At 35.3% G+C, this 144,179-nt stretch overlaps 1 protein-coding gene across 4 annotated transcripts; it reads right to left on the bottom strand.

The window, feature by feature from the left end:
- Nucleotides 1–45,724: 45,724 nt before the first annotated feature.
- sfmbt2 (Scm like with four mbt domains 2) lies at nt 45,725–133,630 on the bottom strand. Of its 4 annotated transcripts, none has more exons than XM_015352439.2 (22): nt 133,453–133,629; nt 124,680–124,855; nt 114,919–115,013; nt 113,446–113,686; nt 111,888–111,908; nt 90,056–90,144; nt 89,707–89,950; nt 87,549–87,646; nt 78,494–78,595; nt 74,324–74,471; nt 73,866–73,948; nt 71,141–71,267; nt 65,052–65,165; nt 61,273–61,315; nt 60,694–60,761; nt 59,526–59,665; nt 57,740–57,849; nt 56,852–57,027; nt 52,215–52,384; nt 50,373–50,636; nt 48,421–48,549; nt 45,725–48,110 (listed from the first exon to the last, which is right to left on the bottom strand). In XM_015352439.2, the coding sequence occupies exons 2-22, from the start codon at nt 124,771–124,773 to the stop codon at nt 47,970–47,972; spliced, it is 2,697 nt and encodes an 898-aa protein (XP_015207925.2). In that variant the 5' UTR covers nt 124,774–124,855; nt 133,453–133,629; the 3' UTR covers nt 45,725–47,969. The 4 variants fall into 4 exon arrangements, with proteins under 4 accessions (XP_015207925.2, XP_015207927.2, XP_015207926.2 ...); XM_015352441.2 differs by lacking the exon at nt 133,453–133,629 and adding an exon at nt 129,645–130,288; XM_015352440.2 differs by lacking the exon at nt 133,453–133,629 and adding an exon at nt 129,237–129,612.
- Between the last annotated feature and the right edge of the window lie 10,549 nt (nt 133,631–144,179).

The following is a 144,179-nucleotide window of genomic DNA, read 5'->3' as shown; positions in this document are numbered from 1 at the left end:
TGCATACAAAGTTTATATATTCCATTTTCGTGATTTAGCACACAATTATATTAAACTGACTCATTAAAGTATTGTATGCAATATCTATTTTCCTAATTTCATGGGGTTTTGTTGTTGGACACAATCAATAAGTACAATAAGTGCACAAGAATATTGTTGTAAGTAATTCATGTACTTACAGAGCTGCTGTTGATTTTTAAAGCAAGCTTACAATGAATAATTGATTGGCATCTTCTCATTATAATCCATTTTTATGTCTAGAGATATTTTCTCAAAAGTCTGTTGTATGCCGGCATTCCTGCTTTTGACAAATATTTATCGCAAAGCTGATAAGGAGGTCATTGAGAACATCATTTAGCTTTGTTTTGAAGGGGATGGAGGGAGGAGGGCTCCATACTCATGCATTCTTCATGTTCTTCTAAACCTTTCATGTTTTTTTTTCAGTGACTGGATTTATTTCCTTACTCTCGCCAGTTTCTACCTTAAATGGATAAAACATCTCCCTACAGTAGCAAAGATCAATGATCTTTTTTCAGTAATTAAATTGATAATCTCCAGCAATGAAAGAGATTCTCTTTTTTTTACAAAGCATGCTGTACATTATTTATAATATACTGATGGAAACATTTTCAGAGAAACTGCTGTAACTATTTGAACACTTTTAATGCACCTCATTATGCACCTTGTCAAATATTTGCATGTGAACATTCAAAACAAATACCAATGAATGTGTTAGCAAAGCACACATTTTTCTTGTGCTCTGCTTTTTTTAAAAGAAAGGTCTTGAAAAGTCTATCTGTTCAGGTGATTTGTGAGTTCTTCATTAATTAACACTTTAAATTTAATTTAGTATGTGGCTTAGGCTCCATAATAATCAGCAGGAAGAACTTCAGTGAATTATTGATATGGATTTTTCATTTTTGAGTGTTCTTTTTTGAATTATTGATAAACTTAACTCAGTGACGATGGCCATCCCGATTGTATTTTTTCTGTCATTCCTTTTTTGCTGATGGTTGTACAAAACAGAATTGACACACAGGAATACAGAGAAACAAGCGGGGAAAGTAAAGGTGAAAATTGATTTGTGACATGTTTTGACAATGAAAAACCCGAGTGTAACTGCTCACTAAGGCAGTCACACACGTGTAATATATCAATTTGGGCAGTTATTTCCTCTTATTTGTTATTTATTTGTTTGTAGAATTTTATTGTCCATCCAAAAGGGAGGAAATGTGTCTTTGGCATCACAATAAAAACAATGGAAAATAAAAAAACACTCGACATAAAACAAATACATGCTAAAAACTATTATTATAATTTTTATTATTAGCTTCTACGTAACCAACATTCACCTAAAACATTCATCTCACTCAGCTCATATTACACTATCATTACAGTAATCTGATAACTTCATACAGAGAACAATTACATAGCTGTGTTTAATATACTGATCCATTGAGACCAAAAGATTTCATGAATACGTTTTTTGACCATAGGCAGTCCCTTCCCATTTGCAGACTGTTGATTAGAACTTCTTTATCTGTTGGCTTTATCTGTTTTTAATGTGTAATGATTCTGAATACTTTATACAAAGCACTCTTTGAAAGAAGTAAAAAGTATATTACAGTATATGACATTTTCTAATGTATTCAAAGGATGTCTGTAATAGGCTTCATGAGAAACTTGTTGCTACAATTGCAGTGCAACTGTGAGTTATACTGTATTTGCATTGCGTAAGAGCCATGACCTTTGCATCTATCATTGGAAAATGCAAGATAGACCATTCTATTTTTTGTATTGTTTGCCTATGGCAATTATATTCACATTCTGTTTTACCAGCTGAATAAAAGTCCCTTTTAAATTGCTTAGAAACCACAAAATATGTATCTAGTCTATTTTTATACTAGTATAGTTGAATAAGAATATAAAAACATTAAAAAAGCAAAAAAAAAAGAACAAAAACATTTCTATGTTTTACAATAATGAGTGGGTGTTTTAAACATATGTGAAGGAATACATTAAAAATTAATAAAGGATGGTTAAAATAAGAATTGTGAGCCACTATAGACTGTGTGGGTTTTAGACACATTTAGAAATGTCAAAATAGAGGAATGAGCCTGTCTAAAAATGATACAATTACTAACTGTAATATTTAAGTCATTCAGGAGAATCTTTTATCCATAATGAACCATTTCACTGTGTAATACATGTTAAGTAGTTTGTACACAGTTGTCGTGTAGTGTTATTTAAAAGTTGATTACTACACATGCAGGATAGAACCCTATTGTGACTTACAGTAGTTTAGTTTTTCCTAGGAGGGAAATTGGAGAACAAAAGAAAAGCAGAATTATTTTAATTCACATCACTAAAACAAGATGGGTGCTTCTTTGTACGTTAGACAACTAGAGATGTCTGTGAAATGCTTGAATAGCTTTAAATGTAATGAAGACTATAGTATAGACATTATTTTTGGGACTAACTTTAAATGGTAATTTATTTAATAACTGTTGTTAAAAATCACAGGTCAATTATTTTTCTATGTAATAAAAAAGCATAATAGTGATGCAAATGATATTGGAAACACTGTAATACTGTCACAATTTTCAAAATTCATCGCAAACCGTATGTACTGTAAGTGAAGCAAAAATGTATTTCACAGTCATGAAAAAAATTGTAAACAGTGTCATTTCTGCAAGACATCAATCAGATTTTGAAATGTGTATGCTACTGAAGATCTGTGTCTAAAACAGGTTTAAATAACTGTGGCAAGGAAGTAAATTTAAAATTAATTAGAACCAACTGATTTATAGGTATCATGAAAAAAACATATTTAACTTGTCATTATTCTTTCTGTACAGTATGTTATTTGTAACAATCTAAAAATGTAAAACACCAAGCAGATAAACAGAGAACATACTCTTAAAACATTTTTTTTTTGCTAGTCACCGATAATAATAATTCTTACTTTTCTTGTTAGAAACCCTATTTTTACTCAATAACAAGCCAAATATCTTACTGGGTAATAGTGTGTACAATATTATCTGTACATTCTGTAGCTTACCCTCATTATCTTGACATGATGGTTATTGTCCTGAAAGATACAAATGTGTGTGGAATATTTATGGAAATAAAATACTGGAAATTATTCTGACCATAAGGAGTGTGTTTCAGCTACTCAGGAATTAAGTGTTTAATGTAAACATTTCACAATCATTATTGCAGATAGTGGGGTGCTGGCGTGTAGAGTAAAAAAAAAAGTATTGCTTTACAGCTAATTAGCTTTTCCTAAAATGTTATCTTTTTGTGGGGAGACAGAGGATTCAAGCTTATAGGAAAACAGATCTCCTGGGCAAGAGGCTGGCTTGCTCTACAAATCTTGGCACCCAGCCTAGCATTAACCTCAAAAACAGGATTTCAGCTGGAAGTGCAATATCTGCAAAGCCTGAGCTTCAATACTGGGTATTCAGTGTGTGCAAGGCCATTACGTTTTAACCACAGAGGAAATGTTAGCTTTGTAGGTAGGTAGTAACATCTTAACACCCCCACACCCACACAGCTACTGGATAATAAAATCATTCTGAAATACCCAAGAAACTCTGCAACATTTAGTTTGGACTTTTATTTAGTTTTGATCATGGCTGATATGAAGGATGTATTTCTTTTTTCATGACAAACCTCATAATGAAATTAAAGATTTGACATTTTTTTTGCTCATGACATTTCTGGATTTACTGGAGGATCTGCTACTTTTTTATGTCTGTGAAAGTCCTGAACTGAATGAAGCGGTTCATCCAAGATGGATGGATGAATGGCTGTGAAAGTGTACTTTTGTTATGCTGAATTTCGAAAATAGAACCCCACCCATCTTACCACACATCCATCAAAATAGTTTCAGAAAGTGTACGCATAGGCTCATATAAGACTCACAAAAGGGGATTTTCTTAAATCGCACTTTTTCTGTAAGATGACAGGAAATGATATCAATCTCTTCATGATGAAAGATGTAACTCACTTTGAAAGGCTACACATTTTAAGTTTCAGCACAGTAAAGTGGATGTACAATTTATGTTTTTTTAATATAAGTTTTTATTATACAGCTTTAGGTAAAAAAGAGGTGTTTCTGGAAGTGTAATATGAATGAAAGTTAGTACACTTCACTAAAAGTCCCCTGATAATTATGCATTTCCTGGTTAACATGATATGCTTTTATTTACATGCAATTTTGATTTAATTTTTACTGATTTTCAAATCTGCAGCATTTCAGTCTTTTTTCTGTATTTCTTTTAATATTAACAACTGGTACACCGTGGTAAAACTAGTTTCTGAGCAAATTTAAGAGGTTATTGTAAGATGATAATTTTCAAACCATGCTTTGATGGATTTCATGCCTAATTTTAATAATTTAATTTTATTTTGAGATGAATTTAATCAAAGTGACTCTTTTTATATACTGCTTTTGTGACAATAAAACTCTGGTTATATTCTTATTCACCTAAGAACTTAACATTCATATTATCTGCACCCATTTTTTTTTCTCTACAAATTTGACATGTTTATTTTTATTGTCATATTATCTGAGGCTGTCATTATCTAACAATCCAAAAAAAAGATTAAATTATTTTTTCCCAGCATTACAGTCAAATTGGGTAAGGGAGAAGCAATTTAGCTTTTTTAAATGGCCTCTATCCTAATTTTAAAACATTCTGATGTAACATGTATATATTTCCCCATTCTAATTTCATTTGCCTCAGCCTGGAGGAGTTCTTTCAGAAGCTATTTTTGTTGGAATGGTTAGCTAAACCAATTGAAGCAAAAACAGCTATAGCACAAAACTACAGTAAACATATATTAATATTAAAAATAAGAAATAAATGAAGGAGAAATGCAGATTATATAAACAAAACTCAACATATGTATATTTATAATAATAAATAAAACTCTTCTAGTGAATAGAAATACAGTACATTGAGGTTTTGGTACAGATTCAATGTGCTGTTTGACTTCATACTGGTACTCTTGTTTGGGACTATTTTCCTGAGGTTAATCCAACTATTGTTGCTTTAATGCTTCACTTTCTTGACAGCTTCTGAGTGTTAAGGAGGGGGGAATTCTTAAAATAACTAAACCTGTAGAGAATTGCTTCCTAATGAGAATTAGTGTTCCAAATCTCAGAAAGGTCATCTTCATTAGGCGATAGTATGTTCCCGTAATTCCCACGCTGCTTTGCAACACTGACAGATCCAAAGTAATTGGTTCTATTAAAATCATTAACTGTACAGGACCAAGATAAATGTGCTCATATTATTGTTTAGAGTTACACATCTCACCCTAAATGGTTATTTCCAGTTTTTAGGTTCGTATGACATGGATTGAACTGTACAATGACGTGCAAATGTTACATTTTATTCAGAACATTGTTGCAAAAACATTTCCACCAAAAACATTGGTCACAAATGGTGACTGTCAATAGTTTCTGTCACCTAATTATGAGACAGATTAAGTGGGGTTTCAGTTTGAATGCACTTGCTTTAGATTTGCTTCTGGTCTGCTGATTGCAGTAATGCTGAAGAGGTTTTGAAGCACGAACAAATGCTGCAAGAAGCAAAGTGACAAATTTAGGTTATCTGATCATTTATATGATACTTTTCTTTGATACTTTTAAAATATTACTTGTATATATTAATTGATTAAATAGTTAGCGTAGTAAAATACTTGCATGTTGCAATGGATACAAATACAGAGAACCACCTTTGTACAGATATGTTTAAAAAAAGTTGCATTAATAAATAAATATGGAGCTTATTAAATATTAATAAACAATCAAAAGCAAATATGGACAGAGCTTGTTTAGATTTTTGATTTGATAAAAACAGGATAACTGATAGAGCCATCAACAGAACTACAACAATGAATGAAAGAACTATAGCGTATAAATGCTTTTTCGAAGTTCAGGAGTAAAAAGTAACAGTATAATTTTATATCACAAAGACTTCATTCACACAGACTTTTCTAAAGTACAATTTTGCAAAATGAAATATAGTATTTTCTGCAATTAGATGCAAATATAAGCAAACAAAAACTTTGTTATAAAAACATTCAAAAATATTGTGTATTTTACTTTGCATTTTTGAATCAGGGGAAGATATACTGTATTCTTCATGAATAACTGGCTAAAGAGTGCTACTTAGCAAATGTCAGAACATTTGTCATCGTTTTTATCTTGCATTAAAATTAATAAAATTCATTCTGGTCTTAAAACTGACTTTTGAACTCTTAGCAAATGCAATGCTGATATCATGGGGTCAGAAACAACCGATTCAAAATAGTTCAGAAATGTATAATTTGTGTCTTTTGTTTGCAACATACATCATTTTATGGCCCAACCTATTTTTTGTGCCAAGCTGTATGAAACTCAAGAGAAAGTTAACTGTCCCATCCAACATTTGACAAGCTGCACAAAAAGCCAATCTGAGCTGTGTTCAGGGTTGCTAGCTGCTTCAGTGATGATTTTCATTCTGTGGTTACACTACAGGAGCCTACAATCTCTGCATATCATAAGCTCCACAATACATGAGCAAAACAATGAGAATGATTACGAGTTATTGTTAAATTATACAATTTATTGAAAAACATAGGTCGTGTGGCAAGCATGTTTTGAAGAATACCATTAAACAATATTTTTTATAAGGATTATATTATTTGGTTCATCTGTAACCAGTGAACATGATTACACTACTCTGTTAGCTTAATATAAAGTGTGCATGACAGTCAAGAGCTTATAAGGATGTTTTCAAAAATTACTTCTCTAAATATAACAGTGCCAAAAATGTGTGTTAAAATTGATATTAGCTCTTCAAGAACAAAACTATAACATGAGGAAAAATATTATAAAACAGTGTTTCTCAATTCTTATCCTAGAGTATTCCTGTGTTTGCAGATTTTGTTCCAACTGGGCGCTTAATCACCAATGTAGATGGTGCTTTTAAATTGATCTGCTTGTTGGTTTACACTTTTTTTCAGCACTCAGTCCTTGGTTTAAAAAATGCTCTAGATATGGCGCATTATTTCTAACAGTTTCAGCATGCAAAATTTTTGAAGTCTCTTCTTAACTTGCTAATTAAGAAATAATTTCTGATTATTTCTTATTTCTGACTAAACTGTTCATAACAGGTGATTGATTTATGATGAACAGACACAGTTGGTAAACAATCAGACAATTCAACATTAAGTCAATACTTTTTCTTCTGCTGATGTACAATTGCAAACATTTCAACTGAATGAGGGCATTCATTAATTTACCAAATTCACTACTGGACATTAGCATATAATAATAATAACAACAGTAATAATTGCTTACACTTATATAGTGCTTTTCTGGACACTCAACTCAAAAGCGCTTTACAGGTAATGGGGACTCTCCTCCACCACCACCAATGTGCAGCATCCACCTATTGTTCATCCCTCTTATTTAGATTATTCTTTTTTAAAAAGGATTTAAATCAGAAATAAGAAAACTGAAATAGTTTAACTTGTAATTACAAATACGACTGGAATAAACACCAGAGAATTCCAGGCTCTCATGAAGCGTAGTTTAGGACCCCATGCAGACGGTATAATCTGGAAGTAACTGGAAAAGGAGAACAGGGAGGAGACGACAAGGATCAGGGCAGGTTGACAGACAGGGGGGCCTGACAACAGTGAACTGATGCTTGGGGGGCGTGGCCATGGCAGACAAGTCCAAGGAGTCCAGGGGGGAAATCCGGGGCGAAATCCAAGGACCAAAACCGGGTGATCCATCCGAGACGAAAACAAGACAAGGTTAAAAACCGGAACGGGATCCTGTACAGGGACAGGGAATAAAAACAGGATGACAAGGCCAAGTGCTCCGAGCCCCGGACTCAGATGGTCAGGACGCCGTGTTGAAGCCTATGCCGTCGGGTCTTTCCTGGACCCTCTGGTAGGTGGGCTTCCAGGCGTCCATCTCCCAATGCTGAGCCCAGAATAGTGAGAGCACCAGGCTTAAATAAGGAGGGGCAGGATTGGGGGCAGGTGCACAAAATTAGCAAAATAAGACAGAGCCGGAGCGCCCTTAGAGGAGGGATTACGATCGTGACACTCCTTCAAAGGCATTTGGAGGAGTATTAAAGTAGTAAATTATTAATAGGAAAGTGGAGGAAACAAAAGACAGATAATGAAGGGAAAGCTAAGGATCACTTCTACAACTATAACCAACATCTCAAAGTTACAGCTTTAAGAGAAAGGAGGAAAACCCAAAAGAGTCACAGTTTCATGTGAGTATAGAATGAAAAGATATTCTATTCTGCCAATAAGTCTCTGAGCCCTGGAAACAAAGTAAGGCTTTTTTTAAAAAAAAGTACAAGGGACAATACCCAAAGGAATAGAGAGAATAAGTTCTCTTTTTGGACATATCAAAGTTCAGCAATATCAAGAAAGTCTAAAAACGGACACATTTTGAAATGTTCTTTAGGACATTTAGAAAAATATTATAATTTGAACTCAACAATGTATGTGTTTCTATTGTGTACAAAAATGTAGTAATTAACAACGTCTTCTTCATTGGATTGTTTCCCAATAATGTTGCAGTCTACAGTATGTTGCAACACAGCTACTTCAGATGGGGAGAATTGCTCCTAATAGAATGGTCAGTATTGTGTCTTTTAGAGGTGGAAGTAAACTGGTTTACCAGAGAAAACCCATGTGTTCACAATGAGAACATGCTAAAACCTATAACTCAACAATGTAATGTACTGTAAAACCCACAGGCAAAGAAATGAATATGTGGCAAGGTCAGCTCTGGCCTTGCTAGGATGTAATTCAGTCTCTGAGCCTCAAAAGGCCTCTCAGCAGATGATGAGGAATCCTGCTACATGAAAAGGCCATGACCCCTGCCACATGAGAATTCACGACACTGTCCAGGTTTCAAGGGGTTGACATCTCCTACTATAATATAAACGGTTGGTACTGATTGATCCCTATTACAAATTAAAAAATTAAATGGAGAATTAATAATTGAAAACACTTCCACAAAATCGTGTGTCTTCAGTTGCTGAGAAGGAGAGAACAGTCACTCACTCTTCTTTTCTTTTTCTTCACTTTTTCTTCCTAACAGTGACCTATCACTCTATGTCTAAAATAAAAGGTTGAAAAGCATCGTTTTTTTTATGGACCTGGCAATTATTGTTGCCAAGGTCAGTGATAAAGACACACTTGTCTTCTGCTTGTTGTATGTTTACCAGAATAGGAGTTTTGACAGAAAAAAATAATCCTGATCTGTGGTCAGTATTGTAGAGGACGTTACATGAACAAACAGCATTTGATGCATGAGAAGCTATACAATTCAATCACAGCAAGTTTAACATCTGATGATATATACTGTATATCATACATAACCAAATATACAACTTAACAAACGCATACAGTATGCTGAATATCAAAAGATACATACATGTTTTAGAAAACAATATGGATTTTGGAAGCTGATTAAATGTTTTTTTGGCTCATTTTGATAAATGACTTTTATTGTTGAATAGTTACTAAATCACCTCAACAGTGAGATAATAGATAGGGCACAGATGATTAAGCTGTTAAATGTGAAGTCTGGTGAATATCAAGACGACAAAACTGAAATGAAATTATATGCTCCACACATCAAGAAAACTAAATGCATGCCATTGGTATGCTGGAAGTTAGACTAAGTCACTTCAGGTTGTCTCACCAGTATTGGTGCCAAGTCCTTTTAAGTTTGTGTACAACAGACCAAACAATAGAAAGAAAACAAATGTATATTATTATTCATTATTTATGATTTAACATTAGTACCCGTTACATAACATAAACGTGAAAAACAAGTTCTAAAGTCATGTTTAAGAAGGTAACCTCACTGCCTAGAAAAAATATCACAATCTCCCCATCGTTTTGGATATAACTGTTATGTTATGTAGGCCTGACTTGCCTCTTTGCTTAGGCAGAGTGGTGCCGATACATCTGAAGGTGGAATTAATGTCTCCTTTGCACGCTCCATTATGTTTAGATCATAAAACATTAGGAAAAAAACATTTTTTAAAAAACAGACATGTTTTTGATGTTATGTTTAATGCAATCATTTCTCCCAGAAGTCAGGGAGATCACTCAAACATATTGGAATATGCGATACCAATGGATAGCGCCACTGCTGAGGTTATTAAAAGAACAATTGGAAAACTAATCTCAACAGGGACATTACACATTCACTCTCAATGCTGAAAAGACTTATTAGTATGCACATATATTTTGTGAATCATTTCCTAGACTGCTTGGTGAACAATTGTGAGGATTATGCAAATAAAGATGAAGTATTTGTATAGTCTGTGACCCCTTGCAAAAGAAACACTCATAACAGAAACGGTTGCCAATATGTGTCTAGAGTTAAATGACAGGAAGCAAAACGCTGTATGTTTGCTGAGATGAAATATTCCAAGATTAAAAAGTCATCGTTTTTTAAAAAGAGAAATTACATTTTTTAAAGCTTTTTTTCTGAGCACCTTTAACTGCCACTACAATTAAAATGTACAGATGTGTCTCTATTAATGCTCACTGCTTAAGGCATATAGTGAGTCCCAACTGAATGTTTGTTTTACAATGACATTTCAATCTCACTGAAAGTTACCAGAAATAAAAAAGATAATTGGCAAAGTTGTTAAAAAATCTAAAATTGTGCAAAAGGGATAAAAGGAACAAAGTATATTTTCTCTATGTTGATAAAACCAGCGCATATGTAATTCTACCAAGTGTTTTGTTATTTCCATTCTTCCCAGTGAGACATACATTAACAAACACTACTTATAGTATACTGCTCTCTTTGTGGGTGAGGTTAGTACATTGTAATTTGTGGTCTGCTGTTTTTGTTTTGTAAAGGGAAAACACAAACCTGAAACATTAATTTCTCTTTTTTTTCTAGACATTCTTTCACAATGAGACCCCCATTTTTTTCTCTTTAATGTATTCTTACATAAGAGAAAATTTAATCTTGTTTAGAGCTAGCTTCTTGTATATTTACACTGTGGTCATTAAATAAATACCACAGAATGCAAATGAATAGCTTGTGTGTTATGCTACTTTTTTGCATACCAGACTGGAAATTAAAATCACTTAGTATATGATACTCTAACTTGTTCTTTTAAACTTCGCAGCTCGAATTTTTACGGACATCTCTGGAAATTCATTTACAATGTTCCAAGAATGAACAAACCCCCCCAAAGACGTGTGGAGGTCATTAAGTATTCTTACACTTTACATTTCCATCCAAGTTGTGCTATACGAGAGCCTTTTTTACATCAATTCAGTACTGAGAGGCACTCTTTAACTAAGGTTTTGGTCTATAAAGTACTGTACATACATTTAAATTTCTAAAGTTTTTTAAGGTTCTCAAAGCTTTCTAATTGGTTTATTTCCCCAAATTACACCAGCATTCACCTTAAAGTTACATTATATACTGCATGTAATGTAACATTTTTCTTAATATATTTTTATAATATATTTTTACAATTATATTACAGACTTGTTAATTTCCTATTGCTTGTGAGAAAATAATGTAAGAGTGTGTACAAATGCAACATCAGGTCATTTTTACTATTTGGATCACTGCAGTGATTGCAATTGGACTGTATTGTAGCTAAACGCATTGTGTTTTCATTTAAAATAACAGAAATCTGAAAGTGTGGTTTTCACAGGTTTTCAAACCAACTGGACATGAAAATCTCTTTGTTAATTCTCAAATTCATGTAAACAGAACTACTTCATTCTATAGTCAAAATAGTTCCTAAAGTGTCACAATTATAAAGCCATAGCTTTATAAGTATTAAGCTAAACTAGATAGTTACTGCCATAATAATATATTAACAATATCTTAAAGTGATGTAATCATTTTATATTCTACTCCACAGTTTCCACTACTGCCCTTGACCAGTTTACAAACATCAGGGTATTCCTTTATAGGAAGAGGGAACACAACATTTTATTATACTGTGTGTTGCTTTTTAAACAGTCACAAGAAACTAGATGTTAAACAGACAGCAATTCAATCAAAGGAAAGGCAAAACCTGTTTTTCAATGCGACCTTCAAACAATGCATTATTTACGGAAACTAATTGCTGTGGAAATGTGCTGTGCCTCGGGTGAGACCACAGACTAAGGATCTACATGTAGTGTGGCCAAGCTGCTAAAAGCCGACTGCTTCAAAAGAATAGTCCATACTTGGATGTTTCAAAGAAAAAAACGAAGTTTCTTTAACATCTTTAACTTGCTCTAGACACCACTACATTCCAACATGAAGTCAGTGAACAATCTACAGTATATTGGGGCCGTGATTCAAGAGAATGAGCAGCACCTTTACAGTTTATATAAAATGAGTGAACCAATCAGCTGTGGATTTAATTTGTCACTGTTTCTTGATCATAAAAGGAAATTTTCCTTTAAGGGTCTAAATGCTTTTGTGGGTTTAATACTTGATAGCTGCGGCCATAAAAAAAATATAGTATCAAGAGTATGTTCATCAAAAAAATTTGTTTGTTTATTTTATGGCATCAATGCTCTTTCATTAACGTTGAATATATTTAAATGTTTAAATATCCTGTAAAAGTCTATTCAAATCAGGTACATTTCCCTTGCATTTTCCTGGTGCATTTACAGCACAGGATAAGAGGGATGTAATTAAAGATAAATTTATGCATTTTTATTTATGTAATAGTTCGATACTTCTGTTTGTACGGCTGGCATGTATAGTGGCACTCCTCTTTCGGACACTGCCTCTAATATCGTTTCATTCAACCATCTCCAGTTTAAGTCAAGGACTCTCAATTATCATATCAGTATGGCACTGCCTGCATGGGCCTATGCAACCTTTGCTACAGCAATTTATTTTGTTTCAGAAATATTTTGTTATACTCCAGCAGAAAACTTCATAGAACTGCACAGAATTGTACCATGTCACATTTTGTTGGAAATAAAAATGACTTTCATGATTGCCCCCATATTTCTATGAATATACAAAATAAGGATATATGCATTTCAACTGCACATATATCTTCAGATCAGGCCACTGGAGACCAAGAAACTGTTTATCATACAATTGAATTTTCTTTAGATGAGGCTTAGGTTGAATTGTTTAATATTTGAGATAGCACACTTTGGAAACTTTAATCTTGTTTATCAAACTTTCTCACTACTGTCTGTGTACGTGCACAAGCACAGTGCTATGTATGTGAACATACTGTATATGCACAGTACATACAGTACCTAAACATAAACATATTCATTGTTGGGTTGGTATGAGCTTTGGAGTTACAATTTATTTTCTTCTGCAAAATAATGTGTACACTGCATTTGGCTGATAGATGTATGATATTGTAAAATACAAAATACAACTTTGAACATAATTTCAATTAATAAACTTTGTGAAAAATGTATTATAATTATACAGACCTGCAAATCTCATAATATTAAATATAGAGAACATATCATTTGGCTACAGGCTTTTTAAAGCTGAAGAAATAAAAAGAGGAGAGGAGAAATAGATATATCGGACTGTAAGATTAACATAATGCGAAATGTAAGTTTGCCTTTGAAGCTACCTTTGCATTATTCAGAGTATGACCCTGGTATTAATTTTAAAAGTCCTTGCACATGGATTAGCTTCTTGATTCACGAACTTCATAGCAACATGAAAATTACAGCAATTTAAAATTTAATTTTGTACTTTCCGCAAAATCATTTGTTAACCCAGAGCAAAAAACCTTCTAGGACCTGACTGTTTAGTGGAGGTTGTTTTTATATGCTGTTAAGAGGCATAGAAAACTAGAGAGAGACAAGGTAAAGATTGTTTGAGTGTGAAAGGGAGGCTGGTTTTCCTATTCAGTTCATCAAAGCTACCTTTTGTGTGTGTTTATTCGTTCTCATGGATTTTTGAGCATGTTTCGGACATACTGGGTCAAGGCCTCCACCTCCTCACTATGAATGTAAAGTCATAAGGGGGTGTTTTGTTGTATAAATCTATTTTACAATTATCATATGCAATGCAGCTATAGTTCAGAATGCAGTCGTGTCAAAACACAAGGAACTTTCTGAGCCCAACACAGATGTGAACTTGAGTTCCCAAATCGCTGTCTCTTTGCAGGTAATAAATGGTTTTACAGGCTGAAAAGGTGCTAGAAAAGCTGTATACTTAGTAAATGTGTCAGATGAATGCCTACTGTTAGACCGCAGGGACCACACTGTGGCGTCATGCCCTGTAGCACTGCAGTCCCATTATGACTAATAAGAATGACAGATATGAATGGAAGTGTGGTTCCTGGAAGCTTCATAGTTTTACACAAACACCCATACTAATATAAGTACACAAACAAACTGTATACAGTACCGTAGATTTAACAGCAGTTTTAACTGCTGTACGTTAGATGAATCCCCTATCAAAGCAAATATTTCAAAGCTGTAAACTTGAACAATTTTACTACTTCGGTAAATGGAATACATTCCCCAATACAGTGAAAAAACAGATTAGCGTTTAGAAAAACTGCGCTGCCCCTCTTGATTACTGTACATTGATGGACTCTGCGATCAAGGCAACACTGATGGATACTTCCTACAGTATTTAAGTCTAAATACTGAGTCATTTAATCGTGTGCTGCTCCACGCGGAAAAAAGATGACTGGGCAGCATTTCATGTTTCATATTACAGGCATATAATTATCTCAGATGCACTTGTAACAAACGCCAGACAGTGTTTATAGTTCTGAATTAATTTCATAAATGATTTCCCACGTGCTCCAGTATTGCATACCTTCTTGACGCTGTAAACAGTAGCCTGTTCAGTGCTGTACATATACTGTATGTTGTAATGAAACAGAAAGCAGCAGGGTGATTGCAATGCCTTCTTTGAATTTCTGTTTACCTATAGCAGGTTTTTCAGCTCTTATATTACAGACTTGTTAATGAAACCTCTCCACCACTGCAGAGGAGTGATTCTCCTGAGCTTCACTAATACAGTGGGTGTGACTGAAACAGATCATGTGTTTCAAATAGAATTCACAATGTATTTTCAAAGAAAGGGCTTTAATATTTGCATTCTCATGCCAATTTAGTCATTTTGCCATATTGGCTCACAATGTGAGGAACAATTTTTGTTTGTTCATTGTTCTAAGATTTACAATCTGTTTTTATAACTGGACTCCTCCGATAAGAAGGATAAGAGTATAGAGACAGCGGGACCAGTGTCAGAAGCAGTCTACAAACAAATCTCTGTGTCAGCCATTACCACAACAAGTCTGAACAAGTGATAACGTATAAAAAATTAATAATCATGAATAAAATGTAGATGATTGTTGAGCTGCTCCAGATATAAAGAACCCATCAGATTGAAAACCTAAAAACAAAAAACTTAAAACCATCTGGTGTCCATGTGACAAGATCTGAATCCCTAAAGTGCCATAGGGAATTCGTGCTATTTGTCACTGTGCTTAAGTATAGTACATTCGATGTATTCTGTATTTTAAAATGTGAAATAGATCTACTTGAATTTTAAACCCTTAAGGCAATCTGTATACACAGCAGCATCTTTTATATTACTGCACACATTTATCAAGCTGTTTTACACATTTCTGATAAGCTCCTGTTGCTTTTCATTTGCTCATGTCAGCTTTCTACAGTATGAAAAAGACTTGCAGTATGTTATTGCTAGTAAACCAATATAAAACTTCATATCTTTTTAACAGATCCCTCAAATGAAATACATTTGTTTTAGTGCTTGTTCTTCAAACAAAAAACTGATAAATTCTTCCTTAAGGAAAAAGATGGCACTGTGCTGTCACATTAAAATGGAAACTGTTAGACATTTTACTACACAGTGTGTGATCTTTTTAATTGAAAACCTCATTTGGATTGTTGTGGTGCAATGAGTGTATAGCACCGCACATATATAACTTTAATTATCTTCCAACATTTGATATTTTCTGCTTTATTTATTCCATTGCCTTAATTGAGATCATTGCCTTTGCAGTGAGAATCCCCAAGTCTCAGGCCTGCCTGTTCAGCAGTGTTAAGCTGTGCATTTGAAGGATTTTTGAGAACAAAATCTGAATGACGGCTTTGCACATTTATTGTTCTCATCACCATTTTTAAACCTATTCACATATTGATTACACATACTGTTACATTAATTTGTTTACTGCTGATTTAAATGTTTTACATTTGAGAATACAAACCATTAGTTGTCTGATACTCAGATAGAGGCTGAAGTATCCAAGAGAAATACGTAGTTATGAAAAAATCTTCATGGAAACACAAGTCATAGATTTCTGGGAAGAAAGGATGAAAGTGGGTCATAGGGCTGGAAGTGATCCCAGTTTCTATAGCCTTTAAAGAGAGTAATACACCCTCTGGATGAGAATCATGTCCATTGCAGGTTAAACCCCTGCTAGCGAGTACCTTGCTTAAAAATACCACGGCGGTAGTATCCACATTATGAGATTAAAACCACAATGGTATGGGAAGCAGAGAAGTATTACTGCCGCTTGCTGCCTCAAAAGACAACCTCCTAGCACATTGTAGGTTTAAATAGATTAGAATCTTCTACATACTGGAGAATAAAATGATATTTAATAATAGGAAAATGGAACTGCCCGTGACTTCCTTCGTTTCAGTCCAGTCTAAAGATTCCATAGCCTCTTTTTAGATTGTTTATTAACCTTTTTCATGTACATACCATATAAAAATAGACAAGATCAGAGCTTGCTTCTCTATACAGTACAGTCTATATAAACCTCCTCTATTTTAAGGTCCTGCAGTATTTGTTGACAAAGTGTTTGAAATGATTCTGACACTTAATGTAAAATCACAGGAGGCTGTAGACATGTTTTAATGAATATCTCACTGCTTCCACAACAATGAAACGACAGATCCTTATATTTTTCGGGGGTGGGGGATATCTGACTACAAAATAGGGCTAAGCAAATACAGTATTTCCAAAGCAGATGCAGCAATACTAAACCTCTTGTGTTCATCCAAGCAGTTTGTAGTTTTTTTAAGTAGGTTTTTTAAGCTTAAAAGCAGGTTCAGCTGCATATTTTTGGTATTATTAGATTTCTAAGTCATTTTTTCTCTTTTTCACATTTTGTCTCTACATCATGAATATAGTTCTGAACCCTCATGCTGTTCAGCAGGGATATTGAAAATGTTTTTTCAAGGAAATGTTTATTTTAACCTGATTTATCACATATATCTTTCTTCACTGTACAGCAGAGTTCAATAAACTATTTTATGTGAAGTTACAGTTTGAATGTTTAAGAGTATGCGTTTAAAGTGGCTGCATCTGTATTTAAAGTGTGACTGTTGTCAGTCATAGAATTTCTCAGGTGATTGTTAGCACATCAGAGATTGAAGTAACTCTTTTCCTTGCCAAGGTAAGATTTACTATCACATTTTTATTTTTATGCAAATCAAGCACTCTAAAGGATTGTACATACTATATAAACTAAGCAAATAAAATAAAAATAAAGTCTACAACTATTACTAAACATATCAATGCAAAGAAAACTTAACCTCTGATTACTTGAACCTATACATTTTTTAAATTTTTTTTCTTCAATCAGATCTCACTATGTTGAAACGTGTGTACTGTAGGTGTCTGTGTGGTACTGAGGAGAACTTGTTATAAGTTCATTTTGTCATACTTATAAATCTATTCAACTTTGTGATGTGACAATCCACATTTCATAAATTGCACTAACAAAACAACTCAAAACAATGAGCTAAATAATCCTGACATTCAAAGAATTTGCTGAAACACATCGATAGAAAGTATTCCTGTCTTTCTGACCTGTCTTTGGTTTTCTGTCAACACCTACAGATGCTTTTAAGTTGCTGACTAGATTTGTTCATCTGGAAAACCAAATTACAGTCTGTGCCATCAGAGGGCACTAGTGTGGCTGTAAAGCAATTTCTTTAATTAGCATAATGTGTATAATAAAATAAAGAACCGTAAAGATTATTTCAGAAAGTGTAAATTGATGAACAAACTGGATATGTATTTTCAATTTTAGCTTCCACACTTCAGCCTAACATAAATCATTGCATTATACTGTTGTATTGCATATCATTCCACCAACGACACTTGAAAAACAATTCCAGTCCCTTCTACAGCAAAAAGAAATTAATACCTAACCAGCCAGGCTTTTAAAAAACAAAGCTGAACAGTATTCCACTAGTACAGTCTCACTCACCTGACAGCCCACTAACTTGGGAGACTGGAATATCCTACTCTGCCATGTGTTCAAAGCCAACACCCTGGCTTTTTTAAAGAAATGGTAGGGTGAGATCCTTTGAACAATAAACTACTAACTACCAAATGGGCCAGATGAGCCTTCTCTCATTTGTTTTCTTTCATATGTTCTTAACAGCCAAGGATCTTAACACAAGACCTGCCTGTGTACACTTCCTCTTGACATGGAGAGAAGATTGTCCTGAAAATCAGCAGAAGAAATCTGTGAATGGTTTCGTTGTTATCCCACCACTTTCTTGTCCCTTCATTTACATGTTATTGGGTGCAGAGCAAGTAAAATAAATTAAGGCAATTGAAACCCAAGCAGATTTAATTTTTGTTTGACTCCAGAAAAATGTCCTGAGTAAAGTCTGAACGCACAGGCAAAGTCCTCAGGCGATTATACTGTAGCCCTTCATTGTTGTTTTAAAATTGTTCAGTAACTGCTCTGTGCAAAACACAAGCAATATGAAAGAAACAATGTAAGAACAACATCCACTCTGCTACCTTAAAGTGCTATCTGTACTTCAGACATTTCGTTTAAGCAGGAGGTTTTTCATGGGCAGTGTTTCAAAATTCAATTTTCAAAACGTTTACTGCCGCATTTTGTAATTCTGTCACAACAAATACCTCAGTATGCCATTTATGTCAGCCAACCTACAGTAAAAACTATATCACTATAGTCTTTTTACTTCTTTTTATTCACAATTTTATTCTTTAACTAGGTTGAAGAGATCAGTTGTTGTGAAAAAAGTGGTGTCAGCTATCCCTAAACACCTAGACTGAACCTTTCTTTGGAGAGTCAGGGGCAGTTAGGCAGAGACCTCCATGGGAGATGTCCAAACAATTTAATGAAACAGTAAGCTAAGCGGTGAATGACCAGTCCAAGAAGACCAGCTCACTATTTGAGAAATAGGGTAATAGGGTTGGTTGCCACTCTCAGTCAGTTCATTCTTTCTTATCTTCTGGTTTCTGTTAGCTCCAAGTGTGGGTAGCTGTGGACTGTAGAAGGCCTGGGCTCAGGGACTCACAGGCTTTGTAATTAATTTTTAAATAGTAATTTGTGTATGAGTTAATAATTAATTATTGTGCCCCCCCCATAGGTATTCCTTCTCAGTGTGCCAAGGAATCTAAGAAACCACATGATTAATTATTATCGTGTTATTGTGTATTTCACATGGGTGTGAGCCTTAATTTTCTTTTTTTACTTTAACACACCCACCCTCTCCCATCTCCATTTTGTAACAGTATTTTTGTTCCGAGACATTTTTAGTACAGGAGAAATACCTCTGTCATATAATTAAAAACTATGTCCCAGGCATTTTATTTTCTCTGCCCTCCTTTATGTTTTGTCATACGAAATCGATGTCGCTAATGGCTGTTCTAACAATTATCCTATGTCAGTTACTTTGGAGTGGCTTCAATCAAAAGTTGTTTTAGAGTGAAAACTAGGTTAGTCTGTTGTATTAATTTACCATTCATGTTCTCAAGGACCTGAATATACTGTAAGAGATGTGGAGAACAGTCTGAAACCTTAACCAAACAAAATAAAAGGGTCTGTGTTAAAGTATTTCTATCTGTAAGTAATGTTCTATCGTTGTGAGTAGTAGATACTTGTGGTATTATGGTATCATTCATATTCAACAACATTATTTTGAGCTCACTTAACGTATACTGTACATGCAGATAACCCTGGCAAGAGTAGCATTTTAACATTTTTTCTTAAAGTTGGTCTAAAAGTTAAGATTTAGATTTTCATCTTCAGGTTCAGTAAATCAATCTTTCAGGAGTTATTCAAATATACAGTGCACAGTACATGTAACGGTAGAAACTGTTGCCAAATGGATAAAATTTCAATTGTGGAACCATTTATAGTGCACCCAACATAGTATTCTACTATGTATCTACATACTGTAGTATCATCTTTTATGTGTCATGACATAGGTAATATCCCAGTTTCACTTTCATCCACCATTTTTTCTGTTAGTAAGGGGAAATACTAAATGTAAATTCCCTAGGAAAAAACCTCTTTAAAAACTGAGAACAGTGGAATTTAAAAAATGAATAGTTGATTTTGAGGCTATACAGTCCATGATCTGTGAAATAAATATTTCCTTACACGAACTTGGACAAATATAAGCCTGAATTATTATTTTTTTGGACGTTTGAGTTCCTCCATTCTCCTGTTACTTTACTCCTGTTAAAACTAAACAAGCCTTCTGTTTTTTCACTATTCACTACCTTTCTTCCCCATTTGTTTTAATAAACTGTTTTGCATTAACTGAATTTCAGACTGAATGAGCCTTTAGTCTTTGGCAATTGCAGTTGTAATATACTGTATAGTATTTACACCCTGTCTAAGATGCACAGTAACTTAATAGAACTCAGCAAAGAAATATTGTCATTTATTCACACATTTTTTATAACTGTTTTGTCCAAAGCTATTGTTCTTGTCTTTTCATTTGTCTTCATTTTGAAGCAGACAAAAATTAATTCTGAGTATTTCAAATCATGAAGTGTGATTCTACTATAATTCCAAACAGAAAGAAATAGTACAGTTTAAACGTTTTGAAATTTGTTCTAGAAAAAAGGTTCATAACCTTTAACTTATGTAGGTTTTATAATGTTTCTGACTTTCCTTGTGCAAAATCTTGTAAAAGTCCTGCAGTGAACGGCACTTCAAAATGTTATTAATGGATTAAGTTTTTCAAATTTTTTTAGTTAGCTTTACATGCCTATAATGTGACAATTGTGGTGGGAGAGGTGGGATTGACAATCTAGATAGTGCAATCTTAACTTGAGGCTGTGGAAGACCAGAACATAGGCTGCAGGCTTCATATCCACTATAGGCAGCAAAAGAGAATGAACTGAGTCACTGTTTGTATTAGCCAAGGGCAACACCCCATCTTCACAGGCAAGAAACAGGACTTTCTCTGAGAGGCACTTTCTGGCTCCAAGAAGAGTTAAATTACCAAAGTTCAGATCCAGTATCAGGAGATGGAGTGAAGGTGGTAGAATTTTAGATCTACTGGTTCTGCTTTGAACACATGGCAAGCACCTGGAGCTTGCCTTCAGTTGAGTGGGCGTCCTGTCTTTTTGCATTACAACATCTTTGTAGTTAAAGGATGTGCTCTTAATGTGTATATGGTCATGAGTGAAGAACCTGGTGATTTTATGACATCTTCCACAAAACCTACTAGCAATGGTTTAGGGTCCTAGTACACCTGCAGGAATAACATCTCAGTATCCATATCTAGCTATTGTATTAGCTCTGGATGTGTCCAGAGCAGCAGACAAACTATCGGATGGGTGAGCTGATTGTTTTGGAACAGTTTCTCCAAAATTACCATTGAGTAACCCCATCCAGATAATGGAGCATTCTGGAATGGCTTTGGAGCAACAGTTCTGGTTGATCAGTCTCAGGCTGCCCATGGAGACCTGTCTAGACCACAACAAGTACCCACGTGCAGGAGAATAAAATATGGGAAGGTGTGGGATGATAAGACTTGGGGATTGTTAATGTAAAAGACTGTATGTTTTTATCTGTAGTTAGCTTGTACATAAAGCTTTCATGCTGAAACTCCACTTGACCTTTGTTCACTCCAGAAGGTGTCTGCCTTATTTAATGATCAACTATATCATGTAAACACAGAGACCAAGCTCAAATCACATCACAAATGAAAGGTCTGTTTAGCTCATTTGGACTGAAGTAGTTAATTGTTTTGAGGATCTCTTCCAGCAATTTAATGCAGGAAGCCTTAACCTTAAAGTGGTAGAAGCTTTAACATGGCTAGGTGGCTTGTTCCAGACTCAGACAAGTACAGTACTTTCCCACTTCAATACCTGGGAATTCTATTTATTGAATTGACTCTGTTAATTCCTTTGAAAATCTTGAATACTTAAATTAGTAAGAGTCATAGCATTCTCTGCTCAAGACTAAAATGATTCTGATCTTTTAGCTTGCCAGATTAGGACATTATTTTGAATCACACTCTTTGGAGCCTGGAAATATACAGTATCCAGTTACTCTTCTTTAAATTGATATCAGAACAGCAATAATGTTCTGTATTGTGGTGATCAAATCTGAACATTGCATTGTAAATGCACTCCTGCTACTGTTTTGCACAGTTTTAATATAACCCTCTTTATTTTAAATATTTTACTTGTAGTGATATATTTCAATGTGTCATTTACCTTTTTATTTCTTTCTAAACGAAGATGTAAATGATGTATGTATATAAATCTATCTATAAAAACACCTCTTTTTTATAGGTTGTCTCTCCAAGTACAGTATACACATTACCTTGAATGCCTACTTCCTGCAATTTTAGATTTGTTTTATTTGAAACCATGATATATGTACTGTATATAAATCTATCTATAAAAACACTTGTCTTTTTTAAAGGTTGCCTCTCCAGGTACAGTATACACATTACCTTGAATGCCTACTTCCTGCAATTTTAGATTTTTTTATTTTAAACTTTCTGAAATTCTATAAACAGCATATCACCTACTCTGTAAACATTACTACAATTACTTTTTCAAAGAACTCCAGCAATTTGGATAAGACCTACCTGTCTACATCTTAATGTGACTGTTCCTTTAAATCGTATTCCCATACAGATCACCCTCTTGTTTATTTCTCATTATTTGTTACATAGCCATTATGTAATTTAAGTAAGAATTAGTGTACAATTACTTGGATGGCTTTTTGTCACTGTTTTTATGGCTGGGCAATCATTCACAACAATTTTCCAGTCAGTGGTTATTGCCCTGTCTGAAGAAACTGCTGGGAGAGTTTTGTTAAAGGCCTGTGAACAACATCTTTTCCCCCTTAAGTATAATTGATAGAATACTATCATGCTATGTAAATTTGCTTTTAAGTGCTTTTTGTGCCTGTACTTCTGCTTCTTCTATGCTAATATTATTTAATGTGGAATTTTGTGTTTGCTCAGCCTGAGGCTTGTTGTCTGTTTCTCCTCAGTAAACACCTGAATATAATATTAATTTAATACATCAACAATGTAAAAATAATCTAAACCTTTCTTTGTGTTTATCTCTGAGGCACATTTCCTTGTCATGTACTGCTCCTTTGCTGTTAGCATACTTTAATTTTTAACATTTTAGCATCTGTTACAATGTATCTTCCTTTTTGACCCTTCTAATATCCCTCTTTGCTTGTGTTTGGCGTTCATCATCTACTGTACCGGGTCCTGTTTCCTTTTGACCGTTTTACTCTGATCAGACTAGAACGTTTTCAAATCCAGAATATACAGAGTGAACCAAGAGCTCACATTAAATGCATTTTTGAGAATGAAAAACTCCTTCCCTCAACTGAAATGTATTTTCCAGAAAATTAACTTGACTTCCAGCTGAGAACAAGATGTGTTTAACTTTTGTTGGACCTGGTGCACTCCACCAAAGTCTTGTGTCCCCCTCTAAAGCATACAATGAGCTTGGTGAAGGCTGAGGAACAGGAAGGAAAATAAAATGCTTATAACTGAATTAAAAACGACACTGTATTTGTCACAGTTTTTAGCATATTTTCTATATGTTTATATTTTGTTCAATTTGTTATTAATTTTCTGCACACTGTGAAACTATTCTAAAAAACACAGTATTAGGAAGAGTTTGATTGATTTTAACTTAAATACAGTATAACAATCAAGAACTTGTAAACCTTATCATAATTCAGATTTCTGAAGTTGTGTTTCATTATTGTCTAAGTTATTCGACTAGATCTGTTCAAACCAGATTACAATTAAGGGCTGCAAAAAGTAATATCCCACATTAGATTCGAAGAGCAGCAAGCAGAAATGCCCATATTTACATTAGGCCAAGTAAAACTGTTTTCTTAGGGATGAGATACATTTTCTATTACAGATAAGGTTATTTGTTATAACATTTCAGAAGGTTATTGTACTGTGTACTTAATTCCTTCAGACACTAACAAAATTATAATTTTAGTAAACCTGCATCTTAGTTTCTCTCTACAGCCCCAAGAGCTTTCTAAGTAATTGGATTGCGCAAGTTTAATAAATAATGGAAATATGCCACTTTCATTATATTTTACAAGCATTTATATTATGAAGAGAAACTGAAAAAAAACAATTGGATGCCAATGATTTAGAATTAATAAATTCACTGTATCTAAGGATTCTTGTTTCAAGAAAATGACTCAAAGGAAAATGGTTCAGGGATGTAAAGCCCAGAAGGAACATTTCGTTTCCAAAGTATAACTAGAAACAATTACATTTTTAAAAAATAATTTTAAGAGCAACTATGCATTGGAACTGAAAGAGATAGATTATTCATTGACCCCTGTATAAAAATCTCCTAATTATACAGTTTGATGGCAAATCAGTGGTATTTTCCTGGTTTATAAATTTTTATAAGTCTTTTTTCTTTAACCCAGTGAGACCCAGTATTAGATATATACACCAGTATTTGGAAATCTGAAGTGTGTTCAATTTGTACATTTTCAGTTGTATCAATTTGCTTTGATAATCATTGGATTGATTGGGCTGGGGGAGTGAGATAACTAAATATCTCTGTCATACTTGCGCAGACCAATATGAATTGGTAAACAAGCAAAAATCCTAAGGTGTGACTAAAAGTTTAATAGATATCAGCCTATAGCATCTTTAATGGTCTGTGCTTTATTTTTTATATTCTCTGTTATAATTTGTAAAAGATTGTGATGAGAAAATCTGGCTGGCAAGCAGTGGTCTTCAGGATTTGCAGAAGTTATATGTATTTCTGCTTCACATTACATCAGTCTAATCCATACACAATGAAACATGTTTCTCCACAAATGGCTTTGCTTAGATCCCATCTTTCTCTTTCCTCCAGTTTACCATTAATATTCCCTTTCCTTTTAATGTGGGAAGTTGTGCAATAAACATTCCTTTCTTCTACTACTAATAAGAAAATAAGATCACTCCAAAGTTGTTTCTGGGCATATTTTTGTTTAAGTGTGTGTTTAGCAGAAGGATCATCATCTGCCTGATTGATATGGCTGGCTTCCCCAGATGACAGGACAAGTGCCACTGTCGGCCCAGGCATTTGCTTGCTTTCAAAATCACTAAAATGTGAGTTCCACAAAGTGACAACCGACAAAGCACCTCAGGTGCAAACATCATCATGGGGCTGTATATGTAAGACCTTTAACTACAGTACAAACAGAAAACATCAAAGATGTGCCAACAGCAATACAGCAAGGAACATCAAAACGAAAAGAAAAATAAATAGGAAATACCTGTTATGACAAAAGTCAGTGTCTGCTTATTCAAACCAGCAACTTTGTTGCTGATTTTAATTTATTCCAAAAGCTTGACTGTACTAAGTCATTTAAAGATTCTGTACCATTTATATCTAATATGCTGGACTTGGGGATGAATGAGGATATCTATAGATTGTAATTAAAATTGCCATCTGCACATAGCTCCCAGCTTAGCTCTGAGACTATAAAGTAACATCTTACTCCTAACATGCAAGTGGAGCATGATAATCATGAGCGGCTCATTTTCAACATCTGGGCTAATTTCTCAGATGTTTCCTCAATTATTTGTTTGTAGTCAACTTCTTCCTCAGGGTTTTTCTTGTTATTGAAATCTGCTGATTGATGGGATTCAGTGCATATTCGGTACTGTTCCACATTTTGGAACGAGAGGACAATGTAAATTATTCTTTTTAACTCAGATATTGAGATCTATGACTATATTTTCATCCGGACACAGATAGCTGCCTCTTCTCTAATATACTGTTAACATTAATGTCTCAGTGATGGCATTCCAATATGTCATACTTGTGCTAGGGAAAGTGTGTTGCTTACTTATGTTTACTGTACTTCCATAAAAATATATATTGGCTTCTCTGACCAAAGTTACTGACTTTTTAAAAATGATTGTAAAGTTTTCAAACAACTTCCAAAAAACATGGAAAACAGTGAGCAATATTTGTGGTTTGCTTCTTTCATTCCTGGGGTATTAATATCTTTGAGCTTTGCTCATTAAAAAGTAAATGTTGTTGGTGATGGTCTATAATGAGTGTAATGGCAGACAGATTTGTTTTCCTCATACTCTTTATCCTTATTTGTTCTCCTTAAACTAGCATGAGTAAGTGTTGTGGGAGTCTGGAACAAGCTCCCCAGCCATGTAGATGAAGCTGACTGCCTGGCTTCTTTCAAGGAACAGGTGGTTGAGATCATCGGATCAATTAGCTACGAGCAGCCAAACTAGCAACAGTAGATGTGTGAAATAGTCTCCTCTTGTGACAACATTTCTCATGTTGTTATGTTCTAATGTTGCGAATCCATCCACCCTACTCCAATCTAGTTATAAAGCCCTTCCTGTCGAAGTACATTATAGACTTCACTCACATTTAAGACACCAGTGTTGTCTGTATATTATAAAAGAAAAGACTGTTTATATGAAGAATTATCTGCTGTGGGCAATGCAGAAGTATTATTGAATCTTCACTTTAATAGAGGGATTGCAAAGAATAAGAATGAACAATATTATCCTCTCCCTCCACCTCCCTCCTCTGTGCGTGGTGTTTCCAAACACCCAACCCTGTCCTGTGTAATGCAGATTAAGAAATTTGTTGTCTACCCAGAGCCATGTGTTATATTTGGAAATTTCCACAAGGAGAGAGTTGTGCAGAGAACAGAAGCATGGTGTTTTTTTTTCAGCTACTGCTGACTCCTCTTCAGCTCAGTGATGAGCAAGAGGAACTGTATCCTGGAAACTTGTGCCTACCAGAATCCCTATCATTACCTTATTGTAAAGGAACTGTGCTAATGCAAAGCACTCGTGAAAAAATACATATTTGCATCTTGTATGTTTTACACACACATTCATTTGCTCTTTTTTTCAATTAACAGATAAACTGTCCAGACAGTGTAATTCCTGTTTCATGTATCCGCTGTAGATGCATATAACCCTATCGGTTATATAAGGGGGTTTGCTCTAGAGTGTTTTCTCACTAAAATAACACTTGTCATTTTAAGCAAAGCTTAACATCTATATTTCCAGTAGGATGTTCATGCTTTTACGTTAACAAAAAGCAAGAAAAAGCAACAAAAATGCAAAACAAAATCTAAAATATGTCTGTAATTTTATAATTCAGAGCAGGAATATCTTTTTAGGAAGCATGTGAAAATCATGGGTTACAAAGTACTTGTGAATTGTGGAATCAGTGATACAGTGCTTTGTCTCATTCTACACAAAATATGCATCTTAAAATTGATGGGAAAATCCTCCAAAAGGTGTACTGCCATGTTTCTGCTTACAGGTGCTAAAAATTAAAATCAGTGCAGCAGGGAAGGTTTAATTGGCTGAACATGTCACCGCAGAGGGTTCTGATACACAACTGTAATCACCTAACAGATTAAAATCATTTAGCTTTATCTTCCAGTGCTAGTTTGAATCAGGGCTGTGTCATCAGCCAGCTGTGACAGAGATTCCCTGAGTAGCAATCCACAGTTGGTCAAGAACCACTAGGTTTGTGTGGACTTGAGCTATGAAATAGTGACACCCATGGCTAGCGTGTCACACGGGGAGACAGCAATGGCTGTGCACATTTTTGAAGGAAAACAGTTTGGTAGCTAGATTGTTCTAATACACACATGCTATATAGGAGGTCATATGCTCTTTTACTGCACAGACAAAATCTTCCGGCGTTTTCCTTCATGCGGATTAATTACTTTCTAAATATACTGCAACTGTCTCTGCAGTATCTTTGTTTTTTATTCCACGAGCAAGTATCAATTCAGCTTACGAATATGTTCACGTGCTTAAGTACTTTTCTATATTTATGGAAAGTTGAAACACATCCCCTACATATGTATATTTGCATGAAATTAAAGGACACACTATAAAGAAAATAAAGGAGAAAAGGTGAAGCAATGGATAATTTTCTTTTTATTCATCTTCACAGAAGATTTTGTGGGCCACCTGTTGAAAACATTCACACAAACAATCACATTAAAACTATAAATCCTTCATTTGAACATCAGTTGGGAAGCTTTGCAGTCTTGGGGCATAAAGGAACATCAAGCTTATAATCATCAATGTCTCATTCTGCATGCGTGATTTATTATAACTCAAGCCAATTTAGTCTAGCCTTTTTATATTTTCATGCAGAATGTTTTATTTCTCCAGGAACACCCACTTCTCTCACAATGTGATGCAGAAGAAATGAAAGGCAGGGCCATTTGATTAAATTAACCTCTAATGTAGTGGGACAGTTCAGAACTGTACACCTTTTTTCTGGAAAGGTCTCCTTCCAGTGCAGTTTCTGTGCATATACAGTAAAGCAAAGTTGATTGAGAATCTCAGAAAATAAACAATTAACTGTCAAGTCATATTGGGAAAAAGTGGTTGTAGGAGATAAGTTGTGTAAGTGACTCATGTTGGGCTGTGCAATACTGTTCTTTGTTTTAGTGCTACCGCCCAAATTGTTTTTCAAATGTCATAATTTATGAATAATGTTTCCACTGATTAATTCTTTCACTTGCTAAAACATAGCAATTTACAGTATATCAACTCAAATACATAGAGTTCACAGGGATGAGGAGCTATCTGATCTCCTAATTGAATTTTCAAAATGAAATGAAGAGGACTGCGATGTTCATGTGGGATGAAAACTGTAAATCACTGGAGTGGTAATTGTGTCATCATGTTTACTTTATCTGTTGACTAACAAAGTGTCCCACAACTGAAGTCTGGTTAGAACATCACATACAGTTTTACAAAGGGCTTTTTGGTGTGACAAGACATGCAATGCCTGTAAAGTCAGATGTGGGTATAAAAATGCTTACAGGATATATATTAATACATGTTAAATAAGTGGCCTTATTTAAATACTTTATTGTCTTACCTGACAATATGAATGCAAATTGATAACCAAAAGATGTCTGAAGATGCTTCTCCTTTAAACAGTACTTCTATTTGAGAGGATGCTGCATATATTGTCATATAAATTTGGTGTCATTATGGAATCCATATTTTACCCTTAAGCCATCACGTAAATAGCATTTATTATGCACTTTTCTGGGGCTATTGAGCTGCAAGAGAAGACTCTTGTGCACTATAAACATGTACATACAGGACACTATACTATGAAAATTACACTATTTCATTTAAACTGATTACATGATTAAAAATGATACATGTTTTTTTTTCTTGGTCTTTGGCAAGGAGGAAAAGACAAAGTTTTTCTTTACATGTGTTCACGTGTACATTATTTAGCTTCCTCCTCATCTTGTTTTATTCACCCGTCTCAGTGACTACGGCCAGCTTAGCTTTCCCTGTCTTGAAATGGCACTGCTGTGGTGAGTATCGCTGGCAGTGATGTGTCACAGCCGTTGGTGAGTAATTGTAAGGTCACATAACAATTATTTTGAATATACGTCTTCACTGTCTGCTGGCGTGTGTGCTGTATATTGTCTGATTTCCCCCCCAAAACAAATAGCTTTTGCATTATCTTTCCGAAAACTTTCAAATACCTTAATTTTTTTAGTGCAGTTTCCTCTTCCTTACTTCTCTTCACTTCCAGTTTCAAAGAACTCAAGGCCCTCTTAAAACTTAGAGTCCACCTTCTCTAAAACAGAGGCGTCAATTTTGATCGCAAACTTTTTACCAGCAGGTTGAAATTTTTGAAGGGAAGCCCCCCACCTTGTTGCCACTTTGCATGAAATTGAACTTCCATGGAAACTCAAGACCAGAAAGCACTGTAGGTGTTGTGATATTAACATTACAACCACTGGTTTTTGATCATTGTGTTAAATGCTATGCTCACAATGCTAATTACTTTCATATGGCATTCAATTAATTATTTAAACAGCATGGTAATTCCATTCTTTATTTTGTAAGTATAAGGTATTATTTTGCAAACAATTGACAGAAAATTGATTCTTTTTTGATGCACTAGGGGAAAGCTTGTTAATAATCTGTAATGTGCTCATCGATAATATACAGTGTAAGAGTCTATAAGGCAGTATTGCATTGTTGTACTGCTTAGTTGCTGTCCAGAGGTTTTAAGATAAGATAATTTATTGGCCATATACTGTACAATTTCTTGTATTAGGAATTTTTCTTTTCACATACAGTACCACAACTTGCTCTCCATGAGACACACAGACAGGGAGAGAAGCTTGGGGCGAGAACACAGGGTCCTGCATTTAAATGGTGCCCCTGGAGTAGTTGGGGTTAAGGACCTTGCTCAAGGGCCAACAGAGTAGGATTCCTCTGCCAGCCGCGGGATACCAACCAGCAACCTTCCAGCCACAGGTGCAGGACCTTAGCCACAGACCCACTGTGCCACCCCTGGTTTTTGCAGTGAAAACTGCTCATTCTCCCCTTTCTCGGCTCCCCTGTTATAAAATATTGATATACCTGATTACTATACTTTATTACGACTAACATTGGCTAATGAGTAGTATTATATCAAATATAATTGAAATGTTATCAAGCTCACATATTAACATCTATGAAATAATTACAGGTATTAGTAAATTATAAATGGTTTTGAGCACACTTACTCAAATCTAAACTATTTTACCATTATTACTTTAAACATTGAGCTGACCACCTAAAACAAATAGCAATGAGAAAATGAGAAAAAGTTATAAATGGTTTTGTGTACACTAATTTAAGGTATAGTACTGCTGTCACACTGTTAGTGTAAACAAACTATACCTATCTATTACTCAGAGAGAACATGGGGACAAAGTTCAGTCATTAGACTGACAAAATGCTTTACAGGCTATTTGACAATAGGAAAACAAAATGCAGGAATGCAGGAATGTCAAGAAAAATAAAATGTTTACACTTTTTTATCAATTATCTTATCAGTTTTGTAACTCTATACCATGCATAAACATTTGTGCATTATTGCTTGAAATCTTAAAATGGTTAAAACAGTCGTTACTTATGATAAACAATTGTATGTTACTACTTGGGTTACAATGATTTAATAACTAAAAAATTATTAAAGGGATTTACAATTAATATAACAGAACCTGATGTACTTAAGGATTTTCAAAAACTTTGGGCTAATTTTGTAAATGCTACAGCAAATATGTTCTGTTTCACATAAACAGAACATTTCTGTGTATTATTATATGATTATAAATTGTGGTATTCTGCTAATTATATTAAATGAACTAGGAATTAAAAAAGAGATATCTGACTTTCCTTCCCAGCATTCTCTGCTCAGGTATGCTCCACTAAATCCAGTTTCTCCTCCCTTGTGGCAGCATCTTGGGTCAACTCACTCTGGGGTTGTGGTGGTGGGCATTTCACCAATATGCCACCCCCCACCCTTCTTAAGCATGATCAGTCCATGGAACTTGTCTGTAACCTGGAAAATGTATATGTACAATGAGACAGGAGTGTACAGTGGTACAGTATGTTTGAAGATTGAAACACTTTCATGCTGAGTTTTCTGCTTTTAAAGTTGTGATCTTGTACATTGGTTTTTAGAGAAGGAGTTTCCTGAGAAGAGCTTTCTGCTAACACAACTTTTCTCACCCCCTGTCAGTAAAGTTAAACTGCAGTTTAAGCTTTCACTTTTCATTTTCAGTCCCTTTTATCATTTCAGGGAATCAGTGTTGTCAATTTTAAGTACAGGTATTGGTTGTGAAAATAAAAGATGTGTTATAGTATAATGTGGGTTTATTACTTTTAATGTTTAGTCACAGGTACAAATAATTCATTACATAGTGACAAGTTTGTTTGTAAGACATCTATACATTTGTTTTCTTCATTTTGCCTTGTACCCTCTTATTCATAATCCATTGCCACATTTCTTAAATACTGCTCAGATTACCATATCAGAAACAGTTATTGAACCTTCTCGGAAATCTAACTTGAGTGTATACTTCCTTGCACAAAAACATTAATGACAAAGCAAGAAATAGACAACAGAAAACTATTCTTCATCTTAGGCCTGTGGGTTTGGTACACAATAAAAGTGACTGAAAACGAAAATGTAATGTGAGTTGGTTGATTCAAATTTTATTTAATATATGAAATGCTTAAATTATTCCTTTGGGTATTAATGTCCGGCAGCACAGTGGCGCAGTAGTTAGCATTACTACCTTGCAGCTCTGGGGCCCTGTGTTCAATTCAGGTTTCTTCCCACAGTCAAAAGACATGATGATAGGTGGATTGGCTTCTTTCAGGGAAACTAGGCCCTGGTGTCTGAATGTGTCTGTATGTACCCTGTGAGGGACTGGTGTCCTGCCCATTGTTTGCTTGATCCTGTATTGAATAAAGCAGTTAGAAAATGAATGGATGGTATTAATATCCTAATACATTTACATTTTCCAAACATTTGTTCAATTGCAAAGTTTCTGAAATTACATTTTCTACTTATGATATGAAATAGTTTCCTGCTAAATATTCCTCTTCAACTCAATATAAACTGTGTAACATGAAGCAATAACAAAGAATTAGGGAAATTAACGCATGTGGAAATTGTGTCAAATTTTAGCTTCCTGTGAAAACACATTGAGCACTGCACACACCCTGTTCACAGTTCTGTTGGCATTTTGATATATTTTACAATCAAGGTTATAGAATAACTGCCATAAAGTCACATAACGCAATCTAAGTAGACAATAGATCTTATCTGTCTACTGAACATATATTTTATCAAATAAAAACCTAGACCTAGAAAAAGCACAGTAGAAGCATGGACTTCATTTATATGAAAGTGAGGGGTGGATAGACTAACTAGACAGATACACGAGTTGCCAGTGATTACTATTCTGTTGTATCAGGTAAGACCATTTAATATCAAGCATTTAGAAAGAGTGAAGAAGTTTCTACACAATTCCTACAAAACAATTTAAAAAAACAAAGAAAGATGTCTGGCTAAGCTTCTTTGGAAAGTTCCAATCTGTTACCTCCCAGTCTGGACTTGCCTAGCTCCATCTGAGCATAATTATGCTGAATTTACAATAACACCCACTTGGGAAATCCCATCTACAGAGTAGACTTACCACACAAACGTCTGTTTTTCAAAGGGTCTAGACATTACTAATTGATTAAAACTTGTGGGTGGAATTCTGTAACAGAAATGGCCAGTACGTTGATACTAACTGTCATGATTTAAATTTAATAGTTTAATGTAAAAATGAATGAGACTTAAAGAATATACTGTAGGGCCATGAGTACAGTATGTGCAGTATATGTAGCACTTTACAGAACATCCTTCTCAGTGAAATAAAATTAAAATGTAACTTTTGAGATCATGTTTTTTTTATGTACATACGGTAAAGAAATGATTAATGCGAATGTGATTAATGTTAACATCAGGTACAGCGTTCACCTTAGATACAAGGAGCCACATTTTGAAAATAATGTACTGTACTAGTTCTCCTTGTATATGGTGCCCTTGTCTCTCAAACAGACCAGAGGCAGATAATAGAAATGTAGAAATATGTTCTCTGTGTAGCATTTTAAATTTTATTTTTTTTAGATCAGGAATTTCACAACCCAGTCAAATATCAATGAACCTTCTAAACCAAGTTGCAATAAAACTATTTTCACAGATATACTGATTAGATATTTTCCCACTAATTTAATCACAATCATCATCAGTGAAATCCTCCATCTTTGAAACAGAAACAAATGTAATATTAGTTTAGAAATGTCTGTTTTTATTTATCAGTTATTAGAAGAAATTCCCTCAGTTTTTTAAATGTGAATTATTTCAATTAACTTGCAAAACCACAACAGACAGAAAATATTTCTTGTAGTTGCTATTTAAGCCAACATGAAGTATTTCTATTAACAATAAAAAAATGTATTTGTTACTTAAAAATACATTACAAATGCTTTTTTTTTGCTATATTAATAAAATTGGAATAGCAATTTATACAAAGAAATATGTTCAATATGTTAAATACAAATATTGTTATGTACCTGTCAATTATTTAATTGAACAACAGGATTTTTCAAACAAATTAACAATGCTGTTATCATACCTTTGTTTATGGGCTTAATTGTGCAGTAAAACAATAAGGGATAACATCCAATATATGTGAAATATGTGTAAAATACCACAAAAAAGAGTAAGGTTATGCATATTAAAATCGCTTTAAGGATCAGCAGAATAGTGATGAAGAGTTATCATGATTGAAAAATACCTTTCTATTTAATCCTTTAGCTTCCTGCTGAACTAGTAACAGGAGCCAGTTTTGCCACAGGGTATCATTAAATTGTGGGTAGAAAATATCCTGGGACATGTAGACAATAGTAACACACATCTGTTTTATTTTTCTGGTGTTTGTGTGTGCCAATGAAGGAATATAGCAAACTATTAATTTTCAAAAGACATTATTTTTACCATTTTAATGTTCCACAATGAGTCTTCAGTAACTCTGTAACTCAAAATAATCACCTTCAAGCTACAGTATTAAATCTCCTCCAAGCTACTCTACTACTGACATCGTTATGAAACATGCCCCAGTGCCAAGTGGTTGATTTTTCTACACACCTGTGATTTATATGCTTAGAAAAAAATGCTTTTCACTGGAGTTGTAACTTATACAATTGCTGATACTTCTTGTGTCACAGTCAGCACCATAATTTTATATTGTGTTGGAAAAAAATAAGTTAGGTTAAAGTTTGTGGAGGGTTTGTACAATTCTTCCTCTTTGATTAAGACCCACCTACCCTGAAGTAAAATGTATTAAGTTAATTTAATTAATACTTACCCATGTGCACTAGTGCTGAAATTTAAAATATTGTAAAACTATTGTAGTCTCAGAGATCTGTGACATGTAATGTTGTACACAACAATTAATAGTTTTGTAGATGACAGTACTGTCAACAGTTCCCTTATAATCATTGCAGAAAAATCTTTATGTGGCATTATTGGAAAGTTGGAAGTAGCCCAAGGAAAATTTCAAATACTGTAATCTCATTCACAGTAATTCATTGTTTTCTTTTAAAAACTATTGCTTCGTTGGTTAAATACAAATGCAGATGTATTTGCAAGAAGGAACATCAAAATAGCGTGCAGCCCTTTTCCTGTGGAAGCGTTCCACAAAGACTTAATATTTGTTAGTTACAAAGGCAATTTAATGTGTTTAATGTCAGCTTCAATATACACTTGAGAAGAAACTGTAAAGCATTAGACATTAACATCTTGTTGTATACCTATAACATTATTGTCATAAATTAATTTGATAGAACAATCTTGTTTTACTGAAAAAATAAAGAATACAGTTTTGTATAATGTCTAAATCAATTTAATTTAATCGATTTGTGACTTATAAGCAATCATCTAGGGTAGGGTTGCTCCTACTTTGGAATGGTTCAAATTGACAGTCAAATAAACACAGAATATATTATTGTAATCTGGAATACAGGAATTCTGAGTAGAATAACTGTAGAATAACAAAATTTCTCACATGATGTACCTCTAGCTGGATTTTATTGATGAATATGCGATATGCACCAATTAACACATCACCTGCTACTCCTAGTGTTTTTTTTTAATTCCTGCAGGCGGATAGCCATGACTCAGTCTTAAAAGCATGATTGTTTTAAATGCCAAATCATTCATAGATGCTCGGAAATTACACATACATTTGAATTTACATACTGTACTCTTTAAGGAAAACAAGTAGTAAATATTTCGCATGAGCCTGGTATTTGGTTCTCCTTATTTCTCCTAAATAACGAAGAACTGCATAAATAATTAAGTAAGATAAAAGTAATTTACATCAGTGTAAATTTCATGAATATCAGCGATACTCTATAAGCGTACAGTAGGTCATTTGCTTTCGATGGGTATTGTTTGTGTTTCCTACGCTTCAGCTGGATTTTACAGCATTTTAACGAGTTTGTATATACTGTTGCCGCAGGAACGATTTTCATTAACTGTGTCGATAACAACTGTTGAAAAATTCAAAAGATCCTAAATATTTATATATAGTATATAGTATATATTTTTCTCATATAGTAGTGTGTTTTGGGGTTTAAAACGCCATTCATGATTTAACGGACATGCGGCAATAAAGGACACCCCTTCCCCCTATGAACTGTAGGTTTACTGTGCTGTATGTACAGTACAGTAGGCTTATACATGCTGACAACTGATAGGAACAGTTTTATTCCATTATCTAGGGCACAGATGCCAGCTTCAGTCTCTGGTTGGGTGTACTGTATTTACTGTAAACACATGTTTTCTAATCACATTATTTTTCTATTTAACCTTAGAGAAGATAGATGATAGAAGTCCTTACTCTGCTATACTTTTCACTTGCTCACTGTCAGAGATTTATCCTTTAGCATATTAATGTGCCATTCCTTCTACTGTATCTCTGTTACCCACAGAAGAACAATCATGAGACTGTATTATGCAAAAATCAAGGACAGAGAGTGTTCTAAACCCTTAGAAACACTGCCTTTCTTCTCTGAGTTAATCCACGCAGGTCTTACAGTTTTAGTTTAATGCTTTCATCACTAAAAAAAGAAGAATTTGAGATATTTAGGGCTGAAACAGTTCTCTCACCTTGACTATGCAGCTTTGTACAGTAAATCAGAATACATAAACTTCAATAGATTACAGCACTGTGCCTAGCATTCCAACTTTTTTCCACAATGAAACCAATTAAAAACTAGACTTTGATTTTTTCTGATTTTAAAAACATTTAATTTCAAATGATCAGATTCTTGTTTTTTTGCCACAATAATGACAACATTGTTATAAATAGGTAATTATGTAAATACAAAAATTGCCTTAATCATATGCACATACAATAGACAATAACCCTTAATCTTTACATTATTCAAGGGTGACATGCACCTCAAAAGCAATTTAAAATAATAGTACCAGCAATGATTTAATTATTTTCAAAGTTCATTATATTTGGTAATAGATGAAAATAAATTACACTTTGTGGATGAAACAATGCTTATCTGTTAAACATTTCAGTCTTGATCAAGTGGAGATTCTTGAGAGCAAAGAACAGAGTTTTAAATACTTCAGTACAAGGTGAAAGTGTTGCTGTAATTGATGTCAACAAGGTTCACAGAATGTGCAATCTGTATAAAGAGATTAGCACACCATTCACCGATATAGTGGGTAATTACATTCCTAAAACCAGCTTTGACCCAATCAGAGTCAGACAGCAGAGAAATAAGTTTTTTTTTTCACTTCTGCTTAATTTTCTTGGTCAATACATCATTCAGCCTTTTACTGCTAGAAATGCGATGTTTTGAAGCTTTTGGTGGTGTGATCCCAAACAACGTGTAAACATAATTTGTGTTATAAAAGCAAGGGGGAAGCATAACAGCTTTGCCTTCGATACAAGACATTTCATTTTTACAGACATTTTTTTCTTCACAGCATGGGCAGAATTCTGATTTGTTTTAAAAAGTAAAACCTATGATAAAGTACCTATAACCTAAAATGTTTGAAAAACTGACAAATTGTAATTTCAACTTTTAATCTTTAGTTAACTTGGTAAATGCATTGTTGATTATGGAAAAAAAGATAGCATAACACTTAGTAAGGATACATAAGAATATACTGTGGCCTAATAATAAGTCAAGTTTAGTGTAGGCTGAACACAGGAAATATTGTTATTAAAAGGAAAGCTTTTATTGCACATATCCTGCATGGTTAATGCTGTTTGATGCAGGGAAAAGCATAAATTCAAGATCACAAGTTACAACAATTGTTAGTGCATGACTTTCCAACATATTAAAAGTGTGAAAATTATAACTGCAGTCATAGATTTGTTTAGAAAAACACTTACTGAAGCCACAGTGTTCATTGTGTTGAATCTGTAAGGTGAGAAACAAATAAATAATTTTACTAGATCATTTCTGAAAAACATCACAATAGACTCATTGTTCCCACAAAATATACATTTACAGAAAATCCCCATTCTAAGAAGGGAAATTTTACTGATTGGCTAATGTCTTTGAACATTTTGATTTTTTTCCTGCAGGGCATATGTAAGGAAAACAGTTCTTATCCTACACAGATCACACATCATGTGTCATGTGACACACATTCAAGAAATATTCTGATCTCAGTGTCAATGCAAATTCATTCTTAATTAAAAACAAATACATCATTTCTTTGATTTCTATGATTCTTTCTATGATTCATTCACACATTATATGAATAATATATTGTTTCTAGATTAATTTATTTGTTGGCTGTTCAAATGCAAGTTCACTTATCCACAAGACTGTATTTGTTTTTGACCCAATTATCGATTAATACAATCTGATGATCCTGGCCTTAAAGAAACCTGGTTCTGATGTTTCTCTATTAGACAAAGCAACCTGCTTTGGATTACAGTACTTGCAACATCAGTGTTGTGGAGGAGGCGTGGCAGAAATATTTGATTCAGTACGAGATGTTTCACAAATGACTCGACATGAGACTTTCTGTTCTTTTGAATATATGAAATTATTTTACTCTGCTCATTACTCCATAAAGATTGTGGTTGTCTACCGCCCTCCCAAAGAGTTCTGATTTCATTAACGAGTCCTCTGCATTTCTTTCATCCCTTTGCCCCTCTTTCGAGCTTGTGCTCATTATTGGAATCTCTGATATGCCCTCGTGTATTAATTTCCTTGATTTTCCTCTTTCAAAAATACTCAATGAAACAGCTCCAACTAAGTTGCGGACAGTGAAAGCTCTTCATAATTAGGAAAGAAAGGCTCTGAAGTCCCAAAAAAAGAAGTACTTTTCTAAGATTATTGAAAACATTCATGGAAATTCCAGTCTTAAATTCCACCACAAAAAAACAATTTTCCTTTGGATAATGTCAGCTTTGCCTGATCCTTTAGATACTTGTTGCTATTAGCTTGTATTTTGTTCCAAACTATTTACATACTTTGCCGTTGAACTTTGCCTCAACCTTATCAGTCACCATATTTGAAAAACTCCCTAGTACTGTACTATATTTATCTACTGCTCTGTTAATCCCATTCCTTCCATTTTATTGAAGACTTATTGAGTTTCTGCTGTTCATGTCCCGTTAAATGTTACAAAAGCATAGCTAGCTAACATACCTCCTTTCTTCAAAATACCTACTGTAATCTAAATAAAATATCTCTTCCATTTATTGTCCCATTTCAAATGAACTCCTGGAATGTTTGCTGTCTTTTCAGCGGAGAGCATGTCCACCTCTTAATACTGCATTGTTAAAAATGAGTTCCATCACTGAATTGATGAGGGTTCATATTATTTTAGGGTTTTGCGTAATTTGGCATATTTGGGCAAAAACCTTTCAAGGCTGTACACAATCTGGCACCAACCACTTTGTGAAGCAGTACAGTACTGTATGTATGTCCCAAATCAAGAACGTCCTCTGTATATGGATATTGTGTAAAGGTACTGTATGATATATAAGATCAACCCAAACTGTTCTTGCAATTTTATTTGGTTTCAGTTTCCACGTTTATATTGTTTTTTACATCAGCACCTGGATTCCTAATTTAGCCAAAATTGAAAGATGGGCTAGTCAGAGTAGCTTCCCTTTCAATTGTAAAACATTTTGTTTTAACTTTCATGAGACAGTCACCTTCATACAGTATGTGAGCCTGCTCATTTGTCCGTCTGTCTGCCTCTCTGTCCATGTGAGAGCTGACTGACATACAGTCGTGAGAACATGTAAAAGGCTTGTGTTATGTCCAGTCATTTCTTCAATATCAAAATTCACAATCATTCAAGTTGTTTTATTATGTTATATTTATTGCTCCCAGTTTGTAATTGGCTACTGTTTTAATTTAATTGGCAACTCAGCCAATAGTACACTGATGCCTGGGGAATCCCAAGTGATATGAATCAGTCTACAGCTAACTATGCCTGTACCCTTGCTAGTTAAACCAGTCAGACACTGTGAGAGACTATACCTTGATCCATTCTTCGTAACGATTTGTGGTTCTGAGGATTTCAGTCTGACTACTTCATATACATTATAGCTGCAGATGGTAGACATCCTTGCTGTTTCATTGCCTTTTCTTTTTTGTCACACTGGATTGGCTGGGCAGGTTTTGTATTCTGCATGCGCTGTAAGCAGCACCAGAGCACTGAGAGCAACAGCCTTTTCTCTTCTGTGTCTGTTTATGCTGCTTGCCTATTTAAAATACTCATATTCAATGGAAAGCAGCTAGTTTGAGCAGTGAGTTAGCTGTAAATATATTTGATCTTAAACCCGATCAAGAAGGCTGTTGAATCATGGTTGTTTGGAGCTTTAGTGTGATGGATTTAGAATACTGACCTTTTTTTGTGACGTTTTTGTAGTTTTATGCTCTTGGCTACTGCTGGAAATTGATACTGAAGTAATTCTTATATTATCTATTTCCTTGTATTGTTTGGTTCACCCCTGTGCACTTTTGCCATTCCTGTTTTTAAAGATCTAGCCGCTGATCTATCTGCATAACCTTAGAAAACAAATTCTGGCAAATCAATCTTTAACTGAACTGGCCAATGGAAAGCTCTGCTTTGACCTACAGGGAGAATGGCTGGACAACAACCATGCAGCCCAACCCTTGCACTACAGATGAAGCAATAGACACCACCACCATGTCCAAAGTACAACAACCAGACTCATCAACTATGAAAAGAACTAACAAAGACAATTAAAATTACAAGTATAAATACTTCATCCTAAAAATATCCAGTCATTTGTCGTTTGTGAACTAGCATATCCAAACATGGGCACAAAATTAGGCTATGCCTATGCAATTCTTCCTAAATTGGAAGGGCGGCTACGGATGACTTATTACAGTACATGCACATTCCTCAAAGGAGTTCCTCCAAGGAGTGTACCACAGTACATTTAGGTAGCTTCTTAGAGTTTGAATGTTCTAATTTCTGTCACAAAGTAATTCTTACTTATCAGATCATTATACCATAGGCATTCAAAACTCTACTCTCTATAAAGGGAAGTGCACAAATTTGTGCATGAAGCTAAAAAAGAAGAGAAATTACATCTTCTGGTATCCCACAGTGGCAGTTGTTATTGTCATTGTCATGTGCCAACAAATTTCTAAAAGTTCTTTTTCACACGTGCTCCTTCATACTCAAGGACTCAGGACTGGCTTGAGCACCGAATTCCATCTGTTTTTAACTCAGGTGATTTTTACCAACAGGGATGCCTGAAAGATTGAATATCGCCTTACACACTGCAGAGAGCAGAATTTGCATGTATGCAGCGTAGAACTGAATGTCACAGGAAGACATATTGGACCATTTGAAATAAGACAAGATTTCCAAAACATTAGGACAAGTTACATACTAGTTAGGTATATCTTGTCTATTAAAATATTGTAACTATCTGTAATGGTTAGAGTAATGAATAATTACCTCTACACTGACATTGCATTCCCAGAGTCTGTCTCATGTTTTACCGTATCACCATACCATCATATACAGTATATATATATTGTACTATCATGCTTTTCCAAGAACTATTTTATCATGCAGTGCTTCATTGCACTTTATTGTGTTTTTGAATGGTATTAAAATATAAGGTGTGTTAATTCACAATTGTTACTAATGATTACACTCATACTGCTGTAAGAAAATTATTTTGTAAGAGTGGAATCCATATGACAGAAAATACTTTGTTTCTGTGCTGCCAGATTGCTTCTTGTATATCTCTGGATTGTCTTTTTGTAAAGTCTATTCTTCTGTCTTTTAAGGTAGTTTCCTCAGTATAGTGTTGGTAAGACACTTACAAAAGCAATTTCAACTTACATTGGGATTCCATTTACTCTACCAGAAAGCTGTTATTCAAGTCTCAATTTCTCACTGCAGGGCATTTACTTCTGTTTCTTCGTATTATCCATAAACACCATCATTGAGTGCAATTTGGACTGATTGCATTTTCATTGCTTATCTAGTAAAATTACAGATATTTTTCCCCACAAACCTTTGTTATTTTTAATATATGAAAGAACATTGCTCAACAGCTAAAACATTTTCAACTATCATGCTTGACAGAAAAAATTACATAAAACTGTTCATGTGAGGCAGGTCTACGATACTGGGAATTAACACGTTGTGCTGAAAATATAGTTATATTGCAATAATGTAGTTATTATCCTTAGAAATCAGGATAAAGTTGTTTAGCTGCAAAACTTAAAGTTTGTCCTAATATAGTCTATATGAGTTTCAAAATATTTTAAAAACATTTTCTGATGAGTACAGCAGGTTTATAACTCATAAATATAAAGATCAAAAAGATTTTTTCTCAGTCATGATTGATATCTTTCTCTGAAAAACCTTCAGCTATTTAATGCACAAGTCAAGACCTAGTTCTTGTAAAATTGCTGGCTGTAAACCTGAAATCTGAAGGTGTCAAGTAAAAGTATTATCGGGTGTGAAAGCTGTTAGAATTGGGTATTTTTCATACTGACACCTTTGAAACATTTATACTTGCACAGAAATCTTATCCTTGGAGCCTTCAAGACAGAAAGACTTCACACTGCTGTTGTGGGTGAGATTCAGTAAACAGGGATTTAAAAACTCCATGGCTTCTCTTGAAAAGAGTAGTGAAAAGTTGCAGTAAATGATGGTGTTACCCAGGTGTCCTGGCCAAATTTCCCCCTGGCCTTTAAGAATCAGGGATCCCTAATAATCCCTACATACTGTAGTTCTGAAGTGTAGTGTGGTGAGCGTTCTGGCACACTATGGCTGCCGTCGCATCATCCAGGTGGATGCTGCACATTGGTGGTGGTGGAGGGGAGTCCCCATTACCTGTAAAGCGCTTTGAGTGGAGTGTCCAGAAAAGCGCTATATAAGTGTAAGAAATTACTATTAATATTATTGTTAACAAGGCCTTCCTCAAACTGCAGCATAACACCAACTCCTTATACCTGTCAGTGATATCAGAGTGAAGCACTGTTCCTCCAGTTACTATCAATGTGACAGCTGACAAGGATTTGATTACAGCCTCGCACTAGCTGCACCAGCCACTCTCCAGACAGAGGAGAGAACAGGTCAACTAAAAGACCGAGCCCCCTGCCACACGAGTTGATGTCACCTTGTGTAAGAGAGCCAATGCTAAATGAGTCCATTGACATAAACTGTGTTGTAAAGTGCTCACAGTATGTAAAAATGATAAGCTGTGATATTTTGCACTATACTGGTGATGAGAGATAAGGTAATTCACTGACAATTCCAACAGAAAATAAAAACGGTTTCATTCATGGGTTAGGTTGTATACACAGTTGTGCAATTTGGTTTTTAATTTTTTTTCTCCAGTTTTTAATGAATGTCTATTAAAGAATATTTACATGACGTTAATATTTTCATGTACTGTAAAAGAGTAAAGGAAGTGTGAATAGCAATCTTGAATAACAACACATACAGTATGTACTTGAAATTATGTTCAAATTACCAATTTGCTTTAATGTTATAACGAATCGGCATTTACAGCTGAATAAAAACCACATAAACATCCTTTACGTAGTAGCAGGAAAACACTTCAGGTTCGTGGGTATTTGCGAACAGAGAGCACGAGGTTCTTCGTGGAATGTTAGCAAACCAGACCGTCCACACTGAGAAATCACAGCATATGAACATGTGGAGAAATGTAGCACCTGGGCATTCTTTTTTTTTTCCAGCCACTCATATGTGCTCAAGCCACCTCAGTTTTTCATCATCCCAACTCATGGTCTATCTCCTGTCCTTTCCATGTAATATAAAGCACCCTTTGTCACCTGAACCAGAGCCTTGGAATTCCTTTGTATTAAATCATTAATTCTATATATGAATTATTCATAGAATTAAAGTACAATAATAAAAACTTGTAATTTGAAATCTACATATATTGACTTATACATTGCTAAGCTTTACAGTACACATTACTATAATTGGGAAAGATTAAGTTTAATTTCTGGTTGAATGTGCCATTTGGCATTTTTGGTGGTTACTACCCAGTGTAAAACATTAGTAACAGTACAGTTGAAGTTAATTTACTGTAATTAAGGTATTTGTCTCTCATTTAATTCTAAACTTCTCTTGTTTAGGGAGAACCAGCTGTATAAATCATGCAGAGCAGAAGTTTAAAATTATGTTGCCTAGCAACTGTAAAGATATCTGCTGAACAAACAGTACTGTAAATGTATATCTCATTTTCAGAACGACTTAATACAAATGTCAAGAGACAGTGAAGTTTTAAACTGATTTCATGCATTAAAGACAAAAATCAAACAAATTCCTGAATTTATTTTTTTCGGGCCTTTTGAACGTCTTACAGTATGTATAAAAATACATAGAGCTAATTTGTTGTTTTGGTATTATTTTTCTAAATATTTTTTTCCAAAAGACAATGCAGTTGCCTAAATTTTAAAAAAAAACATTACAAACTACAGAACCTTATTTATTTGGCAAACTCAAACAATGTGGTATGACATGCGAACTTAAAAAGAAGCACTTTCGCAAAGACTGGATTGATACAATATAAAAAAAAACATACAGTATGTCTGTTCTCATAGTTAAAGCAACTGCAGAATAAGGATCACCTCAATTTAGCCATGACTCACAATCCTGGCGAGTCACAATAACTAGCAAGAATAAAACTCCTTACTTTCATATCACTAGACAATACCCAACCAGCTCCTCAGCTCTTTACAAATACATCTCCCTATGCAAGCAAACGTTAGAGGGAATTCACTTAATTTATTCTACACGGTTTGGCTGAAACATCTTTTCTTTATTGGTTAACATGTTTTTGACAGCATTTGAAAATGATCTAAAAAAGGGGAAAATGTGATCGGGGTCACATGGTGTATAAAGCCAAGTTCTCCTATTTAAGGCAACAATACAAGGTTTGTTAAGGTAGGCCTTAAACACAATCACAAATATAATGTGGGACACACTAGCAAGGACATCCCCCACAGACCACAAAGAATGCTTCGCCACTCAAACTGTAATCAGCTACAGTTCCATCGACTTTAACTGGCCGTGGTTTTATGACACAGGTTTTATGACATATGTATGTAGTGTTACAGTAGCCCTGGGTGTTGACCATGACCTCCCATCGTAGCTGAAGCACCTGAGTGATCCATGTTTTGAAGGCCGAACACTACTGCGTTGAAAGATGCAGGGATCACACTTGTATGTTGTTGATGCTGAGACAACAACAGGAGGAGGATGGATTTCAAAATGTGGACAGCATAAAACTGCAGTGAGAGAAACATCCAAAACCTGGCATTAACGGGGTTCCCACGATGCTGTGCTGCTTTCGGGGTTTCTTCTCTTTGCGTGTGTTTCATCAGATATGCCACCCTTTCAAAATTTTCAGCTTCTGTTCTATCTTTACATCTTTTAAGTATGAACACTAAAGTCACTTAACCAGTGAAAACAGTGCAGAAAATGACAAAATGAAGTTTGTTTTTTTCAATTTTTTTTATTTTGTTTCAATGTGCCTTTTGATTCAACATGTACAAACAGACATCTCTGAATTGAGCAAACATTTAAAATAGATATCTGAATATAATAATTAATTATTTACATGAAAACATATGTACAGAAGGCATATTTAGCCGGAAATAATTTTATCATTCTGTTTAGACTGAAAAAAATCAACCCCATCACTGTGACTCCAAATTTAAGCATTAGATTTTTCTTAATTAAACAAAAGAAACTATTTATTTCAATGAAGCAAAGCAAAACATTAAAAATAAACATTAATGGCAAAGATCTCACACGGGCTCCAGCTTTAGTTTTTGTTTTAGAAACTTCAGCAGTTCAGACCTAAAGGTTGAGCACACGCAATTAATTTATAGTGATACACCTTCCTCCAGATACTCCAACGTACTGGTACCTTTCAGTCGGCCACAATTCTCTGATATAAAGAACAGACTTTCTCTTGTCACAACTTACCAACCTCCCACCTAAATGAATAATACCTGAACAGAAACTGGTTAACATCAACCTCCTCAAGAAATGAAGTCTCAAAGAAATGCTGAACAAGACTACACGTTACAGTATAGTCCTGTAAACCATTTCTTTTTAATGCTTATAATATGACATCTTATGCATGCAAAAACTGTCCAGGTCAATCAAAGAGTGGATTATTAGTTATATTAGAAATTTTCAAGAACATTCTGGTTATAAACAGCTTCTAGAAACAATGGAACATGAATTGCAATTTTTCTGCACAAAAAGCTTTGTAAAAATCTGTACAAAATTGACTTCTTTAACACTTTATGAACTTTTTTTCTTATTTCATTTTGCATAGTTGGGTAAATAATACAAGTTTTAACTTGTTTCACAGTTGAATTATTGTTACCCAAGGAAAATGACAAAAGTATGATATAAAATCAGTTAATTGCAAATGTATGTTGTTGAAGGATTAATTTTAAAAACCAGGGTGCTGTAGGTAAAATACAATTGGAACATACAATAAAAATAATTTTTAAAATGACTTTGAGGTTGTCTTCAAAAATAATAATTGAAAAAGTACATCATATGTTGATTGACAAACTTTAAATGATACCTAAACTAAAAGTCCATAAATATAGTTTCTTATTTAAACAATTGCAACTAACAAAAATATACCAATAACTTCATGGCTTAAAAGAACTCACAGTATCTTCAAAGCTCTTTGAATATAGGGACACATTGCACAGAATAAAGTTGATATAATGTAGCTATTTTTACCTAATTAAATTAACTTTGTTTGGCTGATGGGCATGTGCAATGTGCTTCGTAACATGCAAAATAAAAATCTGTAAAAATATTCTTTACTATTATTTTCTACTCCATCTAAAACAGATTACTGCATGTTGCTTAATTATGCAGTGTGAAGAAAAGCCTAAATCAGCTTCAAACAACAAAACAAAAATGAACCCAATTAAGTAAAGAGCATTGCACTTCTGAAATATTTCACCTCACATAAGCTACTGTTGTTTTAATTGTGATTTTAGCTACCAATATTAATAAAACACTTTAATTAAATTAAAAAGAGACATCTCCTTAATCGCATTTTCCTATTAAAAAGGTGTCGCATACTGTACCTCTAACTATATCCTGCAATGAAAAACTCATTTTTAGCCTGGTAGGCCAGCAATTCTTGTCCAGGATCGAAAATTGTTTATTTCTATTACCGAAACTTTTCACTATCCAAGCAAAATCAGAGGATCAGAATAAACTCAAAGAGGTGTCCCTGTTTGACTTCGTAGTATATGGCTTATTCTAGAATGCTTTATCCTGGCTTCTGAATTGAAATCTCAGCTTTGTAGCAAATTCAAATTTACAGTTTAAAAGCAAACTATAAAACTGCATTGAGAATGGACGTCATCAGCAATATGACACTTAACTTACACAAACAACACTGCTGCTGTGAAGTAACACTGCAGCTAACTGGATGTTGCTATAAGCTGTAGCCACTTGATTGAAATTTCCCTGTAAATAGCATGGAACTGTACAAGAACCACTGAGTAATGAAGCAACAACATTATACAGAGGGTACAGAATTCCATCTATATTCCTTTAAGACTTGCACTGAGCTGGTTTTAGACCATATAGTCTGTTTTCAAGACCCATTTTCAAAAAATAAACTGCATCAATTAAAAAAATCACACTGAATAAACCCAACAGTAACATACACTGTAGTACCTTTCATGTAATACATGTCAGTCTTTCACATTTGGCGGTAGAGTCAATTTGCGTACTGTGCATAAAATGCAAATTTTACTCTTTCAATCTGGTGACATAATTTTATGGCTGGTCCAAGTTTTAACTCCATGCACTCCTGCACTGTTGGAAGTGTTAAAAGAAGTAGTGCCTGGCCATCAATATCCTGGGAAAAGAAGAAAACATAAAAGTCATGCTCATAAGACAGAGAGCACATATTTAGTTTTACTCCACAAAGATGAAAGGCATACTGTACATGCCTCACTGTATTAAATATATAAACTTACAGAGTTTCTACAGTATGTGTACAGTGGAAATAATTCAAGAGGATAGGACTGTAAGAGCCAGGAAAGTAGTATCACAATAGTATGAGGAAGAAAGATGTACTGTAAAATGAAGTAAAGGCATGCCAATCATATGCATAGGATCAGAAATAGTAAAATGTCTGTTCAATACAGTTTGATGCTTGTTAATACCTGTTCTTGAAATATTTTGGCAAGAGGAGCACAATCTGTAGACTTAATAAACCTGACAACATCTGCCACTGTCCACTCTAGTGGGTTGCTGTCCAGAACCAGTCTGTCTTCATCTTCAAAAGTTTCTACCTGGATTTGTGGTGAAAAAAACCCAACATGTAGATGACATTAAGGACAATGGTAGTCCTTGGTATATTTAATTCTAATTTCCTAATTATCACATATCAATGTACACACTAACTGGAAAACCTAAATGATAGGTAAACACAGGTATTAGAAAACAGCTTTGGCAGTAAGCAGCAGAAAACACATAAAATGAAGGAACATATTAATATATGATGATATTCTCATTTCCTTATGTATGGTTCCTGTATGGTTTCCCCTATTTATACGGTATACAGATATGTGTATTTAAAGCAACAAGGTTTTTTCCGATTGCAAAGATGGAAGTATCGCATATCACTAATATAATATGTTTCTTATTTATTTCCATAAAAATGGCAGATATCCCAGCCACTACATATGACACAACAGAGAGCTTTCTTCTATTCTTTTAAATATTTTATTTAAAAAATGTTTAAAAAGGAAACTCGGTTTAGAAATAACTAATTTATATTTCTACTCTCCAAAATGACAACACTTTAAAGTTCATGAATCAAGATTTATAAAAGAAACCTGACTGCCCAGACAAGACTTTGTTTAACTGTGGAAGCAATTTTTCAAAAACCGCTCCAGAAATACAGTTACTGAAGATTTCTTTTGTGTCAACACTGATCGCAACAGACATTACATTTACAACTCTTGGAGGTAAAAAAACAAAGCTGAAAAATATTGTTTTAACCACAAAGATCGAAGTCAATGAAAGGTAAACTTGACTTAATTGTCTGTGGAATATAGACTTATTAAACAATATAAAACAAATGAGTATATGAAGCACCCTAGATTTCTCTGATTAGTCCTAGATCAGAAATAGTAAAATTAAGATTTTTCAAGGATTCTATGGTTTAATCATTATTAAACCTCTAAAGCCTAAACTAAATATGTATAACATATATGATATATAATGTTTAAGATCATATCAAATGAGAATAATGAGTGCACTTGTGTTGTGGGAAAGACAATTTATACCACAGTTATTAGTGCAAATCTATTTTTCTAATAATTAAAAACAGTACTTTTAAAATAGTTTTGGAGATTTGAAAGCATCAAACAATTTGGCATATGGGATAAACATACCGCAAAGTACAAAAAGACATGTAATGTATGATAAGTTTATTTAACAGAAGCTTGAGCTGTAGTGCAGACAGAACACAAAGAAACCTTTGTGTTATTTTATATCTGTACAGCACAAACATATATATTGTTGCTCTGGAATCAATTCGGAGAAAAGCAACCAGATGTATTCTGGGACTTAAAGTAATGTCCAATACCGACAGGCTTACTAAGTTGTACAAAGAAGACTACAAGGTAACCTGATACTTGGCATTCAAATTCCTTAAGGTTAGTGTGTTGGGTTTTTTTTCATTTCCATATAAGCCCCCTTTGTGGAGTGACCAGGATATTGTTGATCTATGGACAGTGGACTTCAGAATGAACAGTGAAACATGAACTGGAGGGCACAAGTGGAAACTCTGTGGAAGCGTATTTAAACCTGAGAATAGGTGGCACTTCTTAACCTAAAGGATTGTGGGAGTATGAAACAAGCTACCTGGCCATGTACCTGAAGCCAATACTTTGCTTTACTTCAAGAAACGGTTTGATGAGATCCTTGGATTAAACAGCTACTGACTACCAAATAGGCCAGATGGGTCGAGTGGCTTTTTCTCATTTGTAACATTTCTTATGTTTTTTTAAAAATATTTTCTGTAAAGATAAAGTATAACATAGAATTACACGTTTAGACACGAGGTGTTTTTTTTATATTGGCATTACCACTATTGAGCAGGTCTCACCTTTGTAGCTGTGCGTTTGGCGGGATGGTACTTCACGTCTTCAGTGTAGGACCCTGAGCGTGTGGTCCTTTTGCGCCGGGACCTCTCCGTGCTGGCAGATCCGCCGGAGTCTGTGTTTCGCCTCAAAGTCACTGCCCTCCGAGGTCTGCTGCTCACCACCTCCACTGACGAGGCGTCTGTGTGGTCGTCGCGCGGCTCGGAGCTGGTCGCCTCACTGCCGGTGTCGTCTTCGGCGCCCTCCGGATCCTCGTCCTCCTCGCTGTCCTGTAACAGCCAGCAGAATGAGTCTGGCATCAGGAGCTGTGCCGAAGCTTCCTCGCACCCTTCCATCCCACCCTCTGGCAGACACCCTGTGTCTATATACTTCGTACACAAAGAGAAATGTATGGCTAGATATGAGCATACAATCTTCAGAGGTGGAAGTAAGATGATATTGCTTATGATACCACACCAGTAGGAAAAACTGATCATTTTTTTCAAGGTCACTTTATCTTTCTGTTTATCATAACTGTTGTTAAGGTTACAAAATATCTTTGTGCTTAGATTCCTTCCTAACATCTCAGATTAATCATCATTGTCTAGTTACCAATTTAATGTAATTGTAATAATTCATATACTAGATAATAATGACCTTATAAGAAGTAATACCACTGTTTTCTGGTTTTAATCATTTGTTGATTGAAAAGCACCTCTACAACTCACAGGACTCTATCCCTTAAAACCTTGCGTTTTGAAGTTTGGCAAAATATAGTCCAAAAGTTTACTAATTCTGGGAAGCTGACTTTGAAGGAAGGGGACAGAACTGAAGAGAGGTAAAATGGGACAAGATACAATTAAATGGAGAATGGAAGGCTACTTAGCTTCTTAGACAGATTCTGCTTGAAGCACAGAACAAATTTATCCCAAGAATGAGCTAATCAAAAGCCAAAAACTGATATTCCAAATGGTTAAACAATTCGAATAGGAAAATATATAAGAAAAGAATGCTTTATAAAAGGATTAAAAACAACAGGATCCAGTTAAAGAAGAGGAGTACAATGAATTATAAGCACATGTAAAAACGAATATTAAAGAAAAGATGTTGCTGCTTTGGAATCAGTCCAGAGAAGAGCTGCTGGATGCATTTGGGGTCTTAAGGGAATCTTCTACACTGAGAGGCAGAAGGAACGGAATCTTTTTAGTCCTGAAGAGGGAAGACTACAAGGGGACTTGAGACTTAGCATTCAAATTCCTCCAAGTCAACACAGTGGACTTCTTTGACATAAACAGTAAAACACAAATTAGTGGACACTACGGCGATTTGCATTTACAACACAAAACAGGAGGCACTTCTTGTCCTCCCCTTGTTTGTAATCTTTCTTTCAGACTGGAGCTGCCCATTCCTGATCTGAGGCATCTGTTTTCATGTTCAGCCCTTAAGGTATCAGCCACAGGCAACAAAAATGCACGTAATCAAAATGACAAACATAATGAAAATGGATTGGGTACGAATACTGAGACAGGCTGAGTTTTACTGTCTTATCTGGTTACATAAAGAAAACCTTATGTTGATTATAATGATGATGTTGGTATTTTTTACAAAGGTCTAAAATAATATATAAACACTAAAACCCCCATTATACCTTAAGTATTGGTATGGTGTTGTCAAGGGCACACAGGACTGGACAATAATACAATATTGTTAAGAAATTAAAGTAGCTTTCACCTCTATGTATAAATCGAATTGAATAAAAGTAAATCAGAACGAAACAATGTTTGAAACTGCCTGGGGAGTTACCTAGTTTCATATGTCATATGAAGTAGGTGGATGAAGAGAGAGATGTCTTATTCTCCCAGCCTTACCTGCGGAGAACCAGCTGGTGTATAGTCCACTGTAGATGAGCGGCGCTTCTTCTGCACGAAAATGGATTTGCGTTTCTTCCTCCGACGAGCAGGCTTGGCCAGTCCGCTGTCCGGGAGATTTTCACCAATAGCTGGTTTGATAACTTTTTTCTTCTTCCCATAGTAATAAGCTAATAACAGAAAAATTGAATACCTTAGCAAAATCAGAAATACTAGACAAAAATAAGTGTCAAATAAAATTATATTAATCTTTCCTTCTTTATTCTCCCAACTAAAGTAGACAATAACCATGAAGATTTAGCATTAAAAAAACATAAAAAGGAATCACAATGAATCAAAGCAGACTGGTACAGAAATTTACCTGTTTTTATAGAAGCATAATCAATATATTATATATAACATATCTTTCAATAAAATGGCTTGTATCATTTATTAAGCAACACAATCTGCTTTTGCTGTAGGAACATCCCAAAGTAAAAACCAGTGTAAGACATGGACTAAAGCGTTAGATCATTGCAAAATTATTTGGAGAAGTAGTGTTTTTCTGGTAAGAAATGTAAAATAAACAAGGAAATACAAAAAGCAAATGCTACTCTATGACTATCAGCACAAAAGCAAACATATAGACATGATATTGTTCAGAATACCCATTTTATGTCAATAAATGGTTCAGAAGGCTTGGTAATGGGTCAGACCTCCCAAGTGGCTCAAACATTAAAGGCCAATGGTTGAGACACAGTTGTCCAGCTGTCGTATTGGTGCCAGTTCAAAACCAGGCTGTGTCATCTGCAAACTGTTACCAGATTCATGAAGTGCCAATGCAACAGGATAAATGCCATCATTGGTGGGTGGGTTGAGTTGGATATGTGATGATATCCTAAACAAGCTACACAACAACAAACCCGCTGTGCTAGTAGTGTTGCTGTCAGAGGCATATTACACCTCCAATTGATGCTAACTCTTCTGTAAAGCACCATAGAGCTCACAGCAAGTCAAATGGCTCTGACAGATGGATATGTCAGAGGAATACTTGCACAGGTCCATATTTTCCCCGTGCAGCAAAGGATTTGTAGCAGTAAGCCAAGCTGATTAATAATTGAAAATGTCAAATTGGGAAGGTACAGCATGATAATTATCCAATCCAATTTTTTTTTTAAAAAAGGCTGTGAATAACTGAGAACACATTCAGAGTTTATAAATCACTTGCTTAAGCTTAATGTACACAGTATTTTGTGCAATTACGTATTTTCAGTCAGCTGAGACTTCTTACAACTTTGAAATTCTATGTGAAAGTGGAATCTATCCTCATCAAACTGTTTCCGAAGCGCATGATATACCAAAATGCCTCCAAAGTCAACTTCAGTGGGTTAACCAACACTGGAATAGGATTTAACAGCCTGATCATAAGCTTTGCTCTGATAGAATACGTTAAATTCCATCAAGTACTTCAGAGACACCAGTAATTGTCATTTCTGAGTACTTTGAAGGCATACAGTGCATAGAATGTCATTTCCCAAGCTCCAGTTCTATCTCTGACTAGGCTAATGAGGTTTTCTTCTGCTAAAGCAGAGGACATACTCACTACTGAAATTGTGACTTCTCTCCTTACCTTACTTAGGTAATACATAGAAGAGCCTGTTGTTTTTCTCAACTAGATTTCTAACCTCTATTTCTGTCTTGCAGCACCAAGAGGTCAATATAGCCTCTTCTAAATTCATTTCTGAAGTAATTATCCCATTGTGAGAGCTTAATCATCACAGTCAGTCATTTAATTACTACAATGTATAGTATGTGAACAAGCATTTAGTTTTAAAGAGGTGTTTATTGCTATCAACACAATTACATATCCATTACAGTATCACGGACAATCTGGCATGAAATGAAAATGATAATCAGGAACATGTACTATATATCATGTGTTAACAAAATAGTTTTGTTTTGATTTGTGCATTTACCGTACATTTTCTGAATTCTTCAGTTTTATTACGTGTTTTGTGCACTTGAACTTTACAATACTTAAACCACTGCATTAGATCAACCAGATTTGCATGTCTCACAAGGACAATTTTCAAATTTCGTATGTCCTTTAGCAACGGTTTTTCAGCTCTTTTAACACTACTGTGTTTGGTCAATTTCTCCATAGCTTGGATAACAGCTAATGTACTTGGAATGGCATTCTGCAGCAGAATACCAGGTGCTTTATTATGATGTACAGTAGTTGAAAAAAAAATTGAAACACCTGGGTAAATGAGGGACACCGAGTATATTAAAAGAGAGGGTTGCCTCACGCATTAATTAAAAAAATAACATCCCAGCATGCTTAAAGCCATGTGGTAAAATGCCTGACAGGCCTTGTTGTCTGTAATCATGGCAAGCATGGATGCAACATGAGGTCCCAACAATTGTGAAGCAAGGGTGATTATTGGTATGGATTGTTGTCTAAGGTGATATCAGCATGGAAATCTGAGGGGAAAGACAGCAGCAAAGGACAAGGGGGTGGATACGTATTGATCAGGGCTGTGATATCAATGTATTTATAAACATACAGTAATTGTGCAAGGTAAAATGGGTGAGCAACTGCAGCTTTCAACTGATAGCAAATTTCAAGCTGTGGTGGCAGTTTCATTAAAAACAGCCCACAAAGGAAGAGAAACCTGTCAGTACACCTTGGGGATATTGATACACTTGTTTATTTAATGAAATGTTTTTAGATGTAATTAACACTTTTTTTAATTTTTGTAATGCTCTTAACTCAGCAAATTAATTGATTTGCATCAATAAACTCAACTCTAAATTCTAATTGTATAATTAATCAATCTTACGCTGATTACTTAATGACTGCTGAGACTGCACTGTCTAGAGGGGTACTGGGTGAATGGCCGTTCAACTATAGGTCACGTGACCCAACGATCACACAATCGAGAATAACTCCAGCTCCTAGTAATCTGTGTTCTAGTAAGAAGATTTTTATTTGAAGACCTGTGATTCAAAGTGGATGTATATCTTGTGAACGTGTTCTTTTGTTGGAGAGTAATTAGTATATTAACCATAACAAAACATCAACTCTATGACTACAGCCTACACTGCATTATAACAATGTGTAGGTATAACAACTCACTGAAAGATGTTTGCATAGCAAACTGGGCAATAAATTGTAGTCTACACATAAAGGTATGGTCAGACAGAGGTAATTATACAGCTTGGTCTGTTTAAATAATCATCGGGTACATGCACTGCACAATATTTTTTGACAGCAGCTTCTGCCCTGCTACATAAGTAATAGAATAAAGCTAATTTTCAGCCACTGTCAACTTGAGTAGCACATCTACTAAGTCTTGTACCAATTTATTGCAACTGGCAGGGAATTCCAGGCAACACTACAGCTAAAGAATAAGAGCTATGAATAACCTTCCACTGTGGATCAATTTCTTATTTTCACAACAAAATTTAACAAGTACTGCATTATTTAGCTTTTCAATAGTATAGGAGTTTCCCAAAAATATTGTATATTTGATTTAAAAAAGCCTATAGTTCCTGAGATGAAGATATTCATCATCATCAGTATTTTTTTTCCTATCTGACGTCTCATACTGTCTTGAGATCAAATGAAAGTTTACCAAAATTGTTTATAATTACCATAATATTGAAAGAAGTATTATTAAATTTCACTTCATGCATTTTATATGATCTAAATCCAAAATAATTATACTTAGTATAATTATTATACTAATGAAAAGAGCTAAGACCTTAATTCCCATCCAGGGCACATTTTAAAATTTTAAAATTTAAATGTACTCATACTCTACGCCTTCAGTATGTGTATACGAAGACCAAATACATAAAAATAAATGTTCGCGATCTGAACAAAGAAAATGCAGAATAACAGAATATGAATCAATGTTTACAGTATTTTGCCAGTGCAATCTATAGTTATATACTGAGAATTCACAATTATGACTACAGTTCCTATAGATTTAATTTGTTAAAGTAATTTTATTTTTAGATTGAGAAGAATTTATTTGGTTAGAAAGCTTCCATGTGTTTGAAGGTCTGTATTGTATACTGTAGGTCCTGAACTTTGCTAGTTTGGGGAATCAATTCATTAATGACTAAGAGCTAAGATACTTAGGTAAATAAAATGTAATTACAAGGTCTGACGTTAAAAGAACAAACTCTGAATGGTATTTGTAAACATAAAGCAGAACCACATATCTGTAATATGAACCATCTTTGAAAGCTTATCTTTTTTCAAGTGTATTCACTTAATTTGTTATCATTCAGTAACAAAGTGGAGCTTTATTCATGCCGATCTCTAATCTAAAGACATAACTGTCATTGAGCAAGTGAATGAAATTTCAATAAAAATATAAATAGATAAGCAAAAAGGCATGCATGCACTTAAAGTCTATTCATTAGATAGACTATGAAGGTACTTTTGTCATTGGGAGGTTTCTTCTTAAACAAAAATAAAATGTTTCTGCAACATCACAGTATAAAAATGCGGAACTTTAGAATAATTCATGCTGTGTGACAAACATATGCTTTCTGGAATGTAAACACAAAAACAGAACAAAATCTTTTCAGGTGAAGTACCTCATAGGAAGAAAAAAAAACAAGGCCTGTGGGGCCATACTCACTATACTTAGTTTTGGTGTGAACAGAGCAGTTCTCGGGGCACTTGTCTGTAACCAAAGCAGGGCTGAACAAATTGGGACAGCACTGAAGCTTAAGGCAAACCTTTCGACAAAAGTCTGAGACTTGGTCTGAGGTTCGCACTATCTTGATAGTTGATCTGTACGTCTTTCCTTTGTATCTAAGGAAAGGCAAGCAAGACATTTTCAAAACACTTTCACAATAAGACTCAAAATACTGTTTTAAATTAGCTCTACACCACTAAACTATTTGGTTACATTCCAAAAACAAATGATTTCCAATTTGACAGTCATTTTTAAGTGTTTGTGCAAAAGCTACGTTGAGAGTTCTAAGGTTTTAATACTTTTTAGATGTATGTTTTTTTGTATATATGAATTTCAGAAACATCCCTTGATTTTTACATTGTTTCTTCCGCATTAATATCAAGACTTTTAAAATTTTAGTATTTAGGGTTCTTTAAGTTAAAATAGAAGGGTTTTAAAACATTATTTAAATAGTTAATATTCATTCCAACAGAACAATGGCACATACTGTATATTACATAGAAAGAAAGGGAGATATACAATTCAACACAGTACTCTTGTAGCAAAGAAACATTTGACCTTCTCTCTGAAAATGTATCTGTTTCAAAGAATGTACTCTATTTTTGTCTTAAATGCGTACAAATTGAGCATTAACTGCATATAAATGTATTACATTGATTTCACACAATAATCTTGAACACATGCAAAGTAAAAGCAGGTTTCTTGGCTGTTACAGCATAGTGTGAGATTGTAGAGAACAATATTCAAGAAACCCTGCCATTCATTCCAAAAAAAACCAACAACAAGGAACTTAGAGTTCTGTTTTGTGTTCTGTAGATAAAGTCCTACTTGGCTTTTAATGTTTCTTCTTGAAAATTCCACTGTGGGTCTTCCACAAGTTGAAGTTCTCTCAGAACCCGTCCTGGTTTATAGGCTGCGTTGATTAGCATTCCGAGCACCTAGAACACAACATTGTCTCTGTATAACTGAAACAAATGCAACACCTCAAACATTTGCCGACATTTGGCTTGTGAGTATTTCTCGTTTCACAAAGCAAGCAACTACAAAAGCTGTTGCTACTCCTGACAACAACAAGCTTCCTACAACTATACAACTATACAACCACACAAAAATCAGCATAATTCAGGTCAGGTCACTGGAGGAGCCGATAAAGCACTATTTCATTAGCTTCAAATTGTTACTGGAGTTAAAAGCTAAGTTTGCAATAGAATAATTGGTTGGATAATATAGCTGTGTGCCAATGATTATTTATGAATTGTATGATTGTAGATCTAGGCTAACTGTGAGAGTACTTGTGTCCATGTATGATATAACAATCTCCATATTGATCAAAAACATACAATTACAATAGTCACATTTTATTTCCAGCAAAATATATAATATAAACACAAAATGCCATTCTAAGAACTGAAAAAAGACAAGCCTTAATTTTTCTTTGGACTTCACAAAAAACATGAACTCTAAGCATTTCTGCATTATGATACGCAACTGGAAAAACTGACGGAATTTGAATGTTTGTAGATTGCACTGATAAGAGGTCTAAACTAAAGTATTGGCCTTAGGCTCTTACTGAACTAAGTCCAGCTACTTTTCCTCATATATAATACTGTCACAAGAGACAATACTACTTTTGCTGAATGTTATTAATATGTAATGAATCCAATTCCTAATGAAAATATTATCATATTTGTTTCTCTATTTTTGTATCTGCTCACACATATACATAAATGTTTTCCTCATACTGTATATATATACTGTATAAGATAATGATGTATCTCATATTGATATGAGTGGGTTTATACATGTATAAGGGAGGCATTCCACAATTCTTAGCTTTGTGAAGATTTCTAGCAAATTAGTTCATAAAGACATTAAAACATCATGACCACATCCAGTCTGGGGAAGATACTGTGTCTTTAGGTTTTCATTGCAGCTCAGCTGTGAATTGTACAAATTATTTTAAGACATGCTAGACTTTGACCATCCAGGACCGCACCTGAGAATGTCTGGTCTATGGCTTTCAGTGGCAGCAGTAACACATCGTGTACCTAAGTTGCAATTAATTGTAAAAGTGTGCCACAAATTGTAAGATTATTGATATTAATGAAGATGAGATTGCCAATAACCTTCTTATAAATGGGATGAGTTCACACGTTTTTTTTGTAATATTTAAGCCTGCATTCACAGGACTTTTTTTGTGAGCCTGTATTTAGTCTCTGTGACTAATGCATAGGAATTACTTGAATTCATGCCTGACCAATGAATGCAGTGCTAAAATGCCAATGCTATATGGAGTTTATAACTGAAGTTTGGGAGGAAGGTTAGATCCTAATCTCATACACTTCTATTTGCCTACATCTATAAATCTAGCAATTAGATCCTCCCTTTGTGTATGACTACATCCTTGAAACACCTCCCTAGCTTGCCTCTTCCAATAGTGAGGGGGGATAGGACAGCCTGACCAGACTTGGATAGGCTGCCATTCCCTCAGTTAGGGGAATCACTCCAAATATGTTAGTTTTGGCTCTCTCTCGTGTTCATTATGATCTACCTGAACTACAGAAACAGATTTAATTCTGCATATCACTTTAGCTTTGCTGTTCCAGACGCTTACCTCTTTTAGAACTAAAGTACACTTCCCAGGCCCTACAGACTGAGGCAGTTCTGCTATCCTCCCTTTGTTTAAATAGGGACCTGAGAAACACCGATGGTTGACAAAAATCTGGGAACAGCAGTATTTCCCATTTGTGGCACCTGTAAAAAAAACAATGATTATTACAGTTCCCTCCCTTGGCAAAACATAAAGGTTAAAACAAAGACTTTTTTGCTTCCTCACATCCTTTGGAAAATACACTCTCATTTTCAGCTTTAATTATTCTAATTACTTAAAATGGGAAATCTAGCTGCTTTCCCCAGAAATCTGAGAAACTTGTGTGCAAACAGACTAAGAGATTGCCGTCATATTTTTGGGAGATGGATTTCAGATATACTTTTATTCACATTTTCTAATATAAAAATCATATTCCAAGTTTATTTAGTTTTAAACTGGCATTTTTAGAAAAATCACTTAAAAAACAAATTATGCTTGTTCTGTGCAAAAGGTGTCACTGTTCATGGCAGAGCTACTCCCAGAGAAGGCAGAGAAGGCAAGAATTTAGAACCTGCATGACTGTGGCCTGTGGGAGGAAACCAGACTTCCAGGAGGAAACTCACACAAGAAGAACATGCAAACTCCACACAGATAGACACCCAAGACTGGAAGTCCAGCCCAGGGCCCTGACAGTGTGAGGCAACAGTGCTATCTGCCATGTCCTTGTGTTGCAACTAATACTGTACATGCATAGGTTGTTTTACTAAACTGCTTCTTTTTACAATATTTATTTGAATACTAGAAATGCTGTTCTCCAAAACAAAAATGTAAAAAAAGATTTACAGATAAAAGTATAGTTATTCAGATATTTTAGAAATAAAAATGCCTTTTCATATTTTTCCCTACAAGGCTTTGGTTGTGTAATTTTCCACAGTAACTCATAACTGAAGGGTGCATTAGGGAACCAAGAGAACACATTTTTAGTAAGTTTTGACAAGTAAAAAGAGTGTGTCAAAAAGCTTAATCTTTTTCCCTTTCTTCTGGTGGAGGTTAAGTATCTTGTTCCATTTGAAAACCAATAAAATGTTAATTCCTTTAGTTCTTTAACTTTGCAAATACATTAACCTGTCGGAAAATATATGTACTGTATGTAATGCTTGTTTTAACAGACAACATGCAAAGTTCACTTTACCAGCATCCAGTGTAGCACTGGGACAGAGATTATGAGGTAAATTCTCCAGAGACTCAGAGGTAAGTTGTCTGTGAAAAGAACACAGAGGGTTCAGACAAACAAACAACAAAGAAATACTTCTGAAATACTGATAAAGGTTTACTCTCAAAATGATTATTTGAATAATTTACATGACACAATCCACATAAATTAATTGATTATTAAAAAAATGCTCCTTTAAGGTTTGAAGACTCATGAAACTCATCATTAATCAGCAGTGACCTGTTTTTTCTATCTTACTGATAATATGGTTTCAGTACTAAAGGAAACCAGCATTATCCCCACAGGAAACATTTTCAATGACAAGATTTGGGGCTTCAGCAGAAACTCACTTCATCTTGTTTGTGAAGAACCTGTTTTGTTTTTCTATCTGTTCTTTTTGAAAATAAAGTGCCTTGCTGTAATGGAGTGGCACTTCATCAGCCCTGCGCCTTGAGAGTTTTGTTTGTCAAAGAGGAGCCCTACTATAATAATCATCTGGTTTGCCTACTTATCTAGAGCGGGGAAGGAAGGAAACTCTAAATCAAACAGTAAACCTACTGTTTTTCTGGCTGCACCACAGCAATCTTCTTCTGTTTCTGACCTGAAAGACACAGCACACCAAGAATTCACAATCAAAATCTTCCTGTAGTAACCTAAAAACCACTGAGCACAATGGTAAAACAGAGAGAGAAAACATACACGATTCCAATTTTATAACCTGTTTTTTTTTCTAATTTTATTACAAAGATTTTTTTTCATCCACCAGAGGTCTAAATGTTAATTTGTGAATATGCAATTAAAATGAAGTACAAGCTACTGGGGCCTCCTACATACAGTATGCTGTTCTCCTAAATACATCTTGTGAATGCATTAGAAATACTTGAGAAAGTCTTTGCTGATGTTGTCTGTTTCACAACAACTCCCACACGCATTTTTCAATTAAAGCATGCTGAAAAAAAAGAAGATTATTTAATTAATATGAGCTTAGGTGTGCTCTGTGATTCCCAAAGGAATCCTCTGGGCTGGGTATTGACTTCCAATTAATTAAATGGGGAAAAAATATTCCTGACCATTTAAAAAAACAAAGAGGGTGATGGGGTATTACTGTACAATCAAACAGCGATCAAACAGTGAGGACTTTCATTTGTATTATGTTATATTAATCTGTATTTACCCTACAAATAATGGTCTAGACAAGACCAAAAAATATCTCACCACATACAGTAGTAAATACATTATGACATGTTATAAAGACAAAAACATTCAAAATGAAATAGAACTTTCTTGTGCAATGTTAACATTTTACCTCAGTCTAAATTGTGCAATGTTCCTCCTTTCTCAAGAGATTATAATTACAAATGCCAAACTATAAATATTCAAAGCAAATTTAATTCTGAACTATTGAAACTATTTCTCAAATACAGTACTAGCAAAAATATCCAACACATTTTCTGTAGAATATCATAAAACTGTGTAGTTTAATGATCCCAGACTTTGCTTCCCTAGATCAATACCAGCCTTGAAAGCAATATTCTTCAATAACCTCTTGTTTAGTCAGTACAATTAAGGCTTCATACTTCAAAGTGCTAAGAATGTTACCTGTAAAGTAGGTTAAATTCCAAGTGAATGAGTTGAAGAGGAAAAACTTTTAAAGCATTTCAGCAATGACCTCTATTGCCACTGAACAATAATGTTAATTTCCATTAAGTAATGAATTTATTTTGGTTTTCATAATTTTCTGTGATTTCTATAAAATATTATATTTTAGCAATATGTGAACACATTTAAAATTATATACAATTATAAGGTTTTTTTATCTTATCATGTATGTTTTTATACGTTTTAAGATAATTATGTAATATTCACATAATAAAATAATAATCATAATGATAAAAGCAGTAAGCACTTGTTATTGAATATACTGTATAAAGTATTTAAAAACAGATATTCATACACAGCATCTTCAGTGTATTTGTGATATTTTATGCTACGCTTCTAATAACACAAGGTGGCCAATATTGTGATACACTGCCATAATATGACTCCCCTAAGGCACAGTAATGTTAAAGAACTAACATTTTAGTCTGTATTTATGTATTTCAGTGAAGACAGTCAATGTAATTTATGCCAAATGACTAAAAGCCTGACAAAAAAGCAAATAAAAATGCAGTTAAACATGTCTGTGGGATACACTTAATTATGACAACTAGTTTCAGTTGTAGGACCAAAACCTTAAATCAGAGATTACATAAAGAAAAATTACAGTATTCAGTCTTTTAATTTTCCTTGTAACTTTAGTAAGCACATCAGTTAGTGTGTTATACAGTACATACCCCTGCTTTCAGCCCTGCATCTACATTCATTATTTATATAAACTAGAAACATAATTCATATGGAAAATATTAATTGACTGTGGTTTTTTAAATGACAAAGTCTGACTACACTTGGTCTCCCCCTGCAGCGTTAAAAATATCACTCTACCTCCTCCACATTTCACTGCAGGCTTCCTCCAAAATCCCACCTGTCATCGAGCCTTGTATCACACACTTATGTATTTACTAGCCTGGCATTTTATATGGAATGCCTTTCTTCCCAAACAAAAATTTATTTTGTGAGAAAGGCAAATCTTGCTTTCACACCTTAGCATCAAACAACACTTCACACTTAATTTAAAATGTAACTTTACATAATGCTTGCAAGGCTGTTGCACAGCAGTGTCATTATCAATTACTCCATTACAGTCAGTACCTGCCTCCCACCAAAGTTGCTGGAGGAATTCTGCTTGACATTTTTTCTCTGCTTAGTGCTGTCGACCAGTGATGGAGAAGTGTTGGATTTTTTTTGTTTTATATGAAGAGTAATGCTTTGATAATTTCACTAGTTTTGTGTTGCGCTATATGAAAACAAAACAGTGTGTATGCTTAACAAGGAAAATATGTTTCATGATACTGAAAGCCTCTGGCTCATCCATTTCCAATGACCTCAAGTGCCTGGTACAAACAAGAGCCATAGATGACATTTGTTTTTGGTCCCTGGTGTGTAATATATTGGCGAAAGTGCATCATTTCATGTTTCTACTGAAGAAGAAAGTGTATAATTTTTTGTTTGCGCAGTCATGTTTACAGTAAGTTGCGTTGTTTTTGTGAAATGATTCTTTGGACAAGTAATTAAAAAACTGAAATACTGGAAGGTTGCTTCCTGCAGAATGTCTTTTTTAAATGCAAATGTCCGCTGTGGTAGGTTTTCACCTGCATGTTTTAAATTACAATTGTTGAACCTGCAAATTGTACATTTAAAGCTGAGTTATTACACATACAACATGTTTTAATAATTTAGTTTTCTATTATTACTTATCCTGCAAAATCTGTGACATCCAGCAAACATAACTTCCTGCAGGCAAGCATTAACAGTTATATTATGTGAATACAAACAGCTCATCTCAGCCTCTACAGTAACAGTGTTTACTGCCAGATCACTGGCCATGATTACTTAGTCACATGCACTTATCATAGAAAGCCAATCAATAATCTAGAATCGGTTCAATTCCTCTATAAACAGTATGAGACATAAATTAAACACCGGATCTACGCTTTCTAAAGCCTACAAAAAATCTGAACAAAATTGCTCAGTTCAAGGACCTGTTTTTCATCTTAAACTACAACTTTCAGAAATTAAATGGATAATAAACATGGAATAGCTCATGATTCTATGACCCTGTTAATTCTCTTAATATAAAGTCTTTTTCAATCAGCTTTGCTCCATATCAACAAAGTATTTTACATAAACATAATGTCTTTGCAAGAAAAATATCACCCCTAGATCCTCATTGGGATTATTGTTCCTACAGTATCTTATAAAGAAAAACAGCAATGGAAAATAAAAACACTTTCCGACTGCATAGCTTTATGGTGTAGATCTAACCTTGCATGTATGTACAGAAAAATGTTGAAAATGGAAAAACATTCATTGCAGTTAATATACTAGCGGTATTACTGGAAAGGTGATGAAGGTTTATTAAGTTTATGATCTGAATAATAACTTTCTCATCGTTTATGAACATAAATAACAATGTGACTACTATGGGTAAATCACATCCTATCATACTGTACATGCTTGCAAAGTGTGGAGAGTGGAAGTAATTGAGCTGGTATTTCAGAACGATGTGTTTATTATGTTAAAGAGCAGAACATGAATCCACTCCTTCCAAAGATAATTAATTTTTTGTATCTGCAACGCCTGCCCAACCAGCCTGCTAATACCGTCACACTACACTCACCTTAACATCTGTGTGGTGTTAAGGTTCAGTTTATTTGAAAGGAGGCTAAGTCAATACATACAGACAGGTCTGTGAGGGGGTGTGAGCTGGTAGCCATTGGCTTCACACCATCCAACTGGGAAAATGTCCATGGACTCCACATCAACAATATATTCCGGGAGGGGCTTCTTTAAGCCTACAAGACATTTCAAAATAAAAAAAAGGATAAAGATATCTTTATGACATTTAAATGACACTTCCACGGGATTTAATCTTGTAATATGAAATAGTAATGCATCTCTTTAATGCTTATATCCTCCCTACGTTTGACCTATAATATCTTCACAACAGCCAATTTAATCCTTTTCCATGTTCTACAACCACAATATTGAGTAATAAATCCTAAAAGGAAAAAGAAAAATGGAGACTTTCACTGCAAGGATTTACTGATGCCATTTTTCAATTACTTTCAGTGTGAGCACACTGTATGTTTAACAAAGAATGTACTGTGCTTGAGATTCTGAAATTTTGCTTACCAGGGAAAAAGAAACATCAAATAAAAATGACACATTCATAGTACAGAAAATAGGTCACGTAATGGCTCTGGTGCCTATATCCTGGCATTTAATACCATTTTCACTTTTGTCATAAGAAATCCACGTGGCACAAGTACAATTATCATTATAAAAAATGCAGCTTTTTAAGAACTTTATTTGACTGCACATGCAGAGAACCAACACACACCTTTCTGGCCATCAACCCAGAACATTCTCTAAGCTGTTTCTTCCTAATAAAAGACACACTCATATTCATGACAGCAGTAGGAATGATTTACAGACTTGTTAAAAAACATAGGCCCCAGGTGTTTTTGTAGCCTTTCTTTTTTTTTATTAAAATATTGACCATGATATATTGGAGGACTATAGTTACGGTACAGGTTAAGCACATGAGCACCTACTGTTTATTTCTGATATACCAAATCCTTGTGCAAGGGTTTTTCCCTAGTCTTTAATTAATAAAACGCATTTAGATTAAGTGCAAACAGCTAATAATTAAAACAACTTGAGTAAATACAAAGAAATCCATTAAATCAACAAAAGTGAAAAAATAAACTACATTCAGAGAGTCAGTGTGTTCTTAAATGAATCAAGGCTACTTTATGAGATGCTTTTACTGACATTCTGCACTCAACTTTAGAAAAGGCTGTGGTAACCAATAGGATACAAATACAGGTCACTGTGACCTACTTTTCCAAGGTACTGGCACATAAATATGCAAAGCTATAGAAAGCTAAACCTAGAGAACTGCCCGTCTTTTAATGACAAATCTGCAAACAGTATAGACATTAGTGATAAGACAGTGATTTACTTTTTTTCACAAGTGCTCCAAGAAATACATTAGTCTCAGCATGCACCATATACTGTAGCTGAGATAAGGTTCTTGAACTGTAAGCATGTTCTTACACAACTGATGAAGGATGACTTTTATCGAATGGTATTGATTTCGTTTGACAAAACCACCCGTCCTCTTTTGGCTTTCCTCACATTTCCTGCTCTCTCTGAGCTGCTAAGTCACACTGAACTCACAACTGAGGTTATTCTATCCCCGCTTACCTGTCATTTACAAAAGTAACCTCAAACATCCTTCCTAAGCAAGAATCATGTCAAAGGTTGAACACGTTAAGCAGCAGTTCTGTGTTGCATACAATCTGATCTTCTGAGACAGAAACTCCACTCAGATAATCAAACACCAACACATCAGGGATACATTACATCTTTTTATGCTTAAGGTGCAGAAGCTACAGGATTTCGTTACAGAACTATATTTTAAAGAAACCAGGTCTAGGCACACTTCTGTAGTTCACAAATATTTCTAGATATAGAAACATAACATAAAATTGCTATGGTGTTATAGTGCCACTGAACTTCACTTTACAGAACAACAAAAAAGTGCTCTGCAAAGGAACAGATTGTCATGCTCTGGCTTCCTTTCTTCTGTGTTGTCATTGTGTACCAACGACCTTTGATACACTTACAGCACTTACACGTTCTCGTTTCTGTGCAGCATTAGATCATGGAGGGAAATTCTAACCATACCCAGTGTAAAACGGGTTTCAAAATGAGAAATCTGAAAGCACTTTTGCATGAATTCTCACAAATTGACATTAAGAAGAGAATTGCTGGGATTCATGCACAAAAACCCAAGCATGGAAAAAGTAGAGAAGGTCTATTGTTCCTACTGAATACCATCCAAGTCTTGGCCAAACTGTAGTGATTTCAGTAAAATGTGGAACTGGATGCCTGGCTTTTTGTGTCGAAGGGCTATAAGGGAACACAATACTGCCATCACAGAGTGTTGACTTTCATCAGGCAGTGTGACACTGAAGCTTTTTTTCTTTCAGATTCTAGTCTTTCACCAGCAACACAACCCCTTGAGCAAAGTTCACAAGTCACATTGTCACATGGTCTGAGGTAATTAAGGGAAACTGGATAGTTCCAGGAAACAAAAAAAAAATCTAAAAAGCACATGCCTTGAAACCGGCCTAGCTGTGAAATAACAGGAGGATGGATACACAAACAACAGAGACTTAAAGGGTTTACAAACATCAACCAATCTCAAATACTCTTATTTATATGTTAGAATTCCCAAATTATTTAAGATGATTTTTAAATTGTTTTAAAAAAGGGCATTTCAGAGGACCACTTTAAATGATTTCTAAATGTTAATACGCACCTATCATTTCTGAATCTACAGTCACCTACTCTTTCTGGAAGGACCAAATCATGTCAAATATTGGATAAATGAAGCAAACAATTCCTTCCTAGCAGTTCAGCTAGGAAGCTGTACATTTATTACAATGTTGCAGTGTGTTGCTTCATTTCCAAGCACATACATTATTCTGAATGGCTGTGTAATTTGATTAGTTGCATACACGTTAGATGTCAGGAGGCCTCTGAAATGACAGGCACATGTTTACCTTTATAAATCCTTTAAAATTGCCCTTCAGAATGCATTTTTTCCCAACGAAAATGATCAAATCATATTTAATCATTTAGGGATCCTGGTAAGTAACAAATAACTTTTAGTATTTCATTATTAATATTTAAAATTATATGAATATCTACAGTATACATGAACTCTTTAGGGCTGAAGTGAAGCAAAATAAAATGTAAATGTTCAATAAGACTGAATTTTAGGGGCTATTTACTTTTTAATGTGTAGAATAATGTGCTTAAAATGAAAGCTGTCCTGTTGCAGAAGCAGTTCTTTAGTACATGAAGGAAGGGGTGTCATCACTCATACCCACCATCTACAAAAGTACACCAGCTCAAATGGCCCACTTTCAGTCTTTGACACCACAAAGTATATATAACAGTTGGTAACCACAAGGGAGGATCTGCTATTCCTTTGTAAGCTTATCAAACATGGATGAACAAACAACAGAGACTTTAAGGGTTTACAAACACCAACCAATCTCAAATACTCTTATTTACATGTTAGACTTCCCAAATTATTTAAGATGATTTTAGATGATCACGATTTAAGATTTAAGATGAGTTTAAAATCATTTTTAAAAAGGGCATTTCTGAGGAACGTTATATATAACAGTTGGTTATCACAAGGGAGGATCTGCTATTCCTTTGTAAGGTTATCAAACATAACTTAGGTTACACTAAATCAAAACTATTATTTCTTTTCTAGTCAGGGACTTCCTTCTAACCAGCGAAAAGCTGTCATCAGGCATCTGTTTTGTAATTTGTAATTCGCTGGTAGATACAAGTTTCGATTTATTTTTGGCATTAGTCAAGGCTGACCACGACTGCACTGTTGATCCCATTTTGTGAGACCTAGACCCTGAAAGAGATCATGAAGCAGCATGAAAATGTAAGTCTATCTTAATGTTAATTTGAATGCTAACTAAAATCAACAATGTCATGAAACCACCTTGCCATTTATATCATATAATAATGTTCAAAAATAACACACAGGCATCTGAAACTGAGAAAGGCAGGAGAAGACTTCTGACATTAAATAGCTTTGACATTTCTATACTTCCACACAAAACAAATTAAGAAATAATACCCTTCATGGGGAAAACAAAAGATTACTCTGGGAACTATTTATACATCTTATTGCCTATTTAAAATGACAGGTAAAAATAAAACCATAATTCAAAACAAACATGAAAAAAATTAACTCAATTTTGAGTTTGTCTTTAACTCAGAAAATCAAATCTGTTCTGTAGTACCAATGGCATCAATTATTTTGATTAGTCTGAAAAGGCACCATTCTGTTGTTTACGGAATTAGATGAAAACCTCACACCAGTAATAAGAGGACTAACACAAGGCTCCACAGCCGAAACGTTGTGTTTTCTTTCTTCTCTTTTCAGCATGGAATAAACCTATTACTTGTTCCTTTGCAGCCTACGCATGCTGACTGTCACGATATTAGTTCCCCCTCCTTAAGGGTGCTCCAGCCCTTTCACTAAAGACTTTATTCTGTCCACCTGCTCCCTATTCCCAGCCCACCTTAAAAGCCAGGCGCTGACGCTCTTCCGCGCTCTGCATCTGAATTCCATATCGTGCGAGTCCGGGACCTGGAAGCGCCTGGTCCCGTTAAGGTTTTAACCTCGGTTCCCGTTCCTGTTCCCCGTCCGCCGGTTCCGACCCGGGCTTCGTGGTTTTTAACTTGTTCTGATGGATCTTCTGGTTTTGGACTTTCTCGTGTGTTTTGGATTTTCCCTAAGGACTACTCTCTCGGATTGTTCGCCTCGGCCACACCTCCCCCGTGCACCAGCGCACCGTGGACACGCCCCCCTGTCTTTTGCCCCGTATTCCTGCATGACGTTTCCCTAGTGTTTCCCCACTCCGTCGGATTGTGTCATCCGCATAGGGTCCGGAAAGAACTGTTCGTTACACTGACGTAGATACCCACCTGAACTACTATAATACAACAATGACAGTTTCTCTCAAATCTCCTCCCACCCCATCCCACAGAGGAGTCCTGACAGTCTACAGTGTGGAGAAAAACTAAGTACCTGCTTTTATAGCAGGGTGGAAGCCCTTCCTCATGATTCACTAATCATTTGCATCTTTTGGAGCATCTGATTCTACATATCCTTTTAATTGAGATGGTAGAACTGAGGACGCATTGACTTTTCCACAAAAAGTTATTGCATTATTTTTTTTTAAACGACAGAAGTTGAATTTTTTGTGTTATTTGTCAAATTATTTTCATCCACCATTATGACTAGGTCAAATCTGGTGAACATGAAGATTTTAAACCATAAAATCTTAAGGGGTTGTACATGCTTTTCACCACGCTGTACATCAAAGACTGGAAGATGATGATGACTTAAATAGTACTTTAATAGTGTCAGCAACTATTTCCCAGGACTGCAGTCCTCTCCCAGACCCCCTGGACCCAGGCAGTGAATCTCCAGCACCTCAATGTCAAGAAAGGAAAGAGCCCATTGACGTTTTGGACAAATGCAGAGATTTTATATTCCCAGCGTCCAGATTTTTTTGGCAGAGGTAATGCCAGCCATTCATTCATTCTCGCAAACAGACCAAAAGGAATCACTGAATAATAGAATCAGCGGAGAAGAAGGGGTTCTCTTCTTAAGAACCATGGATAAACCCTTCCCACATAAACATAAAAACTAAACAAATCTTAAACCAAGATACTAAAACTGCCTTTTAACAGCAACTTGTACATTGATACCTAAGAAAAAGCTACTGAATGTAGATCACTAGTTTGATTTGATCAAATCTGTAGCTTGCAGGACCCTTTTATGTGAAGAAGCTATAAGAAAAATCCAATGTAGGGTTAAAAAGACAGCAGTGTTTTACAGTTTATGGCCAGGGGCTACAGTATGACCATAGTTTACTTTTTATGTTTTTGTTTAACTAAGGGGAGACTTCACAACATATGTATTTACATGATATGAAAGAAGACTTGTTGAAAGAAGAAAATATTCAGACTTGTTCAAATTATAGTGAGCTCATTCTTCATCTTCTGCTCCATAATAATAATAATAATAATAGGAGATTCGCATTATGAATTACATTTTTTTCTGCTCAGGTATTAAAGGATTATTTTTAAAATGCATTAATAATATTTCAGATGTTAATAGACTCTTTCATGGTGGATGGCTGAGAGAACTCACCTTCTACATGTAGCCACATTAATCTGCCTTTCACTTTGGTGATTGATGCAACACAGATTTCAGAAGGCTTCATGGGGTTAACAGCCTCAAGCTTCATGTTTTTGGTGAAACCTCGACTAACTGATGTCTGCAAAAGAAAAAGAAAGACCTTAGTTCTCAAGAATTTGTTTTTACATTTTTGTATTTAAAACAGAAATGTCCGACTGGGTAATGTGATTATTGAAAGCAATTAAATAATAGTCAAATAACTTTTGGACATTCTGACACCTTTTGCCAACTGTTTGTACCATACTGTTCAGTGTCAGCCCATTTTCAACATAAACCTGTTAGATGAAATGAGTTACTAAATCTTTTAGATTGATATTTTGCAATATACAGCAGTCACACTGAAAAAAACTCAATTAGTCAGTTTCTGGGAAGTAAACAAGTAAACATTATAAAAGTGCATTATATAGTTCTTGCATGAAAGTATGTTAAATGCAAGTAAAAAGAGTAAAGCAGCTGATCTTCTTATCTTTGTACTGTTATTTTTCTATACAATTTCTTAAGCAAAACTAGTTAAAAGTAAATCATGTCAGAAAATGTTGAGGACAGAAAATGTACAAAAGAAAATATTACCAGAATCACAATCTATAAAAACATACATTTACAGATTAAAAGAAAAAAAAACTATTCATGTTGTTAAGGAGTTTAATAGCAAAGCCTTTTCTGATATATAATGCAAGTACTTAACCTGCCAACTCTAAAAGAAAAATAGTCCATCTCTCAAAATTAGAATGCAATCTGTTAAACTTTACAATATGTCTTTTTACATACAGTTATATTAGGACATGACTCAAAAAATCTTGAAGTGAAACTATCCACTAGTGAAAACTCATCTGAAAAAAATGAGAACAATTACATGCTCCTTCAGATACAAAAGCTGTACTGTAATGCACAGCAGCCTCTTGCCTGAGCCATTAATGATTTTGCCTCTTGTACCTGAGGGTGAATCTATAAACGATCAATGTTCAAACAGAAATTCTCTGCATTTGCCTCATTTATTTCAATCAATGATTGTTTGTACAACGATTCAGGCAATCATTTGATTCTTAATTTCTTCTATATTGTAAAAGCCGTGTTTTTATATCATACATTCAGACACGTTGTAAATTAATAATACAGAAAATCCTCCGCAAGAGTTTTTTTTGGCAAAGAACGTACTGGATAGCAGATGTACTCAAACATTTAACGACCCAATCGGAACTGACATTTGGAATCTGATGTTTGTGGAATAGAAACATTCCCCCTTATAATTTCACTTCTCAACTGACACCTGTGCATTCCCCCATTCATGATGCTTTCTGTTAGCTTGTTTGTCAGCACCTCAAGTTGCACCTACTGTACAATATAAACATCAAGACTGATGCGCCCAAGTTTCTTGCCAGGCAAACAAACAGTCCTCCTTTATTAGTTTCTGCCACGTCATCATTCTCGCAATTAAGGTAATTTGGACCCATCTGATCGAACGTTGCTGCAGAAAAAGAATTCTGACCCCTGGAGGCATTTTATTTTTGTCTCACAAAAGCTAATGTTATCTTAATGTTTAACAGTGCTGATGAAGGACTGCTCCCTAGCAACACAGCTAACTGAAAAACCTCTCCCTCATTCTGTTTTTCTGAGTTACTGCAGATACTGTCTTTATTTAGCTGTACAGTGTCTGATGCACTCGTTTTTCTGTTTGTGCCTGAGTAATTGTTGGAGCACATCTGGTACAGCATCTTTGTAAAAAAGGAAATAATAAATCAGACAGTTTTCAAATATATATTTTTCTTTTTATTTTCATTTTATATTTGGAATATTTAATTTCATAACATGGCCCCAGTATACTTAATGCAAAAAGTAGATGTTTCTTTAAAATATTTACATTCCATATATACTGTAAGTTTGCGAGAAAATAAAAAAGTAGTCATGCCTGAATAACTGATGTACTGTAGCTACTGTGATCAAAACCCTTACAATTGTCAGTAGCAGAAGTAAAGACTGTAGGGCTCCAGTAGATAATACTACACCTTCTTGTAATGGAATAAGAAATTTTATATTCACTTTCAATTTTGTTAAGGGGAACTATGTACGTTTTTAGAACAGTTTCAAATTCCACTGTTTTTCATTTAATTTTCTAAAGATTAAAAAAGATACATAAAACATATTTCTGCAATCTCAAAATCTTAACAACAAAAACCACAACAGTTTTAAGTCACTTTTGATATAACATTGCTCACTGGAGACAAATAAACCAATTTCTGCTATTAGTTTTACAGTTCTAGGATAAAAAAAGAAAGGGTTGCAAAAGAAGTGCTCAGTCCTCAGTAGTTTAAGCTGAACATAACAGAAACAACAGATAACGAAATTAGCACTTATTTTACTCAAATCTACATATTAAGGACGCTGTATATAATTTGGCATCATAATTCTGAACGTATATTTTTCTGCTTTAATGCAGACTGTTTTAAGTTAATGAATAGACAAGCAACAAGCACAGCTGACTGTTCTATTCATGATCTGAAAGGGACATGTTCACCATGAGTGGAACAGGCACTCGCCACAGGGTGGCCAACTTTGACGGGTTTGGCTTTTCATTTGGCTTCAGCATTAAGCATTTTCAGAAAGGACCTGCACAGCTCAAGTTCATAGTTTACCAAAATACTGTAGCAACAACAAGAAAAATACACACGAAAAAACTTACATTTCTAAAACAAAGATCAGGAGCAGCCTCTGTACCACACTGCTTCAGATAATCTGCCCAGTCAAAATCTTGGTTGAGGTACCCTGTATGGTATTAATAAAACAAAAGAAAATGACTCCAGTATTCTGGAAAGAGGATTTCCCTCCTAATAGAAACAATAATTATTGTTCTTGAGAGCTGCAATACAAGGACTGTTTATTTAAACATGTTATTAGAAACATGACATGCCGAAAATGAAAATCTATTCTTAAAAGTATTAATAAAGCTGCCAACAAATGACTCAGACTTGCACATTTATTCATTATTTATGCTACTTCTAGAATTGAATATGCTGCGGGTCTAATTGTCCACTGTGGGCTAACCATCCATTATCATACAGTAATTTGCTATGTGTTGCACAGCTAAACCCAAAGTGGAAAATGAAGATGAATGTACAGTTATACTTTTTTTACACAAACCTTTTGGATGTGTGAGGTTTACCCCATTTTTAAGGCACCACTGAACAGGAAGGATCCCTGGAGACTCTGCGTGGCAAACTAGTGCACTGAGTGCTGCTTCAGCACCCAAATTATCCACAGTCACCTGGAAATAAATGTCATTATAAACCTGAAAGAAAACAGAGAACATAAGAAAAATTACTTTTTGGAGTATACAAAGGACTGTAATTCACTCTTAACTATTAACATTCTCATTCATAAGATATGTTCTGGACGAAACGTAACTTTCGATGCGTCTTTACAATTATAAGAATAAGCTGTAGGGCCTATGTGCTTTAATGGTCCTCATACATGCACAAAACCAATAGTTCATGCTGTCAAATAACAAAAATCTCAAATTGGCTTCACTATTGTCTTCTTTAGTACCAGCTATACAGTATGTATATATTATGGTATTATGGTACAGTATGCAAAGCCAGCTTTAAAGGTGTACAATTAAAAAATATATATAGCATATATGTGTCTATCTACAACAAAGTGATTGCTAAGAGAAAGAAGCAACGCATCTTTATAAATTTATTCAAACATATTAAAGACTTGAAACTGTTTATTAAAATACTAAGAAAAAGCAGGCAATCTCCAAGATCACACACTTCAATAAAGCACAATAAAAGAGCTGAACCTAAATGAGGTTTTCTCTATCTCAAAGAGACCACCATTTAAAGAATAAACACAAGTGTATATTTTTTTTACTTTTTAGAAATGAAGATGAGGCTGTTTTGTGATGGCAAAAATGCTAAACTTGTATTAAGTTTATTAATAGTAAATTTAGTAACTTTTATTTAGCAAATTGGGCTGTTCCAGAGTGTTCCATCAGATCTTGGGGTCCAGAGTGGGAACTAAGAGTAACTGAGCAGTGCTGAAATACAATTTGCTTTAACATCAAGATTCTGTAAATGCATCTATTTTCTTTCCTGTCTAGCTTCTCCCCAGTGAAGAGGTGGAGGTAATACACTTGATTGGTATTTTTTTTTCAGAATCACATTCAATATTAGCAATGCAGCATAATAAAACAAATCTGTAATCCTGGTGAGTCACACCATTAAAAAAATAAATAAAATCTTTCTGTGTCATCACCATTTTGTCAGCTTGCCCTTTTGCTCTGACAGTCAGCAATACGCATATTAAGGTACTGACTGCAAAGTGATATACTGTACATCGTTTAACCATTTTAAAAAGTTTTAATATAGTGACCATTTTGAATAATTCTCAGTGCTGCTGCCATCATTCTTTACCAAATGAAGAGTGCTTGAATTATTTCGCTGTTTAACTTGATTGGTTTAGATATGATAGAACCATTCACAATGCACTATAATTACAAAATAATCATTAGAAAAAATAAATTAGATTCAATACCTTTTCAATAAAGAGGTGGATATTTGTCTAACTGTTCTATTGAGTTTAATATGGAGGGCTGTGTACTTTAAATAAGAACCTGCCATAGTTTTATTTTCTATTGTACACAAACTCTGTAGCCTTAATTGCACTATATACAACCTTTTAACAGCTCTTAAAGGAATTTTGTATTTTGGTCACAACCTTAACACTAAAGCTGCTGAGAAGTCCTATACAGTACATCTTTTTTCTCTCTATTGACATTGTCTCTGCTAGGGTACACAACAGAAATGAGGCAATAACAAAGAAAAGGGAAATCTAATTTCTTTTACACTCATAAAAGCTAACCAAGAACAGATTTAAAAAAAATACATTTTTTGCCTGGTACAGTAGTGGCTTGTTGCAGAATAAAATGAAAGATCATACAAAAGCATGCAAAATGACAAAAATAACTAAACAGATCATGAAATCAGCATTATGTACTGAACACATCTGCACAAAATGTTCACACAATTTCATTTCAAGAATGAAGGAAATTTACATTGTTCTATTCTATTCTGTTATACTAGCCTTTTTTTCACTGTTTTCTTTCATTTTAAAAGACACTGATATATACAAAGATAGTGAAAACAATGTCATTTTCCAGAGACAAAGAATCATTTAGCTTCATCTCAGCTGAATATTTGTGTTAATTTATTTCTGGAGAGTTGCTTTATAAGATTCTTGAAAAAGGCATTCAACCTTCAGGGTGAGTAAATAAATTTTAAAAACAAGACTTGACATAACCTAAGGGTAAACATAAACAACAATTATATATATATATTTTTAAGCTGGTCTCTAGGATAATAACAGTATGTAATGCCTGTACAAGCAAAAGCTATCTCATCATAGGAAAGTGTCTGCATTTTAATTACACCATTCCTTCCAAATCCATTTGAAACTTCTACGTTATAACAGAAAGGAACAACAAAAATAGGTACAAGAAAATAAATCTATAGAATTCATCAGACAGCAGTTCGATGTTTTTCATGCAGTTCAGATATGTTCGAGCACCCCTGGGCATACAAAACAAGCATATTCACTGATTCTTTTAGATCTTATTTTGCTTTAAGTGCTACAGTACCTCACAGAGGCTGACTCAGTCTCAAAAATTGTTCTAAAAACAGCTTTTTACTTCATCATACAGACACAATTTCCAGGAAACACTCAAAAACTTAATGGTAAATGATGACTATCATTGCAAAACACTTTTCAAAACATTTCTTTTACATGGAACAGCTGACAACAGTTGATCAAAAATAAAGATTCAATTTGAACTTCAAAATAAAAAAGATTATGTTTAAAAGATTTAAATGAAAATTTATTTCATAGATTGGGATTATCTGTTTAACACCACTTTGTCTCAAAATAATGTGCAGCTAATAGATTAAGTGGTTTCTACATGTTGGTTTAAATGAAAGCATTTTGTTGATTATAATTATCTTTAAGACAGCTGAAATCAAGGATGGTATCTGGTTATAGGTATTGATATGCATACAATATTTCTCTGTTTTATGCTTTTCAATTTCATTGTAGAAAGTATTTATTCAAATTCCTATGTGGATTATTATCAAACAAAAAAAGATCATCAGGTCAAATACAATAAAGGTCTCTGGACACTGAACAAGCAAACATGGATTATTTTGAAAGCCAAGATACTGTTAAGCTGTGAAAATTATCCTCCAACCCCTACTAATCTTTCGGTATCCCATTCTTCAGAATTCAATAGAGTTGCCTGTTCCTATGCTGTTAACGGCTGTACATCACATTTTGTTATCAAGGAGGGTATTATTTTGTATTGTGTTACACTCGATTCGTTGCTGATAACTTATACACTGTGGCACCATCTCACCAAAATAACCCTTTGTTTGTACTGGGCAATCTGAAGCAATCAAGCAAGGAATGAAAACAAATCCAATCTGTGAATTTTCAAACATTTTGATGCAACCAAATGTTTTTCCTTTTAGAAGTGCCATTTTCAGTGCTGTGAAACAAATGGGCATAATAAATCTTCATTCTTTACTTACAAAAATGCTGTAGGTTTAAGAGTTCCTCACTTGCTATGTTCTGAAATGTTTATTAATTGATTCCATTAACCAAGAATATTCTTAGGAATTACCCTTATCAGGAATCTTTTTTTCATAATACATAAGATACATTATGTACAACTAGGGCACAAGTTTAATTCAATATATGGTTTTACCAAAATAATTACAACATACCTACAGTAGCTCACCTGAAGAAGGCTCCACGGCCGAAACATTGTGTTCTCTTTCTTCTTTTTTTCAGCATGGAATAAACCTATTACTTGTTCCTTTGCAGCCTACGCATGCTGACACAGCTACCCACCTCAACTACGTAGACCTTCTGCCCTAATTACAACGTTCTCTTGATTGTTATGCTTTTCAGGCTAAATATAATAATATATGGTATATAATGAATTATACAGACAGTTAACATCAATGAAGCTGCAATTCCCTGGCATGTTAATTCCTACAGAGTTATTTCCCTATCTCTGTTCACCTCTGATGATTCAGTCAAGCTCTGATATTACTGGATGGGTCCCTCTCCCTGCTGACGAAGATGTTCACATCAGAAAGACAATTAATGATTTGTTTAAGCCAGGCTGCCAGAATTATCTAAATAAGCAGGTTCATGAAATTATTTGTTTTCGGCTGTAAAGATGTTTTTTTAACAGCACAGGACGGATTGCTCACTGGGGTAAGTAGCTGGTGTAAATGCATGCTCCTTGCTCACCTTGGTCACGGTCACTGGGCGGATGTGAAAGGGCTCCTCAGGGTCCACCATCTCCAGCTTCATCCCAGCCTTGAAGGAGTGGGCACACAGGTCGGCGTGATCCTGGAAAGTCAAATCAATATAATAGTTTTTGTTCAATATTTTTCAACAAAACCACTTTTGTTTGGAATTGTATTAATTATTATTTTAATATTATTTGCATAATTATGTATTGGGTCACTTAGTAATGACCTATTAAGAAAACAATCTCTGCTGATGATTTATTTTATGAGTAATTTGTCTTAATGCATCATATCCCATGAAATAGAATACATTATATTTGTTATAGTTTATTGCTTTGGGTTTTTAAATTTTACATGAAAGTATTATTTTCACTTTACACTACATTTTCTGCATAGAGTTTAGCTTATACTGCAAGGCAATATTTTTTGTTTGGTTGTATAACATACTGGTTGATTATAACGTATAACATTTTTTTGGAAACCCATTTTTAGTATTCTTTTCAAAAACAGAACAAATAAGAAAACAGCATAACTAATATCATGTGCATTATTATGGAATTGCATTATTTTGAGTTTTTAAAACAAAGCATACAGTACTATTCTGTTTATTTTCCTGGTTCAGCAGAAAAGCTGTACCAATACAGGTTAAATGAAGCTACAAATGTTGTACATTGTGATAATCAATGCAAATATTCCATGAAATGTCTCCTTGATTTGCTGGTTCCACCAGTTCAGTGAGTTTTAACTCCTTGAGAGACTCTGTGTAAATGAAACGAAATTAAGAAGGCACATCTGAACTGAAGCATGGAAAAACTGACATGATGATAAATATGTTTAAAGAATATAATTTCCCTTAAATCACTTGGCTTTTATTCAAATGCTATATATTAGCAATTTATTTTGGATTAACTGCATAAAAACATGCTGTTTATAAAGTGTAGGCATTTCTACTGAATACCCAGATTAATTTGCATAATTAGTGAGTATACATTCTACTGAAATGTAAAGGAAGGCTTTAATTAGCATTAGCTCAACACTGACATGATTGCATACAGCCTTCTAATTGCTGTATTTACACCTCTTTTCTTTATGTTTCGGTGTTGTGTTCTTGATGAATGGCTTGAAATCTGCTCAAGGACCCCAGAGATGTTGTCTCACTTCACTGACATTACCGTGTGCTATATTCTCTGATCCAGACTGTTTCTTTCTGAAGTGTCTTCTGCAAACACAAACTGAATACTAAATAATTTTCCCTTCCCAGAAATGGCAGGATAAACCAAAACACTAAGTGATCATAAAATCAGAGCAATGTTTTTTTTTCCTTGTGATTAGAAACAAGCACTCCATATGTTACCCACAAAACGAGTTAGTGAAAATCCTTAGTAACTGAATGACAGCAGCTTTCACCACTGTCACTAGAGTGTCACCTCCATTTGGGCATGCAATTGTGAATTGAAAGGCTGTGGCTAAACAAGGTTCACTGGCGACAAGTCTTACTTTCTATAAGGATCATGAAAAAACATTAACACTGTTTATATATACTGTATATACCAGAAAATAAATGTAAAAAAATGAGAAAACTACATTACATTCACCTTGGCTACCCAGTGCACTGAGGCTAGTTTAAAATAAAAGCTAAATGCCCTCTCAGTAGGTGAGCGAATGATGATGTTAACTGCCACTGATAATGGGCAACAGTGCAGGTGTTTGATGTACAGATGTAACCAGTTTGTGGTAATGTCAAAAAGTTGACTCGTGGTATGTCAGGGGAAAGAAAAGCACAGCTGCTGAGGAGGATCTGGATTAGATTGTTGACTTATCTCGGTTTGGTTTCTCCTTGGAGTCACAATTTACTGAGCTCCTAGAATTCTTCAAGAACGTATTTCCATTCATTATTTTTTTAGGAAAACTAGAAAAATGCAATTAAGCTAATGGGATAAACTAATGATAAAAAAGTAATGATAAATGAACAGATCTGGTAAATCACACTCTGGTAAATCATATTGTAACGAACAGTTCTTTCCGGACCCTATGCGGACGACACAATCCAAAGAAGTGGGGAAACACTAGGGAAACGTCATGCAGGAATACGGGGCTGTAAACAGGGGGGCGTGTCCAAAAGTGCGCTCCTGCACGGGGAAGGTGTGGCCGAGGCAAACAATCCAAAAGAGTAATCCAAAGAGGGTATTCAAAAACACAAGAGGAAGTCTATAGCCAGGTTATCCATCAAAAACACGGAATTAAAAACACGAACCGGGTCGGAACCGGCGGACTAGGAACAGGAACAGAGACTAAAACCTTAACGGGACCAGGCGCTTCCAGGTCCCGGACTCGCACGGTGCGGAAACCAGATGCAGAGCCCGGATGAGCATCAGCGCCTGGCTTTTAAAGTGGCCTGGGAATAGGAAACAGGTGCACAGAATAAAGTCTAAAGTGAAAGGGCTGGAGCGCCCTTAAGGAGGGGGAGCTATAATCGTGACACATATTATGTATAGTAATCCCAAAAAATAAAAGGAACATTCAGTAAGTCTTTTTGAAGGACATGCAAAAATTATACATTTGCATCCCACATTTCCAAAACATGGCTTACAGATAATGCTGTTGATGAATACATCAGTGGATAAACATAGATGGAAGAGGTAGAGGTACAACACTTTACATCAAAAACAGATTTCAGGAATTTAGACTGGATTTATCAAGGATCTCAGTATTTTTACATCTGACATCTTATTAAAAACATTCAAAGGGCATAGTGTAAAGAATATGGCACAGTATAGGTCACCAGTTATCAGTTAGCTACTACCAATCAAGCTACAGTAGCTGGTTTGAACGTTTGCAGATTATTCCAAAAATTATGTTAACATTACATAAAAGTAAATGTTCTTTTTAAACCTACATTCTTAAATTTTTTGTTAATATGATAAATGTTTTTTACCTACAGGAGGTCTTCAAGCCGAAACACGACTTAAATCTTTTATTACTACACACTTATTACTGCACAAGCAAATTCAATATATGCCTTCTACAAAATCAAGTTGGGAGCTTTAACTTCAGTTAAAAGACCACAGCTCGGGCTGACGATTTTCAGTTTATGTATCATTTAATGTAATGTAGAGGATATTCCTGGTCCAATAAAAAGTAAGTAAAAGCAAAACAATGGTATTTTTTGTAATAAAAAAGGAATTTATCTCTAGAGAATAAATGGATTTATCACTGTACCACAACATAATCCACATTATGAAAACAAGCTGAATTTATTTGAATATTCTCCAGGTCATGGCATATCTTCGGAAGCAACCAGTTAGCTTGCTTCTAGTATCTGCCTTCCTGATTTTCAAGGCCTCAAAGGATATTCCTGGCTACTCAAGTAAGATGTTTTGGGAGCAATAACTACAACTATGAACCATGAACTTTAAGCATTAAAAATAATATCAGACAAGACAGAAAAGAAAAATGTGCAGTAGCTGGACAGTTTTTGTATGCATACAAAGTCAAACAAAAACATGAGGTAGACAAATTTAGCCTGCTAAATTGTTCTGTCCTTTCGTGCTACCAAATAAAAGATAAGGAACAATTCTGTTGAGGGTGAGGTACAAATATATGGCGCTGTAAATCACTGTTTTGGCTAGTCTGCTTTTTCTCTAAACTCTACACTCAAAAGAAAAATAAAAACTCAGTTTTATCTCTTCCAATGAATAAAAATAGTTTATACTCCTCCAGGCAATGACTTTATAACATGTACATTAATCATACAACATTTAATATGCATGATAGAGCTATCACAGTATATAAATAAAATTGTATTTATCATTACCAGATTCCCAAGTTTTTATACAGTGAAATGTAGTCTTTTAAAAAATGTAAATTATTTTTCTAATATTCCACAAGCAATTACACTGAGAAAAATGAATCAGTCACTGCACTGACCAAGGGCATGAATGTTACAGTGAATAACTTTCCTTGGATGGATCCTTGACATTACTCATTCCCTCAAGCACACCGTGTACAGCAGAAAATTCACACGAATCAGAGCTGATGCAGATTTGATTTAGCTTATTTTGCAGTGTCAACCTGGCTGATAAACCTCAATAAATATGTTCTTTATAGTGTGTACTTTAGGATTAGTGAACTGAATTTCAAAGCAATTTAAAACACAGCAGCCCTGACAATATCATCATTATCGATTACTGCTGTCATCCGGGCACCACTGTTGATTGTTGTAAATCTGTTTTTAATACACAACTGTGATAGCCCTGAAGAAATCTACTTCATTGTTATTAATTAAATCAATCAGAGAAATGTTCCCAATGAATAATAACATATCATTGTCACTGAACTGCTTTCATTGAGGGAAATACTGTAACTTCAGTTAAAATACTGTACAGTATATTATTCATGATATGTTTATGTTCATTTTTTTTACATATGAGGATTTGTTTTTGAGAAACAGCACTATTGCTACGTTTAAGTTTTTAATTGCACCATTTATCAAATGTTTGGACACCACCACTTCAAAAACGAGATTTTTAATAACATGTATATCATATTCATAAAAATGATACTTCAGTGAACGGCACACCACATGATTACAAAGAAAATTCATTAGAAAAGGAATCAATTTTATATGAAAATAATCACTGAATTTGAGGGAATGGAAAATGTACATCATGAAAATCTTTTTAAATGAAGAAATTCGTTCAAGCGTAGCAACACTGAAAAGGTGAGGTTATGGTTAATATTTGAGTAAGCTGACAAGTATGGTTTAGGTTAAGATAGTGTACATCAAATCAGTACCTTTACTCAGAAGAAAAGGCACTTCTTTATATTAGGAGTGCTGTTCATAATTTCTTCATGGAATACAGTATATTTCTAAAGCATTACTTTAAATTGTGGTAATAACCAGCAACTACTACACATGGAAAAAAAACTAACCTTGACCATAGCATGAACCTAGCTTCAATCCCAGGGTTATTTGGAAAAGGGAGCTTACTCCATTCTTAATACTTTACAAATATATTAACATCTGGCATATTATCCATCTATAAAGTGTAATCTTGAAACCCTGAAGCAAAACGTTGACCCACAAAAAATGTTCCCACAGCCTAAAGAATTAAGAACATACAGTTAAATGCACGCAGTAGAAAACATTCACTGCATTATTAAATACATGCACTATAATTAAATATATTTGTATACTAAAAGAGGATCTCTGATGAAGTATGGGTCTCCAGGCAAACTGATAAAGGTTGTAAGGATGAGTTTCAAGGTTAGGTTTGTTTTAACTCTAGGGTGAGTGAGCTACCTTTCAACTGCAAAGTTTCTGTTCTGTTTTTGGCTTCACGTTGACTTTCGAGTATACAGTACTTTGCACAGAACTTTCACCCTTTATGCTTGAACTACTGTTTGAGGATACAAAAAAGCCAACACACTTTTAAACTATAGCCCTGTTTAATTTTAAATACATTATCCTATTTTTATATAAATATGTATCTGCAATGTAACAAAGATGAACCACATAGGCATTAACAATAGCTGCTGTTCAGAGTCAAATATATTGATATCACATTATGTGTTGCCAATGACCTCTAGAACAGATCACTGTCATTCACTCAGACTCCATATTTGAAACCAAATCACTGTAGAAACTGCAGCCCCTGAATCACACAGCTGGGTCAGTTCTCTATAACACAACTTCCTTTCAGGTAACAGCAGATACATTGGTATTTAGATTTTTTTTAGCATAACATCAGCATAACCACCATCAGCAAAGACAGATGTGGGCACACCTTTACATATACACAAAGAGAAACAATTACAGTACATGGCCACACCACATGGCCACTTTGATAACAATCATAACAAAACATCCAAGAAGGATGCTTCAGAATTATATTAGAAAGACACTCACTCCTGGTAAGGTTTGTGACAACCTGTAGCCTGATAAGGTGGGACACCATAAACAACCATTTAACATACTGTAATTAATCCCTCAGAGCAACAGTAGCAACAGACTTCCAGGTTTCTAGGGAACAGTTTAAAATAACTTACAGTAGCCATGAAGGTTTCATTTCCTGCGCTACAACTACGATACAAAGAAGAAAGGTTCTGGGAAGCTACCTGCTAGAATCTGTACTCTGAATAAACTGAATCCTTTCTTTTAGTTAATATATGTATTTTGTTCATTTAATCCTCCTTTACTCTACTACCAGAAAGACACTTATTTCCTTTCAAGAGTCGCTACAACCCCAAGTCCATCCTGGAAGGAAAGGGAGCGAGCTGAGACTACACTGGCAAGCACACTGGCACACTGGGGGAACACAGAGACACCAATTAACCTAGACCACTGGGCTGTGGACTGGGGACGGAACCAGCCGCTGGCGAAGGTGTTCCAGTCTGGACCCAAAACCTGTGAGACCTGTGAGGTAGCAGTGCTTAAACTACATTTTCCAAAGAACTAATGGAATGCTGTTTGGTAGCAACAATATCTTTGAAAATTGTCCTTGATCCTCAGATTTTATTCCAGGATTAAGGAACTGAAAAAAAAAATTAAAATAATCTCAAATAGCACTGGTTTAATTTAAACACAGATTTCCATAAAATACAGATTAACCTTTCCATGACCATGTGTACATGTACTCCAGTTTAGGTGTTGTAACATGCAATAAATAACAATTTACACTGCACACTGTCAGCCATACTGTTTTGTTAAGACTTAATTCTATATATTTTACATATTCCTGGAGCTGCAAGAAATTCAGTGTATCTTCTAGTTTTGATATAAGGCGTACAAAAATAGAGCTGCTACAGTACATGGAAAACAATTTAGGTATGACTACATTGACACCACAAGCAGAGTTTCAAGCATTTTGTTGGAGGCACTTATCTTGGTTAAGTGACAGGATACACTGATCCCAAAGAAAAAAAAGTTATGGTAGTTTATTGGCTGCTATAGGCAAAAAATGCTTACTCTCGGCATAAGAACACATTATTAAACCCGTCGGAAAAGGTTTACAGGGAACTCCTACTTATGTATGATTTAAAGCAATAAAGACTCTGTGAAGCATTCACAGCACAACTTGATATAAAGGACAAAGACCAAAGTACAAAGTCAAACTAACCTTACGAAATATTGTCAAATCAATATTTATTGACACAGACTTCTTAAGTTGTGATTAGGAGCTACTCTTTTATGAATACCTCATTAAAAGGAGACCATAATATGTAATACCAAAAGCTAATATTTATCATTAAACAAACAGCACTGATAAGTATAGTGGCTTATTAAAGATAAAGGAAAAACATGTCAAGATTAGTCAAGAAAACAATGTCTGTATTCTCACAGCAGGACTGGTGTATTTCACTACATCAACTATGGAGAGCAGCTAGAGAAAATATGAAATCAGGCATACAGTCATTTGTATTGCCTGCATATTGGATTTCTGATACTTTGTAACTGGTTACTAACATAAAATTGTTTTAGATACATTTTTGCATTGTGAGTTTTATAGAACCAAAATACAATCAAATATACAGTATTTCATAAGCATCACCAGTCCTCTAGCAACCCAAATATTTTAGAGTATATTGTTAAAGCAGGGTTAAATGCATTTTTACTTTGTACAATGTTTGGAAGATTACCACAGGATTGCACATTTACAATGCTAAATAACTGACTCTGTAGTCAATTTATCTGTTAGTTAATTATGATTAAGTTAATTTGCCATTTAACATAATGCAGCTGTAATTATACAAAACTGTTCTTTGATCTGGAAAAGTGTGTGCAGAGGATGGCTGCTGCTAAGGCGAACACTTAACATATATTTCAGAACGTATATTTCAGAAATAGACGTAATTGTAAAAGGGAAAACCAGCCCTATAAAAAACCTAAACAAACCCTGGATTCATGAACATGACTGTTACCATGAATCTTTCTTGTAGAATAATTAACACACAAACATCTGTGAATAGCAAAGTTCGGCTATAAAAAATGAAATGCATTTTGATGCGCCATGTTCAGGGAACTTCCATTTCACTGAACGTTGAAGATTCTGAAAATGACTTCATTGGTAGGAGTGCATTGTGAATCTTTCTGAAAGTCAGTGTGGTATTTGGTGTAATCGTTATCACCCTTTCAGTGAAGAAACCAACCTGATTATCCGTGTGTAATGAATAATTTAAGTTTTTTCAGTATTTTCTAGCAACCCCATGTGCAGAAACATGACTTATTAAGTGGACTTTTTTTGGTTTATTCTTGACACTTTCAACCACACACAGACACAGTCTGTTTTTGAAACAGGAAAGTCATATGAATAAACTCTTAAAAATCAAGGGCTTTGCAAACAGAGCAGGTTTTGTGGTCTTAGAATGAGTTTATAGTTTTATAAAAGTTCAAAAAGTGATGGGAGGACCAGTAAAGCCTCTCGTGTCATTCTGAATGACTTTAAAATGAGGAAATCCAGACATGTTGCAGGATCTCAAAAATAGCCAACTTTTTCACATATTTGAGAGGTACACCATGAATTCAATATTCCATGTATTCAATATATATAAAGGATAAAGCTATCTTTATAATTAGAGCAATTTATAAGTTATACAATAAATTAGTACAACAATATTCACATATTCACTTTTTAAGTCTGTGACTGTCATTAAGTGAAGTGGGATTTAAACAGGAAAAATAACAAGAGCCTCCAGTATACTTACCTGAGTAAATAGCAAACAAAAAATTAATATTTTCCTAGATAATGATAAAGATACTGGCAACCCAATGTGAACCTGCCTCTGCAATGTGGCTGAGAGGTTTGTTAGATCTGAAAAAACTGGTAGGAGAAAATATAACTATTATTACTAAAAGTGAAACTGTATGGTATGCGAGATGCACTTTAAGTTCATACGCGATTCCTGAACATGTAGCAGTATCCTTAGTCAGCTGTATAGCTAGTTTTTTATTTTACATGAGAAAATGTGCATTTTGAAGTTAAAAGACATGACTACTGTGAATTTCTAACCTCTGTTCTCCAGAGACAACTGCAGAACTAAGGTTAAACTCTAACCTTGAACACCTCTAGTGGCAAAGGACTCTTTGCTGCTTCAGTACAAGCTCTGTCCAGGTCTTCCTTCCACTCGGGGGCGGCTTTCAAACCCTGGATCTCTGCGGACAACAACCATGTCAGACAATGCATAAAAGTACAAGCAGCATGACCCAGCAGCTAATGCTAAGACTATTAAAGGTCCATTAAAAAGTATCTTGCAGGGGTGTAAAAGGCCAGACTCTTACAGTCTTTATGCTTTGGTTATTCTATCCCTGCCTACCTGCCTACCAAAATGCTTGACGTCAGGGTTATTTAACACTGAGTTAATCTAAGAGTGAGTCCAAATAAATACTGGAACCTGGAATTATTCTGTTTAAATAACTGCCATTTAGCAATTCTTTACTTTCAAGAAAGGCAAGGTCTCTTACATAACAAAATGTTAAATTTCATTTCCTAGAAACTTACTTTTTCTTATGAATCTGCAGTAGATCCCCCACACACATTCTTTCAGAAGTGAATGGTGCTGTAAAGGACTGAATCAACATATTGTTCTTTGCCCTTGACATTTTGCTAGATTAAAAGCCCTAACAAACTAACAGACTTCAATTTAATTGGAGACTACAAAATAGTTTGCAGTCATATATTTAAGAAACTGTGCAAAAGTTCCATGGGAAATAATGTAGGAATTTGTTTGAATGTCTGTAGATATCTATAGATTACAAAAGATCATATAGTTTATGAGCTGTCTATGACATTGTTAACATGACATCAGTTAACTTCCTTGGCAGTTTGGTATAAATGATGCTGTACTCTTATGCAACAGTACATTCTTTTTTGCTATTCAAAACTGTGTGTTACATTCTGACAGATCACATGAAAACAAAAAACTCAGGCTTACTGCTGACAGAAATGGAGTAATCAGGGTTATTGTCTAAAAGCACAGGATTACTACCACAAATTGAACCCGGGGTTAAAGCTAAGAAGGATACTTAATTTGTTGAAAAATACAATTGCACTTTATGTATACAGTACCTTGCAAAAGTATTTCTCTCTTTCAAATAATTTCCCATTTTTACGCATATTTTTTAAAGTGAATATTTATATCAAACCTGAATGCTCAAACTAAAATCTTTTACGGGTGTTAAGAAGTTAACCATTCAGGTTCCACACTTGATAATACATTTGGCAACAATTGCAGTTGGAAGTCCATTTGGATAAGTCTCTACCACACACAGCCCTGTAAAGTCTATTGGGGATCATTGATGGATGGACAGCAATTTTTATTTATTGCCACAGATTTTCTGTCGGGTTCAAGTCACATATTTGACATTCACTTTTTTTCACTAAACCACTCCAGTGTAACTTTGGCTTTGGCGGAATAAAGAATTTTTCCCTTAAAACGTGTCTGTACTTTGTGCCATCCATTTTCCTCTCAGTCTTGACAAGTTTCTCCGTTTCAGCTGATGTTAAAGAGCCTCATAACATAATAACACTGGCCGAATAGAGTTTGTGCCAGATGTAATGCTTTGCATTCACACCATTAAATTCCAATTTCTTCATCTGTCACAAAAACACTTTCGTTACATGTCTGCAATATCACTTAAATACTTTCCTGAAAACTTCATACAGGATTGGATCTGGATTTTTCAATAATGGCTTACTTCTGTCCCTTCGGTCATTCGGTCTGGATTTGACTCATGGAGATTTTCTCCCATGTATGAAATTGAACTCAGTAACTTTTTCTTGGTCTCACGGTGGCATCAAAAAGATTAAAAAATAATAAAATGTAAGGGTCCATATTATTATATATATGTACCTCTTAATGGTTTTTTGTTTAAAAATGTTTAGCGCAAAACCAAATAATTTTTTCATGGTATTCTATGAGTAGCTATTATATATTATAGCTGCTTTCCCTATTGCCTTTCAGTGTCTTTTGATATCATCTTAATAAACCCAGATTACTGGAACGCTGCCTGTTTGCTAGAGTCCATCACTGAGAACAGGGAAAAGGCCTCTCTAAAAGTCTGTTATGTTGATATAACATCATATTGAACATCATATGTTTTAAGTGCACACAAGTGTAAAAAATCCTGCAACATCATCAATCCTGCAACATACAGCAATCTCATTAATTATCTATGGTGAGGTAATTCTGATAAGAAGTAATATTAGACATTACCTTTAGGTGGCTCCATTGAAAATCTGTTCTCTTGACACCAGCCAACAGGACGGAGCCTAAAGTCCAGGTAAAATAGCCATACGTCATGTGTGTCACAATCCAACCCAATGTATCGAAGTCGCAGTCTCCCTCCGATGTTCTCTATTACTCGAACCATCCAGTACTGGAAAGGGTCTTGGCAGTCCTGCAGTTCTATCAGTGAATCAACCATGATGAGATCCACAGTGTTTTTCCCTCGAAGAGGCTGCAGATTGGCAGTGGAACAGACGTGCATTTGGTCAACCGAAGTTAAAGACTCAAAATCACCACGCAAAGCGCTACACAAAGAATATAAAATTCTTGAACTTACCCCTTCAAGCAAGTTGGCAGGAGCAGTACGGGACCCAGTGAGCTCCTGGATAAGAAACTCAGTCCAGTCACTGTATTTCTCCTTTATGGCTTCAAAATAAATGAATGAAAAGATAAATGGTCAAAGTCTTGTTTGCTCAGTTATGCTTTTCCTGTTAAAGGGCTGAATAACACACCCAAAAGCTAAACGTATCAATAATATAACATATTCTGTGACCGGAATGCAGCTTTTGTAATTATAATTTAAAATCCAAAGGTTAATAATTGTAATAAGAATTGCTTGCACTCTTAAAGCATAATGTTTATCATTACAAAGGATCTAAATGCACTTTGCATACAGAAGGGGAACACGTTCATCTATAGCCTCATTACCCAGTTGATCAAGTGAAGTGAGAAACAGCTTCACCAAATTTAACTAAGGGACTACAAGTACAAAGCGGAATTTAGCCAAGACGCCAGGGCTGACACTCCTGCTCTTTAGAATAGTGCTATGGAGTCATTAATGACCAAGTAGTGAAAGTTAATGTCTCATCCAAAGAACAGAATCTATTAAATCACAATGGGGCACTGGTTTGGAAATTCTGATCCAGAGGAAAGACCGCCACCAACACTACAGTACAGTCATATATCTGGTGTCCTGAAAAAGTACAGTATATGCCCCCTTTCCATAATATCCCATTGTATTTAATTACAAATGATGTACACATTTTGAATATTTATCATTAAGATATGAATGCTCAAAAGGAAAGCTTTCAGCCAAGCAGAAGCCTCACAAAAAATCCAATAAGAAAAAAAATCTTTTAACAGACTTTAAACATATTACCTTTAGCTACTTTCTGCTTTTGATCATGATACTTAAAACATACAGTATCACTTCATGTTTTCAAAGGTTATCAAAGCTTAATGATGATGAAAATAATTTCATGTCACTGCTGTTTTGCTACAGGAGATGGAAAAAAGTGCTTTACAAATCACTGAATAAAATTCACAGAGATGGGGCATTAAGACATCTGTTGACATTCGAGCACACCTTTCTCTTTCTTCTGTTTTATACTCTTAGGATGATTGTCTTTGTATTACAACGTCAGTATGGGAATAGCTGGATTATTCAAGGTATGAACACATCCAAAACCATTAATCCCATGTACAGTATAGCACCAAATAAACATTAGAATGTAAATGTTTTGTAACCCATTTAGGGTTATAAAAAAGTGTGATCTGATGAACAAGCTGTAATCTACAGGACACTAAACTGAATATCTGTTGTTCGGTATGAGAAAGGAACCTTTTTATCTGTCAAGAAGTACATCTATTGTGATTGTTAACTATCCACTCAATATTCACTTAAAAGGCACATTTACATATGTAATGATTCAACTGAAAAGTAAATAAAAAATAGAGCTTTTCAGGTTAAAGTACCATCTTTAAATGTATTAAATGCACAGAAGTATTTGAATTTGAATTCTATACAGGTAATATATTTAATCTGCTTCCAAAACAGCTTCCTACTTCCTAAACCACATGTAATATTGCAGTGATTTATAATTCATTATACATTTTGTGTCTTGATTTGATTCACAGTGTACAGTATAACCTGCTGAGAACAACAAGACTGAAAGCTAATCACAGAGGAAAAAATAATTTGCTCCCCACTGTTGCACAAGTAATAAATATAACTCTCAACAGAGCAGCAACACAGTAAATGGTGAAAAACTTTTATTAAAAAATAATACCTCCTTTAAACTTTGAAAATAAAAAGCTATAAGAATACGTTTTCTAAAAACAAAATTACAACTTGTGTGGTTAAAGGTTAAAAGTGGAGTGATTGGTCACATTCTTAAATCAGAATCTGTGAATACTTCTATTGATCAATAATCTGCTCTTAAATCAGTATCATATGGAAGCTACATACAAAATAAAATATGACTAATATCAGGACTACACAATGGGAAAATATCTAGATCTTCATTATAATTAAGTGAAAATCGCAAATTGAGAAATAATTTAAATTACAGAATATTTTATTCAGTGGTTTCTTTTTTGGCTATAATATGATAATAGATCTGCTTTCCTTTTAATTCCATCATTTTTCTCTCTTTTTCAGTTATATGCTTGTTGACCTCAACCCAAAAATATGTAAACTATTTTTACATCTCTTACTTGGATTAGTCAGCATCCTACTGAAGACAATTGTAGCAAACACATTTGACATTGGAACTACAAACTCATCCTACTTCTGATTTCAAAGCTGAAGCCTGATTTTTGATCTGGAGAATATTTCTGTTTCTGCTTTGATTTCCTCACCTATCACTATTAGGTCTATTTAAGCAAGGTTTGAAAAGACCATCAGATACCAAGATTTGCTATGTATCTGATGGATCACTCTGAATGAACAATTTGCTGGGAATTGTTCGAAGCGTCTCAGCTCAGTGACTGACTGCCTGGGTGAATCTCACCTCCATCCCAGGACTGTATTATGAGGGCTCAAAAGTGGCACTTGCCTGTGATTTCGTACCCATTATAAGATTTAATAACTGCCCACTTCACACTGGATTATTAGAGAAGGTAAATGTATGCCCTACTCTGCGTATTCCAACCAGCCAGGACAGAACTGTTATTTTTGCCAAAAAATGGCTGCAATCATTCAAGTAATTTTTATTTTAATAATAATAATAATAATAAACTTTATTTTATATAGCGCCTTTAAAGGTGGCTTCTCAAAGCGCTTTACAGGATGACAATAACAATAAATAAGAAGACTACAACAATAAATAAGAAAATTTCACAAGACAGGACACAATTATAATTACAACAATACAACAATAACAATAGAGGAGACCGTGGAAGATGGTATTAAGAAGAGCAGAGGGGTGAAGAATGGAAGCAGTTAAGTAAAGGCTTTTCTGAAAAGGAGGGTTTTGAGTCTGGATTTGAAGGAGTTTAGAGAAGGTGACTCTCTAATATCCTTGGGCAAGGAGTTCCAGAGCTTGGGGGCATAGCAGGAGAAGGCCCTGTCGCCCATACAATGTAGACGGGCTTGGGGGACAGTAAGGAGGGCAGAATTTGAAGAGCGGAGGTTGCGAGGTGGGGAGTAGGGCGATAAAAGTTCAGACAGGTATTGAGGTGCCAAGCCATGTAAAGCCTTGTAGGTGAGCATGAGGATTTTAAAGTCTACGCGGAATTTGACCGGAAGCCAGTGCAAGGACTCCAGGATAGGAGTAATGTGAACACTTGCACTAGATCTGGTCAGGATTCTGGCTGCTGAATTTTGGACATACTGCAGCTTGTTCAGAGTAGATTTAGATACCCCAGGGAGCAGAGCATTGCAGTAGTCAATTCGAGAGAATACAAATATGTTGATCAGCTTTTCAGCCACAGTTAATGATAGCATAGGGCGTAGTCTTGCGATATTTCTAAGGTGAAAAAAAGATGTTTTGACAGTATGCTGTACATGTGGGTCGAATGTTAAGCCAGAATCGAATATAACCCCAAGGTTTTTCAATTTTGATTGGAGCTCAAGTACAGAGCCATCTACAGACAGGGTTACAGGACTGGCTTTACGAAGTTGATGGGGGGTACCAATAAGCATGACTTCAGTCTTGTCACAGTTAAGATGAAGGAAGTTTTGAGTCATCCAAATTTTTATGTCAGAGATGCAATTAGAGAACAGCTTTTCTCTGTAGTAGTACATACATCCAATATAAAAAAGTATTTTCAAATATTAAAGACCTAAGTGCTGCAGAGGAAGACATGAAAAGAGAAATGCAACCAATGCTTTGTGGAATAAGGAGTTTAAAGGATGAAATGCAGGTTTACACGCAGATGAGCTGAGCAAGATCAAGCGAGCAAAGGGCAAAAAATAAGAACTGTCTCCGTTTTCTCTCCATTTGAGTATGTACACAACCTAAAACAGAAAGCCTCCTTAGCAAGATTACTTTCTTTCTTTCCTCAGCCAAAATTTATTTTGTCTTTACTACTGCCACTGTGTAATCCAGTCTCACTGAACACCTGAGTGTACAGAGGGAGAAAATGCCTCATCGCTCAGCTGCACTGGAGACTGGCAACTGTGAAGATTCCCTTTAAGGAAGAATGTTTGGGAAGATATTTTGTTAGTTTTGAGAGGGCAATTACTACTTATCCTAATCAGACCACATATACATTTTAATTTTTTTAATACAGTTTTTAATTTGAAGAAGTATTAAGTAATGGCTAGTGGCATTGTATAGCACTAAATATAAATGACACAATTTGTTTTGTCTATAAACTGTCCCTGTCTGTGCCCTGCCGTGGGCTGTTGTCCCAGGCAGTTCCGCCCTGTGCTTTGTGCTTCTGGAATAGGCTCTGGGCTCCTGGGACCATTATGAGAAATAAGCCGCTTTCTGATAAGTACTGGGTGGGTTACAAATCCATGCTATGCTTGTGCCATAGAACTGTGCTTCAAAACTGTAATATGACTAATTTTAGATATTTAGTGGACTAGCAGATATTCTAACCTGAAAAACTTGCAATGCTTAAAATACCTTCAAATGTTCATTGATCAGCCAGTGACCTACCCTGCACTTGCAGGAAAATAAAAAGAAATGCCTTCAGATTTAACACTTAAGCACCGTTAACATACATTATTAGGTAGCCTTGACTAAATCAAAGCAGGCACCACCTCATCTTTTATAATCTAATTCTCTGTGTTTTGTCCTAGCGGCACAACAGAAAGGCTGTTTTATCAATCATCTTTTTACAAGCCTTCAAATTCAATAATTAAACTGTTTATAAAATATTTCAATAAACAGGCAGTCACAGCCAACTAATAAGTCCATTATAGCGCAATAATCTGTTTGCGTAGCACTGATGCACATCAATCTGCTTTAATTACTTGAAGTCCAATACATTTATGTTGATCATGCTTGTCATATAGCATCAGAAAGAGACAGGCAACTATATTTTCTGAATTACAAAAGCCCTTCTGCAGAGCACAGAGCCTTAAAAACATTGAACAAACTTATATAAAATGTATAACGTATAAAGTATATGACAAAACATGGACACAGAATGAGAAGCGTGGATTTATGGAACATTTTAACCTACAAAAGAAATCGTTGTTTCATGCTTCATGCTTTTATGCATCTCTGATTAACATGTAACTAATGATTATCATGTGTGGTTAGCACATCTAAAATTTGGACTTGTAGAAGATGCACAAACATTTTACAGCTCAATAATCTGCAGCATTCACAAGCATGGGTACACAAGCACATAAACACATAGCCTGTTCATGAGGGTAAATATACCCCTCCTCATCTAAGTTGCAATGACCACCAGGGTTTTGGGGAGGACAGAAGGAAACATAAATCCCCAACATATAATTAGCACTTTTAGAGTTTACCATTTCACAGTCAGTCAAACGATCCATTACCACTAACATGTGAACAATGCTGCAGCGCATTTAAGTAGCAAGACCGTACTACTGAAGATTCTCATTTGTGTAATTATTTTTCCTCTTCTACCACTGGAACACACCAGAAGCTGGCTTCTCTTGAGTGCTGCACAGTGTTGATTTCAGCAGGCCTAGTTGTTATCATCCCCTGTGATGTGCACCTGTAGATGTGCCATTCCTTCCCGTTCAATGCCATCTTTCTTGGCAGCGCGACAAAACCAGAGCTCACATAAGCATTTCGGCTCAGCCAAGCATTTCTTCCACGGAAAAACATTCAAACAGTGGACCAGCCGACTCTTCTCCCTGATCGAAGTGCTAGGTTTTGATCTGCAGTAGATTCAAAGCAGTCCAGTGTGTCCTCTAAAGAGAGCCTAGCTATGTTAGGCAGTGCTGAGTAACAACGCGTCCTTATTAGGAATGCTTTACTCTTCATGGGTCAATACTGTGCAGCTGTTATGACTAGTAGTAGAAGGTACACCCATTAATAAGTCACAGCTTGGTTCTCAATATACAGTATATATGTACTTAAGTGCTTCTGTGACAATCAAAATTCAAGATGAGAAATTGCCTTTGTGCCTCCATAAAAATGTCAACCCATCTATGCGATCTGTACAAAGATATGAATACAACACAGATGTGAATAAAAAAACAAACACAAAAGACCAAGACAATCTAAGAAGCACGGAACAATGTAAGTTGCTGTTAGTAACATAAATCATAGAAATAGAGTGAGACATCATTGTAAGAGCCATTGTCAATGGGCTTGACTACGGGCAACTGGAATTATTCATCTCAGAACTAAGAAAAAAATGGGTTGGACCCAAGGAGACAAGAAACAACCAAGAACATCCATGAGGACAGCAGTGTGAAATCCAGACGCTGATCATTGTAAAATTGTAAAAGACTGAACTTCCGTCTGCAAGTGGTGCAGGGTACCACGCTTTAAATGGATGGCAGCAGTATTCTTCTTTGGTGGTGTTAGAGGAAGTCAAACATTTTAGTGAAAATAATGTTTAAAATAATAGTCTTAAAACCAACATGACTACAAGCAATTTCTAAAATCTAAATAAAAACACCATACCACAGGCCAGGAAATACTGAACTAATTCATTTACCTTTTTTAATCATCCATGAACAATTTGGTGGAGAAAAAATGTACAGGCTATATCCTCAGAGACAAATATCTACAAAACGCATGAACTAAAAGTAAAAACACAGAGAATACCATTTACAAATATTTACAAAAAGGGTATGAGTCCCTGGGCCCAGTCCTTTACAAAATGACGCGTGCCAATACAACCCAAAAGCTATATAAATTCAGTAACAGGAAGGCAAAGTTGCTTCATTTAAAATAAAAGACTCTACTCAGGACAAAACCATGCTCTAAGCTGATGCTAAACCAGAGGGAATCTTTCTCCCCACACCAAAAAACATTACTACATTAAAACAGAGGCTTCTCTTACCTAGTGAAGACCACAAAAAGGAAATAAACATTTCCACAAATAGAAGAACACAGCCCCTTTTCCTAAATCGGGGCATTTTTCTCCACTTAATCGTACCTCTTACTCAAAGAGTGGCTTGGTGTCATCTTCAGGTGCCCTGTTAACATGTTAACTTTACTGGGTCGTATGACCCGCTGCTTGTTGGTCACCATGCCCGGAGCTCAACTCAGCAGGTGGCCCTATGAGCTATCCACTACAGTTCCCTTTGTGCAGGACTAGCATTCAAAACTGACCTATAAGAAACAATTAATCCTTCAAAATATTTAGTGGTTAGACATTTCTATCTCTGTTCCCCCAAGTAAGCACTTACAGTGCTCACTGTAAGTAGGTCCCACGTTCGTACAGGTCATACTTCCAGCACTATGGGACTTCCTTTGTTGGATTATACCATAATCCATGTAGGGATCCTAAATACAGCTAAGACACCAAATAGTGATAATGATCTAACCCATGTCCTCACAGTTTAATAACCAAAATTGCTTAAATTCTTTTGAATCTTAAAAAAATACACTGGGCTCATCTGCAGGCTCTTCATCACTATATAATATATATATATAATAAAGATTTACCCTTTTAAACAATCTGTTTTAAAAGAGCTTCAGTTTTGACCATATCATGTATCAGTTAACACTCCAAATGAAGTGAATGTATAATTGAATTTGACAGCACTTACCAATAAGGTCAACAAAGGCTCCGAACAAACCTTAAGAAGTGAAGAGATTTGTAAACGATGGCTAAATCCACAGTGTGGCTAATCTGTAAAGCCCAGAACTCCATTAATTAGCTCCCTGGATGTTTAACATTTATAGCAGGTGTGCTAAGTCAACTACTCCCAGTTGGAATACTTGTGTAAAAAAAATTAGCTGAATGCTGCAGACAAAATATGACAATTTTGGTTTACTTTTTTATTGCTATAACATGTAGAAATGAAAACATATGATCCTTTGAAAGGCTTATAAGAAATCACCCCTTAAAGACAAGAAAATGAGTGCCTTATGTTGTACATGCAACATTTATTAAAACAACACTGCTAACTGATGCCATATGCTTAACTGAACTACAGTCAGAGATATTTAAGGCTATATATTTATTTACTGCATGTATTTTGCAGTTTTTTAATTCCCTGATATGCTTTTAAAAAACAGTATGAACATTGGAAAACACGTGTTCACTCTCTGTTCTCATACCTTTCCATAAATGCATTTAAAACTCTTAACTACTCACTACTCTCATACCTTTCAATAAATGCACTTAAAATTAATAACTACCAAGAAAGATTTACCCAGTGTTAAATCTTCATACGTTTGCTACATGTTGTGAATGAAGCACACAATTTCAGTGTGTTTTCGACATGACTACTAAAACTCACAAATTATTAATAACGCACACGATGTCGCTTTAATGTAGCAGTGCCAAGATAAAAATAAAAACCATGCATACAATTGAATTAAAAATGATGTATTCATATTTTAAGTGAACAAACATGACAGAGCTTCAGCAAACAGTGCATGTGCAAAGAATGGGTGACCTGTACCGTTCCTCCAGAGACTCGAGGGGAGGAGGGGGGTGAATATTTATGCAATCAACATATTTTCGTTTTTGATTTTTCTTCACAATTTGCACTGACATTTAACGTCCTTCACCCATAAAATCATGTTTTGATTTTAATACTCACTTTAAAATTGTGTGTACGTCAGTTGTAATTCAAAAAATGAACATCATTGTAAGGGTGAGTATTTTTGCAAGGACACTGTATGCACACTGAGACCTATACTGACTTCAGTGGGAACACCCTTAATAGAAGTAACTTATTCATTCAAGCAAGAATGTAAAGATATTTCAATAAGGCACATCAAGGTATTAAAGGGCGGTGAAGTGCTATAAGGCATACAGCACTTATTTAAGATAAGGGCCACAAATAGCAGGCCATCAGCACCCCTGAGGTCATTGCGGCCCACAGGCAGTTGAAAAAGGTGCCAGTTGGAACAGTTGGTTTTTTTTTTAAATATACCCTCAGATTTCCCACTGATGAGTAAAAGACTACGGAGAAAAATAAAAGTTTGTACCTTCTTCCCAAGTTACATTTTGTCTTTAGTAGGAACTTTAGAATTTTTTTTCCGTGTTGTGGGAAATATTGCTTGGCTATGATGTTTTTCCTTTTGTATTAGATATTGTGTGTGGTTCCTGAGTTAATTAAGCAATTAAAAATGCCAGGCAGGCCCAGTCACCCTTTATTTTGGCTATCATGGCTAAATTAATAGATTCAGTGACTTTACAAGAGGGGTGAATGTTAGGGCACCTTTGACAAGAGCTTCAGTGATGAAGACTGCTCAACTTGGTGATGTTTCACGAGGAACAGTGGTTAAGATGATGATGGCATGTAAGCTGAGTGGAAAGACATTATCAGTCAATTCGGGGCAAACGTGGATGAAAGTGCATACACCTCGACTATGTTGTCTGTGGATAGGTTCTAGATGCAAGGCGAAACAGTTAGCAACTGAATCAGCTGACTGCTAATTTCAATTTAAGGCATGAGTGGACAGTTCATTAAGTACAGTCTATAGAGACCTTCACAGAGAGGGATACTATAGTTGGGTTGCAACACATAGACCCTTATTACACTTAAAAATGCACTTTTGAGAATAAAGTGGGGCAAAGAAGGGTTTTGGGTGGTGGAAAAAAGTCATATAGTCAGCTCACACCTGAAGAAGGCTCCATAGCCGAAACGTTGTGTTTCTTTTCTTCTCTTTTTAGCTTGGAATAAACCTTTACTTCTTCCATGTGGTCAGATGAGTAATCTGGTCTTGAAATTTAGGTCTGAAATTTGCCTGGGCCAATCCAAAGTGTGAAAATTCGACTTCATTTTCTTCAGCCTTTCTGTTGTAGATCAGATGTTTGGGGTCACTGTCCTGCTGCATGACCCACTTTTGGCTCCGCTTCATCTCCCAAAAGGATGGCCTAACATTGTCCCCCAAAATTAGCCACATTAATGGTTCCATCAATGATGGCAATCTGTCCAAACCCTGAGGCAGAACCTGCTTGCCTCCTCTTTTGGGTTTGGTTTGCACCACACAAAATGTTTCATATTGTGGTCAAAACATTCCATTTCTGACTTGTATGTCCAGAGAACATTCATCGTCTATGTGCTCTTTGGCGCACTTGAGACAGGCGGCAATGTTATTTTTAGAGAGCGGTATTTTTTTTCCTGGCTATCCTGCCATGATAACCATTCCTGTTCAGTCTTTTCCTGATGGTTGAAGCATATACACAACCATTAGGTGCAGAGGGAAAGGCCTGATATTATTCAGGGATTTAGTCTGAAGTGATTTTCTAGGTTGCTCTGAAGAAGATCTTGACAGGACAACTGGTCCTAGGTAGAGCCACCGAGGTCTTAAATATTTTCCATATATTTTCAATTTTCTGTATCTGTCTGAGAGTGGATAGATGGAGTGCCAAAGGTTTAGACATGGCTTTCTAACCCTCTTTCCAGACTAATAAAAATCAACTTTTAATCTTTTTTGATCATGAAATTACAAGTTCCCACTAACCTGCATGGTGAAGGCGAAACTCTGAAAGTTCTGTCTCTTATATAAAACAGGGCTGCTGAAACTCATTCCTTGTTAAGTTGCTACCCACTTAATTTAACCAAAGATTCTAATTAATTTGCTACGATAAGATCCTGCTCCCCCATGACCTTGCATTGGATAAAGTTGTTAGAAAATGGATGGATGGATAACTCCAATTATCCCCTTGATGGTGACAATTAAGCTAGGGGTTAATTTATGATCTCACACACATTAATTCTTAATTATTCACTTTCTTCTATACATCTTTGCATCTCAAAAACATTTAATTTTTCCAATACAAAGCCTTTTGATCAAGAAAACCTCACCTTAACAAGGGTATTATGGTAAGAACTTCTAATTCCCAGAATTATTATAATGGGGAGTTTACATACTTTGTTTTATACACTGTATATATCAATCATATGTATATTAGTGGGGTGGTGAACGCTGTGATCTCCTTTATATTGGATCTCACAGAACAGGCCATCATCATTACTCGTCTTTTCAAAAAATACAATGGGGGTCATATTTAAGTGCACCATAGAATCCATCAAAACTCTTTCTTTTTAAACATTTAATCTGGCATAAATAAATATAGTAGTTAAGTAGGAAGCCTTGTGATTAAACAATGTTTCCTGTGACACACAGGTCTTGCAGGGTGTACACCCCCACAGGAAATGGAGCAGTTCGTTTGGTCTTGGACGCGTCCCTAATCCTGCACATGTTACTGCCAACTAATCCTGTGTGGCGGCTGTATTTGTGCTGCTAATAATCAGCATACTAGTGGCAATCCAGTTTTTCTGGCAAATTTAATCATAGTAGTTAAACAATCCCAACTGTTAGTGAGTACAAAGGCTCTTTTACGATATTATGTTTTTTTTCTTTAAAGAAATAATGACATTTACTGTATGGCCTTTTATTAAAAATAATTTACTTAATCTGCAAGCCCTTTATAAAATGTCAACTACACCATATAGCTAATTACTTTCTAAGCCTAAATTTAGTTTTTTTTAAATGGCAACTACTTGTCAGAAGACAGTAGCACATTTCTTAACATTTAAATGACATTACACCATTCATGTTTACAATGCTCAGTGAGAAGAAATGATATACAAAGCAGACTCAGATGAAAGGTTCATATCAACAGTGGAACCTGCAAGCTTTTTGTCAAGGCAGTTTTGTGGTCTTTTTCAAAACTGTGAACACTTAAAAATAACTTTAGTTGCAGACATAAGCAACAACACCATCAGAACTCTCTATTGGGAGGAAGGAACTCTTCAACTCTCTATTGAAACAAACAATACATTTCTAACTAAGGTTTTTGCATGTTTTTTTTATTTTATAAATCAGTTGGTCTACAAGATACTGAAAACCATAATTTGTCAAGCATATTGCTATTGTGTTGCTGATTGACAGTAGTGCTGCTTTTATTTAATTTAAGAACATTAGAAATCAATGGCCCTAGGCAGTCAGTCTTCTATGGAAAATATCAGTTTATATTTCCACCATTTTACTAGCATTTGCAAAAAAAAACATTAACTGCCTTAACAACTCTTTTCAAATGTCAGGATCAAAACCTAAAATACAACAGAAGGCCCCTGTGTTACTCATCATCTTGTTATAATTTTCCTGTTAAAGGGAAAAAATGACTCCTACATCCTGTAGATCACAGTTTCGAATCCAGCTTATGCCACCTGGCCACTATGCTGTGAAGTCTAATGGGGCACTGCTGAACTTCCACAGTGTTACCAGGATTTGTTATTGTAGAATCACCTGCAACAGAACAGGGATTCTTACCAATGTGTATCGCTCCCATCCTCTGATTGTCACTTAGGCTCCAGTTTGTATATTTACGGTGCACTCTCAACATCACCCACCGGTTTATCACCATGTGTCTTGTAGGACAGGTGTGGGTGCATGTTTGGTTGTTGCAAGAGAGACGCAAAAGCACAGCACACAACAACATAGGAAAAAACAAATCACATTTTTTCTATAAAGCTCACACTCACAGAACTATGAACTAAACCCTGCATTTTTGTTCAAATGCAGAAAATAACCAAAAAACAAAATCAGTTTACATATCTTCATAAGCCACTTAATTTGTATTCTCTTCTCACAGTCTCACATACACCACATAAAAATTGCATAACTACCAACAAAACGTTGTAGTAAAGAACAGCATACTCCTCTGCAAATGTGTTAGAAAACTAGTAAATTATCAGTTTCTTCCATAGAGTAAATGATATCTTTCTTTGTGTGCAGATGATGGGATACTGTACAAAAAGCAAAGTTTTATTCCAAAGTATAGTACAACTCTAGTAGATTTACAGAATTGCTAAGCAATATGCAAAAATGTGGGGGAAGATGTTACTGTATATGGTTATGACCAAGGTACACAGGTACCTATTTTTGGATAAAACCCTGCTTTATTCTGGAAGTATATTCAAAACTGCAAAATTATAAAGGGAATTAACACTGATTTATGCAGCAAGGTGTACTGCATACAGTATATACTGTATACAGTATATAGATTGAGAGAGAGTTTATCCAGAGTAACTGTACATAGTTAAATGTGAGGGTGACCCAGTAACTGAGATAAGTAAAATGTACCGGTTTGCTTTTATTTTCAACAGGGTCCATGTGAAGTGACTGACCAAGCCTTGGAAAGGAACGATACCCATATTTCAAGTGAATCAGCTAGATTTACTAGTTGAATAATGAGCCAATAAAAATTCTGTCTAGGAGCATAAACTGAGCCTTATAACCCAAAACTACATTACAGCTTCTCTGGGCTACGTCACTTATCCAGCTGTAATCTGAATTCCCCACGCAGCAGCAGAGGCAGCACAGAACCGGCCTAGTGTTGCTGAAATTGAGTGGGCTTTACTTGACCAGGGGTTTATGAGCTTGCCACCTTACAAAAGCTCCCAGAATTCACTGAGCATACAGCTGCTCTAACTCTCCTAGTAAGGCACTGTATAGCTTGCGGTTTATCAGACAACTAACGGCTCTGACAGAGGAGCATATGACAGGATTGCAGGCACAAATCCTTGTTCTCCTTATGTAATACTGTACCAGTATGCCAAGCTGTGCCAGCAAACCAAGCTGAAAAAACAAACAGCAATTCCAAATTGTACAAAACAAAAATAATTGGCAATTACAAAATTTAAAAACAAAATACTGCCCCTCTTTGGACAGAATGTATAGACAACGACAAAACTGAATAATCTTAATGAGTCCATAGAGCCTTCTTCGTAGAAAACTATCTGTAAATATTTCATTGCCCAGTACTCTGTGAAAATCGCTGGTGCACTGTCTTAAAATAGGTAGTTTTGACAGGCAGGTCAGGGGGAAACAAACACACAGAGAAGTAGGTATATAGAAAATTAAGTGCAGTTTATTTACAGTGCTGAAAACCGCCAAACCAAACAAAACACCAAAACAAAGCCTGAGCTGCTTCTTCTGACTGACGTGTTCAGTCCCTGTCTTTCATGCTGGGCAGCTAAGCTGCATACCTGAAAACAACTTACAACCCTACTTTTCACTCTGAAACTGTTCACAAAACTAAGTCTCTCACTGAGACTACCCAGTCTCTCTCTGAGACCTACAAAAAACCCTCAAAAACTCACAAATTCAGTTTCACAAAACTCACAAATGGGCACATTCACTTGCACACCGCCTGTCAGTCACTGCCCTCTCACATTCCTCATATAAGACACACTAGAATACATTGGCTTGCTGATGGTTCAGTGAAATATCCTGTGCTGGGTGGCCACTTATCCATGCAAGAACACTGCCTGAACTGTTTGAATAGTTGGGATTCACTGGGTAAAAATGGGAAGAAGGGGTTGGTGGTGTTTATTCTGTACACTGCAGCATGTAATTGACATGTGTGTGAACAACAGTCTGCATCTAGTTGCTGTTCCATTATTAGAATGGTTAGTAACTGTTATACATTTCTATGTATCAAGCCAGATAAGAGTCTTTTAAATGAAAAGCACTGAGCAGTGAGGTATTCTCTGGGAATAGCTGAAAACAATTCTAACAAAAAAAAAAGTAAAATATAGCATGCACACAGCAGATGTGAAGTCAGGTAGAAGCAGAAACTGAATGTGAACTGCATATCAGAATTTCAATATTGTGATTACAGTTAATGGAGGCACACAAAATTGTAGGTTTGGTCTATTAAGATGACACTCTGTCCAATCAATGGTGATTGCAAAACCTGTTCATGCTGTTAAAATGCACTGCCATTGTCCCGTGCAAACAAAATACTTACAAAATCTATTCAGACTGTATACTTGTATTATGCCACCAGAAAAATGTCTCCTTCAGCGTTCTTCACATTAGGCAAATGTACTCCTGTGAAACCTGGTCAGAGTGAGGACGAAAAACTCTGTGGAAAAAACAGACTAATGCAAGAAGTGCTTGGACCAGTAAATCAATCAAGCATGGTGACAAGAGATGCTGGAGATAAAGGAGGTTCTATTTTTATGTGGTGTTAAAACAAAGAGTTGCTGAAACAGGACATCAAATATCCTGGGGAACATTTTGCAAGAGAAACAGCATTAGTCCTACCAAATCCATGAATGGGTTATAGAATCTAAACAACCCTAATCCCCATCCACCCATCATCCAATAGCCTGATGGGGGTCACAGCGAACTACTACCTATCCCAAAAGCAAGGCAGGACTGAGAGCAGGCGATCGATCTCTCCCATCTGATGGGATACCAGTCATGAAGTGTCATGAAAGAAAGTAACGAGGTAGAATAATCAATCATACCCAGCTAGCATGTATTTTCAAAGTGTTCTCTTAGAGAACACTAACAAACACCAGGACAACATGTAAACTTCAAACTAACAGACCCCCCCAAGGCCGGAATTAAACCCTGGACCCTAGTGTTTTGAAGCCACCAATCCACAGCAACCGATGTTTCCCTTCCATTGTATTACGTTTCAGACTCCTCCTTTCCCCTTCCTTCATTCCAGTCTGTTCCCATTGTCTGGCAGTCATGTTCTGCACTGAGGTGACATTACTGCCTCACTGCAGTCCAGAAGCTGCTCAGTTCCAGAATACAGGTGTCGGGCCAGTGATGGGTCTACTGCACAGTAGTACCAGAGCTGGGGTTGTAAAGAGAACTGCCATATTACTGTTATTATTTCTTATTACATTAATGAAACAACATTATACTCTTAATGTTTTTTCAGCTAAGAAAAATAATTTATTTTTCTTAGCTGAAAGAAAAATAAGCTAAGAAAATAACGTATGCGTTGCATTTCATTGGCTTGAAAATGTGTTTGCATCTGTTCAATTTTATAACACATTCTGTATCTGAAACAAAGGTTATCTTGGATAAATTAATTTTTGTCTAAAACCTCAAAAAAGACACAATTAAGGCATTATGTCAAAAGAACATCACAATTTTCACTGTGTTTTTCCCCCACTCAGTCCTTATCATCTTAGATCATATTTATGCTGACTGAAGTAGTTTTTAACTCTCATTTATTAACACATTAAAATGTTTAAAATCAAGCAATTTGGAAAGTCAGTATGTTTAAAAAAAACAATTACTGGTATTCTCTTTAAATAGATCAGCTCATCAGGACCTCTTCAATCAAAAGGTGCTGTCCTAAGGGCTTTGAAGAAATAATGTTGTTCCTTTACAAATTTATCATTACAATTTTTCCTGTCAGTATATTGGAAAACCTACCCCAAACCATGATGCTAGCACCTCTATATTTTACAGTAGGCCTTCATAGGCCCATAGTTGCAACCTGTTTTTGTTCTCATATATTTTGAACATTTCGTATTTCATAAATCTTCTAACATAATGCTCCATTGCTATTTACCATCACTCCTTTGACAAATTTATATGCTTAAATGGCTATTCTTTGCAGTTTGTGGTGCTCTAAGGAAACCTTTTGATTTTTCATGTCCCCCATCATACTGTCTTCCTTGGAAGTCAACAACTGTTGATTCCTCTGAGATGGTGACATTTGATATTGAATTGAACACAAGCAGAATGCTGAGTGCAAGTTAGGAAACTGTCAACCTCATATTGTTTAACGAATCGTTGTTTATTAATGGGTTTTTTTAGCTCCTTTTCCTCACCTTAAGCAGAATCTTCTGATTGTGGTTTGCACTACAACACGAGATTTCCTCATTCTTATTTTTTGGTGCAATTTCCTTCAAAGAATTCACTCCATTGTGAAGGCTAAGAATGCACAACCTACCTGGCACAGGTGCTCATGCACTGTACACTCCTTCTATACCCAGTTTCAAGCTGAGAGGAGAATGTGCAGTCTGATATAAAAGATAGGCTTAAAACTTTCAAAAGACGAAATGAGGTAACATTAAAGTTAAGCATATCCATTGGTGTACAGTATTTGCTTTTCAAAGGAAAATAAACTTTTTCACGAGTCAGTAATTTTAATAATAGTTATTCTTTCTAAGAAGGATTTCAGTAAGATTTACGAGTGCCACCAAAGTTTCGACTGCCAGAGTACATTAAACTTTTTAAATCAAAGATGAAAAGCAAATTAGCTTTGGCTACATGGAGAAATTTAACTATTTGAACAAAGTTGAATATTTTCTAATAGAATGTTACACATAAAGCTTAACTAACAACAAGCAAAGTACAAGTTATCCTTTTATTATAGTTAAAAATCTTCCTCTCCAGTACTGAAAACACTGTAACAGCAAAATCATACCCAATTCTACATTCCTTCAAAAAAGTGGACATAAACTTTAACAGAAAAATGAAAAATGTACCATTCACATATTTTACTTTCTGCTCTAAATGGAATATTCCAATTTATTTTTCTAATTTAAGGAGTACAATCAGCAAGGGAAAAAAACTGTCTACTAAGCATTCATAGAAAAAACATCAGATAGTTTCTTAGAATTTCTCTGCCCATCAAATTCTAATGTGAATGTTTGTCCACGTTTTATATCTGAACAGGGGATATGTATAGCAGTGTCATACGGCACAGACTGCTGTTTGTTTTCTGAAATGCTAGTGATGCCATCTCAAATCCATTTATGACTCACCATCTCAATGGGACTTGAGTAGCTTACACATACAAGAGTGTAGAAGAGATGTACATGTTTTTCTACTAAGCAATACAATATATAGCTATAATCATTATAACGATGTCTTAATATATTAAAACCCATTAAATTAAGACAGATATACTGAAAAACATCAAGGATCAAGTGATTTCTGCTTGGTGTCAATAAGCCAAATTCGCCTCTAATAAATGCAATGACATTTTTTATCATATTGCAATTACATTATCCAGTTATTCAAAGAATTAAATTAAAGCAAGCACCAGATCAGATATTTAATTTATTTTTTTTACAGAAAATATATTAACAATAATTTTCTCCCCCATTGACAGATGACAACATTTTAGTAATTTTTAACTCATCCTATAAGCTGTTTACTGAAGATATTTTACATTAATTTAAATTGCTTGATTCAATTAGCAATTTGATGCAAAAACCAAAACTGTCTGCCACTGTAATTTCTTTACTGCATCCCACTTTTTGTACACTTTGTACACAAGTCAAAAACAGCTTCTGGTGCCTGTTTTCAATTACTCTTTACGAGCACTTTAACTGTAAACATTTTCTTCCTTTCACTGGAACAGGTGCACCTCTGTACAACATGCAAATATTTTCACACTTTATTTTCATTCCATATCAGACTTTGAGAATATTATGATTTTAAACTTTAAAGGACAATATGATACACAATACTTTACAGTTACAGTAAAATAAATCTATGCTTACAAGAATAAACTGCCTTTATTAAGTGTTGTATTTTAAAATATTATTTGTGGTCCGGAACACCGGAACACATGAACTTAGTGCACTGTCTAAAAAAGTTAACACAAACAAATCCATTTCTGAAACTCTGAAAATTTGAAATGTACAAGCAGCAACTTCAGCATGTTGATGGTCTCCAGTCCACATATATGGTTTGACTAATTAGAACCCATTATCTAACCATGTATTTCAGACACCGAAAATCTGACCAAAGACCTCACAACCTCATCTTCATGCACCAAAGGCTTCAGTGTAGCAGAGGTTCAGAGGTATGAGAAAGTAGCATCACGTTAACGTCACACCTAAGAATCACTACATTCAATTATGTATTACCATAATAAGTCTACAAAAGACTGAAAAAAGGTTAGAGGTTTTCTGTTTTAAAGGAGTTAAAAAAGCTCTCATAATCCTTTGAGTTCAAATATTATTCTAAAAAATTCTGTAAACGTAAGCTTATTATTATTCCATTCCTTGTAAATTATTTTATGCAGAAAATCCAGGAGAATACAGGTTGATTTACTATAATGAGTTACAGAGCATAGGAAGAAAAATCCCTGTAACAGTTGTGCTACCCATTTCACTGTAAGATGTGAGGGCATAAATTTCTACTTCTCCGTTGTCAAAGTGACAGCTTCTGTCTGACCCCATGTTACAAAGTAGTGTGATCATAATACAAATCCAAACATGGCTTAACAAGGATAAAAGGCAAGAAGGAGAACCAAACACTAGAAGGAATTAAGAGTAGAGAAAACAAGTCAGACAGGTCAAATCAGAAAAAGTTGAAAAGACTCACAGAAGACACGAATGTTGCACATAAACGGAAATCAGAACTTGACAAACACACAAGACAAATGAACAAAAAAGACACTTTTTAGGGTAATTAAATAAACAGCACATATTTTTAAAAAGCATTGGAAAAAACAGACAATTGCTTTCGGACACACCTGTCTTTAAAGAGGTCACCCTTACTTGGAGACTAGAGGCATGGTTAATGTATTTTTTCACTTAGGTTCATCTGATAAACACCATTATTCTGATCTGCAGGTTGATCCTCACAACCTGAATTTAGATTTGTGCTACACCACACCAATCTGGCCAGGGGTCTGCAAAGGATGATAAACAAATCCCTGTGAAGTACCAACAAGAAGTGTGGGTTTCTTTGGGGGGGGCCACAAGGACCACTCTCTCTCTGACAAAGTACTGTATCAGCAGGAGTTGGTGGTTTCAAAAGAAACTGCGTGAAAAGTAATCATATCAGTCCCAGATAACAAAATAAGTTTCCAAGCGTTTATCAAATCATGCACATCAGATAATGCAATGCTACTTAACGTAAATTCTTGGCATATTTTTTTCACTTAATAAGGGAGAAAATGAAACTTCACACCTAATCATTTTTCTTTGGAAGAGGACAGACCACATAATCTTTCCCTTATTTGTTATGATCTGTTTCCAGTGCAAAATTACATCACTGACACTGAAATCCGTTCAACAAAAAATTAAGCTTCAAAAACATCAAAGAAGTATACACAATATAAGGATATTTTAAGGACAGATTTAGAGTGTTTAAAATCACACAGACATGATTTACACTGCTGTCATTTCATAACAATAAGAGATTGTTTCCTATATCCTTTTTGATATGTACTGTAAGCAAGCCTTCACTGATCAGTTAGATGGACTTAAAGTAACAAGATTGATGATACTACAGTACATGGGTCCTATATAGGTCAGTACAATACAGTTTTTAAATAAACACACTGATGTTTTCCATAGAAAAACACTGATATCACTGACAAATAGCTTTTCAAAAGCTGCTTTAAAATCAATAAGAAACATTGTCATGACCACTGGGTTGTAATTTATCCACACATGCTAACAGCAAACAATATCACCAGCACAAAGCTGCCAGACACTTGAACTTTCTGAACCAAGGTTTATCCTCTGTGTTTGCTTTGACGGCTGAGTTTACAAAGCTAAAGAGCCAAAAAGCAGACATCTATGCCGAGATTCCAGAAGCTGTGGCATTAGAAGCAGGCAGGAGAAGTTAGTGCGCTGTGTTCTGAGTGGTGCACAAAAAGGGTGTAAATACTACAGCAGGGAAGGGGTGCATGCAGTTGTGAGTTCAAGGAGCAAGCACAACGCAATCCTACACTAAGCACTATGTAAATCTTCATTTCCTAATAAATAGATGTGATTTAAAGTGTGAGAACAATAAAGCTTATTCAGCATATGGAACCTGTCAGAAACGTTTAAGTTGCTATCCACTTTCAGAAAACCACATCCCTTGAGCTCTCCTTAATTCTCACTAAAATCATCAGCAACACAAATCTAATTGGACTTTTTTACCATAAAATATTTTTTCCCCTTACCACCTATTCTCCTGACATATGCTGTAATAAGGCCTATGTTTTCAAGATGCGCACTGTCTTAAAAAAGAATGCAAATGAATTTATGAAAATCATAAACTCTTACTCAGCGAACAGAAGTGTTATGGATTTAAATACACGGTTCCAGTTTAAAAAAAAATACTGTGCTTAGTCAGGCTTGCAATTATTACAGTAATGTTCTTTAAATGCAGAAACGAAAAAAACAAATGTTTTTATCCTCATTTTGAGTCATCCAGTAATACACATAAAGACCAGTATTTTAAAATGTTTTTTTAATTCACAGAAAACCTAGTATTATACTGCTACATTATGTGCATACGAAACTGTGCCTGACCCTCCAAGCTTGCATTAAACAGCAAAATAACAATTGATAATTAAACAAGAAAAACATTAATGAATGACAGAATCTGAAGGAAGAGCAAAAATAACTGTGTTCTTAGCATCTCATTTTTTATCTGTGTTCATGATGAAAATACACCTCCTGTGCAACTGTAATACAAAGTAAGAAGTGAGATTTTTTCCTACTATTCTAAACAATTTGCCTTTTGTAGGGAACATATGTAGTGAAATCAGCAGAAGCTTTCTTTGCTTTATGTAAAGTCTCTAATTTTGTAAATGTGCAGCATAATTAATATTTTTGTTTGTAATTGTTTTACTTGTTTCTATCCTGAAAAATGATTTACCCTCTTTGTGAATTGTCATTCCAATGTACAGTAGATTGTGCATTAAAATTCTAAATAACCTTGCAAAAGTAGCTTCTGAAAATATTCTTCATGCAGATTGTGAATAACTTAGGGAATTCTGCTAGTACAGGGCAGGATTCAGGCCATTCTGAAATACTAACTTTTTTTTTTGTACTATTTCCCTTGTTTAGAAGCAAGTTTTGCAGCAGAAGTGAGCGAACTGTCAAAACCAAAGAAGAAAAAAAGATATTCTTGCAGGACACATGTAGTAAGACATGCAACAGGAAGGCAGGAAAATTAAACCAAAAATATAGGTGGCAGAAACCACCTATTTTAAATGCAAAGAAAGACCATCATGCGCTCTACTCATTTAACACAGCAGATATAAAATAAGCAGTCAGGAAAAGCTAATATACTGGTAATACTGCTTACCTTTTCTCAGGTAACAGTTGTCTGAGAAACAAAAAGAAATAAAAAAGACAACTGTAATAATGCGAGCTTGGATGGTTATTTATTTTAAAATATTATTATTTGGGGTTTTGTTGCCTTCTCTTTCATCACAACTATTCTGAAGCTGGTATTATTTTACAGTAGTGATTAGAAGAACAACGATGAGCACACAATTTCACAACCAAATCTACATTTCTGCACTTACACTGGAATAAAATAATAACAGAAAAATATCATTATCAATTTCTACCATTATCCTTACCTCTTTGCATAGTGCGTACTAAAATACATGCAAATGGACATCTAAAGATAGATTCCAAACTATCTCTAACAAAATACAAAAGACTGGAAATCCAAGATGAGATGTTGATCCCCTGTAATATTCAATTACAAGGTAGTGATGAAACACAGTGTAATCCTGATATAATAGGCCATACCATTTTAAACATCATGGAAGATGCAAAGGCTCTTGATTGCAAATCTTAATTATATTCTGTCCAAATGTCACATTATCATTTCCTTTCACATAAAAACTAAAAACAGCACAATAAGAATTTTATTAATGCACTTTGCATGTCAGTCTATTGACAGTACAGTTTTTTTGGTCACATTTAGTCAAAGATATTCCCAATCCCTGTCATTGTCAGTTGTCTCTTCAATTGCTTAATCGATAAAATATTACTTGATCATGGTTTGATTCAACAAGTGCAAAAAGACCCAGAGAGATTCCATGGGAGAAAAAATGTATTTCATTTCATGTTTTTAAAAGATGAAACCTAAACTAATTATGATCATATCTGAAAACAGTTTTAACTGGCTATTAATGTTGTAAAATGTTCAGGTTTAGAACTTGCACTTTATGTTATTCAAGGGTGTCTGTCCCCAAATATCAACAACCTCAGAGTGAGCAGACTATAATATTCTTTCAGCACTGTGTATACAAGTGGAGTTGTCATAGAGAATAATGTAGGGAAAGCAAAAAAACAGCAACAAAGTTTCATTTCTCATCAATAACCATCTGTTTTTTTAAGCACTAGTCACTCCAGTGAGTTTTTGTCTGATTTAACCAGATACTGCTGATGTCATCCCATGGGACTGTCAGCACTTGCTTTCACTTTCTCTGCAAAATGTACCTACAGTATGGATCACCCATCAATGTGACTACAAAACAGATTCTAGAACATCACAGAATTCCTAACTTAAGCCATCTGTGTTTGGATACCATCAAAAAACAACTTGCAAAGTTTAAAACGTATGGATTTATAGAAAGGTGTGACCTACAGAAGGGTTTCTGTGGGATCCCATGAAGATAAAAGGAGAAGAAAATGCACAGCGCATTGACTGAGATTGCACTTTTATGACATGATGAGCAGCACTGTCCATAATTACTGTACAGTTAAAAATCTAAATCAATAAATTTGGCATTTTGTTTAATTGCTGTCGGTTCGGCAAATTAAAAGCAGTGGTTAAACGTAAGTGCTGCTGGGAGCTGTAACTAAATTAATCTGTGGATACGGAATGTTTTCTCCTACATCCTTACCTTCGGGTGGCATTAACACCTTGTTGTTCTGAGTACACCAGCCCACCGGGTGCAGATTCGCCGTCATGACATCGACCCAGAAGTCTGCCTTGCGGTCGTCTCCGTAGCCACTGAACCGTAGCAACAGCAGCTGTCCACAGGTGGTGATGATGGTGGCCACCCAGTAGGTATCTGGGTTGCTCTTGTTAGCCACTTCCAGTTTCATTCCTGGCTGGAAGCTGCTCTGGAGGCTGATTTCCACCTAAAATTATTCAATCAGTAAATAAACAGGAGAAAACAATTTTTTTAAATAGAATCACTTGTTCCCAATATAATAGTAATACGCGTAGCTTTTTTTTTTGGACACTCCATTCAAAGTGCTCTACAGGTAATGGGGACTTCTCTCCACCACCACCAATTGCAGCATCCACCTGGATGATGCAATGGCAGCCAAAGTGCACCAGTACACTCACAACACACCAGCTATCAGTGGGGAGGAGAGCATAATAATGAAGCCATTTCAAAGATGGGGAGAATAAGGAGGGCATGACTGATAAAGGCCAGGAGGAAATCTGATTTTGAATGACCAGGACCTCAGTTTTATGTCTCATTGGAAGGATGGAGGCTTTATACAGTATAGAGCCTCCATCACTTTACTGGGGCATTAGGACCCACACAGACTGCAGAGTGAGCGCTCCTTACTGGCCCCACAATCACCCTCTTCCAGCAGCAACCTTAGCTTTTCCCAGGAGGTCTCCCATCCAGGTACTGACCAGGCTCACACCTGCTGAGCTTCAGTGGGTTGCCAGTTGTGAGTTGCAGGGTCATATACTGTAGCTCCAGGCTGACAGGCAACATTGCTGATGAGTTACAGTTTAGTCAGGAGGAGATCCCCCGATTTGTGGTGGAACAACATTTCCACTCTTGTTGAACTGCTCCTCAGCAACCTCACCTCCACTACTCCAGCCTTAGTCAGGTCAAAGAACACCATGTTGTAAAACCTCCCTGAGGAACCAGGTTTGTGAGTGGGGAATAGCTCACACGTGGACACATGTTTTTCACATTTCTATCTTTAAAAGGACAACGTACAGCTGTAAGGTTTATATAATATATACATTATTTATATTTGTATACTTACACAAATACTTTATGTCCCAATGGGCAGGCTACAACCAAATTCCTTGGTCATTTAAGGAGGTTAATGTTCAAAGAATAAAATTAACTCGTCCGTTGGGCACAATGTTATTAGCGGTATATGATGTGTAAAATGAGAGTATTAGTGCATGTCCAATAAAAGCTGGTAACTTAAAATTTAACAGTAAACAGTAAATCCACCTGTGCCACTACAGACTCTAGAATCGTGCAGAGTAAATATCAATGACAGACAAAAATGCATGCAAACACAGTAGTCCTTATGACCCTTACTGTCAAGGTCATAATAAAAAAAAGCACTTTCAGACATGCATGTTACTGATTGGTTGATCCCAGACTCACATGTTTAAATGCTGTATGAGGAGCAGCACTGGCACCTGTTTCTTCTAAGTATTCTTCCCAGTTAAAATCAATATCCTCTCCCAACGAATCTCCATCTGTAACACATTAAAATACATTAAAGCAACTACAATAAGAAACACAGTCAAGAATTTCAATTGCTGGGTCACCCCAAAGATCTGTAGCCAAGATCTCAAAAATATTCTGTTACTTTTCCTATTACTTTCAATTACTGAGAAAACTATTAGTACTGAATATCATAATTAAGAAGTATTATGAGAAATGCTGAATCTTGTTTAACACATACAAATTCCAGTCAAATGCGCAATCTGATTCCTGTCAATTCCTGTCAAAATCTGTCAATTCTTTACATTAAATTGTAAATATTTAATATTTGTAATAACATCAACATTCTTCATCATTTAACTAAATTACTGTTTATGAATTACAATTGATAGTGGCTATGTTATATTTGATCTATTATCTGTGCATTACAGTAAATTAAAAAACAAACAGAGGCAGAAGTGGTTTATAATTCAAGAAAATAAATGTAGGAAATAACAACTGAAGTCATAGTCTCAGTCATAACCCTTCATCTCAACAATGATACCGACTAACAATGTTTAGCAATAAATGTTATTTTAAAAACTGTACTGTAATGACAATGCATGTAACTTACTCATTGAACAATCACATTAAACAATCACTCATCCTAGCACAAGGTGGTTAACATTTTTGTGAATTAGGCACAATATGTAAATACTTATTTCTACAACTCCAGAGATGTTGACAGTTTCAGAAAAAAGTGTTGGCAGCCTGTCTTAAATTAATTTCTTCACAGTTGCTTGCTAAGATGAATAAGCCTTCAATAAAAAGAAAAGAGTTATTACTGTCAAACCGTATAGTTTAATAGACATTATTTGTTATTTTTAGCAAGAGATGTGTTGGAGAACAAGTGTGCCAGTGCTATTCTTCATTTGAAGCAACTTAAAGTAATATACCAATTAAGATTTTAGTACTGTGTTGTAAAATCACTATAAACATTTAATGCAGAAATTTTGCAGTGAGATGAAATATTAATGGACCTGAACATTTAGACTCTGAAACTGAAGAAGGAAATACCATTTCTCTACTATCACAGATAAAAAAACATGCTGACAAAACACGATGTTGATTTTTGCAATACAGAAAGATGACTTGTCAAATGCAAATTTGTTCCTCACTTCACAAATATTACCCTACGGAGACTTTTCTTTGGAAACATTTAAGAAGCTGAGCCAGGAGAATTTTTCAGAGTTATTTGGTTCAGTTACATAAGATAATACAGTACATCTGCATGCAAAAGAAAACATTCATGAAACATTTTGTGGATCGGAGGTTTCCTAATACATTAATTCAATTAGGTACAGATATAGGGAAATAACTATGCCTGATCATTTGGGCTATTACTCTATTGCCCTACATCCTTTGGTTTGGCCACATGGAGAAGATCTACTGAATGCTGTAGAGGTTTTATGGGCGAAACCAGAAAAAGGGAGAAGTGAATCTGTAAATCAGCATGCATCACAGGTTTTCCCCAGTGGGTGAATGAGGCTGGGTAAATTATGAGTATGATCTTGCAGCCAGTTTCTCAGAATGACTCAGTTAAACCAGTAACACAACTAGCTTTTCATTTTCAAGAGTGCAAATGTTTCTCTTGTTATACAGTCTTTGAATTATTCCAAGTCGAAATCAAAAATACATTCAGAAAATATTGCCTCTTGTCTTCCAAATGTTTTTATATGCATTGTTTTCCAAAAATATACATTTACTCCAACTTCTGTCTATCACTGAGCAAGTTTTAAAGTAAAAAAAACAGTGAGATATTATTAAAAAAATAGTATTTATCAGAGATTTCAAAGGAGCTGTCCTAGTTTTAATAAACTCTATGATGACAATAAGCAAAGAATGTGGTCAAAGACAGCCGGTTTTCATTCAGGTGTTTGAAAACAATGCTATAAAAACTGGTACAGTATATGTGAAGTCAATAAGGACTCTAAGATAACGAAATAATGATAAATAATTCCAGTGTTTGGAAGAACATTAGGTACAATTTCAGTGAACCCTATAAGCTGCACTGAAGAAAAGTTTGCATTTAACTACCAGTGTTAGAATCCAATTAGATGATATGAAGAGAAACCAGAATATGCTAAAATAGTGTACAGCTACAATTAAAAGCAAACAGGCTCCCTTTAAAATAAAAGTTTATTGTTGCAAAAGGGTAGAGGTTCTGTGTGATAATTCATTCTGCAGGTACCCTATCAGTGTTGTTTGAAGGGTTAAGAGAATATGTACTCCTTTAAGTGGCACAAAGTGTCCTAATTAGGAATAGTGATCCTTAAAAGTACCAAAGGTGTAACAATATCTCTGACTGTTAGCACTAATCATATTATTGGTAACAATCCTCATTTTAGGAAAGAACATAAAATATGAAAAGATACAAATGAGAGATGGTCACTTGACCAATAAACTTGTGTAGTTTATTGTAGCTAATTAATCCAAGGATCTCATCCAGCTGTATCTTGAAAGAAGCCAGGGTGTAAGGTTTAACAACATAGCAAGGTAAGCTTTTTCAGACTCCTACAAAATTAGGTGAAAAAACTCACTTATCTAAGTAAACAAAATAGCACTGCATGTGGATTCTGTACTGAAGCTATAACGAAAGGAGAAAATGGTTTTTAAGCAGCAAATAAATTAGTCTATCTTCCCTAAAAGTCAAACTGATTCTGGTAAAATTAGCACACAACATGCAGATTAACCAGAACTTCCTTAGAACTTCTAACAACACCCCAGGGTACTACTTCATGTTTTAGAATAATCCAGCTACTGACATCAACAAAGATTAACAAAGATACAAGACAGCAGGATTTTGTGTTTAAAAAGCAATTAAGAGACAAATTAAGAAAATTAATGAGAACCAACCAGCACACTTTTGTGAGTGTAATCATAACAAATTATAGGTACAAATAATGATAAAGAAAATTACTATATGCACACGTTTAATACACTGCATACAATATTTTCACTTGCAATTGAAAATGGGGAGCACTTTTTTACTCTTATGTACCATTGAATGTAACCCCATAAAGCTGTTCACTATAATTCTACTACTTTTAATGGAAATATCCGATGTTTCATACAGAGATATTAAACATACAGCTCATGCTTTTACATACAGGGTACATCACTTCTTAATTACTTGATACTGGGCCAAACATTTCACAGCCAGAAACAACCAGCTAAACAGCCCCTTTCTTTTCAAGACAAGCTACCTGATATTTTTCTTCAGCAAAATAGCTGCAGTTACCATAATTCATTAAAAAAGTTCAGCAATACACAGATGTTTAGCTTCAGGACTTGTGCCTCCATGATCACTGCTGAATTACCAACAATGACTAGTCAGAGCTTCCAAGCAAACCACTGTTGTTGGATCTCAGTGAGGAGTTCTACAGTGGCACTGTGAAGCATGAGCTGCCTTTAACTGAATAGTGTTAGGACAGAGCTCCTTCTCCTGAAATGAAAAGTATCACAATCAGTTCTCTAAAGACTTTGCAGAAATCTGGGTTGATCTGATGAAGTAAGCAACAGTGTTTAATTTAATGCTCATATAGACTAGATTAAAACTATATTATTAGCCAGTTTAAGAAAGAAGAGTGATACTATTAATAGTTTTTTAAATACATAAGCTTGTGGCAGATTGACCGCTTCCCTCCTCTCATAGATAAGGCAAGGTATCTTTTTAGACTATTAGCTAATGTTACCAGGAGCTCTTGGTTAACAGGGCATTCAACATCTCCATTTATTAAACACACCGCGGGCACAAAGATGAAGCACTTTTCTTTTCAAGGCGATCAACCCATTAGTGTCTGTTATTTTTTCTCAGAAAGAAAATGATAATGGAGCAAAGTAAATGTCATTGCACACTAGATCTGAACCTTCATTTTCATCCGTCATCTGAAAATGTCATTTTTTATGTGGAATTCTAAAATAAATGTTAATGGATTGTAGAAACAAAATGGTGAGAAAATACTAATAACATAAACATCATAAACGAAAGAAGGGCGTGTGGCTCTTCTAGTCAGTTTTGCAGTTGGTAGCCTGTTCCATACTCCCCAATCCTTAGTGTAAAGAACAAAATAATCTGAAAATGAAATACAATGACATGACATCTAACAAAAAAAAAACGTTTACGCGTGAGAAAAGAAGTGTTAAACACAGGTCACGCCCGCTGAGTGGTTCCACTGCATCTTGAGATCTGTGAAAGTCGGAGAACCCCTGAGATCAAGCGAAAAGGTGAATGGCCAGAAAAGTGAAGCCATCTTAATGTACCAGTTGGGTTTGCTCTCATCTTGTCAAGCTTGACACTGTAAATTCCAAATACCCATCGATAAAGCACCAGCACTTCACACCTGTTTCAATGAGGACTGGAGCCTATAAAGCATTTTTGAGCAGTGAAGACACTGGAAGTAAATTTCCAGAGAAAGGGCAGTTTTTTTATATGTGATGGAAGATTTGTTTTTCTTTTAGCCTCCATCAGGCTGAACTGTATCTCTCGGATGCACTCTCTGGTTTAGAGAGAACCTTCTCGCAATCAGTTTTAGAGGGCAGACTTTCTGTGGAGGATTTTTGTGGTGTAAAAGGCAGCATTTCCTCCTTAAACTTAAACACCTTAAAGCCAATAACCCATTTTAAATGTGCCCTTTTTCCCATTTCACCTGAGTCGGTATAATATCAAGTGAATTACTTGTTACATGTTACAATTACAATTCAAATCTTGCAGTTCCAACTTTGGTGCTATTAGTTGAAATAAAAACAATAGACTATAACTGTGTAATCATAACTGAGAAAATATATGAATGGTTATTCCTGATGTCACATTGGTATCTTTAACCAAAATATTTTAAGTCCACAAAATGATGTATTAAAATGTGTGTGTGATAGAGAGTATTTTTATCTGTTTTGATGAGACAGATAAAAATAGTGGTAAGAGTGCTAAGAGTTGATGAGAGTGCTAAGAACTGTGTTTTTGTCTGTTCTAGTGTTTGTTAAATAATTTCAGCGCATTTGTTTGGTTTTTAGTTGCTTTTTGATCAGAAGAGGTCATCCAGATGGCTCATAAAACATGTAATGATACCTGCTTCATTATGAAGGCTGATTAGCTTGTTTCAGACCCCCACAGCTCTTTGTGTAAAGAAGTGCCTACTGTCAGTCTTAAATGCATTTCTTCACATTAGCTACGCTGGCCAATTAACATTTGTGTGCATTGTGCACATGTTAGTGCATGCTAGTGCATTAAGTATTTGTGTAAATATGTTCCTTAGATTTTTACCATATTCCATTTCAACTTTAGTATGTGTATGATATAAAATAAGAAACATCTCACAAAACTACTACTGCTGTTTGCTGTTTAACATCCACCTTTATGCCCTCTTACTTTCACTTTCTAGCATGCTGAACTACATTTGCTTTAGTCATTCCCTCAGGCAATCTGTAAACATTTCCAATAATAACAAATTTTGAAGGCCAGTCTTTGAACATACGCTTATGGGCATCTTCTTCGTGTAAACTATGCTAAACTAAGCACTACAGATTGCAGAATCCAGTAAAAGCCACTGCAGCATGAGCACTAGATTTTTACTAGATGCATTAAATAATCATTAAAAAATTGTTCCATTTCAGATTGTGTCCTACTACTGCCTGCATTAGAAGACAACATGAATTATCAAGAAGCCACACAGACATGGGGTGGATAATCCACAAAAAAGACAACCGAGTTTGGATTTGAACGCAGGACTCAAGACTTGGGTAAACTGATTGTTGAGACAACTGGAAGTCATGCATGAACAGTAAACACACAAGTATTCCCTGATCTTTTGTATGTTGCAAACCAACACGTGAAACATAATCACATGAATTTATCAGCAAACAGAGCTGTTGGACCCATTTTAAAATGTTTTAATACTTTAAATGGCACCAGGTTCCATTAGCTTTTAATGTAACAGACTATTGCTTGTTAACCCTGGCAATTACATGAAGGCTTATTAGCAAAGCAAAGCAACCAGGGAAGAGATACACTCTCAAAGTCTCAAGTCATACAGTTACTGTATTGGTTAAAATACAAAGAAGTGGAAAAAGAGATGCATACTACAATATTAAATTGTACTGCAGAATATATATTCAGGACATCAATAATGAAAACATAAGGGGAGAGTATATCTGTTTATAATATTAATTGGACATATATAGTTTTCTCATTCAGTTGAAAAGCATGTTTTAAGAAAAAAAATTGGGGATGTTTTACACGAACCACTTGCGATGTTTCACATGACTGTCAGGGCAAGTTCTGTACCTACACACTGAAAAACTGCAAATATAACACCTACTCATAAGAAGGGGACACAACAGAGACAGGAAATTACAGACCAATCAGTCTTTCCTTAATTACATCTGAAGTTATGAAAAACAATATAAGCACAAGGGCAGAAGCATTATGAAAACTGCTTTCTAGGATATTGCATAGATTCAGAAGTGGCAAATCCTGCATAACTAGCCAACCTGATTTCTTAGAGCAAGGAACTAGTTCAATAGATAGCTTCAGGGCATATGACATAATAGACAGTAGTTGAATTTTCAAAAAGATTGTGATGAAGTGCCACATGAAAGACTAATCCTCAAACGTAAAGCTTAAATTCTTGGTAATGTTTGCACTTAGATAAAATATATCTTTTAAAAAGCAGAAAACAAAGGGTATTGTTAAGGAGTGTTAACTCACACTGAAATGAGATCTTTAGTGGGGAACCATGAGGACATTTTTTTGGAACTGATGCTCTCCATAATCTATATAACTGATCTAGACTCTAGGTACAGTGAGTAAACCTGTCAAGTTCCCAAATGATAGAAAAATATGTGGTGGTACAAATAGTTAAACAGCACCTAAAACAATTCAATCTGATTTTAGAAACCGGCAGATGCCTAGCAAATTAATTTTAATCTGGAGATGTGCAAGGTAATACATGCACAAACCAGAACACAAAATTCATCCATCAAGCCAGTAATGAACTAAAAGAAGTAAAACATGTGAAAAATCTACAGTAGTTTATGTACCGTATGTAGTTTCATTATTTTCTTCAGACAGGATGGGGAAGCAGTAAAAAAACAACAACAAAATGCTTTGCCATATTGTCAAGAGTGTTGAATTTAAATCAAAGGAAACCGTACTAAAATGACAAAATTACTTAGATCTCACTCTGGATGTAGAAACTGAATCATTTAAGCCAAGAACAGAGGAAATCATTTGGAGACTTGATTTGGGATTTAAAAATCCTTAAAGACATGGACATGGACAGCTCAGGGGATTCCTTCAAGCTCAACAGAAACACAAAGAAAAGTGCAAATTACTGTATGTTTAGGGCCACTAAAAACCAAAAAATAGAGCCATGTTTAAGATCAGAAAGCAGTGTCAGGAACAGTTCTTTCCGGGCCCTATGCGGGCGACACGATCCAAAAGGTGAAGAAACAATAGGGAAAAATATCATGCAGGAGTCGGTCAGGAGACAGGGGGGCGTGTCCATGCAGTGCTAGTGTCCGGGGGGAGTGAATCCAGGGCGAACAATCCAAGGGTAAATCCAGAGGGGGAATCCAAGACGGGAGGTTTAGTCCAAGACCAGGGGATCCATCCGTAGTTAAAACCAGAACCGGGTCGGGACCGGCGGGGCAGGGAATCAGGACCAGGAAACTAAAACTATAACGGAGCCAGACGCGGCAGGACCCCGGGCTCTCACGACACGGAAATCAATGAGAAGCCCCGAGAAATCGCCTGCGTCTGGCTTTAAAGGTGGAACTAAAGAGGGGCTGGAATAAGGAACAGGTGTGGGGAATGGGACAGAACGAGGAAGGGCTGGAGCGCGCTTAAGAGGAGGAGTAACGATCGTGACAAGCAGACAGTGGGAGTCTAGAACCAATTTCCAGCTCACGTACGTGAAGCTGATTCAGTGATATACCTTAAGACTGTGTCGTTGGGTATCAAATTCTTGGTACTTTGAGCTACCACCAACAAACCAGGCAAGACGGCCAGAATATTCCCTTCTCATTTGTACCCTTTCTTAGGTTTTTATGTTCTAACATTTCCATCTTTTGTGTTCAGAATACAATACCCAAGTCCAAGCTCCAGATCAGCATACAGCACCTTTTGTGTTTCTAAATGCTGATTAGTTCAGTCCATTCTCGGCAATGTAAAGCTACAGTATAATTGGTCAACACTCACTTTAGTAAAGTAAACATTGCTTATCATCATAGCAACTCACTTGTGCAATCATATAGGACAAGGCTAATCCTTGTCAAATATGAAGAACAATTAAAAAGTTTTTCATTAGTCATTTGGTGAATATTTTGCTTTCCCAACTCTACACAACCTACCAAACAGCTGTACACGCAGTTTCACAACTGAAATATGTATAACCCACCAGGAAGATGAGCTGCCCCAATGGAAGTTACACAAATTGTAAACAGGGGGTTCACTGTGAATCACACAGTTTTGAAGGATCTTCTTATCCAAACAAGCCAGAATACAAAATACAGATGACAGACACATGGAAAGAAAACAATAAGTTTGTACTTGTCAGATGCCAATTCTCACTTTAAATATGGAAATGAAAAGATTAATCATCCTAACAGACCTCTATCGTTTGTATTTATCAAGTTAGAGAGGGTTAACACATTTTATTTAATAAACTAATAAATAGAAAGAATAGCTTTCATAGTCTCTTAACATATATGCATTAAAGGTATATAACACTTGCAATGTCCATTCTAAAATTTCTTTCTCAGAAAGACTTTTTATGATTATCTTCTGTATCTGCTTTGTTTTCTTCACTTTGCAGTTTTCGTTTCTATTAGGTGTAATGTTTTAATGAATGTTGAAGCATTTTGAGAGGCAAAATGAAGTTCAGGATTTTTACTTAATACCAGTAAGTACCACAAAGAAAAAAGTATTTAAGCACTATAAAATAGAAAACCACAAAATATGTGATTTCTATAGATTCTGCTTGAACTACCAAATAAATCAGATACTTTTCTTTAAATTCCAATCACATTTTTGAGTATTTTTTCCACGACTTCAATAAAGGCAAAGCAGCTGTCTGTGACTATATGCTTTGACTAAAAATACATAAACCAAAATTAAAAGTCTGTTTAAACAATAGTGTCTCTATAGTGGTGAAACAACAAAAGAAATTTAAGTAGCTTATTTTCAATAACTTTTAGCAACTTTATTGCTTTCTTAGATAGCCTATCTCTAAGTACTGGTTCACATAATGACCTTAAGCACACATCACCAGTCAAAGCACATCATCTATACCAGCTCAAGGAATGGCAAAATAACTCTTTGTGGTTGCTTGTTTTGACTAAATAAATATGAAGCAGAATTACTAGGCAGTTCACATGATAGTATTACAGGCTACAGTTATAGTAGCCTAATCAGTATATTTCTCATCATTCAGTGACGTTCTGGATTTTATACTAAAAAGGAATGTTTAGCTTATACCTTATACCAATTAGCTTATACCAATAGAGAAAAATGAAAACAAGAAAACTCATTTTTTATCATCATTGTTTTTTGCTGCCACATTAATTTGTCTGTGACTGCATTTTGATGTCATACAGTATGTGCCTCACAGTGACATGAAAATAACAAAAGGAAAACAATATTCAAGAAAGAGAGCTCCCACCTGATTCTATCTGCTGTCCATTTCCACCAGTTGAACCCTTTGCCTTTTCCTGTATTGGCACTGTGATCTTCTGCATGTTCGCAGCAAAAGACATCCTGCTCTTTGCAGGCAGTGATCAAAATACCTGACGTGAGTCCAGATTTCTTCTTTCAGTTCATGATTTTCTTTCTTCTTACCTAAAAGAAGGCATTTCACACGTTATCAACGTGGAGCAACAGGTGGGACATATTCTAGAAGCACTCTATAATAATGTAATAGAATTTTGTGTTCTGTCATTTTCAATTTATGCACCAAGGGAAATTGCATCATTTTTTAAAGTTAGTAAATGCAGTGCTGTAGAGTGCTTTTTTTATTAACTTGGAATACTTGATTGTCATAGCAACTCCGTGTGGAATAGTGTGTTTTTCATGTCTTGGCTCACAGTTAGAACTGGCCACAACCGCAACACGGGGAAAATGAGAAGGTGTGGATTTCTACAACCCTTTTAACATGTCACAAGCAACACAGCTCCTTATTGGAGGTTCAGCGCCCACCGGTGGAGTGTCAAGTCCCTCAAGCACCTGCCTGCAAGCGCCCGAGAGGTCACAGGGGTCGCTCCATCTCTAAGAGGCGAGAAAAGCCCTGCCAACCTTATGCTCTTGGGGAACCATGATCACATCTGGTTAGTGACATGACGCAGGCTCAAACCCAGTGATCACAGAGCTCAGCCTGTCCACAGGCTAGTTCCCTGACCAGTTGGGCCACTTGGGAGGCCCTATAACTTGTGCTTTCATTTCAGTTCAAAAACCTTTTCACAGTGTTTTCCAGAATAACATTTAAAACTGTTTCTGAAAAACCTAAATTTCATTTTAGCCATTTATTCTGGCAAACATTAAAACGCTTTAGCCCTTGTTTTCAAAAGGCAAGTACATTGAGCCTTTCTGCTTTAAAAATATTGCATTACAAACTTGACCTTACATAATATGTACATAAATCTTGAAAACATCCAGTCAAAGTTAGATGCAGTAACCTGGACTTGGAAATGTTTTGGTGTTGACTTGCAAACTGTAACTCAAAATCCTAAATTTTCTTTTAGCACTACAACAAGGAGATGAGAAAACTGTATATCTCACACCTGTATAAGATACGTTTTTTACTATTTAAAAACTTAAATATTTTAAGCAGCCTTAAAAGGTAATACACTTTCTGCTTATTCACTGTAACAATCACAGGAATTACAAACTGATTCAAAGGTTAGCCATAAGAGCAAACGTATAATTAACTGACAGTCATTGTAATGCAATCATGGCCTTATTTTAGACATACTGTATATTGCTTTCAATCTCTGCTTAAACAGAGCTCAAAAACACAAACACTTTTTTTGTCATGGGTAGATAGATATGAATGAAAAGGATCATTTGTATATGTGTATGCAAAGTACAGTTTGCATGTTTTGGGTTTAACCCACACTTTCCCATTCATAATCATATTGCTACAGCTTCCAAATGTGAGGAGGTCATTCAGCTCATCTGCTTCATTTGGCTTAAAAGTATTTGGCAACCACCAGTTAAAAAATAACAAAGTACAGAAACCTAGATAAAATACAATGAAAAACACCTCTCAGATGTATAATGAACGGTATTTTATTTTGTCACACACCCAGATTCTAATTTTGTATTCCAGGTCATGTGCAGAAAGGCTGCGATTTGCTTTCCTAAGACATCAAACCCCATCACCATTACACCCACTTCCAACTTCATGGAAAGCCCCACAAGTGGAATAATGCATGCAATTTAAGGCAATATTTTAAAATTGTATAACTGTGATTGAACTTCTTAGCATTCTCTCATAAATAAAAGAACAAATCAATCACTCAGCTTTACAGAGTGCATACTCATCACAGCTTCTTCAGCAGCTGTGTTACACAAAGACAGTCTTGATGTTGTTTTAAAACGCAAACAATTTCACTTAATAAAGAGATTATGAAAGGGAAAGATGCTTTTCATGTCTTACACAAAAGTGCGCTAACAATTAAAAAGGCAGCTGATACAAATTGAGTACTGCTGTAACACACATAGAAGTTGAAAGCTAATATGTGTTATGTCACAATTTTTGCATTGGTATATGGAATTAGTGTAGTATTTCTTATTCTAGGTTTGCTCTTTTTCAAAAATTCCTAAATCCCATTTCTTTTTCATTATGAACTAAATGCATTAAAGCAAAACATAGATAATTTATTAATTCTATTTGAACTACTGAATCAAAAATTTATCTTTTGCTCTTTGCATACTGTATATCCTGTACTGTACAACCTGTTCACAGGCAGACATTCATACATGACAGTACTGCCAAAACGAACAGGTGGAGACATAGAAAGTTTTCTAGCTAGAACAATAATTAATTTGTTGAGGTACTTGGAAATGAATTATGGATTCTTCTTCCAAATGATTCTTAATTACTAAACAGTCTAAGGTTTTGACTCAAATGAAAGATTTTTACAATATGTTTTATGGGCTGTGATGAGCTGTCAACTTACCCTTTGAAGTAAAAACATTGATCATACTGTAGGATGTATAGTATTTGATTATATTACAATTGCGAATTCTACTAAGTTTGCAGAGCTGGAAGAAGTTTGTACTTAAAAGTTATAATTCACAAAATAATTATAGATATGTGTTTATTTTTTATTGTCTATAATGACGTCAGCTTTGGAACAGGAATTCTAAATAAAGGCCAGCATCACCCTGGCAACTGCAGGGCTACTGCATTAATTAAGGTGCCTGTTCAAGTTCATCAATCACATTTTAAACTCTACAATGTTAAAAGCTAAGTATCGTATTCATTACTCAGATTATAGAACAGCTAGAAAACAGACGAGCCAAGAGGGAATTATTGACACACCACCAACTAATCAGGTTGATGCCATCAGCCCAAGCCATAGAAGACAGGAGACTTCAGCAGAAATAAAAGAAAAACTAAAGAAAGTGGAAATCAACAAAGGAAACTATATGGGTTTTAAAGTAATCTAGCCATTCAGACACAAAAACACCAAAGCTCCAAAGCACTGATCTAGACCTAACACTTTATTCATACATCAGCCCATATTAATAGCTGAAGATCTAGTTCTGCATTTTTCCCAAATCTTTTTCATTTATAGACCTAAGCTAATACTTAATCTAATTTATGATCATGATCTTGTAAGAAATAACAACACTTTGCTTTTCATTGTCCCTTTCATTCACCACTTTTATAAACTCTAGCCCCAGTAATGTAGGTGACCCGATCTTAACTTTCTTAGTCTGTTATGTTGCAATGATTGTCTGTGTTCCTGTCACCTCTGTAATGCACTGCATCAATGTCAAGTATCTCAACACTCATGCTAATATTAAGCTAATTTTTCTACAAAATATAAAATTAAAAAATATTCAGGAATTGTTAAAATGGTACTCATCTCATAAACATTAAACTATACATTGGTCCGGTAAGAAATACATACTTATAGATAGGGATGTAGTTTCCATACAAATTGTTAATTCCATACAATTTTTTTAATAGAAAGGCTTGCCAATTTTTCTTTTTACTGTATGTATAACAAAACTTGCCTAAAGCATAATAAAATCACTAACTTTTTTCTATTGTCGAAAGAAGTTCACATATCTGAATTATCAATGACAATATTAATTTAAAAATAGAATCTCCTGAGGCTGAACCTCGGTTGAAATCATTAGTTCATGCTATGGTCCATTTTTAATGAAATTCAAATCTGATGAATTATAATGTATTTTTAGACAAAAAATCATCTTTATTCTCAATTATCAGTGCACTACAGTTTAATTATAATAATTTGAGCCATAAAAGATGTGATTAAATAGACAACTAAAACGTCGTTTAGGAAGTTTAACTATGTATTCGTAACCTGACTACTTGACTTCCGTGTTTATTTGTAGTTTTTAAGACATTTTGCAAGAGTGCAGTTTCTGACGGCCTTTGTTTTAATGTGCGGATGTTTTTCACCTAAAAACATAAATGAAGCTTATTTATTCAACCATTCGGGTTTGTGTACTCATGATACGTATACATTGCGTTTATAATCTAAAACTGACCGTATAAACACTAGTACGGTCGTTTAAATTAACCGTACTCATATTCTCTTTGACCAAATTTCTTGGGATCTATGATATATGGTGTGAGGGGGGAAGGGGGGTCTAGAGACGGTAATTTAAGGGGTTTATAACTTGTAATTGTTCATCTTGATTTAGTTCCCCTTGTTAACAGCTTAATAAAATCGTGAACTAAATTACATATAACATTGTATTACTGCAGAGCTAAGATCAACTAAAACGTTAATTGGACAATTACATAATTTATCCGTAGCTTTAAAGAAAAAAAATTAAGGCCAAAAAAATCTATTTCCATAAAGTGACGACATCTTCTACAAAAAAGACCTTGCGGGGCTTCTACGAGACCCACCGCCTGGCGACGGTTTACGATTCGCTTCCCGCAAAGCGCATCTACACCCGTTTTCGGAAGCACTGGCCTACGGATAGACGTCCTCCAGGGCGGCCGCTACGCACTCACCGTCCAGTCCCGGCTTTCCAACAGAAATTTGAACCGTTTTCCTGTCGCAGGAGGTATTTAATAATTCTCACAACGGACTGAAATGCTCGCTATTTTAGCCATTTGCGGATTAATTAAAAACCTTCGGCCACTTGCGGCCAACCTCGGACCGCAAAACCGGTACAGTAACTGGGCAGCGAGGAGCGGCCGCCAACACTTCGCGATTGGCGCGATGATTTCTATCGCACTCGCCGTTGTCATTGAAGGTGCACTGGTCTGTACTCAATTCTAAGTATCATTGTTTTTTTTTTCTGGAGGCTACAAAATTAGCTACACAGAAAATGTGAAATTATGTTTAAAAAAATCGTATGCCCAGTTACAGTACTGTGTACCCTCATTCTGTTGCATTGCGTCGGAAATACCTTTTACCTCTGTGCGTTATACTGCACATAGTCGAAATTAAATACTTTTTTAATGTCAGAGCAAAATACACCACTGTGGTAATGGAAGACACATCGTAGGAAGTAAAATCAATGCACTGAACGGTCACTGCAAACAATGGGGAAACTGCAAAAGGGCGCAGAACAACTGGGACAGGGTAGCAAAGGCTAGTGTATGAACTACTTCTCATGAGTCATAAGTTTCGTTATTGCCTACGACAGAAAGTCACGTTGCCAACCACGTGAATGTTGACAAAAAGCAAACAACGTACTCGTGCCTGGCGTCTCACAGCATTGTTGGGTTGTACGGACCCCGCTGATGTGACGTCAGAAAGCAATGCGGTCCTGGACTCTTGTTTTACAATTGAAAAGCGGACCTAACCTGCATCTCCACTATCGGGTCAAAAAACAACAACATTATTTGTCAATTCTCCAAGGGTTTATCATGTGGAATGAATAACTGTTTAATTACTCGTGTGGGAAACTTTGCATACATTAACCAGATAATTAATGAGCGTTTTCCTCTTGTCAAACAGCAGGTCTAAGCATATTTTAAGCATACCAGTTCATGGTAAGTAGTTGTTAAGAGAGACTGTTAATATATATATATACTCGGCAATCGCTAATGTATAAAATCATGAAAGCTTGCCAAAACTGTAATTAAAAAATTTAAATACAAATAACTTATTTTTTTAATAAATGCTCTAACACCTTGGTACAGCGTTAGTATGGTACTTTGACGTTTATTCTAAAATTGGATATGACTGAAAAATAAGCCGCCTTTTAAAGAAATAAAGCTTCAGGAAAAAGCTGGATCTGAGAATGAACTAAACTCGTCTGTCATTCGCGTTTATTCCCAATATTCAAAATCAATTCAGCAATGCCTTGCAGAGCTGCGCCTGCAGGGTGCACTACTGTAAACTACCTCCAGCATACATATAGCATACAATAGGCCTACTTTTTTCTGAGGTGGCTAAACTGCCCAGGGCTCATTTTGCATTTTACCCAGTCTCTTTTGAGAATGCACCAGGAAAACCTATACATTTAAGTTGTTGTATTTTTAAATACCCGTAAATGGTATTTTAAAACGGTGATGATTTAACATTCCAAATCCGACACTCGAAAACATAAAAACAAACCAAGAAACCCCTCTCATTGAATGGTACGTTAAAATATTTAAAGCGCCTTGAAGCTCCTGTTCTGTGATACCAAAAACATAAAATATTTAGTAATTTCATCATATGTGGACATGATTAAAATACTACACATGCTATATTCCCCGTGTAAAGCACTGAAGTATATATTCCAGATTTGAAATCAAAGTAAAAACTTAAAAAATATGGAAACTTGGGATATATAGATACAGGCTACATAAAGAACGAGATTGTTGATTCTAAGGAAACAAAACAAGGACGTTTGTTAACTAACAGGATGTTAATTCTTAAGGGTCTTATTTACGTTTGCTACCTTTAAACAGCAATAGACGAACATGTTAATGTTAAAACAACGAAAGCACATAGACAAAAATACGAAGTTGTCGCTTTCATGAAGTCATTGTTGCCCACGTGATACCAAAACAATAACCCTACTAGAATAAAATAAATAACAGCCGTTTATTTCCAGTCAATTTTAAAAGCCAGCCCTCAATGAAATTATATAAATGGAAAAGAGAAGTCGAAATTCCAAGTTAACAGATGAAAAGTCTTTTTCTCGGATAAAACGCCATCCACTCCATACAGGTAAAACGAAGCCTTAAGGCTGTATCTGAAGTCAGAAGCTGACGGTAGTAAAAACAAAGTCTTTATCAGCCATTTGTCTTTCTTAAAAAAAACGTAACATTGGTTAACAGCTGTACAGTTCCCGTGAGGTGCATTTAGTTAATAAGATATTCTCCTTGATCGTGAACGGCAAAGGCGCTTAAAACTGTTAAATCCATCACATCCTGCTTTTGAAAGTGACTCAAGACAAGAACATCGACATCACCCATATATATAGACAGAGAGCATCACTGCGGGGTAGCCCCCTCCTAACCGAACATAGAGTCACGGACTCGCACACTCACTTATCAAAATCATCCACACAGAAGACAATGTTTTTCACTTCCTCATTCAGAAGTTAATACGAGCCCTTGTCCTCCAAATAGAAAGTTTATATTTCTAACAAGGACGAGAAGGCAGCGAACAAAAAGCACACGTAAAACAAAACCAACCAATAACCTTTTACAGCTGGCTGTATAACCACATAACACGCACACACACACAGTTAATTACACACGAGCAACACACGTCGCCTGTAATCGTATTTTTGCAGGTCTGCGTGTCTAACATGCTGTTTTAAATCGCCTGCCTCGGAAAAGCAATGATATCGTATAGCTTCTCAGCACCGCAATACTCATCTTTGGACAGTCGTGTCCAGCTCTTTTTCCTCTACGTATCTAATAAAATGTAAAAGTGTCATAGAAGACTACAAACTGATAATTTCAGTCGGGATCTATAACTTAGGCAGGCATGTTGCCGCTGCAACACGAAAAGGACTTTCAAACATATCCCTTATGGATATTTTAATCCGAAGTAAAATTCCTAAAGAGTTCATGCGCAGGTGTTTTAGTGCTATTTACACCGCACATATATATATACGTATTCAAAAACCACCAAGAGTTTGCCAGTGCAATGAACATAATAATTTTATTACACGTAACCTTATACTACTGTCCAAATACCTATATATATAATCCATAGTATTTTTGCCATTTATACCAAGATTTGGGTCTAAATCGCACGAAATCCGTCAGATAAGCACATCCCCTGAAACTAAAGGATGCTACAACCTTTACAATTCGGTGGTCGATGTTTTCCATTCTAAACTTTTTGCTGAAAAATGCAAAGCCTGAAAGACATTTGATGTACTGGAGCGTTTCACCATGGCAACCACCTTTCTTTCATAGAAATTACATATTTTCAAAGTAGATACAGTATGCGTTTCGGTAATCGTCCAATGTACTTTACTCGCTTGAAAAGTGTTGCTGAGGAAAAAAACTCGATGAATACCTAAACACGCTCATTTTACATTTAATTCAATAGAGTATTTTAAGGTTCAACAAAAGAAACTTGAATCAAACAGGTAACTCTCCTAGTTTTATTTTTTCCCTTTTCAAAGAATTTATTTTCAGCTTTTAAACCCTTAACCCGCCATGTTGAAACAGACCTGACAGATTCCCAATATTATCTGCTTCCTTTCTGCAACTAGGGAGAAAACACATTTCAGACCTGAAGTATGTAATGCGAATATGATCTCTAAAATAGAATTCCACTGAAGTAAACTCTATTACAATAAACTACGGTACTGCAAATATAGATTAGTGTACAGAAATCGAAAGAAGGTCACATGGGCTTAGGAACGAAAGAGAGGGAAATAACAGGATATTTGTTAGTTTTTTAAAGATGAAAGGTGCGTACATTTTATTACAAAATTGATATAATTAATTGACTTTGCATCTGTAGTTAAACTATTTAAATTGTCGACTTAAACAAATGTCAGAATCGATCAAAAAGAAAGTTAAATTCAACGTTCAGAAAAATATTCTTCATGCGCGAAAGCAATAAATATACATAGGAAAACACTTTGTACAACTTGCTTCTTGTTACAGTATTTCTGCTTTTAGAAAACAGCTTCAGATCAGCTTAATATTTTAACCAGGAAAAAGCTCTCTGAGGGTTGGAATCACGGAGAAAACGACGAGTTCGGTTAGAGAAGATACCTGACTACCTAAAGAAATAACGACTGTCCACCTGCCTTACCTGGATGAAGTTTTTTTTCAGCGTCTAAATTTGCAACCCCCCTTTGATCAGTTGAAGAAGGCGAGCGGTGTCTCTTTTTCAGCTACCCAGCTACAGCCTCATTCCAATATGGCATCCTACAACTGCGCATGTGTGAAATCTTCAGATTATTTTCCAGCCAACTCCTTCATTGACCTTTACAGCAGTTGCAAAATTTTTCTTAGCCAATTATAAATAGAATGCAGAAGCCTCCACCCCCATTTTGGAAACTTTTTTTCATTCTGAAAAAAGAAAAAAAATGCCGTAGTCGTAATAAATTAATTTTACACAGCAGTCCCTTTGTCTATCAAGAGACTGTGACAAATCCAAGTTAATGGTTTAATAAGCTTCTACTTTGTAAGTCACATCTGTGTACTTAAAATGAATAACAGATGCTTCAATGACTAAATAATATACCGTAAATCTGTATTCTGTTTACGAAGTCGTTATATACTAAATATGTTATGATTAGCAATTAAGTGTGTTTGATATTTCTCGTAAAATCCCCCAAAACTTTACAAATATATTTAGACATCCCTAAACGCTAAAACATACCGGCCGGCGCATTGGACCTTCATTATTTTGTGATTCTAAAATAGTATCTCCCTTTCATATTCTAATTATAATTTTAAAAGTTAAGAAACATAGGTGCTTGTAGGTGTGCGTAATATTTCACAGCTGTTTATCGCTTACATAAAGGTCAACATAAGAAATGTTAATATGAAGGTTCACCCTATCATATCCAATAAATATGATTAATGCCTCCATTGGAAATTAGTTTCCAATGGATCAGTTTCGTTCAAGAAACATAAATCCCTTTCGTTTCTACATACAAACACCAATTTGCTTCTTTGATGTACAGTAAACTGAGAAACATATATTGCTATAGCCGTGTATTACGACTACTTATCAAGAACATAATAAATGCACAAACCCACGAAGTAAAAGACTGAAGGCCCCTGTTAAAAATATTTTACTGGATACGTTAATTGTATGTGCATGTGTACAGTTAGTACCTTTAAGTGAATTTCTAGATTGTGCTACTATGACGTTTTTCAGAAGCACGGCGTGTAAACAGCTTTGAAAACTGATTTTAGAGTTGTCTGGAATTGTAATCCTGCCAACTCTATATTGCTCTGCTCCACACTGATCATAATCCAAAGTCCATGTTGTTTCAAAGTCTCGCGCGCTTTGTAAATAATACACAAAATAACTCAATTGTATACGTGTGCTTCGTTGCTTTTAGCAGCAACCAAAATACAGTACGTGGTGAACATACAAATAAGCTTTATAGTGAAAAAAAATGTCGCGTCTTTCATTCATATCTGCTCAGTTTCTTAGCGTAATCGATTATTCTAATCCTGTCAATTTACACAATTAAAAACAACCACCAAGTTATTACTGCAATTGGTTTTATGTTTCACCATAAACACTTAATCCGCCTAACCATGATACGCACAAGAATTGATCATCTATAGGTAATTCTTCACTGACATCTAGTGGTATTATATATGCATTACATAATGTACGGATATGGTATTTCGTATTTTCGATTTCATCAAACCATAGGAACATTAATTGTTAAGTTATCTTGAGACACCATTAAGGCCGTGGTGAGAGGCACAGGTTCCGGTTAAAATTTGTCTTAAGTAATTTTATTAAAACGTTCTAGTAGGTAGCTGCGTCAGCATGCGTAGGCTCCAAAGGAACAGGAAAAGGTTTATTCTATGCTGAAAGAAGGCTCCATAACCGAAACGTTGTCTCTTTACCTATACCTGTTCCTTATTAAAGGATTCGTATTTAAAAACATTATTTCTTTAAGGAGAATCGTTATTATATGTTATTTAATTCGTGTGATGATTTGATTAGTCATAATGCATTATATATACAAATACCTTACACCAAAACTGTCTACTTACACAGAATGACTTAGCATAATGAAAAAATGAAGTTCTTTTAACATTTCAAATATAAGTGAAGATTAATCTATTCATCAATGCTTAGGTCATTTTTTCACCTAAAACCTATCAGGAACTATTTGGAACTATCTTACAACATAGCTATCTTAAATCTGTGGTAACAGAACATTACTTAGATCTGGTCATAAAGCAGCCAGTTCTGTAGTTAAAAATGTACTAAATAAATTTCTATAACTTCTTTTTTTGTTTGTTTGTTTTCTGGACTGTCTTTTTTTAAGAAGCTGTTAACATTTGAAGTGCAATTTGGTGACGACACAGTAATTAAACAGAGATTAACTGTGGGAATGTTACAAAAATAGTGGCAATATTACGAGCAATTGAGGGGATATTACAGAAAAGAAGAAAAAGGCTACAAAAACACTCCTCCACCTTAAGGCGCACATTGTTACCCCACATTGAATCAATCATTTGAAAATGCAAAAGTTGTAATGCAAATTAAAGTCAACTTAGAAGTGGAACTCCCAGGATGGCTGTTATTCAAATGCCTTAAGACAAATTGTTAAGTCCTGTAAAAAATACTGTAGTTTGGCAAAGCAGAAGCATTTTGAGGTAATGAAACCAAGACAGAACTTTTCTTCCAACAAAGAAGGCTACAACATATTCAAAAGTAAGTCTGACTCAGGTGTTGAAGAAACAGACTTGTGCATACAGTCATGGATGACTGTAAGCCACCTAGTACAGCAGGTGTAATTTTTTTAGATTCTTCAGTTAATATGGCTAAACGCCAAGAAAAAATGCTTAAATGATTCCATCAGTTCACATACCCACCAGTCAGAATTTCTCATTCCAGAAGGACAACAACTCTAAAGAAATTCAAAGGAAATTTAAAAGAAAATGCACAATAGCCGTCCATAAGTGGACTTGCAAATCGCCCATCTCAGTCCACTCTGCCATGTGTGTCTCAACAAGGAGAGACGTCATGAAAATGTTTATTTTCACACAGTAAGACACTTTCTGTACTTTAATCATAGGACAGTACAGATTCCCTTGTTAACTATAATATGAAAATTATCAAGTTGCTTTTTTTTCTTGCAATAAATTCCACTAATTCTCGAATCAACAAAGGTACTGTACATATTTGGAGTATTAAAATTTATTTTGAAACAATAGACAATTTCATCTTGATATATCTTCAATTAGTTCTACCAATTAAGTGGGTTCATGATACTTGCTCATTTAGATAACACGGAATATAATTTTAAAATATAGCCAACAGATTTTTGTCCATTAAAAGAAATCTGATTAATCTCATAGTGTGAAATGCTAAGCAACTACTAACTACAAAAAAAACAGCTCAGACTTCTTTAGAAAGTAATCTGCCATTATCTTATTTTTCTCTTTACTTTGAAGTTTATACGAGTTAGTGGAGTAGTTTTAAACTTTTTAACTCCCCAACCCATGTATATATAAACCTGACCCATTCTATTTAGCTTGCAATATGGTTTTTAGCTGAAAGGAAATCTTGCCAAAGAACCCAAGGATCATTTCATTTATAGTCTGGTTGCATATGTTTCTTGCAGCAGAGGGTATTGAGCTGAAGAGTGACTGCTGATAGTCATCCTTGCTGGTTATGTGTCACAATTATGTCTATTCAGTCTCAGGCATAAAGAAGCAATTTCATATTTCTACACTAATGACAACAGTTTAGATATAGACAGTACTGTCTGTCCTAATGCTGGTTACTCCACCACCTAATGCTGGAGGAGAGCTATCCAGATTTTCATCCACCCAAAATTTAAATTAAAGCTAATTTATGTGGTAAATCCATCCATTTTCTAAGCGCTTTGTCTAAAATTCAGGGTTGTGGGGAAGCTGGAGCCTATCCCAGCAAGCAACAGAAACAAGGCAGGATACACCCTGGACAGCACACTACTCCATCGCAGGAAAGACAGACACAAACACCTACACACACACACTCAAGCCTAGGTCCGGTTTTTCCAGAAGCCATTTCACTTACTAGGTGTCTTCGGACTGTGGGAGGAAACTGGAGCGCCCAGAGGCAACCCATGCAAACACTGGGAGAACAAATTCCACACAGAGAGCACCTCTGGTCCAGAATCAAACACAGGGCCCCAGCATTGCGAGGCAGCAATGCCAACCACTGCACCAGCATGCCTCCCACATAAAGTAAATATCATTTTCAAATTTTATCTCTAAAACCAACAAGCCTTGGTAAACCACCTGAGCATTTGTCACACTCTACCATACTCAACAAGCTGAAACTCATTGATTTTGTGTATTTAAAAACAATGACCAATGTAATGTGTATACTGTGTTTGCTGTCCTGCAGTGGATAGCTGTCATGGAGTCAGATGACTAAGTCTTTTAACTGCCTAGAAATATTTTTACTAATGATGTTTGTGATTCTACCATTTAAATGAAATATTATAATAATGATTTTCTTAAAAATACACAATCACCAAGTTTTTAATGTGTTAAAATAACTCTAAACCACATAGGAGATGAAATGTGTAGCCTTTTAATTACTTTTTTCATGTTTGGCTGAAGGCTGAAAAGGCATATGGCTGGTAGGTTTGGTTTTGAATGCAGCTTCAATGTTTACATTACATTTGTGTTTGTATTTATAAATAAAATATAATAACTTGTAACGACCAGTTCTTAACCGGTATTGTTTTAATGGTTTCTGCTCTTGGCTTGCTCTCCTGATACAAAACAGATCTTGCACAGAGGATCATGGTCTGTGGGAATTTGGAATGGACATGCATGATCATTTTAGAGTATCCTTAGCCTTTTAAATTGGAAATATAAATAAAATAATCTGCAATTATTTTTAGATCTCTTCGATCAGTCCAGCATCACTTAGGTCCACTTTTTAAAATATATTCAGTCAACATTTATGGAGATTGTAATGGAAGGAAAAGCAGATAGTGTGAGCATAACATAGAATATCCACTATAATAAACTGATATTGAAAAGGAAAAGAATTGAAGTATTTTATTCAAGCACCTCATAAAAAATCAAAGACCAAACTTGAATAACACTATAAGAAGAAAACAATATATTCTTTCGGATTTACTCAGTTATTCACGTAGAAGCAGAGGTCAAATGTGTCTTGTGTTAAGACAAAATCTTCCTATCTCATTTATTCATGTTTCCGTGCAAATGTATCCTATCTGCTACATATCTTGAATTTTTAACATTGCTCCTTGTGTGTTTAACGCATGACTTCACATAATTCTCCTTTTGATGGCTTTTCTTCACACAATCTTTCTACAACCAGTGCCCCACAAAAAATACATTTAGGCATCTCAAACCAAATGGTTTTCCTAGAAAGCAACTTTAGGTCCCTGAAGGTAATTGTTATTTCTCTCTCATTTTCATCTTATAGTCTGTGTAGCTACTTTGAAGTTAACAGTGTATTATACGGTTTCATTTCAATGTGCGAAGCCGTCAAGTTCTCTGTTTTTTTCTAAACAGCTTTTGGAATACTGTTTCCCAAATATACTGGATAGATAAATATGCATTAAATATATTGTGTAAAGGCTTGAGCTTTACAAGCAGTTAAAGACCGACTTTGAACAAGAACATTATCACAGCAACCTTCGTCCTTCCATTTTCAATAACCACGTATTCCAATAAAGGCCAACAATGAGACAAAGCCTTACCCAGCAGGCACTGGTGGTAGGAGTGTTCTGAGAGAGATGGGCTCACACACAATTTTAGAGATGCCATTTCACTTAGGCAGCAGATCTCACTGGACCTTTGGGAGGGAAATGGGGTACTCAGAAAAAAGCAGACACAGCCACAGGGAAAATATGCTCCATATAAAAAGGCCTTCCATGCTGGAATTGAACACAGGTCCATAAGACCCAGTGGTCTGGCATCCCAGCAGCTCAGGAGGTGCAGGTGAAAGACATCATTATTCCTGAATTCTGTCCAGTTTCTAGTTGATTGGCACAGATGGAGGTGAATTGTGAGACTATGAAATCCAAGACATCAGTTGTTAGTTCTAAGATAAATTCACTCACACTTGATAAGTTTGGTGTTGATTGCTCAAATATTTTCTTACACCATAGGAGTTATCCAGGATGTACAAGACTTAATAAATGTGTTTTGCTCAGTTTGAGAGGAGCTATCTGTACCCAGTTTAAAGCATGTAAACGTACCACACAGTGTTCTACATGTGGTTAGACATTCGCAAAACCTTATGTCAAATACTGTAGGTTTTTTTCAGCATGGAAAAGATAAAAGAATATTTAAAAAGCATGAATTTACTGCTCTCAGATGTCTTCCTGCACAGCATCTAGTGTGGCTGGCTCACAGCCTTTTGGTTCCTGATTCAAATCCAGACTCAGGTGCCTTTGAGTGTAGTTTGCTTGGGTTTTCGCTGGGGGTTCCTCATGCTCCCCTCCCCCTTCTATACACATGCTGCCTCTAGTTGTCTCTGAGTTGTCTCTGTGGCCCTGTGCGTCTGCGTGTGCCCTGCAATGTACTGACGTCCTATTTAGGGTGTAGTCCTGCCTCACACCCTCTACGTCCATGATAAGACCCTTATCAGGAATGAGTGGCTTTCTGATAATGGATGGATAAAATATATGCAGCACATTTACCAATATGTATGCTTTTTACTTTTGATCTAGTGTGTGCAGCTAGATTTCCAACTTTTTAGTGGAGTCATTTGGAATACCCCACAATGACTTTTTAATCACTCGACAATGCTTTTGTGTTAGGGAGATAATGAACAGATGGTTTGTAGTTCCTGCTAAGATCCAGAGGGAGTCTCTACCACAGAAACACAAGAGAAGATTATTCTCATGTGATCTGGAGGCAGCTGTTGGTACAACAGCCCACAGCAGAACAGGACACAACAGTACACTAGCTATTTGTCACTGTGTCTGTTTTAATAAGTAGTAATTATGCACAATGGTTTAAAATTGAGAGATGCATTTTCACCAATTATTCTTATTAAGGACTGAGGAGTGGAAACTTGCAATTTCTTACACTTATATAGCACTTTCTTGGACACTCCACTTAAAGCACTTTACAGGTAATGGGGACTCCCCTCCATCACCACCAATGTGTAGCATCCACCTGGCTGATGCAATGGCAGCCAGAGGCTGCTATTACGCTCACCACACATCAGCTATCAGTGGGACGAAGAAGAGAGTGATAAAACCAATTCATAGATGAAGATTATAAGGAGGCCATGAGTGGTAAAGTCCAGGGGGAAATTTGGCCAGGACACTGTGTTACACCCCTACTCTTTTTGAGAAAGGCACTGGAATTTTTAATGACCACAGAGTCAGGACCTCGGTTTCAAATCTCATCTGAATGATAGAGCCTTTTTACAGTACAGGGTCCCCGTCACTATTCTGGGACATTAGGATCCACACAGACTGCAGGGTGAGCGCCCTCCACTGGCCCCATTAACACCACTTCAAGCAGCAACCTGAGCTTTTCCCAGGAGGTCTCCCATCCAGGAACTGGCCAGGCTCACACCTGCTGAGCTTTAGTGGGTTGCCAGTTGTGAGTTGCAGTTGAGATATAGCTTCTGGAGTAGCTTGGAAAGAACAGGTATTTTTTTTATTTCTTCCACACTTAGAAAAGCACCCTTAGGTTAATGAAGTCTTTAACAAAAGTTTTACTGCGATGCCAGCATCTTAGTTCCCCTTCACCTCTGCTACTCAAAATCCTGTAAGACATCACTTCCTGAAAAGCTTAAATACCATAGGAAACAACCTCTCTCTTCCTTGATCTTTCTGCATCCCGCCTCCACCCCAGCTCCACCTTTGTGGCTCGTTTACTCCCCCCTCTGCATTGGTGTCCTGAATGCCTTTCCCTACAGCCCTCAGCCAAGTAGGTTAAGGCAAACTGTCTTATTGTCACACCCACTGTGAACTGGATTTCTTCACAATAACGATCTCGCCCTAATCAAGCTCCAGCCGGAGGCAATACCCGCAAGTGCTGCCCCTCTAATCAACGAACCAATCAGGACAGTTCACTCATTACCGCACCCTCTCAACTCCCAGATCATTGCTTGGAATTGGTAGCTCCCTTGGAAAGCCTTACCTTGCCTTTATTACTTTTCTCCTGCCTTAACTGAAACTTTGGCCTCGAACCCGGAACTCATCCACAACCATGATCTCGTCTAACGATTTGGATTATAGCTTGTTGACTTCTTTCCCTTCTTCCTCTCCTGATCTCCCTCCAGACCTCCTCACAGGGTCCATCAACTATTTTTGCACAGTGAGCCGTAACACTCACTAACACACATGACTAGGTAGTCTGTGAAATTAAAACATGATGTCTAGATACTAACTGCATACATTATTTTGACTGAATTTGCATTTCTAACTCAGTAGCTCACTGTGATGTAATGCATTAGTCAGTGAAAGAGAAGAGGGATATAAGATCTATAAAATCAAATACTACACCAATGAATTCTTTAAAATGCATGATGTGGGGAACAGGGTTTAACATGATATGATATGAATTAATTTTTTATTAATGACATGTCTTGTTAAATTGCAACATGGCAGTAAAATAAAACAGCAACTTTCAAAATATATGGAACATTGACTATTTTTTTGCTTTTTAAAAAAGTCTTTGGTTTAATTTAAATATTTTGAAATGATGAATATTTCGTACAGTATAAATTAATGTAAAGTGATAAATGGCAGTGTAAATCAGGATATAGTGTAGAGAATCTACAGTATAGCTGTTGCTTTTGTTTTTAAAGTTATTTTGAAATGGTTTATTTCAATTGAAAGACTAGCCTAGCCTACGAACTTTAATGTTAATACAAGTATAAAAAAAGATCAATAGTATTTTCAAAATGGAGATTATTAATTTAATCCTTTCTTAGATGGATGATTAAGATACAATGGATAGGAGTTAGGAAATATAGGATTTCCTTTCTAATTTAGGCTTAAATGCCTGTTACCCAAAACAGAAGAATAGAAAATTAGTGAAGCTTGTGCTTCACTTCACTGTACTTTAGAACTGTGTTTTCATTTCCTTCTTATGTTCTACAATAATGTGGTCTACAATCTATGGTCAACAATAATAGTGGTAAAAATAAGAAAATAGATTTTAGAAATCCTGACTAAATATTTTGATTTTCCTTTCCAACTTGCACAGGTTTGCAGATCTTTCCATTTTGATATAGTTTGTGAACATCGCTAATTTACTAACTTATCAGAATCATTTATATAAATTGGGAAGATCAGTGATCCTAACGCAGATCCCTGTGGTTCTCCACTAATTACTATTCACCCCAGTACTAATTCACCCCATTTCTGTAATCTCTGTTTTCTGTACACTAACCAGTTCTCAATCCAAAAACATGCATTTCCTTGAAAGACTACTGTACTCAATTTGAGAATTAATCTTTTGTTAGAGACTATAATTTTCCTGCTAAAAATTTAAATATACCAAAGTGTATGCTCTGTGTGATTCACTGCTGCTGCTATCTGTTCCTAGATGTTTAGCAAGGTAGATGAGCAAGACCTACCCTTTCTAAATCTTTGTCATTAAATATGGGGCGGATTTTGCTGCGACTTAGTCTGGGCCTAAATGTCTATAGGACTCCTTTTAAAGAATACACCTGAAAAGTAGTTATTTAACATTGTTGTTATTGCAATTGCTTTTGAATATTGTGAAAATTACTTTCTGAAAAGCAATGAGAAAATCAAAAATACAAATACAAATAGATGAAAATGCAGGCAAGAACATAACTCAGTACGTTTTTAATTAAGTAACATATCAAGGCACATATTGTTGTTGAGTGCCGTCAAGTCAGTGTTGACTCATGGTGTCCCAGTGGATAGTTCCCCTGTCACTATCCATAGAGTTTTCTTGGCAAGATATGGAAGTAGATTGCCAGGGCTTTCTTCCACGCAGATACCGCCAACACCGTACCCCCATACTGCTGCTGCCCAATACGAGTTATTAGAGAACCTTGCACCCGACGTGGGACAGAAACCCACTACTCTGAGATTGTGAGTCTCATGCTCTACCAACACAGCTAGTCAGGGTTCCAAGGTACAACACACTCTTAGCATACATGAGAAAGAAAACTCACTTGTTTTTGTAGAGTTTAAACTGATGGATGTTTAGATGGTTAATCACTATTGCACTGACAGTAAATGTTTATTTAGGTAAGCAAATCTAGTTACTAACCAATATCTGAAACCACCCGTTACTGTCTGGCTGTGGTTTAAGTGTTACAAACCTCAAACATGATGAGTAATGATTACAACTTGTCGTAGACTTCCTGTTTCTCCTGTCACTATTTGTCAAAACTACCAAATGGACAACAAAAGAAACTGGATTTTTTTTTCATTTCTAACATGGAATTCGGGAGGAGATACTGAGTTTAATAAAATGAATATATACAGTACACTCTGTATTTGTCAGATACAGATGATATATCGATGTCAAAGCTAGTACCACCCTTGAATTTTAAGGCAGTGGATAAACAGGAAATGAATAATCAGTTGTTTAACTGCCATGCTTAGTAAGAAAAAGTTCTCATTTTATGTTGGTAGACATGTCCTATGTAAACAAGTGGCTACTAGAATGATAATTAGTTGTTCATTTCTAATATATATATTTGTAATATGATTTATTTATATGTTATTACAACTGCACAAAACTCTTCAAAAATATGTTACACATTTCCCAATCTGACAATTTTTTAGAGTCTAAAAGTCTAAAAAAGGGTGTTATTGCATATCTGAAGCTCAAACGTGATGAAGATCCAAGCCG

Source organism: Lepisosteus oculatus, chromosome 7 (assembly GCF_040954835.1).
Source record: "Lepisosteus oculatus isolate fLepOcu1 chromosome 7, fLepOcu1.hap2, whole genome shotgun sequence".
Taxonomy (NCBI): domain Eukaryota; kingdom Metazoa; phylum Chordata; class Actinopteri; order Semionotiformes; family Lepisosteidae; genus Lepisosteus; species Lepisosteus oculatus.
The sequence above is the reverse complement of the archived record's forward strand: the minus strand, read 5'-3'. Positions and strand labels throughout refer to the sequence as shown.

What these genes read in the sequence shown, in the direction of transcription:
- sfmbt2 (XM_015352439.2), bottom strand. Translation starts at nt 124,773, where the DNA reads ATGTCTTTTGCTGCGAACATGCAGAAGATCACAGTGCCAATACAGGAA. An exon ending in GGTGTTAATGCCACCCGAAG is followed by an intron (nt 111,909 to 113,445) that starts GTAAGGATGTAG and finishes TTTGTTTCTCAG; the next exon opens with ACAACTGTTACCTGAGAAAA. An exon ending in ACCCCCTCACAGACCTGTCT is followed by an intron (nt 61,316 to 65,051) that starts GTATGTATTGAC and finishes TGTGTCTTTCAG; the next exon opens with GTCAGAAACAGAAGAAGATT.